At 36.6% G+C, this 144,179-nt stretch overlaps 1 protein-coding gene, 1 long non-coding RNA gene and 1 pseudogene across 3 annotated transcripts in view; all 3 read right to left on the bottom strand.

Annotated features, from left to right (window-relative positions):
• GUCY1A2 (guanylate cyclase 1 soluble subunit alpha 2) overlaps window positions 1–18,004 on the bottom strand; it is a 424,115-nt gene extending 406,111 nt beyond the window's left edge. Inside the window, exon 1 of one of the 2 annotated variants that reach the window (XM_056794443.1) lies at window positions 16,871–18,004. In XM_056794443.1, coding sequence (XP_056650421.1) covers window positions 16,871–17,158 — 288 coding nt within the window. In that variant the 5' untranslated portion in view covers window positions 17,159–18,004. The remainder of the gene's footprint in view (window positions 1–16,870) is intronic. The other variant, XM_056794444.1, reaches the window with a different exon arrangement.
• A 7,458-nt stretch (window positions 18,005–25,462) lies between these two features.
• Window positions 25,463–142,039, bottom strand: LOC103104240 (uncharacterized). Its single transcript, XR_008911316.1, has 4 exons — window positions 141,896–142,039; window positions 133,754–133,812; window positions 131,513–131,644; window positions 25,463–25,665 (listed from the first exon to the last, which is right to left on the bottom strand). It is a non-coding gene; the product is annotated as an uncharacterized LOC103104240 (long non-coding RNA).
• LOC100617374 (heparan sulfate glucosamine 3-O-sulfotransferase 6-like) lies at window positions 128,024–129,088 on the bottom strand (annotated as a pseudogene).
• Window positions 142,040–144,179: the final 2,140 nt, after the last annotated feature.

Here is a 144,179-nt window from a genome sequence, read left to right as displayed (position 1 = left end):
AATGGTCCTAGCCTGCAGGCAGCATGCAGTATAACATAAATGATTTTTTAAAGTATAGAAATAAATATAGAATAAAATGTAAGAAAGGTAAAGGAGGGGTAACAGCAAAGCTCTATCAGAAACATGAGGAGTGGTAACTCATTGCCAGCAGGAGACATTATGGAGCAGATGCACATAAAATAGGCTTTGAAGAATAGCTATCAAATATGAGAATATCATGTGTGTTTCAGGCATGAGTGGTAGTCTTATCACATATTTGGAGGCAGGAGAGTGAAAGACAAAATAAGGAATAGCTAGTAATTCATTCAGTCCCACTGGAATGGAGAGTGGATGAAGAAGAATAAAGTAAAATAAGGGTAGAAAGATAAACTGGAAAAAGATATGAATGCTAGGCCAAGGAATTTTCACTTTTATCTTATATGCAAAAGGAAGGCAGTGAAGGTCTTAAGGAAAAGCATTGGCATGGTTAGACCTGTACAACTGAAAGATAATTTTGATAGATGTTTGAAGTATGGATTGGAGAGAAAAGAGACTAGAGACAAGGGAGACCATGAATAGCTCTCAAAAGAGATAAAGAAGACCTGAAATCCACTTAAGATAGTTGGTTGTAGTATTTTGTGCTAAATAAGGACCAAAATGACATCTTTGGATAATATCTTTTGACCAGAGCATAAACTGGATTGAAGTGAGGCAGAGTTGCAGTCATCAGCCTCATTCTCTCTTCCAGAGGGATCCAAGTCCAGTGGCAAGACAGAAGCCAAGATGACTGGTGAAGGCTCAGGATGCAGTGGATGACCTTACCTTCTTCAATGTCTGACCAAGCTTTAAGTCCTCCACAGCACCTACTTCAGCTGCCTTAATGACCATTGGGACAAATTGTCCTCATTTGCCCCTTCCACCAGGGAAAGTCTTCAAGTGCCTGGTGTGGACACTTCCCTAATTCACTCATGAGTTTGAGTTCTGTCCATTACCTGCAACCTGGCTTAGCCTGCCTGTCAAAAGAGTTTAATGGAATATAGTCATTGTGCATGCTACAGCTTTTCAGAGCCACAGGTAAGAGCTTGGTGTCAAGTGAACATGAAAAAATGGATGAGCAGTCCTGGAAAAGGGCTTTACAAACCCTCAAATCAGAGGTGTTAGTCCTCCCTGAACACCCTGTGCACATCAGTGAAGACAGTATATGGAGAAAGAAAAGAAAAGATGTGATACACTGTGGAGGGAAGGTAGATAGGACTTGGTAAATTAATGTCTATCTGTAGGAGCTTGGGGAAAGAGAAAAGTCAAAGACATCAGTAAAATGCCAAGGCTGGGCAACTGGAGGAATGGCTTGGAGGGTAGGAAAATTAAAATAACTGGTGGTTTGTAAGAAAGAGATAATGAGTTGAGTGTATGATGTGGAATTGAAAGGGCTCCTAGAACATTAAGGTAGAGATGTCATCAAGGCAATAAGACTCTGAAAACTACCTACAATCATACCATAACTTTTATGTATTTGATAAACATTTCAATATAATTGGTTTGTTTTTCAATCCTATGTATTTTATTTGGGAGCAGGTAGGTAGTGCTACAAGTAGAATTGTAGACCTGGAGACAGGAAGAGTCATCTGCCTGAGTTAAAATCTGGACTCAAACACTTACTAGCTTGTGACTATTTGCCTCAGTTTCCTCATCTAAAATGAACTGGAGATGGAAATGGGCAACCACTCTGGCATCTTTTACAAGAAAATTCCAAATGGGTTCACCAATTTTATTTTAGGTATTTAAAAACACCTTTCTTAGAAGGGGTCCATAAGTTTCATGGGGTGCCAAATTAAGATGTGCTAGGCATTGTACTAAATACTGGGGATACAAGAGTTAAGAATGCCCAGCTTAAAGACTTTTTTACTGGTGGGAAACACACTATCTCCTGAGCCAAACCTAATTCTCTACAACTTCTACCCCATGTATTTAATTTTGCCTTTAGGAGCTTGACCCTTTTCAATATGATAACCATTCAAACATTTGAAGATAGCCAACAAGTCCCCAACAGATCTTTTCTTCTCTGGGATAAACTTATCTAGTTCCTGAAACAAATCATCACATGCATCGGTGTCCACTTCTCTCACCACTCTGCTTGTCTTTTCTATCTGCTCAAACTTGTACATGTCATTATAAAATATGGTACCCAGAATTGAATGTACTATGAAATATTGTTGTAAAATGATCACTTTTGATTTGATTTTTGCATGTTTTTCTTCAGTTTACATGGTTGTGGTCATTGCCTCTGCTTCATCAATTCTCTATCAGCTCACGTAGATATTTCCATGCTTCTCTGTATTCATCACATTAGTAATTACAGCATAATTTTCCAATAGATTGATTAGGCTTTCTGGTTTTGGTTAAAGAAAGAAGATTATAGTCTAAAATAAAAAGAAAATCAACAGAAGATAGAAAACAAGATGCAAATATTCCCTAAATACCTGAAAAGTCCCAGTGAATAGAATAGTGAATATTCTACCAAAAAAGATAAAAAATTCCCCTCTACAATCTGGCCAAGGCCAACCGTGCTAACTTTATCTCCCACTGTTCTCAATACTAATCTTATACTTGAGATTATCCACAGAATATGTTGTGCTAATTCACATTTATGCACCTTTGTTCATTCTCTGCTGCCTACTTGAAATGCCCCTATGCCTTCTCCCCATCAGTACAACTCATCTCCCCACCTCTCCTTTGAGGACTTAACCAAATATTCCCATCTACATTGAACTCCTCTTCCCCTGAATTCCTATAAGAATTATATATGTGCTTCTAATCTCTGAATTTAATGATATGATCTATCTTATTCTTATTTACATGTTCCACATTTCTATGTGAGTCAAATAAACTGGAGGATCAAGGTGTGTGTTCTACTTTATATTTATCTCATATTCTCTAAAATGCTTATTATAAATGTGCTAATTTATGGGGATTACTCAGTAAATTTTAGTGTAATGATTAACAACAAATAATAATATACATCCTTTTGGCTACATTCATTTTAAATTCATAGACATTCATTAGGCATCTGCTCTATAACCAGCACCCAAGATGCTGGAGAGGACACAGTTCAGATAAGTGCCAGTCTCAGTCCTTATAGACTTTACAGTGCAGTAAGGGGAGAAGACACAAGACATAGACAGCTATCGTGTACAATACTACACACGTGCATAAAAGAAAAATTGTAAACATATGCAGTCTGACATGAAAGATTATTAATGGGTAGGGGGGCTGTGGAAAGACTTCATGGAGAAGATAGCAAGTTAGTTAAGTGAAAAAATGTGTAAAATTCAATAATTAAAGAAGAGAAAAGATGTACAACATAAGAAATAAAAGCATAGATGTAGCAAAGTACAGAGAATTTTCAGAGGACAGAGTGTAGTCCAACTTGACTGCATCCTGAGGTAAGGTGTTTCACATTAGTTCTCCAGGATCACAGATTCACAGAGCTGGAAAGAAACTCAGAGTTCATCTGATTCAAATTCTATATTGCCAACATCCCTCAGAAGGGCTCATCCGGGGGGCAGCTGGGTAGCTCAGTGAATTGAGAGCCAGTCCTAGAGATGGGAGGTCCTAGGTTCAAATCTGGCCTCAGATACTTCCCAGCTGTGTGACCCTGGGCAAGTCACTTGACCCCCATTGCCTAGCCCTTACCACTCTTCTGCCTTGGAGCCAATACACAGTATTGACTCCAAGATGAAAGATAAGGGTTTAAAAAAAAAAAGTGCTCATCCAGCCTCTGAGAAATTTCCTCACTGATTCCTGAAGTAATACATTCCACTATAGGATAGCTCTAATTATTAAGAAAATTTTATTTATATCAAGTTCAAATCTATTTCTATCACCCTTGCAACTAGTTCTGCTCTCTATGACCAGGAAAGACATTCTAATCCCTTTTCCACATGAGAGCCCTTCAAATACTTGAATGCTATCTCCAAGTCTCCCAAACATGTTATCTGATTAATTTTTAACCCCAGCTTTGCCTGATTATTCATTTGATTTGGAGAACTAGATTGAGTGACCATTCTGGGCCAGGGGTTATTTTGACCTTTATCCACAACCCTGGGGCATCTCTAATCCCCATAAGAAGGAATATTCAGGTATACTCTGGGAGAGTAGGTTAAACTGAGAGGGGACTCAGGACAACAATAACCATCATTTGTATTGTGCTTTTAAGCTTTCAAAGATGAACACATATCCTATTTGAGCTTCAGAATAATTGTTTAACTACACATATTTTTATTCACTGAAGCTATAGGTATTATTATTTTCATTTTACAAATGGAGAAATAAAGGGAAGAGAAGGAGGAGGAAGAGAAGGAAAAGGAGGAGAAGGAGAAGGCAAATGAAGAGAAGGAAAAGGGGGAGGAAAAGAGAGAAAGAAAAAAGAAATAGAAAGAAACAAAGAAAGAAAAAACAAAGAGAGAGAGAAAGAGAAGGGGAGAGAAGAAGGGGAAGGAAGGAAAGATGGAAGGAAGGAAGGAAGGAAGGAAGGAAGGAAGGAAGGAAGGAAGGAAGGAAGGAAGGTAGGAAGGAAGGAAGGAAGGAAGGGAGGGAGGGAGGGAGGGAGGAAGGAAGGAAGGAAGGAAGGAAGGAGGAAGGAAGGAAGGAAGGAAGGAAGGAAGGAAGGAAGGAAGGAAGGAAGGAAGGAAGGAAGGAAGGAAGGAAGGAAGGAAGGAAGGAAGGAAGAAGACTACATGGTATTTTGATTTTTCAAAGAACTTTTCACTTATTATCTTATTTGATCCTTAAAAGAAACCATAAAGTAGGAGCTTTTTTTGAGGAAACTATAGGCAAAGTGACTTGTACATTGTCATATACTTAGCTCTTTCCTACCCCAAGTTGAGCATTCCATCCACTGTATCACATTGCCTCTCAGAATTCTCCAAGTTACTAAGAAGGAGGTAGGGAAAAGGAAAGAAAAGGGGGGACAAGGCTCTCCAGCCCAACTGGCTCCCAATTCTGGCACTGGGGACAGATAAAGTGGTTCTTAAATCTTTTCCTATTAATTCCATACACATTTATGAAATGGACAATTCTGGGGAAATCTTTGGTCAGAACTCTCCAGGCTAGCATAGAAATTTCAAGGAGGAATCTGGACTTGCCACACTTACTGAGAGAAATTAGAATTCATAGAGGCTACAAGCCATAGGGGCACTTTATAGACTTAGATGAAATCACAAAACATACTAGCATATGCCTAATTGGCCAGAGTTTGAGGCCTTGACACCTTCTGGGAAATGTTAGATCATGAACCCTTTAAAATATAATCACTACTTGATTTGATTTTTTTAAACTAAAAACACTTACAAAATATTTGTTAAATTGAAATGAATAAACTTGTGACCTTTGCTCTCTTTGTTTTCTTCTCCAGCTCCTAATACAGTACATGAAACTATAAAGATCGTTTGTTATTTTCTTGTCTTTTAAAACAATTCAACCTCAAATTGATATTTAAATTTTCACTTGAGGTCATAGGATCATTGGGGTTTATAATTAAAAGTAACATTAGAGAAAATCTGTTTCCTCAATTATATTTGAGGAAGAATGCTTGTCTTATCTTTTCAACTATATTGTAAAAGACTTGGAAAATGAAACAATTCCATATACTCATTGTAGATCCTATACCATCTGGCATAATGTGGTGATGCCTTATATATGGGACATGCTCCATAAAAACGTGATTAGTTAATTAATTAAAATCTCACTGCCTCAGTTATTGGTCTTTTAAATGGGAGAATACTATCTGCTCTTTTTCTCAGCCACACAGGGCCATTATTATGATCAAATTAAATAAGTAGATGTGAAAGTGTTTTGCAAAGTTAAAAGCACTATAATTTATACTGCCATAATAATAGATGACCTGATTTTCACTCTTGCTGATGAGCTTAGCACAAGGACAGAAACAGGACATGATAGGGCTGCTGAAGCAAGAGTATCAGCTCAACCAGGCAGGCAAGTTGTCAGAGTATGCAGATCATCAGTATTCTTTCAGCATTCAACGACTATTGACTATCATTCAATCAACCTGCAAACACTAAAGTGCCTATTATGATCCAGGGATTGGTGATACAAAAATAAATAGATAGGCCCTACTCTAAAGTAGCTTACATCTTACAAGTGGCAACAAAAAGTATACCTATATGTAAATTAAAAAATATATATGTATATATACACAAAGTAAATACAAGTTTATTTACACTGGAAAAGAAAATTTCTTACTTGGGAGCTTCCCACACCAGTGAAGTTATAGGTGTAATAAAAAAAGATAAAATTAACTTCCTAGAGGGTAGAGAGGGAAGTAGTTGGGGAACTCATCTGAAAGGTGGCACTTGAGCTCTTTGGGTATTATAAGAGGTGGAGGAGAGGAAGAAGTTCCCTAAACATGGGAACAGAGGTGGAAATTGGAATGCTTATGCAGAGATTGCATACAAGCCAGTTTGGACAGATCATAGAGTATGTGAAGAGAAAGAGTAAGAGAAGACTGCAAAGGGTTTTAAATGCCAGAGAATATAGAGTAAGAACTGAGGATACACAGTCAAAAACAGCTCCCTTGAAGGAGCTTACATTCTCTGAAGTAGAATTCAGGGTATAATGGAAATAGATTAATATTAATACAAAGTTATATTCCTAAAAAAATCTGTGATGGTGATGTCATCAGAATGAGGGACTTTCAGTTGGGAACTCCCTCCACCCATGCAGATCACAATCCATAAGTCACTTAGTAGATAAGTCAATCAATAAATAAACATTTAATAAATGCCTCCTTTGTGTTAGACACAGTGCTAAGCACTAGAAGCCCCAAGGGTGGCTCAAGATTCAGAAAGGGTAAGTGGCATGCCCCTATTTGCCAAGTTAGTAAATGGCAGAGAGTGACTTTGAACCTATTTTCCCTAGCTGCAAGCACAGCATTCCTTTCACTATACCCCACTGCTTCCTGATATTGTATGATTATTATTATTAGTCTTCTACAGAAGTCCTACCCCAGGGCTTCCTAGTGGCACCGAAGTAATTCTGAACTACCAAAGGCTACACAAGCCCTGACAGGTCTGTGCTAGGAAAACTTCTAGTACTTACCCATTAAGGGACTCTGTTGATGTCAACGCATCAGTGTAGATAAATCTGGAAGGACTCAGCACCAATTTGGCTCTAGGTGATGAACTGATTGGCCAAGCAAGTCTTAAAGACCAGATAGTATGTTATAGAAGGTTTACTATTTACATTGATAGGGCAAATAGGCACATCACTGAGATTATAGATCTTCAAAGTCTAGAATAACAACACTAATAATAGCTTATATTGGCAAGGCAGGGCAGCTAGATAGCATAGTGGATAGAACGCCATGCCTGAAGTTAGAAAGATTTATGTTCCTGAGTCCAAATCTCCCTCAAACCCTTAAGGGCTATGTGATTCTGGTCAAGTCACTAAGCCCTGTTTACCTTAGTTTCCTCATCTGTAAAATGAGCTGGAGAAGGAAATTGGAAAACCAGTCTAGTATCTTTGCTGAGAAAGCCCCAAATGAATTCACAAAGAGTTGGACACAGCTAAAACAACTGAACCATAGCAAAAATTGACAAGGTGCTCTACTGCCTCAAAGTATTCCACAAACGTTATTGCATTTAACTGTCACTGAAACATTGTGAGGTAGATTGTATGAATTATGAGCATATTATTAATCACATTTGAGGATAAGAACTACAAGAAATTAAAGGACTTACCTAAGCCGTATACAGCATAATGGGAAAAATACTGATCTTTGAAGCTGAAGATATATTTCAGGTCTATTCGGCTCCTTATTAGCATGGACTGGCTACTTAATCACAGAAAAATTCATTAACTTCTCTGAGAATAAGTTTTCTCATATATGAAATGGAGATAATATATCTTTATTAGCTTCTTCAAAGGATTCTTGCAAAACTCAAATGAAAAAATTATTAATTACATGCTAACATTATTTATAAAATGATATTAGTCTAATATATACTTGATGTATACCCAACTTGAAGTCCTTTAGTTTTATTCAATTCAACAAGCATTTATTAAACTCTGGCCACTTGCAGACCACAATCATAGTAGGAAGGAGAAAATTCATGGGAAAATAAAAGAAAGAGTTACTGCTTTAAAGAGGTCCTGTACTCTTTGGGGAAAAAATATGGTCATGAAGCAAAAATCTGAATGGAAAATATTTTGGGGGACTTGTTGATGTCCTCTCATATTTACTGACTAGAGGGCAATGAAGAAGGAAGAGAATCAGAAACAATTCAAGTTCTTACTATAAAGATTAACCTCAGGACATAAACATTGGTAACCCTACAATAAGGAACCAGGATATTGGAAATGAATTTTAGTCCTCAAACACTTTTTTAAAAAATGAGACAAAGAGAACTATGTTAATACTCCATGGAAAAGTACAATGACAGAAGAGGGGAACACCAAGGGCCCTAAAAAGATTATGGGATACTTTCTTCATACTATTGTCTGAATCTTACTTATTCCCTACCACTCCCATTCTATGTATAATTTCTTTTGCCTTGCCTCCTCCCCACCCCATCCTGGTCTCATTAACTGAAAGCAGTTGTTGTTACATCAGATAAGAGACACAAAATATACTAATAGTTTTGACATTCAGTGTGAAAGTGTAGGCAGAAACAAAGCTCATAACTGGATGGGGAAAGAGTAATAGATTGGCACAGAGCAAATTGATTATCAAAACTTTGAATGAATATATCTACTTATGTTTAAATAAATTCAGCCACCTAGAAAATACATAAATCAGACATGGAGAGGAATTGAATCCCCCGAAGTTTTACATAGACACTTATGCCCTGATTCTAGATCTGCTAACCTAGTCACACAAGAGTCATACAAGAGCATTTGAAGACAGTCTTTATAATTCCCAAAGAGTTGCTTTTTGTAACCAGTGTCCCTATTCCTAACAAAGATTTCTCTCTTCGATTATCTTCTCTCTAAGCCAATTTATACCAGATATGAGTCATCCAGATGGGTGAATTGAGCTCCTCATGATGCCTAGGTACTTTCCAGTCTATTTACATGATATAATAGATATGAATAGATTGCTCTTCAAGACTGTTGGGGAAAGATACTATTTAACTTGTTTATTTTTTTAAACTTTATTCTGAATTCTATTCAATAACTCTGGTGCAAGGTTCAAATCAGCCTAAGCACTTGAGTATGGCTTCTGTTGTGTGGATGCAAATATAAATTTTGTATTTGAGATAACCAAACCTCAAAAGAGTAAAAAGAAAGGATTAACTAAACTTTCTCACTAGTGTCATGGTAATAGGATTTGCTGTAAAAAAATTCAAGGTTAGAGTAAGGGTTCTCAAATGGGAAGTTAAAGGTTTGGACTGAATCTCTAGATCACACTTCCTACAAAAACTGAGAAAAAACTGTAGTCCATATGGCAGCCACATGTTGCTCCTAAAAATATTCTCACAGCTTAGTACTGGAATACATGATGTTTAAATTGCTCCTAGATGTGTGTATAATTCCAGAGGGAATGACTAAAACTCCTTAAAGACATACAGCGGGCAATATAGTCCTCCAGAAAAAGCAACTATTTTACTGCTGCATTTGACAAAATTATTGAAGATATTTGCTATTATCATGGAACATTACCAGAGAAAAGTATAAATGGAAGCGTGATTTCTTAAACATGATGCGGTCTTTCAGATGTTCCTCAGTCAGTCCATCATTCAACAAGCATTTATAAAGGGTTTGCTATGCACTTACATTGTTCTAAGCACTGGAAATTCAAAGAAAGGCTGATTACTACATCTCTAAGACATTACAAAGGCTCCTCAGTGAGACCCATAATATCTCAAAAGAGTTAAGGCTAACCATCTACATGGGAAAAATCAAGAGGAAAAAGAATGTCTATTTTTAAAATAATGGTCTAGAGTTGTATGGATGACCCACAGAGATGGTACATGAGCACATTTATCTTAGACAAGCACTGGGGAGAGCTAATAAGTTGGGCATAGAATTGAGCATAAGGGGCCAGAAAGCAATCTAGCTTAACTTCAGAGAATTGAAATATGATTTTAATAATCCTAATCTACTTCCTTAAAATCAGAGCCATCTTTTTGACACTGGTATTCTTCTGGTGATGCCATATGGTTGGGAGACATGAATACCACATTCCCCAAAATATTAAAATGTGAATCATCCAAAGAATAATGGAGAGTCATATAATAGGCTGCAACATATTATGGATAAAAAAAAATTATCCAGGAGAAACAGTGTAAATGTTATCATCAGGAAAATGGATGACTGAGGAAGAGTGAAGGATAACAAATGACCAAACAAGAGTATGTGCCTCTGGTACCCACATAATTTCTAGAGATCTAAAGAAATACTCCTAACTATTGGGTAGAACTCTTGTAGAGGACTTCTGGTTGGATATGGGCAATCATCACACAGGATAAGAGTGTATGGCATCAATGAATTACAATCAGTTCTGTTACAGGATTGTTTCCATTAGTGTGAACACAGTCCTATCAAAGTATTCAATAAACGATCCTTAAAATATGCATTTTGTTTTTATTTCAGTTCCATATTACATGAGCATATGCATTATACAGCAAAACTGCATAGACATATCTATGTGTATACATGTGTATGTATATGTAAATATGAATATGTAATTATTCATATGACAATACAGGTTGTCTTGTCCAAAGTCTTGGTAAAATTTTAAGTTTTAATCATTTAAAACCACTTTTGGAACACCATGTGTGTGTGTGTGTGTGTGTGTGTGTGTGTGTGTGTTTAAGTGTGTGTCTATGAAGTAGTCAGCAGTAATCCTAAAGCAAAGTCAAAAAATTAGAAGACACAGTAAAAGTTGGGAGAAAAATACATAACGAAGCATAAATGTTCTTCCCACACACCTCAGAGTCTTTCAAGGTAGATAAATTATATATTGCAAGCAGAAAATATACAACCATGTATCATTTCTATGTGCAATCTAATTTTCATTTATGTCATTTTCTGCTGTCAAAATTAATCATGTAGACAAAGGTTTAATTATTAATCTAGCAGCAAAATACTAATAGAGAATACCAGACTTATGGAAGACACACACAACATCGGTCTAGGTAATTACTATTTCTCATACACTAGACTTTCCTGAACACAGGTATACAACATTTTGTATATTACAGAGAATAAAACCCTGTGAATAATAAACCAGTTAAAGTAAGCAGTTTCCTTCCTCTGTTTATTTAATATCATGCTATTTTAAAAATGTATCCATTCTTCAAAATGTCTATTCCTAGTTATTTTTAAGAAAGGAAATGTGGAAATTATTTTTATGAAGTCATATTTTTGTAGCTTGATGGAAATGCTTTAATCTGAACTCTTTCACAAATCACAGCAACAGACAATGTACTAAAAAGGGCTTTATTTATTAAAGTTATTCATTAACTAGTTTAATTGGTTTCAATACAACTGCCACCTAAAGTGTGATATATTTCTGCATGACTATATCTTGTTTGTGTTTGTGTATAAATACATAAACACAGTGTATAGGTATTGATCTTCTCAACATATTCTATAAACCTTTACAAGAATTATATCACTAAATAAACAGACCTCCAAAAATATCAAAAGAGGTGATTTAAAGATGTTCAAATATGATTGACTTAAATTAGTATAACTCAATAACTTTTAGGGTTAATGTCTTAAGTGACTATAGATGGATAAAAATGTATATATTAGAAATATATTTGCTAACATGTACAACATTAAAAACCTATAATCCACTATAATAGTTCTTATCTAAATTTTCAACTATAAAAATTCAAAATTGGGTATCAAAGTTAACATGCAAAAGAGCATAAAGCAAATTGGACTTATAAATATGCATTAAAATAAGCTAATATGCTTATACTTTTAAAATTCTTTTTATTCCTTTTATGCTTGTTTTATTACTTTTCCAGTTGGGGTTGATCCACTCATATTTAGTAGTAGAAAAGAGTAACTATGATCTTATTTATTCCTCATTTCATTTTTTGACTCACAGAAACACAACTTGCCTTTCCTAAATACTGAACTCTTTTGCCCCTTAAATATTAAATTCTCTTTCATCTCTCCTTCTTGAATGTTCTTAATAGGTTGGCTCTCTCAATGTCTTTGCCACCCCTCAACCTGGCCATCATCCTATTATGATACTTCTATTTCTGCAGATCTCTTCTCTGATGCCTCCAAAAAAAAAAAAAAACTCTGCTTTAGGCAGCATTGTACCAAAAGAACTAATAGTTCTTCTCTGCAAAGAATACCTTATAAATCTTTTCTGATCTCATGGCATATCTCTCAGTAGCCAGTTGACCCTGTAGGGCAAACTAAAACTAATGTCTAAATGCCAATGTAAGTTCCTTAAGTTGTAAAGAAAAAAAATTGAGAATAAATGAGTTACTAAATTCACTGAAGATGTGAAAAGACCAGCTGTTTCTCCATATGTGTTCCCAAGTATTAAATTATTTCAAATTAAATAACTTATAATTGAGTTTTCATTTTTAATCCAGCCTTGTAGGATTTTTATGGGAGTGATGATAGCAAAAATGATGATGATGATAGCTGTACCCCATGGAATCACAAAGAACAAAATACAGAAGGTGACTTGTATGACTATTGTAGTTTTCATTATCATAATAATAATTTCTAGCATTTATATATTTTTAAGGTTCACAAAGTATGTATAAATGTTTTCTCATTTCATCTTCATCACATCCATGGAATACAATTCCTATTATTACCCTTATTTTACATATAAGGCAAGCAGAGATTAAATTATTTACCTAGGATCGCATATCCAATAAGTGTTTGAGGATGGATTTGAACTAAAATCTTTCTGACTCCAGGTCCAGCCCTCAATCTACTGTGCCACCTATTTTTTTCTTCTCTCCCTCGAGAGTTTCCCTTTTTTAAAAAACTCTCAAAAATTTGGTGCCTTTGAAATAGCTGAGGTAGTATGTTTTAATAGAAGGTAGTATAGTAAAAGAATAGGAGTTGGAAGATGTGGCTCAAGCATGAATTATCCAAGTAACCTTGGAGGAGTCATTTAGCTTCATAGTGCCTCATTTTCATCTTCAACAAAATAAGGATAACAATACTTCCAATCTATCTTCCAGTTTAAATAGGGAATATATTGGTTAGTACATCAATGTGACAATCCTTTTATCAAAATATTAAAAACCTTCAACATTACATTATCCATCATCTATGAAGGTGATTCTATAGACTTATTGTCCTTTGTAGGGCTTATTTGGTGTTGGTCATTTTAGTTATGGAAATATTATATTTTTGACCACCCCCTCAATAATTCTATAAGTTAAGATCATACCATAAAAATAAATTAAATATGCTGACTTTGAAAGTTTCTCTAGTCAATTAGATAACAAAACTGACATTTCTAAAACACTACCTACACAGTAATATAAATGAGCCTCACAAAAGCCCTGTAAATTAGAGATGACAGATATTGCCTCCATTTAATAAATGATGAAACTGGAGTTGTAGAGGATTGGTATCTTCCATATTTATACAGCTAATAAATGAAAAAAGATAGAACTTGAAACTGTCTTCCTGCCTGCCAGCCAAATGTTCTTTCCACTATAATAGGGAGTATATTAGTTATTAAAATGATTGTGGTAAATTCAGTTTCTTCATCAATGAGCTGGAGATGACAACCCCTAATGTACTTATGTCAAAAGGGAAATGGAAATCAAGAATAGGAAAGCACTTGGTAAACTGGAAAATGCTATGAAAATCTGAGCCACTACAATATCTTCTATGAAAATTCATAAAATTCTTTCCTGGGAATAAAAATTAAATGTTGCTGAATCACTTACTAATATTAACCACTTTCAATTATCTTATCTCTAATTATACTGACATTCCTTAAACTACTTTCTTTCTTCAGTATGAAACCTTTATCAGAAGACAATAGAATCAGAGCCCACCACCAACTGTCCCAAAGTATACTAGGAAAGACTGCTAAAAGTGCCATTACACTAGTTCTGGTATAAAACCCAAACTAAAAGTGAGGTGGCAATCAATATTATTCAGAAGCATTGGGATACTCAGCTTCAATGAGAGTTACATGCCTAGGAACTCTATCAGCCTCTCAGGTGTATTCAGAGAGGTCCTGTTTTCTGGCTGAGTTGGGAAATGGAATTGTTGCATGATTTCCCCATTAACATTTTTCAATGGAACTTTTTGAGACAATGTGTTCCACTTACACAGCAATAGGAAATTGAGGGGGTTAGAGGAGGACAAGGAACAGCACTGAAGCAGCTCCAAAACCTAACCTATCTGATGACTGTGTTTCAATCACTGATGGGGACACCATTTCCCAACTAGTTCTGATTAAGCCATTACTCCAAAGGGCCTAATGTTCTAAACTAGACTTTAAATGACTTGCTAACTAAATCTCTTTTAACACTAAACCTTTTAACAAAAAAACAAAACCAAATCATGAATGGAATAGTCACACAACCTTGTAAAACCTGTATTTGAAAAACATTCCTTATACTAAAGATTTCCTATTTGCTACATATATTTACTTTGGCATCAATGAAAGTTGTTGCACCATGAATCCTAAAGGTTCCCATTGGTTCTTATTCTAGTGTTAAATATTTGATTTCCCCACACCTCAAAGAAGCTGTTGAAGTGGTTTTAAGTAAGAGTACTTTGGCTTACTTTTGAGTCTTTTGTAAATTCCTTCTTCCTAAGCAATGTGAGATAACTGTGGAAAGGCAAAATGCTTTTAAACATAGCGAAGCATTCATCTTAATCAAAATGACAGCAAAATCACTGTATCGAAAATCAGTTTCTTTTGTGGAAATTTAAAATCTCTTCTATGAAGAGGATATAAAGGAAAAAGAATGCTTTTCCTGAACCCCTCCTTGTACTAGTATAAATCTCAGAAGTACATGTTGCTATATGTGTGTCGTGGGCTTTTTTTCTCTTTTCTGAGGGCTTCCACTTTTGATTTGTGACATAACATCACCCCGCAAGGCTTTGCACTACCAAGCTTATGTTTCCATTTGAATACTATACACATACTTCATTCAACCCATTCTGAAAGAGAAAATAACCTAGCTTAAGTTTTATGTCTGGACTTTTCCATTCAGAAGTGAAAGTAAGTTAAATTAAGGGAAAGAGGAAAATAGGAAAGGGGAAGATATTTTCATAGATTCTAAATTAAAGTTTCTCATACTTCATCATTTCCCACTGCTTAGATTCCATAATGAATTCCCAGAATCTCCTGGACCCCTGACCAATACAGACAATCTATACAACCCTGACTCCCTGATACTCCACTGTACCAGACCAGCTATTCAAATCCTACAGCTGCTCATCCCAGCAAAGGGAGGTTTTAAATGCAGCCAAATTGTAGAAGTATGTAGTTTTCAGGCTTATTTTGAGCATGCTCAGGAGCCTTCTAAAGCAACTACAAGTATTTGGGCAACAGGGAGAAGTTCTCTTGAGTCAGGAGTCTGGTCTGTGATCAAGGCCAAGGTGACAATGAACCAGTTATTGGAAGAAAAGGAGAGGAGAAACTGAATAGAGCATTCAGAGGACTAAAGGAAAGACAGTGTGCTGATAATTTTTCTCTTTCTCGAAGTCTGGCTGCTTTAGAGTAGGTGTTTAAAGAGTGGACACAGTAGGAGAACCTATACAGATCAGGAGGTATTGTCATCTATACAATGATCTAGTGTCTGCCTATAAAAAAATATGGATAAAGGCTGGGAAACTCAGAAGGAAAAGCCCTGGCCATGGATGAAGCACATAGTGGATTCTTAATAAGTGCTGAATTGGTTTTTTTAAGGATTTCAAGAACCAGGAGCATCTGGTGTAAATTTGAGACTGAAGATAGAGAAATCCAAAAATACAGAGATATAAAATATAGCAAAGGAGACATGATGGGAAAGACATAAGAGAATTAAAGGAAAGGAAATGGATGAATGAGGAAGAGAAAGGACATAAAATGGATGAAAAGAATTTGGGGGCATGAACCAGAAATGATACCAACAAGAATCAAGAAAGGTGCATCGTTGACTCTCCAACTGGAAGAGAACTGTGAAAGTGAGCAAAAATATAGATAGGTTAATAAAAGGTTTCCAGGACAAGAGGCAACTCTTAAAAGTAATTTGGTGGGAAGTTAGTGACAATCTAAGGAAATAAGGTAACTTAAATTGTAGATGTGAGATTCAAAAAACAGGTTAGTCTCCTGGCAGATTGGATGTCAAAGAATGGGGTTTTTTTAAGTTTAAAAAAAAAAAGGTTTTCAGGAAAGGAATGTTTGAACAATGGGAATGTTAACAAAGGGATGTTAACATTAGATAAATTAAGTGAGTAATGGAAGAAGAGAGAAGACTTGAATGAAGGAAGTGGCTGAGCAAAAACTCAGAAAGTTTAGGGGATGATAAAACTGAGGACACCCTGGAATGTTAGAGAGGTGGCAGGGGGTGGAGAACAGGGGCACCAAACTCTTGATGACAGTGAGAGACTGCCAAAAGGGTGCAAAGATGAAGCCCAAGAGTCTAATGAGAGAGAAGAAAACAACGATCACGTCCCCAAAATCCCAATAACCCCATCTTTTCAAAATCTGGAACTGTTAAACTGGGAAGAAGTGGAGAGCAATGGAAGGGATGACCAAAGGAAAAGTGCGTCAGGGTGAAAGGTCCTGCTGCCCCCTCCAGTGGCCAAGCTTGTCCCATAGCGTTTTGTCCACCCTCTGACCCCCACCTCAGCCAGTTCTCCCCTGTGCCCACCTCCCTCCCTTTCCCCCGGCCCGCCCCCCCACCCTCTGCTGCCAGGCGCTCACCGTGGGCGCCGTCAGGCGGCTGATGCTTTCTCCCAAAGAGTCCAGGTTGACCCGTCTCCGGCGCTGAGCACGCCTGGCCCCAGCGGTCGCTGTGGCAGTGGCCGTGGCGGTAGCCGTGGCAGCCGTGGCGGTACCAGCTGCATTGGGCTCCTGAGGGCCGGGAGGACTCCGGCTGCCGTTCCAACAGAGCTTGGATAGGGGACATTCGCTCTCCTCCTCTGGGCTAGTCTCCAGATAGTCTGATCCCAAGGAGCTGAAGGACTCGGAAGAAATCTTCCTCCGAGACATGCTGCTGCTGCTGTTGCTGCTGCTACTGCTGCTCCTGCTGCTGCTGTTGCTGCCTCTGCAGCGGTGGCCAAGGCGCTGTGTGCAGAAGCGGGTCGGGAGCGCAGCAGCAGCGCCGGTGACAGTAGCGGCGGAGGCGGCGGGTGGCGCCTGGGACCAGGACCGGCTGGCAGGACTAGATGTGCCCCGGCTGCGCGGAGCTACCAGCTGGCTCGGACTGGTAGGAACCCCGGGGGCCACGGAGCCCCGCGAATCGGCTGCTCATGGCGGGAACTTCAGGAGTCCTGGTCACCTTCCCCCCAACCCCCTTTCGGTAGCTTAATAGTGTCTTGGGCTCTGGCTGTGGCCACGGCTGCCTGAGCTGAGCTGGACTGCTGCTCCTGCTCCCGCTCCCGCCTCCACCAAGGCTCCCGTTGCTGCCACCAGGGCAGTTGCTGCCTCTAGCTTCAGAGCATCTTCTATCCTGGCTGCGCTGGGCTCGCTTTCGGGGAGGGGGGCGGGCGGGCAGTGGGTGAGTGAGTGTGTGTGTGTGTGTGTGTGTGTGTGTGTGTGTGTGTGTGTGTGTGTGTGTGTGTGTATGCGCGCGCTCCTGTGTATGTGTGCGTGTGTGAGAGAAGGGGCGGGAGGACGTTGGGGGAACCTTATTTTGAAAGCAGACGCTTCTGCTACCCTTCTGTCTCCAGTTTTCCTTGGTCTCCTAGCTATTCTTTCCCTTCTTTCTCTTCCCTTCTCTCTTCTCACTCTTCCACTTCCTTCCCCTTTTATCATCTCTTCCTCTCCCATTCCCCACCCCCATCCCTCCCTTCTTCTCTCTCCCCCCTCCCTCCACCGGTATCACGTGTCGCCATCAGACTCATTTGGAGTCTTTCCCTAGCTTGTCGCCACATTTCAGAAGCAATGAGGACACTCCCCCCCCCCCCCCCCCGTGTTTAACTCTGATTTCCTCTTTTCCCCTCCCGGATTGATAGGCAGGAATGGGGGAATAGCAGGGGTGCGGGATACAGAGCTCAGAATAGAAGGAATATAAAATGACCCTACACCCATTTTTCTCTTGACTCTACTATTCCCAGACCCCCAGATTCCCACTTATGGCGAACCTACTGTCTGAAGTAGAGTTAACTCTTGGAAAGGGTATGGAGAGTAGCTGGGGGGTGGGGGTGGGGAGGGAGTTATACTATGGTGCAGTTTAACCCCTCTGGATTTCGAGACGTCAGAAAGAAAGACTCAAGGGATTGAGTTCCCTCGGGTTGAGTGCGAGGACCTGAAAAAAACTCATGGAAGACATTTCCCTTGGGGCAAGTCGAAAAGCATAGTATTAAACAGATGGGGACAAGATTCATTGGGAAGTGAATGGACATTTGATTACATCTTTGCCCTTTCTCGAGTGTTCCTGCCACACTTAACAGGTGAGTGCAGACGGAGGAAAAGCTGTTATTCAGCTTCAGATACCTCTACATCACCAGTAGTCACCTGCTGCCCCTAAAATTGGGAAACCCCGGGGGGGGGGGAGGGAGGGAAAAAAGGAATAAATACGTTGGCGTCACTCCCAGCAAGAACCTGTGCCAGGGACTAGACTGTTCCCCAGTCACTGCTCTGTCCTGCAGAAGGGAGAGCCCAGGGAGGTATGGAGCCAGAGAGCCCAGTAACTGAGTTCCAGGGACTCCCAGGCTCTGAACAAGTGCTGGACAGCTCCATTTTCTACCTGCTGCAGATTTCCCTGACTACTGAGAAGAGTTCTAACGTAGCTCCACAGGGTTCACTGACACCTAGGTAGGGGGAAGAGGGGTGGAAGGCCTGGAAGGTGGACTTGCTCTGTTCATTCACTTCTCAAACATTTTAACCCCACAGGAAAATCTCTTTGCACTTGCCTGTAAATGCCACACAGAAAGATAGCATCTTCACTGTGGTTTTATTGATCACTTCGTACTTTGTTATGTTTCTACTTCACTCGAAATCTTGTCACTGCTAACAAGCAGGTCATTAAGCACCTGCCCAATGGTACTTTCCTTTTCTCCTTGAAAAACACTGACCTACTATAACCTTGATGGGACTGAAGAAAAATGTTCTAGACTACAGTCAAATACAGGTCTAAAGAATGCAGCGACTGGGGCAACTAACTGTAGGGGTAGCAGCAAGGAAAAGAAAGCCCCAGCAGAAGGCCTAGAGATGAGCTATATGGATTAAAAAGAAAAAGTTTGCTTTACCATATCCGTCAAACATCATTATTTGCCTCATTTAACTAATACTAACATATTCTATATTGCTTTTTTGGAATTTGCAGTTTTTTTTATTACATCTTATTTGGTCCCTGTGCTTACTCTGTTGGGTAAGTGATGCAAGTATTATTATCCCCATATTACAAGCAGGAAAACTAAGGCTCAGAGATGGTAAATGACTGCTCCAAGGCTACACAGTCAGTAAATGGTAAAATGAGGACTTCAACCTATGGTCTATTACTATAAATTCTTTTTTCTTTCCATAACACCTCTGGTGCTCTCTGAGACTGTCATCTTGAGCTAAAGATGGGGAAATAATTTTCCCAAGATCTCTCTTTTAAAATTTAAAAACCAAATTGAATTATATCACTGCTACATGCCTTCTCTTCAATTAATTTTAGTACTATTTCCAATGGAAATAATGCATGACCTATATTTTGCAGTAATTAGAAGAGATAACAATTCCCAAATTTAAAAATGTTTGCAGGTTTCTTGTTGATCAGCTATAAATCAATACCTTGGAAAAAACTTTTCTAGAGAATATAATATTAACTTTAGGAAATTCTTGCATTTTCTTGCTGTGCTATATCATCTGGAACATAGCAGCCTGGAGGCCTTAATTACCTTTTTTATTCTGAGTGATGAACTTCAATTGTCATGTTATCTTGCATAGGAAGACTGTGCCTTCCACATTTTTTCAGTGAATTATTTTTGACACAAATGATCCAGCATGACAATGGTTATTGACCTCAAAGTTAAAATGAAAATTTCAGTTCTTTAATTAATCACCTTAATGCTTTTCTCAAAGTCAAAAACCCTAAGTGGAATGTCACTGGTCTAACTAGTTCATTTTTTTTCTTAATTTTGGGACTTTATTTAATTATATTTAATTTTTTTAACTTTTAAAGACCAACAGGATTGGTCATTTATAGCACAGAATGAATTTACAATCAACTCTCAATTATCTGCTTTATGGGTTAGTTGAGGGTATGTTCCCCACCTCATCCCACCCCAACTATCAGCCCCCCAAGTTGGGGTAGGGTCTCCTCTCTCTGGCCTTCCAGTTGGCTCCAGGGCTATCTCCCCATGTAACTCTTAGAATACTGTACCCTCCACACAACTGGGATTACTTTCCATGCTGCTTCTCCAATTAAGGGCCAAATTGAGAGGAGGGGAAGACTGAAGTCAAGCACAGTGAGGGAAGTGGAAATAGGATGAATTCAAGAGTGACATTAAAATGACATTTTTTAAAGTGCACTGTGGTCACCCCTTCTGTCAGCAGGGTAATCAAAAGTTGACTATTATTACTATTGGTATGATTTCATCCCTTTCCAAGATAGTTGTCATTTATTTACATATAAAAGCATTTTCTGACTGTTGATTTCCAATGTTCAAATAAATCATAAGTCACATTTACATAGTACCCCCCAAAACTGCAGGAGACAGAAGAATACTAGAGCCCTCCAGGAGCAATGACAGGTCAACCCACCAGCCTTAGAACAGTGATTTCCATTTCATAACATTAGTCATAACCTTGGGACAATAAAGAAATATGAGATAAAGTGCATTATATAAATTAAATAGGCATTAAACATCTCTGAATCACAGTTTAATTCATCTTGTCTTTCTCTTTAGGGTAAGTTTGTTAACAAAAAGAACTCCGAAACTGACAATGAGACAAGTGTGTGCATGCACAGACTGGTTGAATCAAAACCTTGTAAGGGGAGTACAGTCAAATTATTTGCTTTTTCAATGGCAGCTATTATACTTTTCCAGAATTTGAAAAGTAGAAATTTTTGCTGATTTTCTAATTGTAAGTATATTAAAAACTATAGAGGAAATGTAGTGTCTACAGCATTCTTATATATTCCTATTGGTGTGTAAAGTTTAAAAGATTCTGAGTGAAATCTGTAAAGTAGCACTTGATGGAGTATTTTCAAAACTTCACCACATGTAGCAAAATTTCCTATTTTATATAAAAATATAAAAATTAGTTAAAACATTAGAAGACAGAAAAACTTTGTGAATAAGTCAAAAGTCATAAAGTGAATGAATATCTTGGACTCTCATTTCATAGATTTAAATAACTTACTTAAACTTACACAAATACAAAGCCTTTTCCATAGTTTCAGTAGGTTCTAGATTAATCAAATTTATTGTAGCAGAAGGTAAAGAAATTTCTTCCTTAAAGCAAAGTTCTTTAATGGAAATCTAGAACTGTTCCTCCTACACTGCCTTAGTGAATATATATGTATATATATATATAAATATATTATTATTATTAAACCATATCTCTAATTACATTAGTCTGGAAAGCTGCCAGTCAGGAACTGTCTCACTAATGCAGGTCCTGGTCAGCACCTTTTCTGCTATTTATGTTAAAAAATCTTCTGCAATTTGTCTTGGGAATTTGCCTGGAGTACTAAAACTTTAAGTGACTTGTCCAGGATTATACAGCAAGTATGGTCAAACTTGAACTCAGGTCTTATGACTCCAAGGCCAGCTCTCTAAGCCATTCTGCCAAGCAGCCTTTTGCTAATTACCTAAATATATACTTAAAATTTTTAAACATTTAGAGCTCAGAAATTGAAACTCTCATTTCACAGTTGCAGAAACTGAGGTTTGAAATGTTGAGCAACTTGATAAAAGTTCCATGGCTATTTAGTGGTAGTGGCAGGACTGAAACCCAGAATATTTGGCACCCCACTTAATGTTCTTCAATTATGATATACCACCATCCTTTCATTTAGAAAGTATTCTCCTGGAAAGCAGTCTTTTCTTACCTTGTTGAAAATGTTAACCATTTCTCCTTTAAAAGAGAAAGATGGTGGGGGAAGCTGGGTAGCTCAGTGGATTGAGAGCCAGTCCTAGAGATGGGAGGTCCTAGGTTCAAATCTGGCCTCAGCCACTTCCCAGATGTGTGACCCTGGGCAAGTCACTTGACCCCCATTGCCTAGCCCTTACCACTTCTGCCTTGGAGCCAATACACAGTATTGACTCCAAGACAGAAAGTAAGGGTTTAAAAAAAATAGAAAGATGGTTTTTGTTTTGTATGAAGAAAAATGACCTGTGTGTCAGCTTAAAAAAAAAAAACTGCAACTAGTCCTCAGCCAAAAATCTTTATATTCCAGAACTTCTGGCTCTTTTCTAAATCTTTTTTATCCTTCCAAGTTCCTGTCAAGAAAACCCCTAACATTTGGATAAGTGCCTCCAGAGCTTAGCTCCTTCACAACTTCAGTATATAGGGGGAAATGTACTTTCTATCCAAATGATATAAATCTAAGAACTCACAGGAAGTATACAGGTAACATTAAAGAAGTTTCCTGCAGAGATATGTTGGCTGCTCAGATTTTTATCTGGGGGTAAACTTCCTGTAGCTCCAGCCAACATGATTTTCTTACTCCTACCTAATGCAAATCTATTGTTATATACATATTCACTACTATGTGATCTTTAACCACTTGATTAATTATTCACTTTATACTCTTAAAGAGGGTAATCAGAATTTACTAATTTACATCTGATAAAGACTCCTGAGACAATAAAAATGTCATAGTGAGCACTGTCCATCTTGCCTGTTATATAAAAGTACTTGGGAAAGACATCACACCTTTTTTTTTCCTCACCATCAGAGGATATTAGATCATTTAAGCAAAATTTTATGCTGTCTAACATGTGCAAGGGACAATACAAGGTTACAAAGTTGAAACACAAAGTAGAAAAATAACACAGATTTGAAGGATCTTGCTCTGATTTTTAACCTACTCACCACACTTTCAATACTTCAATGTATTCAAGTAAATCAATAGATCAATGATCCCATTGAGAAAAAAAGGACCTAGATGGTTCACTGGATGCTGGACTTGGAGTTAGAAAGGCCTAAATTGAATATTAGCCTTAGATATTTTCTAGCTGTGTGGCCCTAGGCACTGTCACTTAATCTTCAATTGTTTCCAACTTTGTGACCCCACTTGGGGTATTCTTTTTTTTCCATTTCCTCATATTTGATTTTATTTATAGTGCCAATTTTAAATAGATTTTGTTCTCCAGGATAAGAATTACATTTCCACTTATTTACAATACTGATAAGTGTAATGTTAATTTGATTTTAGTGTAGATCTTCCCCTCCCACCTAAATCTTTATCTAAACTCCATGGAACATCTTTTCTTGTTCTGATTTTAGGGAGAAATACAGAGTTTATCCTTTCTTTGCAAAAGAAACCTTCATCTCCTAGAAAACAAGTTTTATATTTTGGGAATCCCTAGGCATTCATGGGAAATAGATTCAAGAGCAGAGGTTCTTAAGCATTGTTGTGCCATCTATTTGGTAGCCCATAGACTTCTTCTCAGAAAACTATTTTAAATGTATAAAATAAAATGCAAATGATCACCAGGAAAACTGATTATGTTGAAATAAAAAGATAAAAAATGATTTTTTAAAAGTTCATGGACTCCAGGTTAAGAATCCCTTCTCTAGATGATCACAGGATCCAAGATTTAGATCTAGAAGGGAACTAAAAGTATCCAACTCTAATTTAAAAATAAGGAAACTGAGGTCCACAGATAGGAAGTGCCTTCCCTTTCCAGCTGTGCTTCTTGCCTTCCATAATTCAAAATTGTGCCTAAGATGTCTCTTCCTGGAACTTCCCTCAGCACCTGAGACCTCCTAACCCTGGATTATTCATCTTTCCCTGAAGACTTATTAGCCTGGAACATCACCACCCCATACGGTCTCTTTTTTCCTATTGGTGCATTTCTCCTAAGGACCTCTATTTTGGATAAAGTCCCATGCTAGTCAATGTTTATTCCCCTCTTATATTTCAAAAGATTTTCCATACTTCAACATCATGCCATCTATAGAGTACTTTCACCCACCTCACTACCTTTATTTCCCTTTTGGGTGTTTTAGTATTTAAGTCCTTATGGGGGAGAGGGGAGGTGAAGGGAATTCTTGGATGCATTTGTATCCCCAATGCTTAGTGTCTAGAACAAAGTAAGTGCTTTTTCCTTGCCTTGCTCATAATCCTACAATCAATAAGTTGCAGAGCCAATATTAAAACCCAGGAATTCTGACTCCAAATCAGAACCCCTTCTTAGGTAAATACTGCAGTAAGGATGTGGATGGAGAAGAACAAAGGGAAGAGCAACAATACAGCAAAAGTCTGACTTTTTTCTTTGTACTATGCCTTTTGTCTCTATGACCCATTTGTCTTCAAATATATCCCTCCACTATCCAATGAGCATTCTTCATATTACATAGATTAAAAAAGAAAAAGAAAACAAAATGTAGCAAAACCAAATGACACCAACTTCATTTTATTCAACCGCTGCATTCCCCTCCTCTGAAATGAAGGGAAGGAAGAACATTTTCATTCTTTTTTCATACGTATATATAATTTAGAAAAAATGTAAATAAATTCAACTGAAAGTCTGATCTAATGTTACTGTATTCATTATTGCAAGTACTCTCTCTCTCAATTCATTGCCTCATGGTCAAACTTACTACTTCTCCCCCTCAGGGTAGAGAGGTACCTGTAGGGGATAGAAATATCTTTCTCTGATGTCATTAGCTCAAACCCCTTTTATGGGTATGTTTACACACACACACACACACACACACATGCATGCATACACAAAGAGTTTTCACTTTTACAAAGACATATTAGCCTTAAAGGTATGGCAAGAATAGAAGCATAAACATTTGCCCCTAATACTTTGAGGAAACTCCTATTGGATCTTGATCTCTTGGAAGAGTGGGCTCAGATTTAATATAATTTTGACATAACTTTTATCCCACCAAGTTAATATTCAAATGTAGAATTGCTCCCAGATGAGTCTTCAGCAGCAACTATTGCTGTAATGGGTCTTGAAATTCATTTAATTATACACTACTTGAATTATCAGTGTACATTGGCTGCAAAACCCATCATAAAAGTGTATTCTTGGACTCCTAGATCTCAACTGGTTTGCTTTCACTTCTCAAAATTCACAAGGTCATAGCCACCAGATTAATCTTCTTCACCAAAGATCATATAGGTAGTTTTAGTGGCAGAGAAAAGATTCAAAACAAAGATTGACTAAAAATCCAACAATCTTTTTATTAGAAAATCTAACAAACTTTTTTTTATTAGACCCTTAGATAAATATGGGCATGACCTCCACTGATGAAAATAGCATCTTCTCCCAAAACTTTCCTTCTGCTGTGATTCTTGTCCTGTCTTTCCATAGATCTTCAAAGATGAAATAATTATAGCACTAGAAGTCATCTTCTCATTCTTTTCATATAATTCAATACTGGAGGAAGTGGGGGGGGAGAACAGGGAAGGAGAGAAAGAGAGGCAGACAGAAACAGAGAGAGAAATATAGACAGTAAGAGGTTGGGTTTTTTTAAATAGAGGTCCATTTTCTTTTCTCTAAGACCAAGCCTACTTACCATTAGTTTCACCATATTCTTTAAAGCCCCTTAATGAGATAGGAGAGGAATAAGCATTTATACATTATTACTATGTGCTTAGAGTTTTGCAAATTTATTTCATTTGATTCTTACAACACTGGGTGGTAAATGTTGTGATTATCCTCATTTTACAGTTAAGGAAACTGAGGCAAACAAGTTAAATGTCTTGCCCATGGTCATAGTAAGTATTCAGAATGAAATTTGAATTTAGATTTTCCCAACTCCAGGACTAGTGCTCTCTTTCCCATTGCACCTCCGAGCTAACCATTTATTTATATTATTTTTTTGGCCATTATAAATATTGTTTTCCTGATTCTTCACTCTATATCTGTTTAAATAAATCTCCCCTTACTTCTCTGAAATTTTTATATCCACCATTTGTTATGGCACAATAATAGCTAGCTATATTCATGTACCACTATTTGCTCAATCATTCCCTAGCTACTGAGAAACTTCTGGTCTTCCTTTTCCCAGGTTATAGGTAGTTTACTCATATTTCCTGCTCTTCTTTTCTCTTCCTCCTTCCTCACTTTCCCCCTTGCTTCCAGTGTGGAAAGTTGTAAAGAATCATTTGAGAAAGAACAAGTCTTTCAAGAAATAATAAAGTACCAGAAAAAGATGATACCAGTATATGGACTAACTCAAATCAATGCAAGTCAATGAACATTTATGAAGCACCTACTATGTGTTGGTATGTGTTGGCCACACCCCGAGCAACGGCTTCGACAGGCCGGCTACACCTTGTGAGGGTAGCCATCGGGTCGACGTCGACCCCTGGTGAACTAGGGCTTTGCTCACCCAGCATGTGAAGACTGCTTCAGCAGAACAGGCGGAAGAAACCAACAAAAAGGTTCAACAGCTGAGATGGCGATGCAGCAAGGCACTGTGGAGTGCTTAGGGCGTGATGGAGCACAAAAGACAACACGGCCATCCAATGCAGCTGAGGAAGTCTCCAGGTGTAAAGACTTTTCGTGCCAATGGACCCAGGCTTCCAACGTCAAGAGAGTGGGACTGTCTCTGTGCATCGACTTTTCCACTTAAATCTTCATGCACAGGTGTCTTTGTGCACAAAAACGCACAAAGACAATCGTCATCCTTGGTTCGAGAGACAACCAACAACAACTATGTGTTGGGCTCTGTACTAAACACCAAGATCAGCTGTTATTCAGAGATAAAGTATATTGCCCAGGATCATACAGTTAGTATGTATCTGAAATTGGATTTGAACTTGGGCTTCCCTGATTCCAGGTCCAAAGTTCTATCCATTGTACCATTGTACCACCTGGCTTCCTCAAATGAATTAAGATTATTCTGTTCTATTAAAACAAATAGAACCAGCATTATTTAGTAAAATATTGCCACAAATAATCACTCTACCTTTCTATACAATTGTAATAATCAGCTCTTCAGATACCCTCTGGGACTCAGTGCAAACTGTCATTATAAAGGGAGAGAATAGGGATTCCCACAGCAAGTGGCAATGACAAATAAATCTACTAATGTGCATGACTTCTCATACAACTGTAGCTTTCTCTTCTGTCGGCTAAATCATCCCAATTCCTTCAGCATTTCTCATAGTCATTATTTTAGAACCTTTACTTCATCTTTATAAATCCATTCAGAATCCTCATAATCAGTGAAGCTTAACAGCCGAGTTTAATTCTTGAGAGACGTCTTCAGCGTTGTTTATATGGGAAGATTCCCTTACCAACATGTTCTTTGTTTTTAATGTATATAAGCATCCCACTTGACTTTTTCTAAACAGAATTATAGAGAACTACATTGTTAAAAATCCTATGGATAGACCTCCTGCATAATGAGGGACTCCTCTAAGGATCATTTATGGGAAGATCTGGACAAAAATTACATTAGGACAAGAAAGCATCAAAGGGTTGTAATGTTTCCCAATCAAAAGAGTCTCTGTTAGGTTTTATTGAACTGTTCATGATCATGTTGTGGTCCACTAGGACCCTTAAATTCCTTCCCCAACTATTCTTACATTACCAATTTTCTTTGACTTGTAAGGAATTTCCTCTTTTATATTCTGTCAATAAATCTTTTTTTCTTTCTTCAACATTTTGCTCTTGGCTATATGTCATTTGAGGATTCATTTTTTTAACTGACCCAAATCATGAAAGAGAATAAATTCGAACAATTAAAATAATCATTTTAGTTTTGGTTATATTAATAATTAACAGTCAATAAGTGCCCCCAGATTCTTCCTTCTTTCTATGAATGTTGCCTTTTCCCATTCAGGTAGCTAGGTAGCACAGTAGGTAGAGCTCTGGGCTGGGAGTCAGGAAGACCAAAGTTCAAATCCAACTTCAGACACTTATTAACTGTATAACTTCACCTCTGACTGCTTCAATTTCCTCAACTGTAAAATGGCAATCATAACAGCTCCTACCTACCAAGATTTTTGTGAGGATCAAATGAAATATCTTTAAAGTACTTAGCCAAATGTCTGACACTTACCAGGTACTTAATAAGCTCTTATTCCCTTCCTCATTATTTAGCACATGCATTTTCCCCTAAAGGCTCCAGATTCTAGAACATTCTTCCCTCATACATCCACCAGGGTCTTTTCTTTTCTTCTGCAAACCTCTTTTCAGAAATTAATTCCTCTAAAAATCCTTTCTTTAACAACCTGAGGCTGTTCTTTGCACAGTGTCGCCATGGGCAGAATCCACAACATTTAATGAAAGAAAAGGAGAAACATTTCGACTCAATTGTATTTGGTGAGCTGCTCACCATCTCCCTGTCTTTTTATAACCTAATTCTTCTGTCTCCTCTATTCAATTATAGAAAGAAATTGCATCTTTATGTCTGTGCCTTTATTATTCAGCAACTCTAACACATAACTACAAATAATAAATATTCATTACAATAAGAATGTGATTTGTTGTAACTTTGTTAATCTTAATAGACACTTACTTAAATATTTTCAATTTGTGGAAAATGTACAATCTATTATTTAAATATAATTTGTGAGTAATTATTTTATTAAAAATTAAATTTGGAAAGCAATGCTAGAAATCTCTAAAGTGTTCAAATTAAGAATATAATTCTATATTCTTTTTCACAAGACATAAATTAAATTTGTATTAGTAAAATGTTAGTGATGGGATATTCACCTCTGGTGCTTACTACATGTAGGACCTTGGGCAAGTCACAGTCTCCTTTGGCTTCAGTTTCCACATCTGTAAAACTGAAGTAGTTAGACTAGATACTGCTGACATTTCTTCCTATTTTTGTTATATTAAATAAACACTTTTTCAAAAAACAAACTATAGATATCAGTTCATGGCTTCATATGTAATCTTTTGTTTTTCCTTGTATGTTATAATATTTTTGTCTGTCAATAATTACATTTATAATTAAAAAGGAAATTAAAAATGTTAACAATAAGAATGAAACTATGGTAATTGCCTAAGCATTATTGGCTTAAAGTAAGCCTCAGTAGCAATTTTCTAAGTAAAGGATTTTTAGAAACAACTAATGATGAATTTTCAGAATATAAGCATTTCTGTTTCTGATGAAGAAAAATCTGCTTTAATTAGCTTCAGTACTTTGATAATTCAATTCTTCTTTTTTTCAGCCTATGACACAAAGTTAATTTAATTGTCTGAAGATAACAATATCATCCTATGATTTAGTTTTGAACTCCTCTACTCATAAAGCTATTTATGCTACTTTCTTGTTTGAAAGCCTTACTAGTTTAGGCACCGCATTTATTTCCAAAGAAAGAAAGACAAGTAACTTTAGGAATTGTTGACTCCAAGGTTAAATCAAAAGATTATTTTTATAACTCAAAATCATTTAAACTAGAATTTTACTTTCTTCTAAAAGGAAAAATAATCAGAAATCTGAAAGCAAAATAGAAGAAAATTGCTGATACATCTTAAAAGATCTCTCATTTATGAATGAGATATCAACTATTTTACTCTTCCTGTTCACAAAAAAAAAGAACTAGATACAGTCTCCACAATCAGATCAGACTAGATCAAAACATTCACTCATCCTATATCTTGTGGAACCATTTTGATGACATGTGAACAAAATAATTCATGTTTCCAGGCCTCAACCATCTGTACTAAAACATTTCAGCCCTTTCCAGGAAATATACTCTTATAGATATGGCATAAGTCAAATTTTAAGAACTTTAATTTGACTCTGTCAAATACATAACATGCAAATATATTTCTACATAGTGTTTGTGGTATGTTATCTCCTTATTTCTGTAGGCATCTTAAATAACAACATAAAAGTCTATTAAAATACAAAATGCATTTTGTGCCACATGTTACATGTGTATGTTTCATTGCCTGAAATATATAAAGTACATATGTTGTCTTTATTATCATTGGACTATTCCATTTCATGAATTTCCATTTGGGTTCTGATCAGCAACTCCCCTCAATAACTGGTTAAGATGTAAAAGAATTTACAAGGGGACCACAGGATTGATTTTGCTTTTAGGTGTTTATTATGCATAATTTCATTACCATAGAAAGCAAATGCTGATAGATTGTCAGATTTGTGGATTATTTTTAAAACTATTGTTATGAAAGAAAAAAACAAAGAAGAAATTCTAAATACAAAAAAAATTATTTTACAATTAAATAAAGATTTGCATCTGGGAAAAGGATGGAGAAGTTTAGGGGGAGGGATCATTACATCATTTAGCTTCCCAGTCTCAGAAGAGAGAAAAGTATCCTTTTTGGTGATGGAGAAACTGAAGCAAATAGGATCTTATATTGTTTGACATTTCCCAATGCTAATAGCAATGTTAAATGATCATCTCTATGCAGATAATTCCCAAATCTACATATCTAGCCTAAGTCTCTCCCCTGAGCTCCCATCATGAATCCCCAACTACCTACTGGAGATTTTGAACTGGATGATCCAGAGGTATTTAATATCACTGTATCCAAAACACAAATCATTATCTTTTCTCCAAATCTCTTCCCAAATTTTACTATTACCATCAAGAATACCACCATCTTTCTAATCATCCAAGTTTGTAACCTTGATGCCATCTAATCTCATATATCCAATTAGTTGTTGAATCTGGTTATTTCTAGCTACATACACCACATTTCTCATATGTATTTAACCTCTCTATTTGCATAACCATCACCTTATTTCTTGCCCTCATCATTTCTCACCTGAATTGTTCCAATAGCCTTCTATTTAGTCTCCATCTTAAATCTCTCTCCATTACAATCCACCTTTCACATTACTGCCAAAGTGATTTTCCTAAGGAATAGGTCTGCTCATGTCACTCCCCAGCTCCATTCAATAAACTTCAGTGCTCTCCTTAACCTTCAAGATCAAATACAAAATCCAGTTTGGCATTTAATTCCCTTCACAACCTGGCTGCTTCTACCTCTTCCAGTATTCTTATACTCCTTCCATATACTCTCTGATCCAACTATTTTGACCTACTTGTGTTTCTTACAAATGAAACTTGAACTCCTGACTCTGTGACTGGCTTCCCCCTTCATGCCTGGAATGCTCTTCTTCACCATCTGTGCCTCTTAGAATCGTTGGATGCCTTCAAGATCTATCTCAAATGCCACCTTCTGAAAAAGACCTTTTCAGCCCCTCTGCCTCCTAGAGTTTCCTTCCATCTTATATGAGCCTAATTACTTAAATATTGTCTCCTTCCCAATAATGTAAGCTCACTAAAAGTAGTCAGTCAGTTAATAAACATTTAAGTGCCTACTGTGGCTAAATGCTATAGTACTAGGCATGCAAAAAAAAGACAAAAAGTCATCTTTACTTTCAAGAAGCTCACCATCTAATGAGGGCAAAGTGATACTTCTTTTGCTTTTCTTTGTATTCTCAGTACTTAGCACAATATCCAGCATTTTGTAGATACTAAATTAGTGATGGGCTTGGTGTGTCAAAATTCGCCAAAAAAAACAAGCATAACTCAGGTGGTGTGTCACTTCAAGGAAAAAAACATAAGTTCATGATATTTATAGTTTAAATAACAAAAATGTATAATTATAAAAATAACTGTATTTAATAAACCAAAACTAATTATTTAACTTACTTGTTTACTGACTTTTTTGTTCATCTGTCAGTCAGTTTCCTTTGTTAGTCTTGATATTATTTAACTTGTGTTGGGTGCCATGAACTAAGATAAGTGAGGGGGAGGGGAATTCTTTAACTAACCTGCTTATTAGTGACTTCTTTGTTGATGAAATTCATTGACTAAATCTTCAATTGAAGGTTGGTATTTTGTACACTTCAAGCCCAGGCAAGTGCTACTAATTTCATCTGTCAATCAGTTTCTTTTGTTGGTTTTGATATTACTTAACGCTGGGAATAAGGTCTCACAAAAGTATGTAGAGGGAAAAATTGTGAGTAAGGTCATTGATATATTTTTCAGGGTTCTAAAAGTGTCTGGTAATCAGTTCCAGTCACTCCTCCATTGCACTTGGGCCAGAGCCTTGCCCAGTTTTCCACAGGCCTAGCTCCACCCCTTCTTGCCCCTCCCCAGGCAGCTGGCCCAGGGGGCTCTAGGAGAGCAGCAGCTGCTGTCCACCAACCTGCCTGGCCCTTGCTCTCCTTCCACTCACTCTCCTCCTCCCTGACCTGTGGGAACCCCACATTGCCAGCCACCTGGTGCCCACCACCCACCACTCACCACCACCACCCCCCCCGCCCCCATGGCCAGCTCATGGAGCCGCCATCCCCATCCTGGGTCAGACTGGGGCAGGGTCATGGCCATGGCTGTGGTTGCTCAGTGCTGAGCCCACATGTGGCTGTGTGTCATCAAAAATGGCTATATGTGTCAGTGCTGACACCCATGTCATATGTTTGTCATCATGGCACTAAATAGACAGGAGTCCACAGGCTGACTGACTATCTGTGGTCTCTTACCTGTTATAGGGTGTATTAAAAAAGGGGTTCAGATAGATAGATAGAGAGATAGATAGATAGATAGATAGATAGATAGATAGATAGATAGACAGATAGATAGATAGATAGATAATAAAAGGTTTATTTAACTAAAGGGAGAAATGAAGGGAAGGGAATCAGGGACTAACTTACTTCTAACCCACACCAGATATTAAAATCCTAAACTTTCTATAATTATACTAAACTAATTAATTAAAGTTAAGGAAGGATTGGTAGAGGCAAGAACAAAAGAGGCCAAAGAAATCTTACAATACCGGAGTCCTTTCTTTGATTCAAACAGCAATTGCAGTAAGATGTCACCAGCAGCAGAAATTCACTTTCTCTATACCAGCAACAGGAGAAGCAGACAGAAGATCAGGACAGCCAAAGAGAGAGGGAACCAATGGCTACCTGGGTCCACCTCAGAAAAACCAGACAGCTACCTTCCTGGTTTATTTTTACAGCCAGAGGAAATGCAGGCTCTCACTCCTCCAGAGTCCACTAACTGCCCACAACTCCTCTGTGTTCCACTCCTCACCTCCTGAGAGCTTTGGAATGTTGGCCCTGTCATTGCCCTGTAGGATCTCTTTGCTTCTTCCATTTTGCAAAGCTAATCCTTTACAACATACCTCATTTCAAAGCATTGAACCTATGCATCTAGGGCAGATTATCTTTCAGATATATAGAAGATGTTTTGGTTGTAGAACATTTTCTTTGAGTTGTTTTTCCAGTTGAGGTGACAGATCCACACTCATTCATCCACTTATTCTAATCTTGTCCATTGTAGTTGACTAAGGTTACTGATCCATCTATATTTCTTCCTCCCTTACACCTTTTATTGAAAATTCAGTTATTGAGAACCTACTATGTGTTTAGCAAAGAAAGAAAAAATATTGAAAACTTATTATGGGGACAACTAAGTGTTTCAGTGGATTGAGAGCCAGTTCTAGAGATGGGAGGTCCTAGGATCAAATCTGGCCTAAGACATTTCGTAGCTGTATGACCTTAGCAAGTCATTTAACCCCCATTGCCTAGTCCTGATCATGCTTTCCCCTTGGAACTAATTCACATTAGTGATTCCAAGATAAAAGATAAGTGTTAGATTAAAATTAATATCTTCATGTTCTTATTTTCCATAAAGTTTATTAATAATCACTTGAAATAGAAAATATCTATGAGCATACATTTAAAGTCTCTTTCTTACCCTAAGTCTGAAAATGTGTAGCTCATCCTGCAGGATTCTCCATCAGTCTCACCTGCCTGCTCAGGGAAGTAGTGGCCCCGATGGGCTCCACCCACACCCTTTTATTTATGTTCATGGATGCAGTGCTGGCATGTGAAAAATGGGATGAACTGGGTCAGCAATCCAGTAAAGGAAGGGGATGAAATTCCCTCTAAACAATAAGGTTTTTTTTTAAAAAAACCTACTATGTATCTACTTGTGATAAATTCATTCAACAAACATTCAGTATTTGCTAAGTACAATGCACTGTGCTACCAACCTGGGGAAACTCAAAGACTGTATAAAAGATGATGTCCCTGCCTTCAAAGAGCTTATTGTCTATTAGAGGAAAAAAATCATAGACTGTGATAGGGAAAGAACATTTTGCAACAGAGTGGTGCCTATGTCAGAGTGATTGACAGGAACATGTGACTGAGAGTCACATGGGAACCTAGGGCTGGAGATCTGAGGAAAAATTCTAAAGTCCCAACTGTCTGGGCACTTCTATCCTGAAGGACCTTGATTGGAGGTTTGAAAAAACAGGTTTCTGGCTTCTCCTGATACCAACTGAAGAAAGGAATCTTTGAACTGGCTGCTAGTAGCTTGAACATAAGATTGAGGACACACTTCATCACTGGACCTGTTTGGACAGTTATCAACTGAAGATCCTGGACCATTTGATTGGACTCCATTTTTTAGACTTGGTTATTAGGGAAAATTACTACTTAGCTTAGAATAAGATAGGTTTAGATAGATTTATAGAAATTAGAGGTTTAGATCACTTTTAATAATTCTCCTAACCCCTTTTCCTTTCTCCCCTTCCCAACCAATAAATCTGGATTTTTATATGTTTCCCACCATGTTTATTTCCCACCAAATTCCTATTAAAACAATACACATATAATTAAAGAGAGAGAGAGAAAACACTGCCAACTAGGAAGATCATGAAAGGGTTCATAAGGAAGTAGAACATAAGCAGCCCTTTCAAGGATGAATAAAGACTGAATATATTGAATAAAGAAAGGGAAAGAAAATCCTAAACAGTTAAAATGTCAAGTAATGAGTAACAAATGATTGTTTTTGCTAAAACAAAGAAATCATATTAGGGAATAGTGAGCAGTCTAATTGAAAAAGTAAATTGGGTCCAGATTGTATAGAGCTTTAAACCTCAGGATAAGGATTTTGGACTCTGCATTGAGAACAAAAGGAAGCTATTCATTTTCTTTTGTTTTGTTTTGTTTTAATCAGAATAGAGCAGTGAAGATGAACTTTTACAGACCAAGTGCTGTGCCTTACCACCCCAGAGACTGAGTGCCACCATCCTACCCCCTTTGGGGTAGATTTTGATAGATTGGGGCGGGGAGGAAGCTCCCATTGGGCTGCTGGGCAGAGGGGCAGGTAAAGTGGAAAATGTCCTCAAGTATGGTGGAGAAGGAAAGGGAGCAACTCAGCCTCCCATTCACTTCAGCTGTCTAGTAAAGGAACTCAAGTGGATGATAGTGCATGTGCCCTTTCTGACCATAGTTTTATATATATATATATATATATATATATATATATATATATATATATATATATATATATATATATATTATAAAATAGAGACAAAATCAAAGTAGTATATACATAAGGATACTTGTAGTTTAATAAGGTGAATCGGGAAACAATGGCCAGGAGATTATTCCTAAGTATTCCTAATTCTTCTGTCAAAGGTCACGCTGAACAAGTTTTACAGGTAATAATCCTGTAAATATTTAAATATTTAAGGATAGCTATCATATCACATCCTGCCCCCAACCTTCTCTTCTCTAGGTAAATCCACCCCCAAGAACTTCTTTCTCCTATTTTGTCTTCCTCTTTTTCTCACTCTTCTCTTCCCATCTACTTCCTTCTGTCCTCTTCAATCTTTCCTTACATATTCACAGACTCTTTCCATCAAATATTTCTCAGGAGAGAAGTAAAGCCAAAATCTATAGGAAATTAACAGATATATGACTAAATCTTCCAACAAATATGTAGTGAGAAGACATGAATAGCTTTGAAAATGAAAGGCAATATATCAAAAAATATGACAAATTACATAAATCATGAACTATAAGAGAAATCCTAATCAAACCATTCTGAAGCAACACCTCATCTGAGATTGATCTCCCAATTGGCAAAGATGACAGTCATGGGACCATGGCTTGGATCATCAGTGGAGAAGCATTAGAGGCCATTGAGTCCAATCTCTTTATTTTACAGATGGAAAAACTGATGTCCAATTAGCTTAAATGATTTACCCAGGGTCACACCACTAATAAGGTCTTATGGTCAGATTTTAGGTCATGCCATCCTTATTCCATGGCCAATATGTTAACCACTATGCCACAATATTATATATTATAGAAAGATCAAAGAGGAGGAAGGCTGAAAATGCCATTAAATTTGGAATTAGAAGCTATTGGGGATATAGGACAGACCAGTTTCAATATGAATGGTGAATCTATAAATGTGTTTATGGAGGGTTGAAGAGTATTCGTGAAGTGAAGGCAGCAAGTAGAGATTACTCTTTTTAAAAATTTGGCAGTGAAAGGAAGGAGAGGTGTAGGAAAACAACTTGAGAGAAGATTAGGATAAAGGAAAGGTTTTTTATTGATATGAGATCTAAACATGTTTGTATTCAGAAAGGAATCAGTAAATAGGGCAGGAAGAAGAAAGAAAGAAATTGGAAAAAATGTCACTTTTGAACTATACACTTTACACAGTATGGTGAGAGGTAAAAACCGAATTAGAACCCTATCTTTCTGAAGCATGAAGACTAAGTATGTTCTTTGTTATTAAAAATATAATCTTGTGTAAATTGACATTCCTATATAAATTAAAATAAGAAATACCTTTCCTATTAAGCATGGCAAGGAATCACAATTATTATTTATAATTGAAACACTTTCTTTACTTTCTAGAATAGACATTTGTATTGGATAAAATAAAAATTAAATGAAATTTTTAAAAAAATGCTTTCTTATGCTCATGAAAGTAATCATTCTTTCCATTAAAAGTTCATTTCAGATTTATAGCTAATTTCCATCAATTCAAATGTAACAAATCTTCATTAAAATTCTAATCTATATTAAGTGCATTGTTAGTTATATTGCCCAGTCAGGGATCTGTGTTCTCCAGGCAACTGTTAATTGCCTCCAATACAATGATTACATCCAAGATAATGACTCCATGAAGTAAATATAAACATTATTTTTGTTTCATTAACTAAAGTGACAAATAGGATCCAGAGACACTTTAGATATTAACTCTTGACAAGATTTTAGATATATTTTTTTTTAATTCAACAGTCAGTAATTTTTTTCCTTTACAAAGGATTTCAGACAAGTGACTGACTATTCTGCATGAAAAGCATAGAAGATTACTTATGTTCGACCCTGGAACTTTTTTCCTTCATTCTTTTCATTTTCTCCTCCTTTCTTCATAAACTCTTTGAATAAAATGAAACCCTCATATTTCATACCTATGTTAGCTATTTCCTGAGTGATGAACAGTATGCAGAATTGTATTGCATTATAATCAGCCTTAGTCTTCTCTCTTAACTTTCTGTCCTGCATCACCAACTGCCTGTTGGGGATCTTTCAACCTGGAAATGCTATAGAAATATCAAATTTAATATATTCAAAACAGAACTCATCATGTTCACCACCACCACCAAAAAAAACCTCCCCACAATGACTCTTTTCAGGACACTGCCATCCATCTAATTCCTCAGGTTTGCAACTCCAACATTATCTAGGAATCTTCCATCTCCCTAACCCCACATATTCAATCACCTGAAAGCCTTTTCATTTATATCTTCACAATAGTTTCCATACGATACCACTTCTCTCCATTTTCATAGCCACCATGCCAGTTCTAACCTTTATCACTTCTTGCCCAAATGACTACAACAGCTTTTTAACTGGACTCCCTGCTTCTCAAATAAATCCTTCACTCAGCTGCAAAAGTGATTTTCCTAAAGCACAAATGGGGCCATATCACATTCAATCTCCTTTCCCAATTAGAAGATTACAGCATCTCCCTATTGTTTCTAGAATAAAATACAACCTCCTCCCTTTAGCATTTAAAGCCATTTATACTGTAGGTCTCACCTGTCCTTCTATCCTTGTTATATATTACTCTCCTTCCAGTACTCCACCAAACCACCTAAATTGGCCTTCTTGTTCTTCCTCATACTCATACTAAAACATAACATGAATAAAAAATTAAGGTATGATACTATTCACTGAAGATAACCATGTGACCTCTGACCCTCACCTGACACCCAGCTCTCACTTGTGGCTCCTAGTAGCAGCAGCCACACCCCGGGCAACAGCTTCCACAGGCCGGCTAAACCTTGTGAGGGTAGCCATCGGGTCGACGTCGACCCCTGGTGAACCAGGGCTTTGCTCACCCAGCATGTGAAGACTGCTTCGGCGGAACAGGAGGAAGAAACCAATAAGAAGGTTCTACGGCTGAGAGGGCGACGCAGCAAAGCACTGTGGAGTGCTCAGGGCGTGTTGGAGCACAAAGGACCAAAGGCCATCCAATGCAGCTGAGGAAGTCTCCAGGTGTAACGACTTTTCGTGCCACTGGACCCAGGCTTCCAACGCCGAGAGAGAGGGACTGTCTCTGTGCACCCACTTTTCCACTTAAATCTCTTCACGCACAAGTGTCTTTGTGCACACTCATCTATCATAGATGAAAGCGCACAAAGACAATTGTCATCCTCCATTACCAAGAGACTACTACTATGCTTGGCCTACCAATGAGCAATTAATGTTTTACCAATTGTTTAGATCTGTCTTTATTTGTGTAAAAAGTGTTTTTAATTGATACAATTTGTGGGTTTGGATTGGCAGGTAGACTCCCAAGTATTTTACATTATCTACTGCTAATTTTAATAGAATTTCCTTTTCTCTCTCTTGCTTCTGGGCTTTGTGGTAGTATATAAAAATACTGATGATTTATATGGGTTTCTTTCATAGCCTAAAACATTGCCAAAGTTGTTAGTTATTTTGACTAGTTTTCAGTTGATTCTGTAATGAACTAACTTCTCTTGAGGCTTTATTTTAATTTTAATATATTAATTTATTAATCTGCTGCTCAAGAAAATCTAGCAAGTCAATGGACTCTCTCACAGTCCAAACAGACGCCACAGAACTTGATCTAGAAAGCAAGGAGGAGCCAGAGAGAGAGAGTGAAGGCTTAACCAGGAGCAAAATTAACAGCTAGTCAGGAAGACTGGGCCAGAAAGAGGCCAAAATGAATAGCTAGGCAGCTAGGAAGGGGAGCCATGCAAACTCCAACTCTCCATCCACTAAAAATGGCCAATTTCCAGTCACTCAAACCAATGCATATCCCTTCTAATAATATCACCCAATTCCTCTCCCAGACATCTCTGATTGGAGAACAGTCACACAGAAAATGAACTCAGGCTTCATTCACAGGAAGAGGTGGATCTTCAACACCAAGAGTTTCTCCTCTCTGCTATGTTGCTGCTACAATAGCTGTGCAGCACTCATTTCCCAACATGGTAGCTGCCTAGTTGATTTCATGTCTTAATCAAGTTCTTATTTATATATAAACATGGAGAAGATGTTTACCCTTCATGTTTTTATATCTAGCCAAAAGAAGGGAGGATCTAACTTATTTCAAAACTGGGGGAATGGGGGGGACAATTTTATAGTTTTAAAACCAAACTGTTCTTGGGGGTCAAATACGGAACCATTTCCCAAAAAATATACCATTCAATATTAATTTTCCACAGTTGTTGGCTTCTCTTAGTAAACCATAATATCTGCGAAGAGTAAGAGTTTTGTTTTTTCATTGCCTATTCTAATTCCTTCAATTGTTTTTTCTTCTCTTATTGCTATAGCTAGCATTTCTAGTAAAATATTGAATTACAATGGAGATAATGAGCAGCCTTGGTTCACTTCTGATCTTATTGGGAAGGCTTCTATCTTGTCCCCATTACAGACAATGCTTACTGATGATTTTATAAAAATGCTACTCATTTTAAGGAAAACTCCATTTATTCCCATGCTCTTTGGTGTGGTTTGTTTTTTAGGAATTGGTGTTGTATTTTATTGAAAGTTTTTTCTCTATGTATTGAAATAATCATATGATTTTTATTGGTTTTATTGGTTTATTGGTTTTGTTACTTATATGGTCAATTATACTGATAGTTTTCCCAATATTGAACCAGCCCTGGATTCCTGGAATAAAATCCACATGATCATAATAAATGATCCTTGTGATATATTCTGTAATCTCTTTCTTAGTATTTTTTTTAATATTTGTACATCAACATTCATCAGGGAGATTGGTTTTTAGTTTTCTTTTTCTGTTTTTTTCTCTGTCTGGTTTAGGCATCAGCACCATAGTTGACTCATAAGAAGAATTTGATAGAACTTCTTTGTCTATTTTTCCAAATAGTTTATATAGTATTAGGATTAATAATTCTTTATATATTTGTTAGAATTCATTCATGAATTCCATATGACCCTAGAGATCTTTTCTTAGGAAGTTCATTGATGGCTTGTTCAATTTCTTTTATCTAAGACAGTATTTTTAATTATTCTATTTCCTTTTCTATTAATCTAGACAACTTATATTTTGTAAATATTCACCATTTCACTTAGATTATAATATTTGCTGGTATATAATTGAGTAAAATAACTCCTAATAATCACTTTAATTTTCTCTTCTTTGGTGGTGAATTCACCCCTTTCCTTTTTGATCCTAGCAATTCTATTTCCTTCTCTGCCTTTCATAAAAATAAAATTAACCAATGATTTGTGTATTTTGTTGGGAATTTTTTCATTAAATCAGCTTTTTATTAATTTGTTAATTCAATGGTTTTTTATATTCTATTTTATTGACCTCACCTTTGATTTTCAAAATTTCCAATTTGGTGTTTAATTTGGGAGGAAAGGGTAATTTATTCCTTTTTTTAATTTGTTGCCTGCCACATTCATTGGTCTGTTCTTCTATATTTATTTATGTAAGTAGTTAGAGATATAAATTTCCCCCTAAGCATGAAAATTTGGGCATATTGTTTAATTGCTGACTCTCTCTTCAATTAAATTCTGCATATACTTGCAAAATAGAGACTTTGGAGCATGCTCAAATCATCTAAAGGTAGGCACCCTCTCCACAACAGCCCTTCAAAGTTTTTTCATCCCTACTCTAACTTCCCATAACTCTCCCACTCCCACTCTTTCAACTAAGAACCATGTCTAATATTTAAAGAATTCAAGTGAATTAACTAATAAACTAGTTGAAACAATGAGAAACTTTAGCAAAATTGCAAGATATTAAACAAATCCACACAAACCATCAATTCTCTGTATTACAAACAAGACCCAGCAAGAAGAGAGAGTAAAAAAAATTAAAAGATACAGAAGCAAATGAATAATATTGTCTATTGTTAATGAGCCCAAAGATCCCAACTATTGGGACAAGAACTCATTATTTGAATAAAAATCTGCTGGAAAAACTTTACAGTAGTCCAGTAGAATCTAGGCATAAATCATCGTCCCACATAGTATGCCAAAACATGCTCCAAAATGGTATAAGACTTAGATATAAAAAGTAAGGTCATAAATAAAGTAAGGGAGCATGAAAGAAATTGCCTATCAAAGTTATGGATATTGGAAGAGTTTAGAACCAATTGAGATAATTTCTAATAACGGTCTCATTTCTCAAATACATAGAGAACTTAGTCAAATTTATAAAAATAGAACTCAGTTCCCAATTGATAAATGGTCACAGAGGAAGAAATTAAAGCTACTAATATTTATATGAAAAATGCTCTAAATCATTAATAATTAGAGAAATGTAAATTAACTCAATGCTGAGGTACCACCCTATATCCATTAGATTGGCTAAGATGACAGAAAAGAAAAATGACTAATGATGGAGGGGATATGTGAAAATATATTTACTAGTGAACTGCTGGTGAAGTTCTAATCTAATCCAACAATTATGGAGAATAGTTTAGAACTATGCTTAAAGGGGTATAAAACTGTGTATTCCCTTTGACTCAATAATATTGCTACTAGCTCCTTACTCCAAGAACATTTTTTGAAAGGAAAAGGACATATATGTACAAAAAATATGTATGCCTCCTTCTGTGTGGAAAAAAAAATTGGAAACTGAGAGAATGCCTATCAAATGGTGGAACAAAATATAGTATATGAATGCAATGAAACACTATTGTGCTATAAGAAATGATAAGCCAGCTTTTAGCTTTATTTATTATTATTGGTTTTTTATTGTATTCATTTATTATTAGTAGTAGTATTGGTTTCAGAAAAACCAAATTAGTCATATAGTAACTGATGCAAAGTGAAGTAAGCAGAACCAGGTGACCTATTTAGGTAGTAAAGCAATATTGCAAAGATAATCAAGTAGGAAAGGTTTAGAAAAATTAATCAATACAATAAATGATCTCAGTTCCAAAAGATTCATGATACAAAATGCTATCTACTTCCAGATAGAGAAGTAATGGTCTGTGAGGGTAGAATGAAGCATATTTTTCATTTATTTGTTTTACTTTCTTTTTAAAAATTGTATATCCAATGTGGAAATGTTTTGCATGTCTTCATATGTATAAATTACAATTGCATATCTTGCCTTCACAATTTTTGGGGGTTAGGTCTGTATTAGCCAGGGACTTTGAAGGAGGAATGGAGTTCAGATACTTGGGGATTAAATACAATGTGACACTTCCTTCCTTCCTCCTCCTACCCCATGTTGGGCTGTTGACCAATGGAGCTAGTCTGACTAGACTAAAAGAGTAAGTGAAATTTTCCTTTCAGCATCCTTCCTGAAGTGATGTTTTTGAAGTTCCCCTTCTAACACATTTGAATCTGATTCAAGTTTCTATTAAAATCAAGATGTCTATTTTATTTAAGTATAAATTGGTGAAGGATAAACAGGACAGAGGGGAAAGGAAATCCTTAGGTATTTTCCCCATACAGATCTTGAGGGTTTGAACCAGGGAGTCTTCTTTAGAAGTAAGCTCTGGGTTCCCTACGGGAAAAAGAGAGTCCTTATCCTAAAGATTGGCCACCAGTTGAGAGATAAGATCTTCCACTGCAAAAGTAAAAGGATTGAGAGATTTTGTGTATCTTCTTAGCCAAAGGTAGTTCTCCCTCCCAGTTCCAAGGAGCCCAAGACAAGAACAACTCTTGGTTTTTCTCCCAACTGCCTTTTTGAGCCTGACTGGAAATTCCATACCATCCCACCGATATCCTCTGGGGTTCCATCTGCTCTTCTTCTGAGACATTTCTTCAAAATTCAATTTTTTCATTGCTTCTGGTCAATCACTCATACACAGGGGGAGGGAGTTAAAGAACTTCAAACAAAAGAAAATTTGAAGAAAAAATATATATGAAACAATGTAAAGTACGTATAGCTGAATCAAGCTTTTATAATTTTTTAACAAAATTATAATAATGAATTCTTTCACCGAGGAAAAGTATAGGATCCTGGAGAAAATACATGAGGTAACCAGTCAGAGGGAAGGTTAGGGAAAAATTAGTGACCTTTAGGTTATGGGCCTTTAGGATTACAGACTTGCAATAAAGAGAAATGCTGAGAGGTTCAGGGAAATTAGGAAACACTTTCCCAGAACAGAATTAATTATTTCAAAAACAAACCCAAACCTATCTTTCTGTGAAATTCATTGGTTGGCACTCTCCTGGTCTTACCCAGTCAGCAATACCTAGTTAAAGATGAAGGTTACAAGGGAAAGTCATTTGGCAAAAGGACAGTTGTTTCCAAAAGATCCTGTGGCTTTGGCAGAATTCCTCCCTCCTGCTATATTTTTATTATGTCATTTTCCAAGCACTTATCAGACAAATGCCTACCCCATGGAAAAAGCCTGAGCAAATAAGTTAGATTTCAGAGAGGATTTAAAATCACTGAGTCAGTCTCAGATCCTTTACAAAGGTTCCAGAGGCAAGATACAAAATGTACTTTGGCTACTAATAACAAGTTTTTGAAAAATACATCTGCACCTTGACTACTAATAATGCTTACCCTAAGAATTTAGCTTAAGGAGAAAAAAGCACCTAGCACTTGGATATTAAAGATGCTATGCAGCCTTTCTGCACAGAAAATAGAACAATAGAGATGGAGAACATGTAGTTACATAGAGATGTAATTTTTTTTCTTATGTCAAGTTCTATATTTTAAGGTCCATCACATGGATCACAAGTAAAATGCCTCAAGTGTTTAAAATACTTGTTTTAGTTTTTTAAAACCTATATTTAGAATCATAAAACTAGAACTAGGAAGGACTTTAGAGGTCATTCAGGTCACATCTTTTATTTTATAAATGTCATTTACTCATTAGGAATTTAGGTCATTTTATCCACTATTTCCCCACCCCACCATACACAGAGTAAAGTCTTGCTAGAAAAACTGGTAATTCTCTTTCCTCAGACTTCTGAAAGCAAACTTTCACCCAAAATTCCATTTCTTTTGTTTGTTATTTTTAAATTACCCTTATGTGTGCATTGCTCTGAAATTGTTCTATAATAATGTTCAGCATGGCCAAGACCAGAAACTCAAGAAGTTCCAAAAGACTAATCAAGAAGGAACAATAAGTTCTGGCAAAAGTGATAACCTAAATGCATAGCTAATTATTTCTTTAAAAGAAGAGAAGCTAAATGTTATAGAGGATAGAAGATTTGTCATGTAGTCAGGAAGATGTGAGTTCAAATCTAACTTTAGACATATATTAGCTGTGTGACTGACTTAGAACAAGTCACTTTACCTTTATTTGCTTAAATTTTATTAACTATAATGGAAATATGAGCACCCATTTCCCAGAACTTTGTGAGGATCAAATAAGATAATATTTGTAAAGCTCAGTATTCAGCCACATAGTAGGCACTATTTGTATATGCTTGCTTTGTACTGATTATTATTATCTTATTCTTAATGTTATGATTGCCATTGAAGTCCACTCCCAAATGCTGCATTTAAACTAAATCCTCCAGCTTAAGAAATATTAGATGTAGAATAGATAATGGAATGTAAATTCCTTATGGGTAGAGAGCATTTTGTTTTATCTTTTTATCTCCAGATTCAAATACAGTATCTAGAATTTTTTCTTATCAAACCTATTAAAAGCTTGGCATTTGCTGTGCAATTTGCCTGAGGGCACTGGAAAGTTATGGGAAAAATTCACACTAGATTGTGACAGAGACTAGACTTGAACCAGGTCTTCCTGACTGTGGGGTTTTCTTTATCCACTTAGCCCTACTGCCTATCACCTGGCATATAATAAGAACTTGCTAAAGTCTTGTCCAATTGATTTACATCAAATTATTCATCTTGTGGAGAGTCAAGATGCACAAGGAATATGAAGTAGGTATTATTATCTCCATTTTACATACAAAAACCTAGGGCTTGGAAAAGTTAAGGATATTACCCAGTTTCAGACAACTAATAATTGTCTGAAATGGGATCTAGATCCAGGACTTGCTGCCTCTGAGCCTAGCAGTCTTTGTAGTGTACTATGCTGCCTTTCATTCTGGAGCTGACTACCTTTTGAAATTATAGTTTTGGATAATTATGATATTCTATAATTTTAGTAGGCATTTTAAGATACAGAATGGAGCTACATTATTTACTCTCAGAGATTTAGCTGTTTAACTGAACAAAGGGATAAAAAATTCTGCCACTTAGAATTAAGTGAAATAAGAAATAAGATTAACTTTCAATTTATAGAAATAATTTTATAAAATTAGTGTGATTACAGAAAAGGTCATAACTGAAATGCTGTTGTAGAAATTCATAATCAATATTGTGGTTGAGAGATGGTCAGTTTAAACCAAACACCATAACACAATCATCGGATCATAGAGAATGATGGGTCCCCTAGAGGTTATTTAGTCCAACCACATTATTTTGCAAAGTAGGAAATGATATCCAGAAAAATAAAGTGGTTAGTCCAGAGTAACATAGAGAGTGATTAAGTTGAAGCCAAAGCCATAATTATTCCTGACTGTGGTGAGGGTAAATTCTATTGGGGATGGGGAGAGGTGACGTAAAATATAGTCTTTCTCATCATAGGTGAAATTCCATCAGTAAGGAGTGGCTTATTTCAAGAATCTTGACTTTTTTTTCCTCATGAGGATTAGATGGAAGGGGCTCTAGAGTATGGGCATGATTCCATCAAGACCCTGAGGGTGACAGCTTGAGGCACTTCTACTTTATGATTTCATAGGATTATGACTCCCATTCAGATTCACGCTAAATTCTATTTTCTGCATCAGCCATTTTTTTACTCTTACTTAATGCTTCTCATCTGAAAGCACTACCTGCACTATTTTTATATTGAATGTACATAATTATTTTCATGTTGTTTTCTCTCATTAGAATATGAACTCCTTCGGGGTAAGCCCTATATTTTTCCCTTTCTCTGTGTAAGGGTTAAAAGGAAGAGTTTGACAAAAGTGAGGAAAGCAGTTGAATACAAACATTTAGTTTAATTTTGAAAGAAGTACAGATAGAAAACAGAAAAGGAAAGAGAGATTATTATTACAATATCCTATGACTATACCTAAATTTGCTAATACTATCTAAAATTTCTAATAATCTACCTCTAACTGTCTTCTGAGGACAGTTTCTTCTTGCCTGGCAAACACTAAGACTAATCTAACATATCTATCTATAAATAATTCACTAACTATCTAACTTCCTAAATAATCGACAGCCACCATCTACTCACTCCTTCAATCAGTTTCTATCACCCAACTGTCAGTAGCCAACTACCAGTAGCCCTTGCATCAGAGACAGATCTCTTGCTCACTTGAGATCCAGAGGCAAAAGTACCTAACTATTAGTGCTGCTTCCTTTTCCCTGTCCTGGTCTCCCTGGTAATAGAATCTTCAGCTCTGGCTCACTGACTACTGTCAGTTCTGATCTACTTAGAAACTGCTCTCTTGCCTCTTAAAATAGAGGGAGAGATTAAGAAAATCCCTTAACATCTGCATCCTCAATACTTAGTATAATGCCTTTTTAGATAGTAAGTGCTTTAAAAATGTTTATTGAATCAATGACTATACTCACTATACTCACAGAAGAAAATCAGATCTGACATCCCCTCCACCCTCAGAGGTAAACAGATCCTAATTTTAACAAAAAATCCAAGGACAAAAAATAGGCTGGAAAACAAGCAAATTAAAAAAAAAGAAAGAAAGAAAGAACTGGAGACAAGAAACTCAAGACAGAATACAATGACTTGAAGCCATCTATCAAAAGAAAAGATGAATAATGGACACACTCTCAACAAGAATTCCTAAAAGAGCTAAAGAAAGAGATAAGAACAAAAATTTTAAAAATCAAATAAAAGCAATAAAGAAAAAATTGGGGGAAAATGAGAGCAATGCAAAAAAAAATACGAAAAGAGAATTAGCAGCTTAGAAAATGAAGGACATTTGCTAGCTGTGTAACCCTGAACAAATCACTTAATCCTGTTTGCCTCAGGATCCTTGCCTATAAAATGAGCCGAGGGAGGAAATAGTAAACTATTCCATTATTTTTCCAAGAAAACACCAAATGGATTCACAAAGAGTTGGACATGGCTAAATAATAACAACAACAATGGACAATGATATACTGAAGAAAATAACTTCTTAAAAATCAAAAATTGACCAAATGGTTATAAAAAAAAAAACCTCACTGAAGAAAATAACACTTTAAAAATTAGAATTGGTTAAGTGGAAACTAATACTTCCAAGAGATATCAGGAAGCAATAAAACAAAGTCAAAAGAAAAGTGGGTGGATACCAGAGAAGGAACTGTTAAATACCTCATAGGAAAATCAAATGATCTGGAAAGTTGATTAAGGAAAGAGAAATTAATAATTATTAGACTACCTGAAAGTTATGATAAAAAAGCTTATATATTATATTTCAATATATTATAAAAGAAAACTTCCCAGATATCTTACACCCAGTTGAAAAACTAGAAAATGAAAAAATACACCAATCATCTTCTGAAAGAGATCTCAAAATGAAAACCTAGAAATATTACAAGAAAGATAAAACAGTAGTTAGAACAAAGACCACATGAAAGATAAAGTGAAATAACAGGTGGTTGGGGCAGTGAATAGAATTGCAGGATCTTAGAAAATTATGAGTCCAAATCCTATATCAGACACTAGCTGCATGACACCGGACAAGTCATTTAACCTCCCTGAGTCTCAGTTTCCTCACTTGTAAAATGAAGGGATTGGACTCTATACCTCTAATTCTATGATCCTTTAGGATCATTAGCCTAGAAAAAAGAAGATTTAAGAATTTCATGAGGGTCAAAGTTGCTATGATCTTGTAATCCAGAACTGCGTTTGAGGCTGGCTCTGACATTTGTTAGCATATGACCTTTAACAAATAACAACCTCTTTGGACTGCAGTTTCCTATACTAGCACTATCTATCCCCCAGATTCATCATTAAGAAAGTCTTTTCTTTTGTAAGTCAATGGACTATAAATATGAGCCATTATTATAGTTATAATATAGTTACATAGTTATATATATATATATATAGTTATCATGTGATATAGTATAAATAGTTAAAATATTAACACATGGAAGAGAAATCTTCTTAGAGATAGAGGACCTAACCAGGACCAATGGGTGGGAGCTTCAGAGATACAATACAAGGGGAAATTTCCTAATATTTATAGCTATTAAAAAACAGAGAGGGTTACCTCCATAGGTCGTAAGTTCCATCATTATATGTCTTTAAGTGAATCCTAGTCTGGGATGATATAAAAAAGATTAATGATTTTAAGAAAAATCTCAAACTAGCTGTTTTTTTCAACTCCTCCCCCAACACAGAGATTCTATATTTCTATAATTAAATTGGGTAGTATCACAGATTCAGTTATCTAGTCTGGAAGTTTAGTTCTAGCTATGTAATTTGGAATATTATTGAGTAAATCCATGCTTTAAGCACAGGATGGAAAAGAATATCTTTAAGGTCACTTGAAGTCATATGATTTTAGGATTGTATGTCATGTAAGACAAAAATAGTTCACTTTAATTACACAAATTCTAGCCCCCAAATTTCAGCTTTGTTTTTTTTTTAATCTAAAGGAAAAAGGAAAAATCTTTGTCCTCTAGGGACACACATACACACACACACACACACACACACACACACACACACACACACACACACCTCTTACAAGATAAAAAAAGAAAAATACAATTTTCATCAACTTGGAATGTGTTTTTCTTTTTAGAAAGTGGAAAAGTACAAAATATTTCGCTTATTTATAAATAAGAGGTAAAATAAATTCAACAAATTATTTTATTCAGCAAATATTTATTTTATTCAACAAATTACTTTAAAACATATTTTAGAATTTCTTTGGTCAATTTTAAATAATATTGGCCATAAAAGGCTTTTGTGTTCAAATAGCATTCCCTAATGACTTGTTTGAATGCCTCAACATGGCATGGAGATGACTTTAAGTTCTCAGAAGCAATATTCAAAAAAAGCATCATGGAATTCTGTCAGATCATACTAATCTAGGAAGTTCTCAAGGAAAAGTCCAATGACAAACAAACAATCATCTAAGGACAAAAATAATGAAGTACTGAAAAACTAGTCACTCAAAGTTTGCAACAATGATTTTTTTTCCTGTCACATCTCACAATGACCACCTACTAAATAGGAAAAGAAAGAATGTTTTGGTCAATAGACAACATACTGATGAAAAATCCAACTCCAGAAGTATTGAATTATAAAGGAGTTCAGAATGAGAAGCAAGTGGAGATTAAGAGGAAATTTCTAAATTTCTATCATTTCCTAATGGTGGGGGGTGGGGGGGGGGGAACAAAACAAAAATGAAAGAGAAATTTCATAGCAAATCACAACAAAAATCAAATCTCCTTAACAGCCATATAATTTCATATAAATATTTTATATAACCAAAGGATTATAATACTCCAATGTGCCTATTGTTGCAAAAATGCTACATTGCTCTTCGTCAATAACCTGTTACATAAAAATCTAAATCATGTTAGTGTAGCTCTATAAATAACAATCCAGACTTTAAAATAGATAACTAATCATATAATCTTATGTTAACATTATTTCAATTAATACAGTTTTAAAACAATCTTAATATAATATTTTTTTTCTTTTTTTCCTCAAAGAAGATTCTGGAATTCTTGCCCAGAGAAGAGTGGAGTAGAAACTTGAAAGGAACTATATCTCCATCTTGTGGTCATTTTAGATATTACAGCTATGGGTTTTAAAAGATACATTGAATTTTTGAAACCACAGGCATATATGCCCCCACCTTGTCACATTTCTAGGTCAGATACAGTTAAGTGCACAGCAATGCATGAAAGTCCCCCATCCAGAGGTATATACACTATGAAGATACTAGAAAGAATCCTAGTTATTTGGGATCCTTGGGAAGCGTGTCTCACAAAAATGATGAAAGATGCCTGCTAAATATCTTGAGGACCCTCAAGTTTTTCCTCTTCTGACCCTGATAATTAAATGCATAAGGAAGTTAGCAAAGGCTCTGAGAGATGGATTTGACAAGCTGTTCCAAAGGAACGTGGAAATGTATCTTTATTATCCAATGCAACAATTTTGCCTTTGGAGAAATTAATAATTTACGAAATCACTAAACAGGCTATCCTAGCAAACCCTCTTGCTGATCAATGACATGTAGTCAAAACAATAAAATTAGAGTTAATTTCTTTGATTTATTTTTATATGTACATAATTATGGAGAAAATGTCTTTTTTCCTTTTAGTTCAGTTTGGCAATAAGAGCCTCACAGTTCCTGGAAATGTCATTTAGAAATGTCTTTGGTCTGACCTTTTAATGCTAAATGAGACTTGTCCCATCTTGTGCAATATAGTTACTACTTTTCTATCTAATTTTAAAAGTCAGTCATTGTATGGCTCTGAATTTAGTGATTTCTCATATATAGTTAGCACAATGAGAATTAACTACAGTTTGATAACTGGATTTCAATGAATTTGATATTCCATTATAACTTGATTGCTATGAAATAATTTCAGAATTGATAGACTTGAGAATGAAGAAAAATGATAAATCTTCAAGAAAAACAAGCACAAATGATGAAAATTTACTTAGTACTTTCTTTTATTTACCATATTGTTAACATGGCAAAAGGCCAAATTACAATCCATTTACTTCAGAATTCTGATAGAAGTTTTTTAAAAAGTAGATAAATTTAAATGGTGAATCATGGTAGATATGAGTCGAATGTAGTCTAATCAACATTTATTACTCACCTTGTACATTCAAGGAACTATGTGGAGATTAAAATACAAATTTATTATGGGTTCTAATTTTCAAGGTACTTTCATTTTGAAGCATAAAAATAAATATGATAGAAAACGGTAGCAAGATCAGTGCAAAAATGAGATCCAAGCAAAGTTCTATGAGAAATTTAGAGTGAGAAATCACTTTCTCTTTGGAAAATCAGGTAGGGCTTTAAAGAGGAGGGGAGAACTTGGGTGAGATCATGAAACAAATGAGAGATTTTAACTGGCAAAAAGGATGGTAGGAGTACATTCTAAGCTCATTGTGAATAGAAATATAAAGTCTGTGGAAGGCGATTGCATATGATAGAACTAGATAGGTAGGTTAGAGCCAAATTGTCATTTAGGGAACAGAAGTTTATACTAGATGTTTTTTGAGTAGAAGAGTGGCATAATCGTTACAGTGCATTTGGGAGATTGCATGGACAGTGGTGTGAATGATAGCTTAGAGAGGGAAAAAGTCAGGAAGTAATGTGATCATTTCAGAAGTAATTACAGTAATTGAGATAAAAAGAAAGGAAGAAACTAAATATGTGTTGTTATGGTGGAAGTAAAGAGGAAGGGATATAGATGAGACATAATGGAGGTAGAATTGTCAGACTTTGGCAACAAATTGGATATGAGGAGTGAAAAAGAGAGAAAAGTCAATGGTGATTTTCATATGTTTATGAGTCTAGTTGTCAGAGAATGTTACTACCATCAAACTAAATGAAGTGGTTTCTGAGAAGGATAGGTTTAGGGGAGAAAATGTGTAGTTAAATAAATTAAATGTAAGTTGCTGGTGTAGTATTCAGGTGTATCTATAAAGCAGAACAAGTATCAATAAGGACAAGTATAGTCAGAAATGTGGTGCTAAAGCTCTGGGAAGAGGTTGGGAATAGAGATCCAGGGATCCTCAATATAGGTATTTGAAGCCGTGAGGATGGGTAACATTGTCAAGGAGAACATTGGAGGGAGAGAGAGAGAGAGAGAGAGAGAGAGAGAGAGAGAGAGAGAGAGAGAGAGAGAGAGAGAGAGAGAGAGAGAGAGAGAGAGAGAGATCAAAGTGGTTCTGATATTTTTGTAGGACATGCATACACAATCAAATATGATGCTCTGTCATTCACATAATGCATAAACATTTGGATTGTTAAGATTCAAATTACCTGGAGACTGTATCTTAATTTATGTTTGTGTGTGTGTGTTTATCAAATAATTTTTAAAAGCAAGTCAGAGAAAGAAAAGGCACCAGCCGCATATGGCTGACTATTCCCTTCACAAGCTTCCACCTAGAGCTTGTCTACAATGGCATTCTTCTAGCTACCTTGGCCAGTTGCGGGAACACAGTATGGGTGCACCAGCACTCATCTAGCCTCCTCCTCTATGTGAGGCAAAAGAGGCTACTTCCTTTCCCCCTGGCGCCTTTAAGCTACTAGTGATATCATTTTCTGAGTCCCTCTGATTTGGTGAGACTCCAATCTCAGTCTAGGTCAGAGGTGAGTCTTCCAAACACCAGGAGTCATGTGGGACAATAGGCAGGTATCTTTTGAGTGCCCTGTAGGCCTCATAAGTTCCCCCAAAAGTGTGCATGCAGTCCCACCCTATCTTATGATTTGTTGACAAATAAGCACCAGACTTTGTTCTTAATTCAATCAAACAGTAAGGCTGAATTGTATCCTAATTCAATCAGAGAATGGGCTATTTTCAAATTCAATATGAAATTTTCCCATTTTAAACTTTAAATCTATCTTAGGGTACCAAGAAAAAATAAAGAGATACAGGCTAGTGTTAAATTTTCACAGATATCTGTACTGTCTTAGTCACTAAAGTCCAACTGTTCCTTTAATATATTTATAAAGCAAATGTTAACTATAAGTGTGAAAGCCAATCCAAAATTCTTTCCTGGGTCAGCTCTGATTATCACTCCATAATCAAAAAGAAAAATAATTTTCCAATGCTGAGTTTTCATATTTGTTTTTATATTTGTTATCTTTAAATTTAAGCTTCATATCCTTAGAACTTGAAAAACATCTCCATACATGACTACATATACATCTATCTATCTATCTATCTATCTATCTATCTATCTATCTATCTATCTATCTATCTATCTACCTTCATTTTTCCTACTTCATTAACAGCTCCTTCTCTGTTTCCTTTACAGGTTCCTCTTCTTCAATCTGACCTCTTGATATTGGATTTGTGTAGTTACATACTCTATTCTATGGTCTTCTCTCAATCTCTTTGTGTGTGTGTGTGTGTGTGTGTGTGTGTGTGTGTGTCTATATCTCTGTTTCTCTGTGAGTCTCTCTATGTCTGTGTTTTTGTACCAGCCACCTTGTTTGGCATCTCCCACTAGGAAACCAACTGACATATGAAATGGAACATACCTAAATAATCTAGGACAATTCTGTGGGATTTATGAGAAAGAATACTATCCACATCTAAAGAAAGAACTATGGAAGTAGAAATCCAGAAGAAAATATGTGATTTATCACTTGTATATATGGGTATGTGATTTAGGGTTTTGGTTTTAAAGGACTGCTCCTTTTAAAATATGAATAATATGGGAATGGGTTTGAGAGATAATATATATGTCTAACCTAGTGGATTTGCTTGTCAACTCTGGGATGGAGGAGGGAAGAGGGGAGGAAGAAAACATGAATCATGTAACCATGGCATGGCAAAAATTAAAAAAAATTAATGGAACATGCCTAAATTGATATTTGTTATCATCTATTCATAAAGATGCTCCTCCTCCTAAATATATATATATATATATATATAGAGAGAGAGAGAGAGAGAGAGAGAGAGAGAGAGAGCGCACCACCATCCTTCCAATCACTCAAGTTCACAACTTCTGATTTGTGCTTTAATTCTTCTTAATCTTTCACCTACAATATCTAATCAGTTGCCAAACCCAATGACTTCTATTTCCACATTTTTTTATCCATTCTCATCTCTTCATTCATATAGCCTCTTTTCTAAAACATTGCAGAAGTTTCCTAATTTGTTGATTCCAGTCCTTCCCTTTTTCAATCCATTCTCTACACAGATGCCAAAATAACTTTAAAACATAACACTCTGTCTGTCTGTTGGTCTGTCTGTCTGTCTCTCTTTCTCTCTCTCCTTCTCTCTCTCTGTCTGTCTCTGTGTCTCTTTGTCTCTCTCTCTGATATCTTTAACTCCTTTTAAGTTGAATTATCATCTTTATTGAGATGACTTCCAGGTCCATAGAACTAGCCTTAGAATATTTCCTGAGCTCCAGTCTTATATCATCAACTTCATACAATATATTTTCAATTCTGTATCTTGTAGGCATTTAAAATTCAAGATGTTCACAGCAGATTTCACTTTTCCTTCTAAATCCCTATTCATAAATCACATATTTCTTTTTGATGACACCATCATGCTTCCAGTCACCCAGATTTGCAACCTCATAATCATCCTTGACTCTTCCTCTTCCAGTCAATTGCCAAGTTTGACTTATTCTATTTTCACAACTTCAATCACCTCCACTCCTCTTCTCTCTATTCACAAAGACTGCCATATTCAATCAGAACCTTATCATCTCTCAACTAGATGATTTCATCTCCCAGCTTCAAATCGTTTCCTCTAATCTTTCCTTCACACCATTGCTGGTCTTTTTCTAAAACAAAGGTCTAATCATATCCCCTCTTTGCTCAAAAAATCTGACTCCTTTTTACATCTAGGATAAAACAAAACAAATTTACCTGAAATAACCTTCATCATCTGACTCTGGCCCTCTTTCCAGGTTAAATACGCATTTCTTTTCTTCAAGTGCTTCATATTCCAACTGTTCTTCACTGTCCTTATATATGATATATGATTTTCGATGTCCTTTCTATTCTCTATACCTGGGATCCTCTACTTTTTCATCTTTATCTAGCAGAAGCACTAGCTTTCTTCAAGAATCAGTCAAGTGCCACTGACCTGATGTCTCCAGCTGATCTTGTCCTGATCTTGTCCCAGAAATGACTTCATATTCCCTTTGGAACTATTGTATATTTACTCATTTGTGTATACTTTGTGTCTTTCCCTGAAAATAAAATGTACTCTCCTTGAAGGAAAACTCTTTCTCTTTGTATCCTCAACACCTTCTATACACCTGGTACATTAAAGTTTATAAGTAAGTACTTACTAATTGATTGATTCTACTTTCTTTTATAGTATCATCTCTCACTTGAAAAGGAAACAATTGTCAAAACAGGAAAGAGGCTAGATAAAGTCATATCACAAATTATGATTCATAGATAGCCTTCCTTTTTATTTTTCAACTTTTGACTGTTGGCTAGCCCTTTTATTTGGGATATTTTCTCTTTTCTTTGATTTTATGACATATCCTCCTGGGTGTTTTTTTTTCCTTTCTCTCTAAGCAGCTACTTCTGGTCCCCTTCTGTCCCCTTCACAGGTTTCTCCTCTTCACCCCAATCCCTTAACACTGGGTTCCTGCAAAGTTTCATTTTTTATTCTGTGATCTTCTCTCAGTCCCTTTTGCTCTTTCTGTGCATCTCTCTGAGTCATTCTGCATGTCTGTTTCTGTCTTTCTCAGTGTCTTTCTGTATGCTTCCCTCTGTGTGTCTGAATACCTGTCTCTTTCTCAATCTTTATGTCTCTATCTTTGTCTCTGTCTGTCTGCCTACCTCACTCCAATTACCTTTACTCACATGGCTTCAAGTATCAATTTTACCCAGAAATCTGCCAAATTTGTGTTTCTGGCCCTGATCCCTCTTGTCTCCAGGTCAAACTACCTTCTGAACATCTCTCTCTAGACTTCCAGGAAGCAGCTCAAATTTCATCATGACTACTGCTAAGTTTATAATGTTCCCCTCTAACCTCCTCCTAACATCTGTCTTTCCAGCAATGTCACTAACTCATCTATGCACCCTATTCAAAGCCTTTTTGTCTCAGTCTTTCACCTTTGATAACCAATATGTAAATTTTATCACTACCACATAATTACATTCTTGCCTTTCTTTGTCATTACCACAATCAGCACCTGAGTTCAGGTTTTAATCACCATGCACTTGAAGTACTGTGTCTCCTCACAGTTTTTCCAGCCTTCAAACTGTCCCTAAAATGACCCATCCTGCATACCACTGATAGATACACCTCCCTAATGCACAGATCTGATCCTGTGCTTTTCACTTAAAGAAGAAATTATTTCATGACTCCCTAGTATCTAATGATAAAGTCCAAACACCATTCTAAATCTGCCTTAGGCTACCTCTTTAAGCTGATCTTATTGCTTCTTTTAACATATTCTCTGATCCAATGATATCTAGCACAGCCTGACTCACATTGTCTGCATTTTTCCACCTTCTGTAATACTTATTCCCTTCCCTTTCTCTTTTAATTTTCCTTCTTTCTTAGATTTTTCTTCTCTTTATTCCTCAACATTTTATAATCTGAAAAATGAAGATTTCTTAGTTTTTCCTATCAAATTAATTTTAAATTCTCTTCCTAATTTTTAATGTAGATGAGTTAAATATTTTATATTTATCTTTCTCAGGGGGAAAAAAGTTCCCACCATTACTTTAGAAAAGTTTTGACTCTACACAGACAGACAGACACACACACACACACACACACACACACACACACACACACACACATACACATACACACACATTTTTCTCACCTACTTCCAACCTTAGTTGGCCTCTGGAAGATTTCTCTCTGTCTTATGATTCCATAATAATGTTCCAGACAGAACTGGGACATGACACTGATGAGCAGTAATTTAATAAATTCCATATCTGATCCACTTTACTCTAATGTGTTTCCTGGACTTGATAGATTTCCTTTTTATTGCAAGGTTGAAATGTGTCTAACTTAGAATATTTTATACTTATTTATTGCTATACTTTGACAACCAGTCTTAACAAACATTCTTTGAATTCTCATAATTAAAGGATTTTTGAAGGGGAAGACAAATTCATAAGTCATTGTTTTAAGAACTGAATTATTTCAAGGAAACCATTGGTTTCCCCCAAAACCAATATTGTTATGGAATCAAAGGGCTAAAGCATGGTGTAATGGAAAGTCTGTTGCAGTGGTACCAGAAGACCTAGATTCTAGTTCTTAACTGCCAGCAACTAGAGAGTTATTTTAGTTATGCCACTTTAACTTCTGCTTCAGACTCCACATCCTCTAAGTGAAGGATATAACCATAGTTTTAGAGCTAAAATGGATCCTACAGATTATTTCATCCATTAATCTCATTTTACAGCAAAGGAGAATAAGACACAGAGAAGTTAAGCAACCTATGTGATGCCACACTGGTACTAAATGCAAAGGCCAAATTAATCTGAAACCCAAGATCATTGATCCTAAAACCCAACATCTTTTTTCCTTGCTAGAAATTGCCTTCTTGAGGACCAGTGCTGTTTTTTATCTTATTCCTATTCCTTTTTTTTTGTCTTATTATATTTTAGTCTTACCTAACCGGCCCTAGGATTTTTTTAATACCCCTTGTTTACAATTTTGTTGGTTAAAAAAACAGGTAAAACTTTTAAAAACAGACATGGGAGGTCCTGGGTTCAAATTTGACCACAGACACTTCCTAGCTGTGTGATCCTGAACAAGTCACTTAACCCTCCCAATGCCTAGCCCTTACTAATCTTTTCCTCTGGAAGTAATACACAATACTGATTCTAAACTGAAAAGTAAGGATTTTTTTAAAACAGTTTAGCAAAGAATAGCCCCACAATTCCTTTGAAGAAACTTTAATGCTCCTTTGATTAGTTCATCCAATGAAACATAATTCTGAATCTCCACAAATAGGCACATTTACAAAATATAGTGCACTCAGGAAGAAAGCAAGCAAGCAAGCATTTATTTAGTACTATTTTGGCCTGTTATTGTACTAGGCAACCCTGAGATGTGGGCACTATTATGATTCCCATCTTACAGTTGAGGAAATTGAGGCAAACAGAAGTTTAATAACTTGCTTACATAGCTAGCAAGTCTAAAGTTGGATTTGAATTCAGGTCTTCCTGATTCCAGGCCCAGACTTTTATACCCTGAACCCCCTAGAAACTTTGTAAACTTCAAATTAGATCAAACCACTAATTTAAAAGATGCAGTTTAGATAAATAATGTTTCATTATAATTAATATGTTTTAGGAGGAATTGAGTGGGAGAAAGAATATCTTCCTTAATCAGTGGGGGAAACCATGAACATCCCATTTAGAAATTCCAGATAGGAAAACAAAATACTCTATTTCAGTTTATATTGAGTATTAAGAAGCCACTAGAATAATACTTCAGTTATTAACGGAGATTAGTTTTCATTAAAAAGAAATGGAGTTATGTGAAACATATCCTGGTGAAGAAAAATGCGGTGTTTTAAAATCTATTTGGCTGAAGAAGCAAAGAGTATAGGCTGCTCTCAAAATAAAGCTCCATCATAAAGCTCACTTAAATATCTGAGCAGAATCAGTCACTACAAACTAGATTTCTTAGAATAAATATATGTGTGTGTGTGTGTGTGTGTGTGTGTGTGTGTGTGTATCAAAAATGCCAATTCATTATGGAGAATTCACCTGTATCTCCTTCGGAGAGATAGCATTTGCAATACTTACCAAGAAATATAACCATGAAAAGATGATGCTTTTGTTGGGCAAAGATCAAGCCTTCCAAAATGGAAATGTAGTCAAATCCATAGCTATTTTTAGCTGGCAGGTAGCTGATTGAGTGTAATTAATTCAACTCAGCAATAGGTAGATGCTTTGTTGCTCAGCAAGCCACTTAGCTAGACATTCCCATTGTCCACAGAGACTGTATCACACACTCCCATCTGGCATATGCCAGATTTCCCCTGGCTTCTTGTCTACTGTATGCATGCCTTGCCCTACAAAGGTGACAGACCACAGAACATCAACAATGAAGCAAACACCCAAGTTACACTGATCTTACTTCTTGCCTGCAGCAATGAAATCCAGAGCCAAAAAAACTCAAAAAACAAAAAATAACCCAGCAGCCATGCAGTGAATTATTATGAAGCTCTGGAGTTTTATTTTCTAAAATAATCAAACAGCCAAATAACATTGATAAGAAATTAGATTTCCAAATCACTGAACTTTGGACTATTTAGTACTATATCCTCCTACTGAACAGATATGACTGATCTCTGGGGTCAGTTTCTTATTCCAAAATCTTAAGGAGAGAATATCTAAGAGAGGAGTTAGAGGTATATCGTCTAATACAAACCCCTGGTTTTACAGATGAGGCAACTGAACCAAGAAGTTAAATGACATCAAGGCAACACTTATAGAAATTCAGAAAGCCAAAATTCAAATGTGGGTCTCCTAAAGTCAAATGTGGCCCTCTTGTAGCTGCCACATTGCTACTTCTTGCAAGATCCTCAGCCTGCCCTTTAAAGCTTCCCACAATCTGGATCCAACTGACCTTTCCAGCTTTATTTTACATTTTCCCCCTTCATGAACTCTATGTTTCAGCCAAATTAGACTATTAGCAGTCCCTGATCTCACCCTGCCATCTCTCATATTAATAGACTCATACATGCCTTGAATACAGATCTTTGTCATCTCTACTTGCTAAAATCCTTTTCTTGCTTCAAAGTACATTTCATATGGCTCCTCCTCTGTGTCTTCCCCTTTCTTCCTGGCTTAAAGTGATCTCTTCCTCCTCTAATTTCCCTTAGGCATCTAGCATTGAGTTTGTCTTTGTCACATTCTATTCAATTCATACATGTTATAACCCCCCTCCCCATTAGATTGTCAGCAGCTTGAAGGCAAGGAGTGTGCTGGTTTTTGTATTGATTTCCCCAGTACCCAGCATATTAGTGCAATGTCATATTCAACAGGTTCATAATAAGTCACAAATTCTCAGACTCCATCTCGTTCAACCTACTAGGTTCCTTGTTACAATATCCCCAAGATCTCTGCTTGAAGGACTCTACTGAAAAGAATTCCACTAACTTAAAAGCAGTTCAGTCTACTTTGATTCAACTTTGGTCCTTGGGACATTTTCCTGATGTCAATCTTAAATTTAGCTGCCTCTCTGGAACATGTCACCCATTGCTCTGAATTCTGCCTTTCAGGGCAGAATATCCATTTAATAACACATCAAAAACTTGAAGCAAGTTCCCAAATTTCTCCTGTCTTCTCTTTTCTGAGCTAAACATCTCAACTTCCTTCAAACTAGTATGGTGTCTAATCCACTCACTACCCAGGATGGTCTTCAGTTTGTCAATGTAGTACTGTAAAATTATGTACTAACATGAAGTACATAGATCTGAACATTATATTATAGAAGGGATTTGACCAGGGCAGCATGTAGTGAGACAATCACCTCCCTTGTTTTATATGCTAGCCTTCTGTCAATGCAGATTAAAAGTACAATCTATTTTGGGGCTAACATACTTATGCAGTTCATTTATAATGATCTTGCCTTGAAACCTCTGTAAGAAGTGTCTCATTGGGATGCCAAGATGGCAGAGAGGGTACAGGCTCCCATCTGATGTCTACCAAATTACCCTCCAAAAATATAATGCCTCAAAATGAATTCTAGAGGAGCATAACCCACAAAAAGACAAGGTGAAGTAATTTTTTAGCCCAAAGCAACTTATAAAGATGGCACAAGGGATCTAGTGCACTAGGTAGAGGTGCAGTACAGCACTCCAGGGCAGGCTCAACCTAGGCAACAGACTTTAGGCACACCTGAAGCAGCAGCCAAGGCTTCTAGAACTTTCAGCTGCAGATGGTAAAGAGGATCAGACAACAACTCAGAAGATTACAGGGGTCCATTTGCTGATTGTGGGTGCAAGACTCTTGTTGCATTGCCCATATGCATAACCCAGGTCACAGTCCTGGGATTGTAAAAAATAGACTCGAATACAGGACTACAATCCCCACAAGCCTTTGTTATACTTCCCCAAAATGCTTTGTAATCTCACGGGAATTCTGAGGTGGGTGGAGATCGAGGAAGGATTTAAGCTGGTGGCAAAGGTTTTTGGTCTCTTTTGGACTTCCATTTTGGAGCAGACGCGTCTCTTCCATGATGTGAGGTTATTTTGTCCAGGCCTCTGGCCTAGGTACATGTTTCTTACTTGTATATTCTTTAATCTTTAACCTTTAATAAACCTCTAAAAAATATAATACTCCTTGCAGAGAGAAACTAATTTCAACCTGCCTCAGTCTCCCCAATATTCCTAAATTTTAACTGTTACAGTTTTGGCGACCACTAGATTGGATGAGAACTTCTCAAATTTTTTAGCCTAGATAATGATTTTTTTTAAGCCAGGTATCTCCAAGATGCCTTTTAGAAAACCATCTTGATCAGCTCCTGCCTGCGGCCCTCTCCGGCTCCTGCTTCTGCTCCTGGCCTCTCACCTGGTGACCGAGTTGCGCTCTGGCTCCCGGCCCGACCCACCCCGGCAGTCTGTCTCTCACCCATCTGGCCTCCGACCCAGATGGCTCATCACCCCAGCCCCAGACCCACGAGCGTGACCCCAGCTGGCTCATCATCCAGATCCTTGGAGCAGATCGCTCAGGACTCATTGCGACCAGCTGGTAACAGTATTGGCCATGTGGGAGGAGGGGAGAGACAAGAGGGAAAGGAGACCAGTTAATTTTCCCTTAGGCTAAGCCTCCACGTGGATGGGGGTATTGGCCACAGGGGTATCAGAGCAGGGGAGAGAGAAAAGGGAGAGGAGAAGAAACAGATTTTTCAAACAAAAACTTAATAGCAATGGGCTGTTTAAAAGGATACCTTTTGACTGTTCTGGTAATTTCATTGATTTCACCTGCGTGCCAGAAGAAAGATTCAGCCCAAAGATTCAACTTTGAATTTGCAAATGGGTGGCTCATGGCACTGAGAGCATGGTCCTGGGTTAAAATCTGGCCTCAGATACTTCCCAGCTATGGGGCCCTGGACGGGTCCCTTAACCCCCATTGCCTAGTTCTTACTACTCTGCCTTTGGACAATAGACATTTAAATGGATAAACACACCTAAGGAACTTTAAAGACTGGAGGTTATATTCTAAGGCATTTCAGACTCCAAAGGTTTATAAAAATCTCTGTATTCTATTGCATTTTTTGTTATGGTTTAACTTTGTGATTTTACTGGATTCAATATTATTCTGCTTGAACTGAAGGTTGATTGAATTTATTTTGAATGTACTGAGTTTTGAAATTCTGTTGTTTTTCCCCTATAACTGTGTTGAACAAATATTATTGTGAATAAGCCCATATATGAAAAAACAGCCTTTTTCTATTTTGCTGAGGATAGATGGACTTCAGAATTGGTTATAATTGTATTAACAACTTTTGGAAAATTTAATATGCTAAATATCTCAAATGATTTTAAGGGTTTTTTTAAATATGATTTTTGTAATTTTTTTAAACAAACTCTGGTTATTTTTGCCTGCCCCTACCATGAGGTAAGGCCTAGTAGCTGAAGTGAAATACATTTTATAACCCCCAACCTTCCCGCATTTCTAAATATGTGAATGGAAGTCGGGCAGTTAATCTCAGGGTATTTGTATCCCTAAAAAGCCTCCAAGATAAAGGAGCACCCCTTTATTTATATATTATTATTTAAATTGCAAAGTTTAAATTCCTTTTGAGAAGAATTTTAGGTAAAGAAGATGCTACCTCTCTGAATCCAAAACTGAACTGTTGGAGAAGCCACCATGAAGATGCCTCCAGACCACAAGTTGCACAAAATTGAACTTTGGGTGTGGTTGATTGAACATTTATTTGTATCTGTACTTTCATGCCAAAGGGGACTGCCCCCTAACTGGCTTTCTGTCAATGCATCCAGTAATTATTGGTTTCGTTTGTTTTTTTCTCTTATCATCAAATTATTGTAATCTTTAAATTGATTATGTTTTCATGATCCTTTGGGAAAAAAAAATAATTTTTTTGCAAACGATCAAACGAGGGATGTAAAAAATAGACTCGAATACAGGACTACAATCCCCACAAGCCTTTGTTATACTTCCCCAAAATGCTTTTGTAATCTCACGGGAATTCTGAGGTGGGCGGAGATGGAGGAAGGATTTAAGTTGGTGGCAAAGGTTTTTGGTCTCTTTTGGACTTCCGTTTTGGAGCAGACGCGTCTCTTCCATGATGTGAGGTTATTTTGTCCAGGCCTCTGGCCTAGGTACATGTTTCTTACTTGTATATTCTTTAATCTTTAACCTTTAATAAACCTCTAAAAATATAATACTCCTTGCAGAGAGAAACTAATTTCTACCTGCCTCAGTCTCCTCCATATTCCCTAAATTTTAATCTTTACAGGATGTAGTTGCAGGATGAGGAGGAGCACCAGTATATATCAGCACTTGGAGCCACAGGGGAGCAGAGGACCTTGGTTACAGTTCCAAGAGGTAAAAAAGTGATGGGTTATTCATAAACTAGAGCTCAGGCCAGGAGAGTATTAACACACCTCTCCTTACATCATACCACCTTGGAAGAACTGAAAACAGATAGATCCCCAGTGTTAGCTCTACAGCAGCTACACAAAGAACCTGAAGCCTAGAACAGTGCTAACCTTCATTATAGTTACAGAGCTTAACTTCAAATAATTTTTTTAAATGTAAAAAGAAAGAAAGGAAAGAAAGAAAGAAAGAAAGAAAGAAAGAAAGAAAGAAAGAAAGAAAGAAAGAAAGAAAGAAAGAAAGAAAGAAAGAAAGAAAGAAAGAAAGAAAGAAAGAAAGAAAGAAAGAAAAAAGAAAGAAAGAAAGAAAGAAAGAAGAAAGAAAGAAAGAAAGAAAGAAAGAAGAAAGGAAGAAAGGAAGGAAGAAAGGAAGGAAGGAAGGAAGGAAGGAAGGAAGGAAGGAAGGAAGGAAGGAAGGAAGGAAGGAAGGAGAAGGAAGGAAGGAAGGAAGGAAGGAAGGAAGGAAGGAAGGAGGAAGGAAGGAAGGAGGAAGGAAGGAAGGAAGGAAGGAAGGAAGGAAGGAAGGAAGGAAGGAAGGAAGGAAGGAAGAAGGAAGGAAAGGAGAGGTAGGAAGGAAGGAAGGAAGGAAGGAAGGAAGAAGGAAGGAAGGAAGGAAAGAAAAGAAGAAGAATGAGAAAGAAAGAAAAGAAAAGAAAGAAGAAGAAAGAAAGAGATAGATAAGAGAATAAGAACGGAAGTAGAATATAGAATCGAAAGAAAGAAAGAAAGAAAGAAAAGTAAAGCCTAAGAAAGAAAGAAGAGAAAGAAGAGAATAGATCAAAGAAAGGAGGGAGGAAGGGAGGAAGGAAGGAAAGAAGGAAAGAAGGAAAGAAGGAAAGAAGGAAAGAAAGAGACAGGAAATTGAACAAACAAACAAAAAAGAAACTCAATACAGACATTTATTTTGGTAGAGGGTAGACTCAAACTCAGAAGACAACAAAGTCAAGACCAATGCATCCAAAGCCTCCAAGAAAAATATTAATTATTCTCAAACCCGATAAGAATCAATGGGGGAGTTCAAAAAGGACTTAAAAATCAAATTTAAAAAGGTAGAAGAAAAATTGGGGAAACAAATGAGAACAATATAGGAAAATTATTTAAAAGTCTAAAGTAAAGGAACTCCCCAAAAAATACTGAAGAAAAAAACTGAAGAAAATACCTTAAAAAAAAAACAGGCCAAATGGTAAGAGAGGCACAAAAATCCAAAGAGAAGAATTAAAAGGCCAAATGGGAAAAGATACACAAAAATGTACTGAAGAGAAAAACTTCTTGAAAGACAGAATTGACCCTTTGGGGAAAGAGGTACAAAATTCCTTTGACCCATCAATACCATTAATAAGTTTCTATCCCAAAGAGATAAAGAAACAAAAAAGGGAAGGAACAATATATACAAAAAATATACAGCAGCTCTTTTGTGGGGAGGGGCAAAGAGTTGGAAAGTGAGGGGATAAAAATCAATTGGCAAATAACCGAATATGTTATAGTATATGATTATAATGAAATACTCGTAAGAAATGACAAGCAGGAGGAGCTCAGAAAAACCTGGAAAGATTGAAGCAAGCAGAACCAGAAGAACTTTTTTCAGGGACAGGAATACTTTCCAATGAACAACTATGAATAACAGCTATTCTTAGCAATACAATGTCCAAAACTATCCCGAAGAACTCATGATAAAAAATGTCATATACCTCCAGAGAAAAAGAACTGAGTCTGAATCCAGATCAAAGAAAACTTTTTTTCACTTTCTTAATTTTTTTTTCTATTTGAGTTTCTCTCCACAAAAAGATTAACATGGGGAAATGTTTTTCATGATTGTCCATGTAAGATCTATATCAGATTACTTATCATCTCAAAGAGGGTAAGAGGTTGTGGGGAGAGAGAGGGATGGAGGAAGGGAAGAAGAGAATTGGAGACTTATTCTTTGAAAAATATTGGGAAAAGTTCTCACATGTAATTGGGGGGAAATAAAATTTAATTTAATTTATGAGTAAAAAAAGTATTACATACTTATATATCCTTCATCACAAATTTGTGAATTTGATATTTCTTAATTATCTTTATTTCATTAAATATTGCTCAAAGTTTTAAAAATTAACAATCATTTTTTATAAGTTTGAGTTCCAAATTCTCTTTCCTACTTCTCTATCCTCCTTCATAAGGCAAGCAATTTTATATTGATCATATATGTGTAGTCATGCAAAACATATTCCTATATCAGCTATGTTGCAAAAGAAAACAAAAAAACAATAAAAGTATGGTTTTAAACAAGTGTGCCTCAATATGCATTCAAAGTTCATCAATTCTCTCTCTAGAAGTTGATGGCATTTTTTTTTATCATGGGTCCTTTGATATTGTCTTGGATCATTGTCTTGATGAGAGTATCTATGTCATTGACAGTTGATAATTCTTCATATTGTTGTGAATGAATGTTTTTTTGATGCTCTTTTTTATTATAATAGATAATAGCCTAGAACAAGTCAGTATAGAAAATAGCAAGAAAGGAGAAGTGAGAGAAGACAAAAAAAAAGTCATGGGGCAAGTTTAGATTACTAAGGAGTGCTAGAAGATAATTGTCAAAAGTAGAAAATGAGTTGTGCATAAATTATGGGAGTTAGGATAACTACTTAAGGAAAACACAGAAGGAAGGAATCAATGCAAAGTATGAAGTGAGGAAAAACTAGGCAAAGAAATATCCATTGGATAGGCACCCACAAAAACTAGATGAGAAATGACAAAGGGATAACAGCCTACAATCTAAGCATGAAAATTCAGTCCTTGCATCTGTTCTGCCAACATATCAAATATTTCAAAGGAATACAAAGACACTATATTTTCTTAGTGTATATTATAATGATATATAATTATGTATCAAATGCTAATGGTCATTAGAAAATGCATTTTTTGAGATAGATACATGAAATTTCAGGTGTCACCCTGCAAGTAGAAATGTAACTTGAATTGTCCTATCCTACCAAACAGTATTGTCAGTGTCCATTGCTAATGATGTTCGATTTTAGAAAGACAACTTGACAATTGCCTGTGAGTCATTTATTCTAGCCTAATGACAGCAGTCAAGAGCTTGTTTTAATCCAACTAGACAGGTGAAAATTATGCTACATTGAGAGATTCCACAGCCTTGCCAAAAATCATTTTGGGGAAACTCAACTCTTCAGGAAAAATAAAATATCTCAGAAATTAATTTTACTCCTTTAGGTCATCAAAAAGTTCTTACTATTTAAATCTAAATCCTTCATCCTATAGTATTATGAGAACTATAAATATATATGGGTGTATATATACATAATGCATGTATGTTTATATATTTATAAGTAGAGTCAACATGTAGTGACGTTCCATGTGTATTGAGAGGGATCCCCCCTTCTATACATAGTATGGGGAAGAGGAGTGGGGGGCTAGTATCATTCTTTGCCTTGAAGAGAGGCAATAGAGACATCTCTAACCTCTTCCCCCAAACCCTTCTCCAAAGACTTCAATTCCTGTCAACAGACAGAGCAGAGGTAAGGCCTAGAGGCCACTCCACTCTCCTAAAAGAGAGAGGATATAGAGGAGCAAGAATTATATCTATCTGCCTCCTTAAGTATTATTAGTCTAGAAGATATGATGAGGTTCAAGCTAGCTTCTTATTACTGTATAATTATGAGGGGGAAACAGGACCCCAAAATCTATATCCAGAGCATAATCCTTTTCCCACTAAATACTAATTCCACAAATAATGAACAGAGTGAATAACAAAGGAATTCCTTAAACCAAATCACAATAAAATAGAAATCATAGAAGGTATATTGTAGAAATATATATATATATATATATATATATAGTGTAGCAAGTTAGGGGTATGGATACATACATATATATATATATATATATATATATATAGTGTAGCAAGTTAGGGGTATGGATACATACATACATACATATATATATATATATATATATATATATATATATATATACATATGATATATATATAGTGACCACTAGTTCCCCTAATGTCTTTCCAGTGTCTTTTCCTTCAGTAATCTGAAGTGGAGATGACCTCTTCTATAGTTCTTGAAGATGGAAGCCAAAAAAGCACCTAAAGTTACTTGAAGCTTAAAAAGTCTCAAATAAGACTGAAGAAATCTGGAGTTCTCTCTCCTTCCAACTCCATCCCACCCCATGAAAGGCAAGGCATTAATTTCCACAAATAAAAATAGAATTTCATACTAATAGGCTTTGGGACTAGTGTTTTACATATATATGTATATATATATTTATATGTGTGTATATGCTTATAAAACTGGAAATATGTTGTATATAAGAGATATATAGTTATAGTTATAGTTGTGATATTCATATGTATACATATAAATTATGCAACTACATATATTAATACTATGCCATATACTGGTACTATATACTAACAAAATACTTTATATATAATATATTTCTAATGCTTTATGTATTTGGAGGTAGTTAGAGATAGCAGCACATCAGTAATCCTTACTACTAGAGAGCGTGAGACTGGAAGACCACTGATCTCAGTAGTAGTAGTCCTTAGCTACAATGAATTATTCAAATCAGGTGTCAGCTCTGTGTGGCACCATTTTGGTGATCAAGGGGCCACCAGCCTACCTGGGAAGGGGCAAATGGATTCAGGCTGAAAATAGAGCAAGTCAAAACTTCTGTACTGATCTGTAATAGGATCAGCCTGTGAGGGACCACTGTCCAGTTTGGGTGAGATAGGGAGACCCAGTCTCAAACAAAAAAAAAAAATGAGTACCCACCATCCTATATGCAATAATACTTCATCCTCAGCATCTAGTATGGGACCTCTGCATATAAGTTATTTAGTAAATGTTCCTTGGGTTTAATTTTTAAATTAAATGTTGGAAAATAAGTATTTACTCTTGCTACCTTATTGAAAACATGAACACATCTGTGTAAGTATTCTTTTCCTTGCTGTCAAGCACCCCACTCCATAATTTCTCCTTCTGCATAATTCTTATCTGCGTATTTCCTTACAGGATCTGCCTGGTACTAGAGTTGCCCACTCATTTCAGTATCTCACAGATGTCATTATTCTTCTCAATTTAACAGTATCAAAGATGAAAAGGGTGATTTCACCTCTATAAATGTGACAATCTAGGTGAAATGAGTGAATATTTACAAAAATAGAAATTGTCTAGATTAACAAAAGAGGAAATAGAATACTTAAATAATCCCATCTCCGTAAAAGAAATTGAACAAGACATCAAGGAACTTCCTAAGAAAAAATTCCCAGGGCCAGATGGATTCACAATTAAATTCTATCAAACATTTAAAGAACAATTATGCCAAGAGCTCAGGGCCTGCCTTGCTCATGGCTTCAGGGGTTCCCAACTAGGTAGAGTAGCAAAGGCAGAAATGAGTGATGAAAGACAGCCTGTATGTGTCAGCCTGGGGCCAAGTTTTGCAAAGAGCTGCTTCCACCAGGCCCAGGGTTAACCTTTATATTTATACCCCAATGAATATATATTCAACATACATGTTCAAATGCAGATAATTAGATAAGTGATATATCAACTTTTAACAAATCGTCTGATTAACATTCTGTGAAGACAATCAACAAACATTGTGGTCAAGTTGACTGATAAAAGGGGTTAAAAAAAACACAATTCAGTTTTAATATTAACTAATCATTTTTCAGAGTTTCATTGGGGAGTTTCCAAGATGTGTTTCAGTTGGTAAATCAAGTCACTGAGGCATGATGTGCTAAGGCATATTGTGCAAGCCTCTCCCTATAATGACTGATGTGCTGGCTTAGAAGAATTTGTTCTATGCATGGGAATGTGGAATTTCTAAGCACAGTTTTGTTGAGAGTTACATGCATAAGCAAAAGTTAACCCATGATAGTCTTTTGGGTTTGGTTTTGTGAGTATGCTCTTTTGGTGGTATTCTCGGGTAATAATGTGCAAGTATTTGCTCTTATACTATTTTTCCTGAAGCTGGGGAGAGAACAATAATCATAGTGATTCTAAAAAAAAGAGATGTTAGTGAGAGAAGTCACACAGAGAGGGGCTGAGTTGATGTCTCTATCCTGCCAAGGAGCCACTTTGTGACCTCCTGGCTTCCATGAATGATCATGTCAAGACACTGTGGCTTGACGGCCCCTAGCACAATGAATCCTGATATTATACAAATTATTTGACAAAATAAGTAAAGAAGGAAAAATTATTTTTATGACACAAATATGGTATTGATTCCAAACCCAATCTTACCCAAATTAATCTACTTATTCACTGCTATACTATCAAACTACCAAAACCTTTTTTATAGAATTAGAAAAAATTATAAAAAGTTTATCTTGAAGAACAAGAGATCAAGAATATCAAGGGAGGGGCGGAGTCAAGATGGCGGCTTAGCAAGCAGCAAAAGTTCAGACCTCCTGGAAGACCCTTCCTTACTGATACAGACTGAATGCTCCTAGGGCACCGAAATCCAAGCTGAACAACAGGACAGAAGCCAGAAGCGGGGAACCCTCCTTCTGGACTCAAATCAAAAGGTACGCCCCCCCCCCAAAAGCCAGAATCCGAGAATATTCAGGGCTAAGGGGAAGGCAGAGCGAATGTCCCAGGACCCCTCCCCCACAACCCAGAGTGCTGAGCCTGAGGCAGCAGCAGCTGGAACCTCTGAGCGGGCAAAAGTGCTGGTTTGGAGGGTCTACCTTGTGAGCAGCGGGGAGCCGGGCTTGGAGCATCCAGCTTGGACAGCAGGGAGGAAGCCAGGGAGAGAGGGGCCATGGCTGAGTCCCTCCATCTGGCTCCAGCCTCACCTTTGCCTCAGGGCACAACCAGATCAATCCAGCTGAACCCAATCCCATCAGAACTCCTCAGAGTTCAGGGAGGCAGGCAAAGGCACTTGCAAACAGCGGAGAAGCAGCTGGAGAGAACTGGAGAGAGCCTGGGCGGCCCAGCCTTCCAGGAGTCTTCAGAGCCTCAGAGCTTCATACCACATACAGCCCAACCCATTTGAATTCAATCCAATCAAAAGCCTCCAGAGGACAGGGAAGCTAACATTCCTCCCCTAGAGACTGAACCAAGAGATCTGACAAAGCTCCAAGAGGGGAGACTGACAGCCCCAAAACCAAAACAAAATGAGAGGAGCAAGAGCACAGCCAAATACGGGGAGCAAAGAAGGGATAAACTCGAGCAAACCACAGAAAAAGAAGAAAGAAATTACAATAGACAGCTTCTGCACAAGTAATGAGCAAAGAGCAAATGAAACAGAGGGGGAGGGATCAGCAAAGGAAAAATCAGAAATCCCAGAGAATTGGATACAGGCTTTGGAAGAACTCAAAATGAAATTCAAAACACAATTAAGAGAGCCTGAAGACAATCGGGAAAAGAACTTAAAAACTAAGATAAATCATCTAGAAACAGAAAATAGTATCTTGAAAGCCAAAATCAACCAGTTGGAAAATGAGGCAAAGCAGACGAAAGATGAGGTGAAGAAAATGAAAGATGACCTCCAAAGAAAATCCAACCAAAAGGAAAAGGACGACTAAAAAACTAAGGATGAAATCCAGGCTTTAAGAACCAGAATACAACAATTAGAATCAAGCAACTTCACAAGGCAGCAGGACTCTATAAAACAAAACCAAAAGAATGAAAAAATTGAGGAAAATATGAAGCATCTCATTCACAAAACATAGGATTTAGAAAATCGTTCAAGTAGAGGCAATTTAAGAATTATTGGCCTACCAGAAGACGAGGACAAAAGAAAAGGCTTGGAATGCAAATACTATCAACAAAGCAATGGGTTCAAATCAAGAAAACATCTAATGCCCAGTGGACTTACGCGTCGGCTATGGGGGGTGGGGGGGAGGAAAAGAAAATGATCTATGTCTTTAATGAATAATGCTTGGAAATGATCAAATAAAATATATTAAAAAATAAATAAATAAAAATTTAAAAAAAAGAATGTAAGAAAAGGCTTGGACATTATATTACAGGAAATTGTTAAAGAAAACTGCCCCGAAATCCTTGAACAAGAGGGAAAAGTGGAGATTGATAGAATCCACAGATCACCTCCTGTACTTAATCCCCAACTGACAACACCCAGGAATGTTATAGCCAAATTCAAGAACTATCAGACCAAAGAAAAGATATTACAAGCTGCCAAGAAGAAATCATTCAGATACCAAGGAACCACAGTGAGGATAACTCAGGATCTGGCTGCATCCACACTGAAAAAAAGAAAGGCATGGAATACAATATTCTAGAAAGCAAGGGAACTAGTTCTACAACCAAGAATCAACTACCTAGCAAAACTGACTATATTCTTACAGGGGAAAGTATGGTCATTCAACAAAATAGAAGAATTCTAAGAATTTGTAAAGAAAAGACCAGACCTGAACAGAAAATTTGATGTCCAAGCACAGAACTCAAGAGAATCATCAAAAGGTAATTAAAAAAGAGGGGAAAAAAGAAAAACAAAAAAAAATTGTAAGAGACTTAGTAAGTTAAAATGATATGTATCCCTATAAGAAAAGAGGTCATTGGTAACTATTAAAAACTGTTGTTATTACCTGGGAAGCAAAAAGAAGTATACTTAGAGGGAACAGCAACAAACTGTATAGGATGAAAGGACAAGACATAAATAGGTATATAGATATATGCATGCAAAAATACATATGCATAAGTATGCATATATATATATGCATAAGTATGCATATATATATATATATAACTAGAGCCTAAAAATAGGTTAATATTAAAAGAAATGGGAAAAGAAACAAATGGGGGTAAATTTATATGTCATAAAGAAGCTCATGGCAGGAGGGGGGAGAACATCAATACACTGGAAGGGCAAAGAGGTCAGAGACAGGAAATACTCAACTTTTACATGATTTGAAAGTGACTCAAAGAGGGAAAAACAATCCAATCCATTGGGGGCAGAGAATAGATTTGCACCCTATAGGGGAGGAGAAGGGTAACAAACAGCCTGGTGGGGAGGGAAGCAGTACAAGAGAGGGAGGGAGCGGGGGGTTAATTTTAGAAAGACTATAGGGAAAATAAGGAGGGGATAAATAGGGAGGGGGTAGAAAGGGAAGTAAAATAAGGGTGGGAACAAGGGGGACTGTTCAAAAGCAAACATTGGTGTAGAAGGAAATAGTGAAAGAAGAAAAGGCAGGAAAAGGAGCACAATTCAAAATGCTGGGAAATAGACAGCTAGTAATCATAACTCTGAATGTGAATGGAATGAACTCACCCATAAAACGCAAGTGAATAACAGAGTGGATTAGAGTCCAAAACCCTACCATATGCTGTCTACAAGAAACACATATGAGAAAGGTAGACACACATAGGGTGAAAGTAAGAGGGTGGAGCCAAATCTATTGGGCATCAACTGACAAAAAGAAGGCAGGAGTGGCAATCATGATATCTGACAAAGCTAAAGTAAAAATAAATCTAGTTAAAAGAGATAGGGAAGGTAATTACATCCTGATAAAAGGCAGTATAGACAATGAGGAAATATCTGTACTCAATATGTATACACCAAATGGCAGAGCATCCAAATTTTTAAAGGAGAAACTAGAGGAGCTCAAGGATGAAATATATAGAAAAACTATACTAGTGGGAGATCTGAACCTTCCCCTATCCGAACTTGATAAATCAAACCAAAAAAATAAATAAGAAAGAGGTAAGAGAAGTGAATGAAATCTTAGAAAAATTAGAGTTAGTAGACATGTGGAGAAAAATAAATAGGGACAAAAAGGAATATACCTTCTTTTCTGCAGCACATGGTACATTCACAAAAATTGGCCATGTATTAGGGCATAAAAACATTGCAAACAAGTGCAAAAGAGCAGAAATAATAAATGCAACTTTCTAAGATCACAATGCAATGAAAATAATAATTAGTAAGGAAACATGGAGAGGTCAATCGAAAATTAATTGGAAATTAAACAATACGATTCTCCAAAACCAGTTAGTTAAAGAACAAATCATAGAAACAATTAATAACTTCATTGAAGAAAATGACAATAGTGAGACATCCTTTCAAAACCTATGGGATGCAGCCAAAGCAGTACTCAGGGGGAAATTTATATCCTTGAGTTCATATATTAACAAATTAAGAAGGGCAGAGGTCAATGAATTGGGCATGCAAATTAAAAAATTAGAAAGCGAACAAATTAAAAATCCTCAGATGAAGACTAAATTAGAGATCCTAAAAGGATCTCTCAAAGGAGAAATTAATAAAATTGAAAGTCAAAGAACTATTGATTTAATAAATAAGACTAGAAGCTAGTACTTTGAAAAAACAAATAAAATAGACAAAGTACTAGTCAGTTTAATTAAAAAAAGGAAAGAAATAAACCAAATTGACAGTATCCAAATTGAAAAAGGAGACCTCACCTCTAATGAAGAGGAAATTAAGGCAATCATTAAAAACTACTATGCCCAATTATATGGCAACAAATATGGCAATCTAGGTGATATGGATGAATACTTACAAAAATATAAATTGCCTAGACTAAAAGAGGAAGAAATACAATACCTTAAAAACCCCAATTCAGAAAAAGAAATTGAACAAGCCATCAAAGAACTCCCTAAGAAAAAATCCCCAGGTCCAGATGGATTCACAAATGAATTCTATCAAACATTCAAAGAACAACTAATCCCAATATTAAACAAACTATTTGACAGAATAGGCCAAGAAGGAGTTCTACCAAATTCATTCTACAACACAAACATGGTACTGATCCCAAAGCCAGGCAAGTCAAAAACTGAGAAAGAAAACTATAGACCAATCTCCCTAACGAATATAGATGCAAAAATCTTAAATAGGATACTAGCAAAAAGACTCCAGCAAGTCATCACAAGGGTCATCCACTATGACCAGGCAGGATTCATACCAGGAATGCAAGGATGGTTCAATATTAGGAAAACCATCCACATAATTGACCATATTAACAAGCAAACTGACAAAAATCACATGATTATCTCAATAGATGCAGAAAAAGCCTTTGATAAAATACAACACCCATTCCTATTGAAAACACTAGAAAGTATAGGAATAGAAGGGCCTTTCCTAAAAATAATAAACAGTATATATCTAAAACCATCAGCAAACATCATCTGCAATGGAGATAAACTAGAAGCCTTTCCAATAAGATCAGGAGTAAAACAAGGATGCCCATTATCACCTCTATTATTTAATATTGTACTAGAAACACTGGCAGTAGCAATTAGAGAAGAAAAAGAAATTGAAGGTATCAAAATTTGCAATCAGGAGACCAAGCTATCACTCTTTGCAGACGATATGATGGTTTACTTAAGGAATCCTAGAGAATCAACCAAAAAGTTACTTGAAATAATAAACAACTTTAACAAAGTTGCAGGATACAAAATAAACCCGCATAAGTCATCAGAATTTCTATATATTTCCAACACATCTCAGCAGCAAGAAATAGAGAGAGAAATTCCATTTAAAATCACCCTAGACAATATAAAATACTTAGGACTATCTGCCGAAACAAACACAGGAACTATATGAACACAACTATAAAACACTTTCCACACAGCTAAAACTAGATCTAAACAATTGGAAAAACATTGATTGCTCATGGGTAGGACAAGCTAACATAATAAAAATGACAATCCTACCCAAATTAATTTACTTATTTAGTACCATACCCATTGAGCTACCAAAAAAACTTCTTTACTGAATTAGAAAAAACCATAACTAAGAGTTCATTTGGAAGAACAAAAGATCAAGGATATCCAGGGAAATCATGAAAAAAAATGCAAAGGAAGGAGGACTTGCAGTCCCAGATCTCAAACTATACTATAAAGCAGTGGTTATCAAAACAATTTGGTACTGGCTAAGAGACAGAAAGGAGGATCAGTGGAATAGACTTGGCGTAAATGATCTCAGCAAGACAGTTGATGACAAACCCAAAGACCCCAGCTTTTGGGACAAAAATCCATTATTTGATAAAAACTGCTGGGAAAATTGGAAGACAGTGTGGGAGAGCTTAGGTTTGGATCAACACCTCACACCCTACACCAAGATAAATTCAGAATGGGTGAATGACTTGAACATAAAGAAGGAAACTATAAGAAAATTAGGCGAACACAGAATAGTATACCTGTTAGACCTTTGGAAAGGGAAAGGTTTTAAAACCAAGCAAGACTTAGAAAGAATCACAAAATGTAAAATAAATAATTTTGACTACATCAAATTAAAAAGTTTTTGTACAAACAAAACCAATGTAACTAAAATCAGAAGGGTAGCAATAATTTGGGAAACAATCTTCATAAAAACCTCTGAATAAGTTTAATTACTCAAATTTACAAAGAGCTAAATCAATTGTACAAAAAACCAAGCCATTCTCCAATTGATAAATGGGCAAGGGACATGAACAGGCAGTTCTCAACCAAAGAAATCAAAACTATTAATAAGCACATGAAAAGGTGTTCTACATCTCTTATAATCAGAGAGATGCAAATCAAAACAACTCTGAGGTATCACATCACACCTAGCAGATTGGCTAACATAACAGCTATGGAAAGTAGTGAATGCTGGAGGGGATGTGGCAAAGTAGGGACATTAATTCATTGCTGGTGGAGTTGTGAATTAATCCAACCATTCTGGAGGGCAATTTGGAACTATACCCAAAGGGCGATAAAAGACTATCTGCCCTTTGATCCAGCCATAGCACTACTGGGCTTGTACCCCAAAGAAATAATAAGGAAAAAGACTTGTACAAGAATATTCATAGCTGTACTCTTTGTGGTGGCCAAAAACTGGAAAATGAGGGGATGCCCTTCAATTGGGGAATGGCTGAACATATTGTGGTATATGTTGGTGATGGAATACTATTGTGCTCAAAGGAATAATAAAGTGGAGGAATTCCATGAAGACTGGAACAACCTCCAGGAAGTGATGCAGTGTGAAAGGAGCAGAACCAGGAAAACATTGTACACAGAGAATGATACATTGTGGTACAATCAAGTGTAATGGACTTCTCCATTAGTGGCAATGCAGTGTCCCTGAATAATCTGCAGGGATCTAAAAAACACTATCCACAAGCAGAAGATAAACTGTGGGAGTAAAAATACTGATGAAAAGCAACTGTTTGACTACAGGGGTGGAGGGGATATGACTGAGGAGAGACTCTAAATGAACACTCTAATGCACATATCAACAACATGGAAATGGGTTTGAATCAAGAACACATGTGATACCCAGTGGAATTGTGCGTCGGCTTTGGGAGGGGTGGTGGGAGGGGGGGAGGGAAGAAAAGAAAATGATCTTAGTTTACAATGAATAATGTTTGGAAATGACCAAATAAAAATTTAAAAAATTTAAAAAATTTAAAAAGAATATCAAGGGAATTAATGGGGGAAATGTGAAGGATGGGGGCCTTAGAAGTACCAGATCTTAAACTGTACTATAATGCAGTGGTCATCAAAACAATATGGTACTGATTAGGAGACAGAAAAGTGGATCAATGGAATAGATTAGGGGTAAATGACCTCAGCAAGCTTTAATTTCATGAGCCCCAAAATCCCAGCTTTTGAGGCAAGAACCCACTATTTGACAAAAACTGCTGGGAAAAAATGGAAAACAGTATGGGGAAAATTAGGTTTAGATCAGCATCTTATACCTTATACCAAAATAAATTCAAATGGGTAAATGACAGATATAAGGAGTGAAATAATAAATAAATTAAGTAAACATAGAATAATATACCTGTCAGATCTGTTGGATAGGAAGGAATTTAAGACCAAGCAAGAAACAGAGAACATTACAAAATGTAAAATGAATGACTTTGATTATATCAAATTAAAAAGGTTTTATACAAAGAAAACCAATGCAACCAAAATTAGAAGGAAAGTAACAACTTGGAGAACATTTGTACAACAAAACTCTCTGACCAAGGTTTAATTTCTCAAATATATAAGGAACTGTCAAATTTACAAAAAAAAATCAAGCCATTCCCCAATTGACAAATGGTCAAGGGACACAAATAGGCAGTTTTCACATGATGAAATCAAAACTATCAATAAGCTCTTGAAAAAAGTATTATAAATCCCTCCTGATTAGAGAAATGCAAATTAAAACAACTCTGAGGTACCACCTTACAACTAGCAGACTGGCCAATATGGCAGCAAAATCATAAATGTTGGAGGAAATGTGGCAAAACTGAGACATTAATATACTGCTGGTGGAGTTGTGAATTGGTTGAACCATTCTGCAGGGCAATTTGCAACTATGCACAAAGGTCTTTAAAATAATACCTACCCTGTGACTCACCCATACCAATGCTGGGTTTGTATCCCAAAGAAATAATAAGGAAAAATACTTGTACAAAATTTTTATTAAATTTTATATTTTATTTTATTATTAAATTTTATTAAATTAAATTAAAAAATAAATATTCAATTTATTAAAATATTTATAGCCACGCTCTTTGTGATGGCAAAAAAATTGGAAAAAAAGGGAATGTCCCTTGATTGGGGAATGGCTGAACAAATTTTGGTATCAGTTGATGATGGAATACTATTGTACTGAAAGGTATAATGAACTGGAGCAATTCCATGTGTACTGGAAAGACCTCAGGGATTGATACAGAGTGAAAGGAGTAGAACCAGGAGAACATTGTACACAGAGACTGATACATTTTGGCATAATCAAATGTAATGGGCTTTTCTACTAGCAGCAATGTAATGACCCAGGACAATCTAGAGGAACTTATGAGAAAGAATGCTATCCACATCCAGAGAAAGAACTGTGGGAGCAGACACACAGAAGAAAAACATATGATCTATCACATGGTTGGATGTGTATATGATTAGAATTTGGGCATTAAAAGATCACTCTCTTTCAAATATGAATAACATGGAAATAGGTTTTGAACAATCATATGTGTATAACCCGGTAGAATTGCATGTCAGCTCCAGGAGTGAGGAGGGAAGGGGGTAGGATTATGAATCATGTAACCATGGGGAAAAATTCTAAATTAAAAAAAAAACACAAATATTTTGAATACAACTAGCATGTCCCTACTTGCATCAATATGGAAATGTGTTTCACAAGATCATACATGTATAACCTAGATTAAATTGATTATCATCCTGGGGGTGGAGTAGAAGGGAAGAAGAGAGGGAGAAAACTTGAATATTATAATTTCTGAAAATCATATGTAAATGATTATTACATGTAAAAGGAAGATAACATATTAAATTTAAAAATACACAAAAATAGAAAAGGATAGAGTACTTATCTTTTAGGAATAGTGATTTTGTGAGGTTAAAGAGATATCCATGATTATAGATATTCTCAGAGATACCAGCATAGGAAATAATATTTCTTTTTCAACTAAACCAGCTTAGCTGGATTCCTAAGCTCAACTATGACCAGGTAAATGAAGACCTAATTATAAAATTAATATAGCATTAAATCAGCTACATAGTAAAATTAAAACAGTAGACAGCAATACAGAAAAAATCAAAGATAATATTACTTTTGATTTTTCACACCTGTCAACTTATTTTTAGATCCTGACATTTGTCCAATATTTTAGCTATTGCTGGCAACTTTGTGTTATTCATAAAATTGATGGGTTTGCCATTTATGACTTTATATATATCATTGATAAAAAAAAAACTGTTAGCCAGTATAGTACTAAACATAGATCCTGGGACATTCCAAGTTTACATCAAATAATTTATGACTATTGTTTGGGCCTGACCATTCAACCAGCTCTGAATCCAAAGTACAATTATACAACCAATTGTGCTATTGACTAGTTTATATCTGTCTGTCTTTTCCACATGAATAGCAAGAGGAACTTTGTAAAATGCTTCACTAAAATGAGGATAAATTATGTCTTCAGCATTTCCCTGAGATATCAGTTTATTAATACTGTCAAATAGAACAAAATCTAGATGGACTTGTTCTTTATGAAGCCTTTTTGATTACCACTTCATTTCCTAGATAATTCCTAATTGTCCCTTTAACAACTCTCTCCTTTCTTGATATATTCTTTTCATTGGTGATTTTATCTGTTTAATGGATCATATGGTGGACATATCCATCTGTATATGACACTTCTACTTTGAACTCTATGAAATGCATGCTCTTCTCCCTTAAATCTGTCCTTCCTTTCAACTTCCACATGTATGGATGTGTGTGTGTGTGTGTGTGTGAGAAGGTCACCAGGATTTTCATTCTATCTCTAACCCACAATGATGTTTGCCGCAGCAGTCATCCTTGACTCTTCATTTCTCCTAACCCTCATCTTTAATCAGTTGCTAGGTCTTTTTGGTTTTATACTTCATCACCTATCTTGCATCTATCCCCTTCTTTCCATTTACATGGCCACTATCCTAATTAAGGTCTTCCTTATCACTCTCTTAAACCATTTCAATAGTCTTCACATGTTTTTCCTTACTTCTTAGTAGTCCCCTTTCTAATTCATTCTCCACACAAGTCTGAAAAAAAAATCATCTTGTCTTTTATCTACTCAAAAATATTCAGCACGTCCCTGTAGCTTCAAAGATTATATATAACTCTTCAGTCATCTATGACTGGCATTTAGTTCCCATCTACATTTTCAGACTTACTTCATATGATGCTTCTGCATATAGTCTATAATACTCCCCAACTGACCTAGTGATTGTTCACCAAACTTGGCATTAGATTGCCCATAGTAGTGCCTTTGCACAATGTGCTATGCCTCGAGTGTAATCTGTCCTCATTTCTACCTTTTAGAATCATCAGCTCATTTCAGTTACCACACCCTGCTTGAAACCTTTACTGAATCTGCTCCCAACCGTTAATAAACCTCATAAAAATATAATACTTCTTGCAGAGGGAAATTAATTTCTACCTGCCTCAGTTTCCCCAAATTTTAACTCTTATAGTTCTATGGATCAAAGGCAGCTCCTTATGTAAAAACTACTATGTGAAAGATGAATTTCAATCTGCCTAAATGGAAGGAGTAGAAAATCCTTCTGTGATTAAGATGATGCAGTAGATAAGAGCAGAAGGCCTGGAATCAGGAAGACACATCTTTCTGAGTTCAAATCCAGCCTCAGAAGCTTACTAGCTGTATGATCCTAGGCAAGTCTTATGCCCTGTTTGCCTCAGTTTCTTCCTCTGTAAAATGAGTTGGATAATGAAATGGTGAAACATTATCAAGTATCTTTGCCACGAAAACCCCAAATGGGATCATGAAGATTTGGAACCTAACTGAAAAACAACTGAATAAAACTGTGATGAAATATAAGATCCTTCACATATATTCCAAATTATAGGACTCTGAAAAAAATTCCATAGTAGTTAGGCATGTATTCCTATTCAAATTGTTCTGGAGGGGAAGGTTATAAATATTTACAATTTAATTGATGGCACACATTCGTGGATGGCATGCTACTATTTATTTTTGTGTGGCTGAAAATCCATGAAAAAGCAGATATTTGTGTTTCTTTGTATTCCCAGAGATTAGCAGAGTGCCTGGCATATAGTAGGCACTTAATAAATCTTTATTCATACACTGACTTACCTCTCTGATGAAATAAAATGTATGGCAAGGAAATAATGAATTCAGAAACCCAACAATATTACTAAGCATTATATAGAGATGACGAAGTTTCACCCATAATAATATAGTAATAATAAGTCTTTCTTTCTAGGGAATTCATTGACATATTTTGGTCCAGCTCTGTTATATACTAGAAATTGCACTAGACCAAGCATGGAGATGTGGGTTCAAGCCCTGGCTCTGTGACTTAATAATTATAACCACTTTCCCTCTCACAAACTCTACTTTCTCATCTATAAAATATAGGAGGAGACATTTATACTACCTTTTTGAAAATGTAATTGTGAACATCATGATAAGGTAAGGCCTGCTTTCAAGTGCTCTATACATTTAAGGTATTTTTGTGACTATAATCTTCTTCCCCTACACCAAGAACTTCCTGCTTCATCTGAGTACAATTTAACAGTGTGTGAAAAATCTGAAGAAAGGGGTCAAAGAATGACTTTCCTAAGCAGTAACAGCCTCATGCAAAGAGTTGACTCTTGACCTTGGTTGCCTATTAAAATGAGAGAGAAGCCCACAGTTCAAGACAGGGTTTGAATTCTTTGATGTATTATTTCAAGTGGCTATCCAGGTCCATTTTTGCCTCATTTTTCATTCTCTTCACTTCAGCATTCCCCACTGTTTGACTTGTGCTTAAAGTGGGAAAAGAAAGCTATGCTCTCTAAAGCAAATACTCAGTGAGAATGATTTTCAGAAAGTGAAAAAATATTTAACCAAGCATATATTCAGTATGACTCAAATTGATGTCAAGCTCAATTCTCTCTGATGTATGCATGCCATCTGGCTCATCAAAGCAAAGAAAGATATAACCCATGGCATGATGAAAAAGTTATGGCTACACTGGGGGATGGATACTGATACTTCTTAAAGAAGCTTTTCATTTATTCATACATCCACTCATTCATTTATTCTGTCAGTCAGAAAAACACTAACTGAATACCTTTATTCAAAGCACTATGTCTTTAGATGCACCTACTTGAAATGAGTTCCCAATTTCTTGCTTGCCATACAGCAATACTAGTCCTAATAAAACTGAACAGTTATAAGTAATATAATCCCTGCCCTCATGGATTACCACTGCCTTCATCATTTACTACCTCACTTTTTAAGGGGCTTTTTTAAAACTATATTTGAATATCTTTGGGGAGTACAATTTTAGGCAGTTTATGTTAAAACTAATTTTTATAGGAAATGGGTTATAGGAGGAGATGGGATAGACACCAACTAAAAACACAAAAACGTGTCATAGAAACAGAAACATACAACTGGTTCTATTTTTTACCTAAATTCTGGCAGATGCTTCAGTGACTGAAATACCTGCAAAGTAGGATGGATCTAATCTAGAAAGGTTTCACTGAATTGATGATGCTTGAACTATATAGGAGAGGCATATGGTTTGGTGGGGACAATGGAAGATAGAATATCACATAGAGGTGTGTAATGGTCCAGGCTAACCAGGAATTTTTTGCTAAAGGAGTCTATAATTTAGCTAAAAGTCATGCAAAAATGTAGATTCTCACTAAGATCGTTCCTCTATTCTCCTTATCTACCCATCTGCATCCAACCAATCAGCCATGGTTTTGAATGATTGTTATTTCATGGCTTCCTAGTTGGATACTGATTGATAACTAGATGATGGAGGGTTCAGGAACATTGGAAGACACTGTTTGGATCCTCTTTTTTGCCTTGTTTCGCCCAAGTTAACAAAATAGATGGTCCTTCATAGCATCTGAGAATGAAGACTGCCTATGGCTATCCTGGAAACTGTGATGCAACGATAAAAAAAATCTCTATTTAGTGTTTCCTTTACCAATTTGTGAATAATTTAGTAGGAGAGAAGAAATATAAAGTATTTTTGTCTGTGGCCTAGGTATTGGGAAATGGAGCACTACTCCTAAGAGTCCAAGTGAGGTTATAGTTGTAGAAATAGCCCAAATTTAAATTAATTAGAGTCTATTTGAGGACTATGTCTTGGAGAGGAAAAGGAAAGAGAAAAATTGGAAACCATTATTGAAGGAGAATCAGCAATATTTAGTGAAGTATAAGGAAAAGCACATCAAGTGCTTGACTGATTTGACAAAGAAAGACATCAAAGAGCCATTGCAATTGAATAAGGAACATTTGCATGCTTTGTCACAGTTGAAAGGAGCTATTCTATCAGCTCCAGATTTGGGAATACCTTATTATAAGTAAGAACTCCACTTGTACATCCATGAAGCAAAAGGCATTGCTTCTGGAATGTTAGCACAGTATTTTGGATTGAATCTAAGGGATATAGGATTTTACAGTTCCATCCTTGACACGGTTGCACAGGGCATGGTGCATTGCCTCAGGAGTGTAGTAGCTACAGTTCTAATGGTCAAGAAGTCCTATGATATAGTACTGGCATGTAAATTGCATGTGTATTCTGTTCACCAAATTGAAAAACTGTTATGGTCACAGAATATGCATTCATTTACCGATGCAAGAATATTCCAGTATGAAGTCATTTTGTTAGGCAATGATAACATCACAATTCATAGATGTGTACCATTGAACCCAGCAACTCTGATTCCTGATTTGCCAATGGGGAGGAGAAGTATTGCATGATTGTGATCAGATAGTAGAACTCATGCACAGGCCAAATGAACGCCTTAAAGATACACCTCTTATTGATCCAGAAATTGAGTTATACACAGATGGATCCTCCTATGTTTGTGATGGGCGAAAATTCACAAGGGCAGCGGTTGTTGACAATGCAAAACACTTTGGCATGCATCATTGCCAAATCATGTCAGTGCCCAGGGAGCTGAGCTTAAGGCTCTGCTCATGGCCCTGGAATTAGGTAGGGGTAAAAGAGCAAATATATTTCTGGATTCACACTACACTTTCTCCACTGTACATTGGTCATCATACATATGGAAAAACAGAGGTTACAAAACTTCAGCTGGGAAACCAATTGCATATGGCAATCTGATAGATCGCATTGTAAGTGCTGTAGACTTTCCTAAGGAGGTGGCCATAATCCATTGTAAGGCACACACTCATGGAAAGGATAGGATATCCCTAGGGAATGACAGAGCAGACATAACATCAAAATACGCTGCTAGGTTCAGTCCCCACCATGTGCTGAATTTCTCTCTGATCAAAAGGCATAATCTCACTGACGTCTATGACAGAGAAGAGATACAGTCATGGAAAGAGCAGCTAGGTGCTAAATTGATCAAAGGCATCTGGATTGCTCGAGGGGGTAAACCTATTCTCCCTAAAAAGTTGTAGCAACATTAATACACCGTAATTCATGCAAAGGGACATTACGGAGTGCAAGGAATTCTGGATACCATAAAGAGATATTCGACAGCACCAGGAATAACTAAAAATGCCATTAGAACTTGTCAGGCATGTGAAATATGCAGGAGATATAATCAAAGACATTTTAAGAGTGTTGCATTGGGAGGCAGACCACTCAAATATATGCCTTTCCAGTGTATTCAGATTGATTATATCAACATGCCTAAGGACAGGGGATACAAATATGCATTGGTTATTGTGGATAGACTGACGAGATGGGTTGAAGCATGTCCATCCAAGAAAAGTGACACTGCTACGGTAGTGAGATTTCTATTAAAGGAGATTATACCAAGACATGACATTCCCATTACCATTGATTCGGACAAGGGGTCCCACTTAACTTCCCAGGTTCTACAAGAAATCTATAAGAACTTGGGGATTAAGTGCAATTACCATTCAGTTTATTGGCCCCAAAGTTCCGGGCAGGTCAAACGTATGAACAAAGAATTGAAGAAACAAATAGGTAAACTGTTCAGAAACTCATTTAAATTGGACAGATGCTTTGCCTCTTGCTTTGTTCAACATTAGAACCAGGCCTAGGACTGACCTGCACATATCACCTTTCGAAATGCTGTATGGTCAGCCTCTTTGGCATGGTAGGACAGTAAAGCCACCTTACTTGTCCATGTTAAGAGGGGAATGTGTTCTTCATGAATACTTAAAACAGATACAATGTAGGATTGAAGAACTAAGGAAACTGGGTTTGTTTGTGCAAAGAATACCACTAGATTTTTCATTGCACAAGATAAAACCAGGTGATAAAGTTTATGCCAAGAACTTTAATAGAGAATCTCCTACAGAACCTAGATGGATCGGACCAACAACGGTCATGATGACAACCCCAACATCTATAAAGGTTGATCAAAGAGATCCATGGTTCCATGCTTCACATGTGAAACTGAGTAATATTGAGTAGCCCTAGGAATATGATTGATGAGCAATAACTGTCCCTACTGACAACACAGGAAAGCACTGGAGAACACTTGCCACCAATATACTGTAGAGAGAGTCCTGCACATGTTGCAATGATTAAAAGATAGCACCCCTGTAGATATGCAGCCATTAACACAGAAAACAAAAGGAAACTTGAATTTGAAAGATTAGCAGCCATAGAAAAAAAAGTCTAAATATAAAATATAAAATAGTCTCTGCCTGTAACATAGTAACAAAATGAAAGGAACTATCTCCAAGAACTACATACAGTAATAATTCAAGAAACAATAGCAATAACCATATGATAAACCTCCTTGATGAAGAAAAAAAATTAAAATAATTATTCTTACCAAAGTCTTGAAAACCTATGCATAATGCTTACCCCCATGCATGAAGAAAATCACATGTTATCTTACTTGCACACACATAAAATTGATACATTCTGGCATTCACAAAAATTTCATCTCACTTCCATGCAAAAGTAATTTTTCACTCTTACTTGCACACACATGTGTAAATCTCACACACATGCATTGTTCATGTATTCCCAGGTTCCTGATTATTGCAGCAGATCCTGATTTGAAGAACACAAGTCTTCAATCAGGTGATGGAAGACAGAAGAGTGAAGTGCTGACCAGAGAGAATGGAAGAGTTTCTACGGGCAACATGACTGGACATGGAAGGACTATGGAACTTTGAAATCTTGGAATTTTTTGGCCATGAAGAAGTATAAGACTGTGCCATACATGTAAACACCACATATATGCATGCACATCCCACATAGCAAAGTAAGAGATTTCATGGATTAGGTAAGTATACAATGTGCATAGTTCCATGACAACAAAGACACACTGATGAGAAATTTCTGTGGAAAATTCAAACAGATAAGGTTTTTCTTTTCTGCATCAGTTTGCACAGAAATCTACAAGGATGTACATATGTAAATTTATATGGACACATGTAATTACTAAATTAACTAGCAAGCTAGCTTTTTTAGAGTAAGTTATTAACATTCTAACTACTAACAATAGTAATAGCCTAGTGAATTTGTTTAAATCTTAAGAAAGTAGAGACATAGAAGTTCTGAAATATAGAAGTTAGATTGTATTATGATTGTAGGTTAGCATTTGTTAGTGATAGGAAATTTTACTTAGTGAATTTATAGACATCAGGATATAAGACATTTGCATGTTCAATATGTTAGTAAAATTGCTGAGATGATTTGAACATTGTTACTTGTTTTGTTCTGATGAAAAACTATGTTTGTGTAATTCCCCTCCCTAAACCATTTTCCTATGACCCATTCTTAGCTTAGTATTTAGATAGATAGAACAGCTAAGATGAGTTTAGGATTTTGTTATTGGGGGTGGGGGGTAAGAGTATATTTCATATAGCAAAGGATTAATAAATAGATGAAATTATCATTAAGGTAAATATCATTGAAAAATGCAGGTTGCATTTTTTTTCTAATAAAAGAGGGGATTGTGATAGAGACATGAAGAGAGAGAGGTTTTAAAGGACAAGCCAGGATGCAAGAGTCAAAGCTGGGGACCTGTCTGTCAATCAAGGAGAAGGTTCCAAATGGAATGTTCCCAGGAGTGGCAGTTGGGGGTTTCTGGCCACAGAGAGGAGAAGAAGCAAAAACTTGGCTTTTGGAGTTGATTGTCTCTCTGATAGTTGAGCTGGCCAGGAGAAACTGAGAGACTTTGGACTTTGTTTTCTCTCTGGGGTTAAGCTGAGAGACCTTGCTGACTTTGTGAAGAGGAAGAAAGAAGATTTTAAACAGCTGTTGTCCTCCATCTCTCTAACTGTCTTAGAGTCACAGTTTGTGACTGGACTATTTTCTCAAACCCTCAAATTCTCCCTCATTATAGATTAGGGAAATCCTCATCCCTCTTACCTCAGTTTCCTATCCTGATATCCCAATAAACCCCTTGACTTGAAAAAAAAGGAAAAGAAAAGAGTATCTTTATAGTTTACTCAAAGAAGGGAGGGAAGAAGCCAAAGGCTTCAAGAAGAACTGGGAGGTGAAGGAGGCAGGAAGGAGAGGATTGGAGAAGGGAGGGAGTAAAAGGGAGGAGGAGGTTAGGGAAGATACATTGATCCATCAGCCCTCAGTAGGGATCAATAGGTAAACCACAGAGCATTCCTCAGAGCAGTTCCTTTGGGTAGCAGTTCCCCTATGTGCCAGCATTCCCTTGTACCAGCAGTGTCTCTCGTCTCTCCACCATTACAAATAGGCAGTTGTGTCCCCATATTTAGTAGTAGCTCTCTCTAGGCTGTCAGAGTACCACTGCACCACAAGAAATAGTGTCACACAGATAATCAATTTCTATTTCAAATGGCATCCCTGTATTAGCATCCCTCAACATTTCTCATTTCTATGGATAGGCAGTTCTCAGATAAAGAAATCAAAACTATTAACAAGCACATGAAGAAGTGTTCTACATCTCTTATAATCAGAGAGATGCAAATCAAAACAACTCTGAGGTATCACCTCACACCTAGCAGATTGGCTAACATAACAGCAAAGGAAAGTAATGAATGCTGGAGGGGATGTGGCAAAATAGGGACATTAATTCATTGCTGGTGGAGCTGTGAACTGATCCAACCATTCTGGAGGGCAATTTGGAACTATGCCCAAAGGGTGCTAAAAGAATATCTACCCTTTGACCCAGCCATAGCACTGCTGGGTCTGTACCCCAAAGAGATAATGGACACAAAGACTTGTACAAAAATATTCATAGCTGCGCTCTTTGTGGTGGCCCAAAACTGGAAAATGAGGGGATGCCCATCAATTGGGGAATGGCTGAACAAACTGTGGTATATGTTGGTGATGGAGTACTATTGTGCTAAAAGGAATAATAAAGTGGAGAAGTTCCATGGAGACTGGAACAACCTCCAGGAAGTGATGCAGAGCGAGAGGAGCAGAACCAGGAGAACATTGTACACAGAGACAAACACACTGTGGTATAATCGAACGTAATGGACTTCTCCATTAGCGGTGGTGTAATGTCCCTGAACAACTTGCAGGGACCCAGGAGAAAAAAACACCATTCATAAGCAAAGGATAAACTATGGGAGTGGAAACACCGAGAAAAAGCAACTGCCTGAATACAGAGGTTGAGGGGACATGACAGAGGATAGACTCTAAATGAACACTCTAATGCAAATACTATCAACAAAGCAATGGGTTCAAATCAAGAAAACATCTAATGCCCAGTGGACTTACGCGTCGGCTATGGGGGGTGGGGGGGGGAGGAAAAGAAAATGATCTATGTCTTTAACGAATAATGCTTGGAAATGATCAAATAAAATATATTTTAAAAAAAAAAACATTTCTCATTTCTACCTCCATTGCAACCAAGCAGTTTCAGGTTCCCCTCTAACAGTTCTCCAGTAACAGCCAGCCAGAGCATAGTCATTTATAGCAACAAGAAACAGTTTCCTCAGTTTGTTTTTCTATTTCAGTATGGAATGACAATAAATCATATTTCTATAATTTTCTCAAGTTTACAAAGACCTTAAATCACAGTAATTCTATGAGGTAAGTGCTACTAATATTATAACTCCTATTTTACATATGAAGAAAGTAAGACTTGGAGAAGCCAAGTGACTTGCTATAGATCATGCAATGAGTAGGATCCTTCTCTAGCCTCTTGTGAAGTGATTCCATTTTTAAGCTGACAGGATAGGAGAAAAATAACATTACTGGTAACACTGGAAATAATGAAAATGGATATAATAATCAAATAATTCATTACTTCAAAGACCCATATTTCTATCAGTATGGGTATTCCCTCCAACAACACAGGACACAACCCCTCTATGATTTAATAGTCATTTAATAAACATTAAGTAAACACCTTCTATGTGCCAGGCAGTTTGATACAAGGAAAAATAAAATATAGACCCTACCTTCAAGGAGCTTTCAGTCTAATGGGAGAAGACAACATAAACTGAAAAACATGGGGGTAGAATGGGAAAGAAAGGTACCTTGAGCATAGGCATAATAAAAGTCCAGAAAAGTCTGACTGGGTAAGAGAAGCTTCAGCCAGGTGGGACAATTTTCATGAATTGCAATTATTTTGCAGACAGTCTGATGAGATTCTCCAAATTTAGCTAGGTTGGTCCTCATATATGCTGTCCATTATCTCTGGACCTGTACTTGAAGTTTCTTCAACTTGATAGGATTTTCCACAGCTTTGATTTAGCCCTCAAGAACCTAAAGTCATAGCCTTACCTATGCTACAATGATGATGCCACATCATTGTAGGGTCACTTATAATTATATTTATCAGGTGACTATCAAAAAATCTTTTTATATACTTTATGGCCACAAACAGAGAAATGGAGGTAAACAGAGGCTAGGGCATCTGATTTGCCCAAAGCCACACAGCTAGAAGACATGTGCTAATATAATAAGTGAGGACTCCCAATATAGTTCTGTTTGCTCAAATACTTAGTGGTAAAAGAAATATCTTCTTCCTAACAGTGCTACAAAGACATATAATATTTCTACTATTAAGGGAAGATATAAAACAGAATAATGCTGAGATGTTAACAAAAACTGAGAACATTTGAGGACTCTAAAAGCTTTTCAAAAAGAATCATATTAATATTCACCAGGATCTTGCCCTTTATCAAATATAGTCCTTTTATAATAATAGTATTTTTATATACATATTTTTTAAGATTTGAAAAAAGCTACCATGTGCTGTAATGGATAGGATCAGTCTTGGGAAAACCATGGTTCAAGTACTGCCTTTGACCCTTAGCAGTTATGTGTCTCTGGACAATGTATTTAACCTCTCAATGCCTTCCTGAAACTTACAGTCTAATATAGGGATATGATATAGACAATTAAGTCCAATATAGAAGATTTCAGAGCTCCAAAAGAGAGCATCCTAACCACTAATACATTCTTCCTGGCACTGGATGATCCCTGAAATTCCACACTCTATCACTTCTTACTTCAGGTAAAGTTTTTGACCTATTAAAATGAAAATACCCCTCGAAGAGGTAAAATATTCCACCTTCCCATTCGTGTGTATTTCAGTGAGGCTGGGTTTATCAGTATTAACCTCCTGAGAGGGATGGAAAGAAGGGGTTTGAGGACCTCAGGTGAGGATTGCTACGTGTCTGACTTTAGTTGAACTGTGGCTTCAATTTTACTGGGGTCTGCTTTCTCCACAGCTTTGCTGAATGGAGTTAGGCCTTGCCATCAGGATATAATAGAAGAAAAGGTAAAGAATATGAAGGTACAGTTTGCCCTGAAAGGAGGAAAGAGCAAGGACTCCTTAAGGAATAAGAGAAGTGTCAAGGGAAGGAGACATCAAACTCCCCTAAAAACAGACCCAATGCTTGTTGTCCCCAACCAATCAGCCATTACAAGCTTACTTTCTTCCTTTTCCATATGTTACAGAATCATAGAATCATATACTTAGAGCCCTAAGGGACCTTAGAAACCATCTATTCCAATGTTATCATTTTGCATTTGAGGAAATTGAAGTTCCCCCAAAAGTGAAATTACTTGCAGACAGTCAGATAGATAGAAAAGGGTAGAGTAAGGACCTTTATCCTATCATTCCAAATCCAGCATTCATTCCCTGCACCACATACCTTCTCATATATTTTAGTTATGTTTCCACCTTTAAAGCTAAAATAATTAATAATTAATTTATAATAATGATGTAATATCATATAATTATATAATAATATAATTAATAATAACATTGCAAAATTGGAACCTTAGAGAACATACAATTTAGTGGTTACCTAAAGTCCAGAAACAACCCCCAAACTAAGATTGTGACTGGTTCTTAATTATGCTATCTGTAATAGATAGTAATTCTGAGGGTATAATATTGATTGATACTGGATAACTAATGAATCAAGGTTTGCCTACCCTCCTCCCTTTATGTCTCCCTTTGTCCCCCCTTTCAATCTCCCTTCCTCCCCTCTTCAGAAGCTTTTCAGCTTCCCCTCCCCCTTCTTCAGTAACACTGTGTGAACTATGATGTTTTAGAGAAAATACTCTTTTCTATTCTTTAACTCAAGTAATGGTTTATTGGGGAAGACAGAAAAGGATGGAGGAAAAGGTAAGAGGGATAGGATTTCCCTATTATCTACAGGGAGCCTAAGGTTGAAAGATATTGAGAGTATGGCAACTTCTGTCACAACTGTGAAACAGTCAGTCAGAGAAATATGAGGGCAGCTGTCTTCTTCTTTCTCTGTCAATCAGTCAGATAACCTCCAACTTGATTAATTCAAGTCCAGAGACACAATTACCTTCTTCGCCACCATCAGCCACACCAGCCATAGCCCAGTCCAAAAGCCTCTCAGCCCAATTCAGCTGGTGGCTTAGCTCCAACTGTCTTTCCCAGTAACATTTCAATGGAATCTTCATTTTGATTGACAGCTTCTGTCCTCAACTTTCTATCTTGCATGCATTGTAAATTCTCTTCAACAATACCTCCCTTTTTTGTCTTAAATTTTGCAACTAGCAAAATTTTAATGATACATATCTTTCATATATTTCTAACTAATTCTTACCCCCATACTATCTTAAAAATTCCTTTACCCTCCCCAAATAACAAATCCTAACTTATCTTAGCTATTCTATCTAGTTCTATGCTAAGATTGGGTATAGGAAAATGGTTTAGGTAATCAGGATTTACATGAACATGGTTTTTACATAACAACAAATCATGTAACAATTTTCAAACCATTCCAATAATTTCCACAGCATTTTGAATATGCAACTGTCTTATTTCCTAATGTCTATAAATTTAACTAAGTAAAATTTTCTATCACTAACAATTGCTAACCTAAAATCATAATGCAATCTACTTTTATACTTAAGTAGTTCTATGTCTGTCTCTACTTCCCTAAGACTTGAACAAAATCTCTAAAGTGTCCTTATAATGTATTAGAATATTAATACATTATCCTAACATAGTTTGTTAGTACATTAGTATTTAAATGTCTACATAAGTTGTACTTATAAATTTACATATGTATATCCATAGTCATTGTTCTAGATTTCTGTGCAAACTCAGGCAGATAAGAAATATCTTTGTCTGTTTGAATTTTCCACAGAAATTTACATCAGTGTGACTTTGTGTTTTGCCACTATGCTGTGCGTTATATACTTACCCATTACATGAGATATTTTCCTATTCTATGTAGCATGTGTATGCATATGTGTGATGTTAACATGCATAATGCATTCTTACATATCCTCATGATCACAAGTCCAAAATTTCAAAGTCCTTCCATGTCCTTTTATGTTGATTGTATAAACTCTGTCTTCATCTTCTGGTCAGCATACCACTCTCCTGTTTTCTTTCACTCTTGATTGAAGACCTGTGTTCTTCAATTCTGGAACAACTGGAACAGTCAGGAACATGCATGAGTGTAAGGTTTTTACATGTGCATGTATATAAGATTGAAGTTCTCGTGTGCATGGAAGTAAGCTGAGTTCTTCATGAATGCTTATCAGAATTCACTAGTTATTCTTCATGTGTGGAAGTAAGTATTACATGTGTTCATCTTCATGCATGTAAGAGAGAAATATTAGGGCAGCTGTCTTCTTCTTCTTTCTCTGTCAATCAGTCAGGTAACCTCCAACTTGATTAATTCAAGTCCAGAGACATAATTAGCTTCTTCACCACCATCAGCCACACCAACCAAAGCCCAGTCCAAAAGCCTCTCAGCCCAATTCAGCCATTGGCTTAACTCCAACTGTCTTTCCCAGTAACATTCCAATGGAATCTTTTTTTGATTGACATCTTCTGTCCTCAATTTTCTATCTTGCATTCATTGTAAATTCTCTTCGACATATCTGATCATCTGACCATGAGTCTTCACCCATATGATAACTGGAAAATCCAAATTAAACCAATACCCTCCTGTAAGAACCAACCCCACAGTGTTCTCCCAGATCAAGGGCTTTCCAGAGTACATAGTGTTACAAAGAGAGAGAATAGGGAACATAGATCCTGTCAACTTTCTGAAACATTCTCCAGTTGGTTCCTTATCTACCATGCCCTATATACCAATAGAATCTAGTACTGGGAAAACATCTCGTGACCAGGTTTGAAACTTCCTCCTTCTGTCTTTCTTATATCTCTCAAATGGCATACATTTTTGCTTGCTTATTGATACTTGGACATTAGATCTGCACAATAATAATCTAAGCCTTAAAGTCCTACAGCTTGGTTACAATGACTAGTTTGTAAGTAACAAAAATTCTTAACTGTAAATCAATAATCAGTCATTAATAATCAAAGACTAAACTGGTAATATATATATATATATATATATATATATATATATATATATCCAGCCAGGAGAAAAAAGGCACACTGAAGACAAACACAGATGTAGAAAGATAGCCATTAGAGAAAGAAACTTAAAAGAGTGTGACCCTACTTGGTACCTAAAAAAAAAAAATACTAGTATGACTCAAGAAAGGACTTCCAGTAACTAGGAGCTATAAGTTTACATATTGGCCAAAAATGTTTTCTACACATGATCTTCACCATTATTATTGTATTTTATGTTTGTATTCACTCTTCCCATGGGTCTTATGTATATTTGTGGAAGAATGTGCCTCAGACTTTTGGTAGATTTTTCTTGTACTAATTCTCCATGGTAGCTTCATTTATTAAATAATCTTTCTATAAGTGAATTAAGTCTGATTAATAATCATTGAAAGACATACTGATGGATGTTCATGAATAACATTACTAGAAAACCCCAGTAATCCCTAGGATTCTCCTTATCCCTCCCTGACTCAGGATTCAATATAATCTCCACTTAGGATTCCATCTCATGATCAAATTATTAGATGTTATACAGAATTATCTAATGACAGTATCCTGAGGGAAGAAGTAATAATTATGCTCTAATCACAGGGCCCACTAAAGATAGAGAGAGTTGAAGAAATAGACCCAAAGGACATGTGGGAGGTTTGTATGGTATAATTTTGGGGTCTTTTATATTTGCAAATTCACACTGGAGAGGTTATCCACCTGGGACTCTCAGTTTTAGATAGCCTAGTTTGCAGAGATCCATTAGAGAAAATTAGCATTTTTTCTTTTAGACTTCAATTTATCAAAATTAAACATTTTCTCATATGTTTCCTTATAAGTTTTACAAAGTTCTTGATGATAATCTTTGCATATTTGAAATTCTACTATACATTGTACACTCTGTATTCATTCAATCAAAATTGCCCATTTACCTCGTCACATATTAGAGCTCCTATGGGCAGTATGGAGTTTGCTTTATGTGTTTTTGCAGTCCTAAGTTACAAGTACCTTATATTTTACCACCTATAGCTCAATGGGGTAGCTCATGAATGTTAGCTGTTTTCCTTTTTCTTTTAAGCAGACTAGGACTGCTTGCCTTATTGTGACATGAGTCCAGGCAGTTTGAGATCTTAATAAACCAAGAATGGGTAAGATTTTTCTGCCAGTATAAATACCCTGAAAAATCAAACCTCAATTTTTTTTTAATTCAGTTGGGGAATTCAACACTTCTTTGAAGTTTTCCAAAATTTATTTCTCCTCTGATTGGAGTACTTATCTTAGTGAAGGATTAGTTAAGAACTCCATTTGGATTTCCTTAATGCAGTAGAAGAAATTCTTTGAGGAAATTTTGGGTGTCCTATGGTACAAAGAAAGAAGGGAATTTAAGTCTGAATCTCAAGTAGAATCATCTTATGTTTTAAAGAAATTCATTGACATTGGGAAGGCCCAGTGTGTGAAAGGACACCTGGATATGATTTGTCTGGACCAAGTTAAATTGACTTGTTGGTATAGGGAATTATGGAAGAAATTTCACTGAAAAGAGCTTGGCTTCCCACCTGAGGATGGGAGGTAATTTTTAGGTGGTGCTAAAATCTTTAGAGCGAGTGGGAAGAACCTAATGTGCTCAGAGTTCATTGGGATCAGACTTTCACCCTAATTGGGTAATCTGAATTTCATTTGCTGTGTAAATTAAACCAGAATTAAACTCAAGCTGTGAGTATGACTCAAGAACAAGGTGGGATCCAGGGCACCATTGTCTTTCAGGATATGAGGTTCATGGTTTTGGCCTTCTCCAGGCCTCTCAATTGGCTCCTGTGTCCAGTAGCCAAGTCTCATTGTTTGTGCTTTTACCATATCTCTTGCACCTAACCCATTCTTTCCACTCACACAGTTACCACTTTATTTTAGACCCTTATCACCCCTTGCCTAGATCAGTGGTGTCAAAATAAAGGGCCACTTACTATATATGAGGAGCCCTGCTGCTTCAGATTGACTTAGAAAATGGCATATTACCATAATCTGTGTTCTATTATATTTTAATTTGTTTTGTTAAACATTTCTCAATTAAATTTTAATCTCTTTCTGGCCATGACTTCTGTCCTAGATTATCACAGTATCCTCCTGATTAGTTTCCATGCATCATCTCTCCCCATTTCAGTCCATCCTTCACACTTCTGCCAAAGGAAGCAGTTATGACAATTTTGTTATTATTCAGTCATTTCAATCATGTACCAACTCTACATGACCTCTCATCTGGGGTTGTTTTAGGAAAAATACTCAAATGGTCTGCCATTTCCTTCCCCAGTTCATTTTTACAGATGAGGAATCAAGGCAACAGGGTCAAATGACTTTCCCATGGTCATATAGCTAATAAATGTCTGAGACTGGATTTGAACTCAATAAAAATGAGTTTTTCTGACTTCAGACCTAGTAAGTTACTCACTATACTGCCTAGTTGCTCCAGTTATGGCTATGGCTATGGTATCCTCTATTAGATTACCTCCAGATTATCTCCCTGATGCTTTCAAAATAAATTAAAAATTCTTTTGTTTAGCTAAAGTCCTACCTAATTTAGCTCCAACCTATATTTTCAGCTTCTTGATCATCCTTACTTCCACTGACCCCTTAACCCTTCTCAGTGATCTACCCTTTCTCTCTGTTCCTCAGACATGATTTTATATCTCCATCATAGTGGCTTTGCATTGGCAATTTCCCATGATTCCCTTTACCTCTCTGCATCATAGTCTCTCTCTTCCTTTAAGATGTAGCTCAGGTACCATTTTCTACATAAAGCCTTTCCTGATCTCCCAGATTGCTAAAGCCTTCTTTCCCAAACTTCCTTGTGTTAAACTTCTTTGAATGCATTTGTATTTATTCACTTTATATTTATGCTATATATGTGCTTCTTTGCATTTATTAAGTCTCCCACAAGAATTGGAGTATGTATTGTTTCATTTGTTTTACTTGTTATCTCCAGAACCTAGAAAAGTGCCTGGTACATAGTAAGCTTTTAATAAATACTTGTTGAATGATTGATTCTTCAGTCATAGTCATTACGTCCACTTCCCTACATTACTCCTACCCAAAGGTCTTGACAGTGAGAGGATTGGGAGACATTCTTCCAATGAATGCCACCATTTTGCAATTGTTTCATCTTCAAAAAGCAAATAACTTCCTTAACTCAGATAAGAGTGGGAAACATTATGCTCATGCTGAATAAAATAATTCTTTTTAAAATTCTAAAAAAAGAAGAACAAGGTGGGAGAGGAAGGGAAGGGGGAGAGGTCCAGTACTCTTTGGACTCTTCAGGACAGAACTAGGACCAATGTGTGAAAGTTACTAGAATAAACATTTTTATTCAATTTTTCAAAACTTGCTAACAATTAACTCTGCCCCAAAATGAACTGGTTTGCCCATCCTTAAAGGTTTTCATGAAGAGGCTGAATTGCTACAAACAGGATATGCAGAAAAGGGACATTCCAGGTTACTATTAATTAAAATGGATGACCCTGAAGTAACTTCCAACTCCAAATTTATGATTCTAAAATATTAATTTCATAAAATCAAATAAATTAATTTAATAAAATCAAGTAAAAAGTATTTGTTCTAGCATGAGTATCTTTGGAAGTAGCTCTTGATATCTAGCTTTTTAAAAAATAAACAATGGTTTGTTTCTGTCTAAAATTTTCTAACAGGTTTCAAATATAAGAGATTTGGTAGGAAGTCAAATAAAATAATAAAAATTATTTGTATTAACAATAAGAATACTAGAATAAAAATCTCTCTCCTAGAAGTTATTAGGTTGTAGTACTTGAGGTCTAGAAGGAACAAGTTTTATATTTTTCAAAAAAAATTTAAGGTTGGATTTTAATGTCATCTTAAACAATTTAAAGATGAAATCTAATGTACAACATCATTTCCCTAAAGAGTAGGTTAAATTTTTGTTAACTTTGGACAAAAAAGGCCCAAATTTTTGAAATCAATAAAACTCAGTGCCAAAGTCTAGAACCTGAGCTCACGCATAGGAAAATCTCTGAACTTGAGAGAATTTTCTCTTGGTGCATACAATTTTTGTAGTTTTCTATTTTATTTATGAATTTTTAATTAACTTGAAAATCATTAAAAATGTTAATGTTTCCACATATAAAACACAGAAAAAGAGAAATGGAAATACTAACCATTGCTTAATAGTTTCCTTTCAAAAAATATAGTGAAATAAAGTTAATATGGTAGTTCCAACATTGCCCTGCTTGTTTGTGTTCCCATTTGAAATAGTCTCTAATTATTCCACTTCATTTTCCTTAATTGCAGGAGCTTCCACACATTCTAACAAAAGTGTCAGAACTACAAGCTAATTATTTAACCTTTTAGGAAAACTATTTTTGTTTTTCATTTGCTCATTCTTACTTCACAAATGTCCTGAATTGGTGCCTATTGGTTTCAGTCTTGCAACTGACAACAACCTTCAACCCCACATCCCAACTTCAGAAAAGAAGAAAAATTCAGAGAAAAAGTAGCTCTTTCTCTGTACCCACTAAGTCAGATGCTGAATTCCTAGAATTAAGATGGTCTTAAACAATGAAAGCCCTAAACAAAACTTTCATAATGCCAACAAAAACCTAAAAAACAGAAGAAAAGAGTTTTAAAGATTTCCTACCTCTTTGGTTTCCACCCAAAGGGAAGATCCATTGGAAATTACTGAATCTTGGATGTCTAAACTCTGGATCTACAAAAAGCAGGGCAGGGGGATTTTAAAGAATGAAGTTTTAGCAGAAAATAGAACTTTCAGGGAAAAACCCATGAAAAGTAAACATTTTGAAGGGGTGAAATATAAGATGCTTCTTTGTCAAAGTTCTCCACTCAACGATGAGAGAAAACTACGTATATATTTCAGTTCTCTCCAAAACAGGAATGCCATAAGCAAACACAGAAATCAAATGATAGTGCTACTATCAAGACTTTTTTGTTGTCTCCCCATCTCTCTTTCTATGCCTCTCTCCCATCACCTCGAGCCTGCAATTATTCCCAAACTAGTATCCTCATAATGCCTTCTAATTATTCAAAATGTGTGCTTGATAACCTCATAAAAATCTCAAATCCAAAGTCACTTCTCCTTTCTCCACTTGCCCCAGAAAACATTCCCAAATCCAGTCAGTTGTTAAAATGGAAGATTATCTGATTAAAAATTGGTTCAGGCTGAAATGTGTCTGATAAGCCTCACTTTCACAGGGGTCAATTGAATGTTTAAGCTTACTAGATAATTGACCAACGGAGACATTTTGGAGCAGTGGAGTCTTCCAAAAGTCAATTGTATATCCAACCTTCCCTCACTATAAGAACAGGAATTCATTCATTTATTCAATAAGCATTTATTAAATATTTACTACATTCAAGACACTGTGCTGAGCATTAAAAATCAAGAGTTAAATACAACACAAAATTTTCAATGTATTTATAATCTAATCCACGGAAGATAAAGATCTCTCTCTCTCTCTCTCTCTCTCTCTCTCTGTCTGTCTCTTTCTCTCTCTCTCTCTATGTGCAGTATATATGTATATACATATATTATGCATATATATGTATATAATGCAAAGCAATTCAAGAAATTTAAGCACACCTATGAGATATTTGAGGAGGGAAATATCACATTCACCTGGAGTAGAGCAGGGCAGAACAAGAAGGCTTCAGGTAGTTGGATTTGAAAAAAAGAAGAAGACATTTGGAAGGAAAAGATGGTGATCGGGGAGGTGACTTTCAGGTGGAAAAATAACAAAAGTGAAAGGATAGAAAAATAGGAGAGCAGGATGCAAATGAGCGCTAGAAAGCAGTCTAACTAGATTGTAATGTGGTGAAGGAAAACAGTACAGTTGGAACCAGGGCTTTAAAAGATTATAATCTATTCATTAGACAGTGAGTATAATACCTTTTGATCCAGAAATATCACTATTAGGCTTATTTCTTGAAGTGATCAGGTGAAAGGAAAACAACCAATATGTTCTAAAATATTTAAAACAAATTTCTTTGTGTTGGCAAGAAACTGGAAATTGAAGAAATGTTCATCAAATGAACAAAGGCTAAATCAATTGTGGCATATGACTGGGATGATAAACCACCACTGTAAAAAATGATGAGCAGGTTAATTTTTAAAAACCCATGAAAAGCTCGACATCAAGTTATGAAGACTGAAATGAGCAAAACCAAGAGAACATCATATGAGGCAACATAAATATTATGTAAAGAATGACTTAGATCCACCTCAAGAGAAAAAACTGATAAATAGAAATAAACAAGGCATAGTTTTATATACATACATATATCTTTTGATCAAATGATGCCTTCTCTAGTGAGCAGAAGAAAGGGAGAGAGTTAACTGGATACTTTAATGTAAAAACTAAATGAATTTTAATTTTAAAAAGTAGTCAGTGGGGAATCAATGAAGACTTTTGAACAGATGAGTGACATTTCTTGGGCAGCAATATGAAGGATAGATTGAGTTGAAGATAAATAGGAATGGATACTGGAAGACTACTTAAGAGCTATTATAATGATCAAGTTGGCAATCCACTTCTGAAAGGTTATCAAACGGGACTCTAAAACAATAAACTGAGGCCTAAGCTAAAAGAAGACACAGAGTATATGAGGAAATTACTCTCTGAGGCCATGTGCTGGATGCTATACCAAGCTATAAACAATTAAGATAATGCTAGCTATTTTTATCATCCTTATATAATAATCCAATCACCGTCATCATTTCTTAAACCACAGCATGTGCCAGTAAGAGTAAAAGGCAACCCCCCAAAATAGTGCCTACAGCAGTAGCCAAGAACTGTGGGAAACCTTTGCACAACTTGTTTCAACTAAATCTACTGCACAGGACTAAATGCATTTACTTCATTTTACATTATTTTCTATTACCAAATTTTCTGTATGGCACTCAATAGAGGTCTGTGGGATGCTTAATTCATTGAGAAGAACAGAAAGAGGAAGAGAATATTCCTTTGGCTTCATCTTGTCCAAGCCTTTGGCCACATACCCAGAAGCATTCAAGCACTCAATTGGGCTCTCATAATTCTTTAATAATATGGTCTCTCCTATTGATTTCACTAAACAGGCCCTAGAGAGCTTCATAGATCTTACAGAGTTTTTGAATGATAAATAGGTCAATTTGGTAATGTCTTCCAGAGAAATGAATGTCTAGAGACTATTTCTTTTGCTCTAGTACATCCATTTGCAGCCCCCGCCTAACAATCAATATTTGAAGCTTTAAGCCAATGCACCATGGCATCTTAAGAAAGAATTCTCCAAGTTGTACAACTCATACAGAAGAATAATCATGACCATCCAGGTGTAAAAAATGGTCACTAACATAGAATCATAGATTAAAACTGGAAATCAACTTAGATAGAGATCATCTAGTCTAGCCCTTCATTTTACAAATAAGAAAATCAAGACCCAGAAAGACCCAAAGCTACATAAATAGTATGTGGGAGAGATGATTTGAATCTAGATTCTTTGACTCCAAATCCATGAACTTTGTATGGCATACATATCATTGATAATAGGCAAATAACAATATCTATGTCTAATCATTCTATATTACAATACTATATCATTAATAATTAATATTATTATTATAATAAATAGTCATCATTGTTTATTATTTTAATTATTGTTTATAATATTATTCTTTGTTATATTATGGGATTATTTTGCCATTTTAAGCAAAGTGTTTTATGACCTTGTAGATGCTACTGAATAATAATAATTATTTTTATAGCTAGCATGTATATATCATTTTAATGTTTGCAATGTGCTTTACAAATATGATTTAATTTTATGTAGATGCTATTATTATTTGCATCTTAAAAATGAAGAGACTAAGATCCTCAAAGGTTAAGTGAATTACCCAGAATCACATAGCAGGTAAATGTATGAGGCTGGATTTGAAGTCAGATCTTCCTGACTCTAGGTCTAGTATTCTATCTACTGGGCCACCTATTTGCCTCAAAAATCAAAAGCTTTGCTTCAAAAAGAGGATAATAATATTCCAGTTTTTAAAGTTGCTTCTCAATCTTTCTTCCTCTTTCTTCAGTCAGTAAATATTCTGCATAGGTAAGAATTGTTGAATAAGAACCAGACATGGAATTTCATTGACATAAGGAATTCTAGGATGAAAAAACTCCTTGCAGTAATTCAAATTAATGCCTTATCTGCAAGTTGTATTCTTAGAGAGCTGACTAGGGCACTAGGGGAAGGTTAAATTACTTTCTTAGAATTCGATAAGCAGTGTGTTTCAGATGCGTGTCTTGAACTCACATCTTCCTGACTCTGAGGCCATCTATCCATATGCCTCCTTTAGTTAATAATGGTAGTGAATAAATAGTGAAGCTTCCAATTAAAACATAGCTCCCATGTCCCACAAAGGAAGGGCAAGTATGGATGAATTGTATTTTTAACATTTGGATCAATGATATTATAGATCCATCCACTTGAGTATTTTAGTATTGAGAAATTTGCACATATCTCCCTCTTCCTCCCTCTCCCTCCCTCCCTCTCCTCTCTCTCTCTCTCTCTCTCTCTCTCTCTCTCTCTCTCTCTCTCTCTCTCTCTCTCTCTCTCTCTCTCTCTCTCTCTCTCTCTCTTCCTCTCTCCCTCTCTCCCTCTCTCTCTGTCTCTTACTCTATCTCCCTCTTTTTCTCTCTCCTTTTATGTCTCCCTCCCCCTCTCTCTCTCTCCCTCTCTTTCTCCTTCTCTCTCTCTTCTTCCCTCTGTGTCTCCTTCCCTCTCTCTGTCTGTTTCTGTCTCTACAAACACACACACACACACACACACACACACACACACACACACACACACACACTGTGTCCCAAAAGGTTTTAAGCTATTAAAGCTTAAAATTGTACTAAGACTTCTGGAGCATGGTAATGTGTTACTTTGTGTCTTTTAAATGATTAATGTCCATGGTTTCCTCAGAACAATTCCATCAGGTAGTCAGGTAGGTATGATTATTCTCCTTTTGCATATGAGAAAACTAAGATTTCATTTTTTAACAGTAGGAAACTGGGACACTAAACTAGCTAAAGGCTATGCGTAGGCCAAGATTTGAACCTCATTCACATCCTACTGTCCCATGCTACTTGTGGGTTTATCTTTAGAATTCTGTATAGCTTGTTGACACCATTTCCTACCCCAAGCAGTTTGGCCTACCTTTATTAATAATTCCAATTACTGCCTGATAAATATTGTATTCTCAAATCAATACCAAGCATCCAGACCTCCAAAAGTCATCTTGCATTTAGAAATGAATAACTTCACCGTGAGGTTGGACATTAGGCAATTATTTTTCCTACTGCTATTCATGAAGCCTGTCTTTCTAAAGCATGCAGGGGTTTCTCCCTGTATCAATGGAGGAAGCACCCACACTGATGAATTGCCAGCCCTTTGGACGTATTAGAGTCTTGCTGTTTAAAACTGCCCAAGGATGCAGTCTTGTCTAGCTGATTTCAGACCCTAGTTAAACATGTGACTGTTCTGTTCCTACCTCAAATACCTCCTTGAATTAAAATCAATTTTATTCCACACTATGTAGCCAAGATTGATTGCTTTGCTGTCAGGGATCAGCCACATCTGTCATAATCAATCTTGTTTAATAATTCAGTCATGCACGATAGCCTGGAGCATTACCAGAGTTTTATAAAGTATATTATTCACTCAACAAACATTTGTAGAATGCCTAGACCGTGGAAAGGAATGGTGCTAGCTGGTAAAGATGGTACAAAGACAAATGAAATGCAGTTTCTTCCTTCAAGATTATGGTCTTATAGGGAAGAGTAATAGATAGTTATAAATAACTTCAATAAAAAAACCAAACTGTTTTAAGTGCATAAGAGAGTGTGGGAAAGTACTATGAGAGATGATGATGATGATGATGATGATGATGGCTAGCATTTCTATAGAACTTTAAGGTTTGCAAAGTGATTTACATACATTTCCTTATGTCATCCTCATAACAACCCTTTGAGGTAGATGCTACTATTGTCTCCATTATACAGATAAGGAAACTGAGACTGAGAGAGGTTAGTGACTTGCCCAGAGGCACACAGATAATAAGTGTGTCTGGGACAGGATTCAAACTCAGATCTTTCTGACTTTATGTACTACATTCTATATGAGAGAAAGAGAGGAGAGGAGATGAAGAGAGAGGGGTAAAGGGAAAGAGAGAGAGAAAAAGAAGAGAGGAGTGAGAAGGTGAAGAGAGTTCTCTGAAATGAAGGAATAAGAAAGCCTTCATGAAGAAAGCACATCTAAGTTGCGCTTTGAGAAACAGGTAAAATTTTAAAAGGTAGAAATGGGGAGAGTGTTCCAGATTTAGGGTATATCATGGGAAAGGGAATGAAGGCAGGAAATCATGGGATATGTTTGGGAAATGAGAAGTAGATCTGGTTGTATACAAAGGGAGATTTTATGAGCTAAGGCCAGAAAGGTAGGTTGGAGCCAAATTTTGGAGGATCTTATTTTATGGGTTAAGAAACAAAGATTTTATTTAGTGACTAATGTCATGGTTTGTAATATAATGAAAGGAAAGAATAGAAAGAGAAGAGGATTAAAAAAGAAGAGGAAAAAGATGAGGAAGAAGTTAACATTTATGTACAGTTTTGAGGTTTGCAAAGTATTTTATATACATTATCTCATTTGGTCCTCACAACTGCTAGAGTTAAATGCTTCCAGTATTTTCCCCTGTTTTACAGATGAGGAATTATGATAACTATCAGAGTTCTTTCTTTGTTGCCAAAAATTAATTCGGGCAGGGGAATAGAGAGGAGATTGGAAGAGAGAGAAATTACAGGCATTAGATAATTACTTCAACAATCTGTTAATGTAATTATCAATGCAAAAGGGAATGAATTAGGGTAGTAACTAGGGTAACAGAAGGGACAACGTAAAGATGAAAGATGTAACAGTGGAATTCACAGGATTTAGTGACACAATGTTGAAAGACAAGGAGGAAGTAAGCAAGGATGATTCCAAGTTTTTAAGTCTAAGGGTACAACCTAAGAACCAAAGAAGGTTCAAAGACTCAGATTTAGAGGTAGAGAAACCTGAGAGGTCAGTTATCAAACTTTCTCACAGATAAGGAACTTGAGACCCAGAGAGGTTAAGTGAATTAGCCAAAATCATCCATGTAACAAGAGGAAGAGGTAGGATTTGAATATGGATTCTTCTTACTCCAAACTGTTTAAGATTAACAAAGAAAGAGTATGAAGAGAAAAAGAGAAGATAGTCAAGGGCAGTACTTTAAGAATGCTTTATTTAGAGGAAACAAGGAGGAAGAAGAATTGACAAAAATATAGAAAAGGAGTGGTGATATATAGGAAGAAAATCAGGAGAATACCATTCCAGAAAAAGAAAAGGAGAAAGCATTAAGACATAGATGGTCCTCTGTTTCAAAAGCTTCAGAAGGTCAAGGAAGATGAGGAGGCCTCTAGATTTATTAATTAGCAAGTCACTGATGAACTTTGAAATAAAATTCAGTAGGTTGTTGGGAAGGGAAATAAGATGAAAGATGAGCGACAGGAAGATGAGAAGTAGGTGGATATTTTGAATATGAATTATTCTTTCTAGAATTCTGGCATTTGGATGATATCCTCTTATTCATAAAACAGGTCCCTTGGAGACCAAGGTCAAGGTTCTCAGTAGATCTTCACCCCCTAAAACCAAATTCACAAATATTCATTGATTTACTTATTTTTGTCAGTCAAATGACATAAATAACAGAAGCAGCTCAGAGGTACAGTGGATATAGCACTAGACCTAAAATTAAGAAAACCTGAGTTCAAATTCCTCAGAAACTTGCAGATTGTATGGTCCTGGGCAAGTCATTTAATACCATTTAGACTCAGTTTCTTTATATGTAAAAAGAGGATAAAAAATTATCTACCTACCAGGATTATTATGAGAAATAAATAAAAATGAGATAATTGGTGTAAAGTGCTTTTCAAGCCTTAAAACACTCTAAATGTGCTATATAATTACTTTTTAAAGGAGACATTTAATGGAAAAAATATCTAATGGAATTTAATGAAATAAAGAGTAAATAGTGGTAGTAAAATATTCCCACAAATATAGAGAAAGCAGGAAGGAATGAGATCAAGTGAAGAATTGAACTGATTAGTCATGACAAGGAGGAGGACCCACAATTTCCTTTGAGACAGACAGAGTTTTGGGGTATCAAAAGTCATTTCTCTCAAGAAACATTCCTGATTCCTACTGCCTCACACCAAGCAGATAATGATTGTTCTATTTTCTAGTCTACTAGCACTCTTGGTAACTGATTTTATTTTTATTTATGTTCATATAGATTCATCTCTAATAAATTTCAAGCTCTTTGAGGATTTGCATTGGCACTTAAAAGGACCAGGAGTATTCATTATGTGGAGAATCCTAAAGGTTAAATCCAGTTCAATGACTTTGTAACCCTTCTTGATTTATTAATGCTAAACACAAAAATAATTAGTAGTCTGTGTCTGAAGGTTTTTCTGTCATTCTCAACCTCCAGCTCAAAATATTTTAATATCTCTTATTTTCTTCAGCAAGGCTAAATGAGGCATTACAAATTTTTGCTTTATACTTGATAAGTTTTTTAAAAAAGAAATCCCAAAAAGCTATAATTATTCAAATTAAATTTCATAAGAATTGTAACCACTTGGGAAAAGGAACTAATTACAAAAGCTGTCACTGATATTTTGGGTGAGCAAAACAGAGAAAAAATAGGATCTGTGGAAGCCTACATGTAAGTGAATTTAGCAGAGAAGTGAATGATTTGCTCTAAGGAAGAAGCATATTTAGATTCACAGCAACTTCCCACTCCAAAGTCCAAACTTGGAAAACATCAAAGCACAAAATCTAAATCAGGTTTTAGATTGATTTTATCTTCTTAATCATCTACCAAAGGTAAAAAATAGATACTGGACAAATATAATGTTCCCTGGTACATTTTCTCCTGGACACTCAAGAGCTGTATTCTTCCATTCCCCAGTTTTTCATTGTATTCAGTCCAAATTGCTTCATTCATTCATGTGTAGCCCTGAAATAGACCTATCTTATCCCTGGAGAATCCTAAAGGTGAGGGATAAATCAGGACTCTGAAGGTCTGCCTAGGTTCACTCCAATTTGTTTGTTTCGTCCCTTAGGGCTGAATAAGAATAAAAATTCATCCCAATATATTTTCTTATATACAGTCAATATAAATAAAATTCATCAAATCTGAATAACAAAGGTTCATTTAGTTACCGACAGGTCTGTATTTTAATATAATTAGCACTTAGCAGAGATACATTCTTTCAGAGAAATGAAATACAAGCAGCCAATAGCACAACAGGTAGAGTACTAGATCAATAAACCTTAAGTTCAATTCCTACCTTAGACACTTATTAGCTGTGTAACCCGGGGGAAATTACACAACCTCTTTGTGCCTCAGTTCCCTTATGTGTTTGAAACTGCCTCACAAAGTTGTTGGGAAAGGCCTTGCAAACCTCACCATGCTATATAAGTGCTAGCTATTATTAAATGAAAATACTATGTCTGAAAGTTAAGAGTAGGTGACTTGCACAAAGAAATTACCATGATGATAGAAGATCAGTAGATAAAAGTTTCTAGCAATGGGAAGTAAATGCTTTGCCCTCTCATTTCTCCTCTCTGTGTATAAAAGGTACAATTTTACCTAAAATAGTCATAATTAGACCAGGTTCCTAAGGCTATGCTTCTAGGGTTTGGAAATCCAAAGAGCGCTGATCATCTTAAGGTCTTTTAACACTGATTTACTAACAACTAAGCTTAGTACCCTTAAATGGACTTCCTCCCTTAATGCCTGAAATTCAAATGAACTCCCATCCCCTTCTGATCAACTGAAGACCTCTTGACACATTTTGTGCCAGTTGTTCCAGATGGAAAAATTACTAGTTACCCCCAGCATTTACCCATAACTCTTGAGGAGAGTTCAAGTAACTATTGCATCATTTTGCCTCACATGATATACCTCAATTACCCACATTCCAATATAAACATGTAATTATGTGGGATGGGTAAATGGAGATTTTGGCAGCAAAGTCACATTATTGCGTAGTACGTGGTGTCTAAATCCCAACCTTTCTCATTGTAAGGCAGTTTGGCTACACCCACATGTATAACATTGTACTCTGTGTCATCAGAAGTTTTACAACCAGAATGTGAATCTCTTCATGGTCGTGGGTTTGTCCATTGGGCTTCATGCTGCTCCTTATAAAAGAAGCTTCATCTCTAGCCTTTGTGCCTCCCCCTGACCTTTTCCTCTTACCTGGAATTCCTCCTGACCTACATGCTACAAAATCCCTACATTCCTTACAGGGCACAATTCATCTCACCTCCTTCATGAAGTCTTTTCTGATTTTGCCAACCTCACTGCCACTGAAGCTAATGCCTTCTAGTACAAATTGCCTAATATTTGTCTGTGTCAAAGTTGTCTCTCTCTAGTTAAACTGTTAGGACAAAAGCAATTTTATTGATCACCAGCACCTCACACACTGCCTGGCATGGAATGGACATATAATAAATTATTATTTTATGCTTACTGGTGGCCATCTGATTGATTAACTGAAATGATGCATTGAATTTAGATCACTTTCTGTTGGAGATCCTTTAGTATTCTCCTGGAATGAATGAGTTAATGTGTTTCCCCTAGGGAGTAATTATAACAGAGACTTACGTCTACAGTGAAAGGAGCCCTTTGAATCGGTAGGAGAGTATGTTTTTGGATAGTGCGCAAGCATGTAATAATTTCTTTTTCCTTTTTTAAAAATTGTGCCTGGAGAACTAGAAATGAGATTTAAATGCCGCTACAACTCAGAGATAAGCAGCTGAAGAAACACACTGCTAATTCAATAGCTATGTCTTTGCAACAAATACCAGAAGAGATATATTACTATTATACATGAGAGGCCAACAAAGCACACTAGCAAAGATAAACTAGAATGAAGAGTAAAAGCTAAAGAGAGTGGGTCTTTTGAGATCAAAGCCAATATCACAGTATGTTACTAATTATACTTTTCATTGATGGCAATTCTCTAATCACTTTTCTAGTTCTCTAGACAGTTGAACTGAACCCAAATACCTACCAAAGAAAGTAAAATAAGAAAAAATCTGGAAATGGAGAGAGAACTAAAATTATACAAATACATGTATGTAGATATACATCTATATATTGTTAAATTTATTTCTGGTTGGACTTAATATATTATTGGTGGTCGCCAGGGATACTAAATCCCAAAATGAATTACTAAGGTAGAATGGAATTTATGGTAGTTTATTTTACAGTAGAGGGAAGATATTAAGGAAGAGATAAAAGCGGGGAGAAAGAGAGCGAGAGCTCTGGCTTCCTCTGAGCCAGGAAGAAATTCTAAGCCCTACCCAAGGGAAAGGAGTCTCAAGACAATGGGCCTTTCTCAGAGGTTCACACCTCCAGAAAGGCAAGGAAACTAAGTTAGCCTTTCACTCACCATAGTGACCATCTAAAAGGAAAGCAGTCTGAGGTCTCTGCAGGACCTCTTCCAGGGGTCCAGTTCCACAAGTGTCTTCATTCCAAGTCTGAGTGTCTGTCTTCCAGTCTCCCCTCAAGTGTCTGTCTTCCAGTCTAACTCTGAGCCTTTGATTGAAGTCTCTCCTCTGAGTGACTCTTCTTTACTCCAAGCCCGAGTGATTGATCTCTCTCTAGTCCAACTCGGAGGCACTGAATGTTGACTCTTTTGTGTCTCTGTTTCCTCTATTTAAAGACCTTTTTTCTATTGTGTCACCTCCCCCAAATTTTATGTCTACCAATCACAGCAGATGCTCCTTTCCAGGACTGCCCACTCAATGTATGAAATGGGTGTTCACACTTTTTGTAGTTAGTTATACCTTTTGTGGTTAGTTAACACCTTTTTTGGTTAGTTAACACCTTTTTGTAGTTAACATGGGTAGATCTACTTTAAATATTGAGTTAACTCTTTGGGGATTAAAATCTAAAAATAGACAGGGGATTACAATTTTATCTTCACTATTAAGGAAGAGCTAAGTACCTTCATTGTCACAATTAGGAGATAGCCAAATCCAAACTTCACAACATATATATTTAACATATATATGTACAGTAGGACCCTGTGTTATGTTATCACTGTTTTAAGACCCTTAATAAAGGTTGAGAATCATGCATAATAGCAAATCCCATTATTTAACAAGTATTTCTCTTTTTAATTGAAAATTTTTATTTAATTAATTAATTTAAAATATTTTTTCCATGTTACATGATTTATGTTCTTTCCCTCCCCTCCTCCTCCTCCTCTCCCCCCATATCCAATGTGCAACTCCACTGGGTTTTACATGTCATTTAACAAGTATTTCTTATATGAACCTACCTAGGTACTTTATGACTTGTTTTGGGCTTATCAGAGCTACCAGCATCACTACTCTTGTCCTTTGGGGGGGGGGGCATTATTACTAGCATAATAGCATTAATGAAACAAAGAGAAGTACTGCTCTGATGCTGACACAACTGTTACAAGTAAGAACTACAGACAAAGACTGATAAAAGAGTTAATGTTTGGACTTCCGGTCAAGATGGTGGCTTAGAGAAAGCTAAAGTTCAGATCTCCGGAAAACCCTTCCCGACCGATCTCAAACTATAAGCTCCTAAGGCGCCGAAATTCAAGACGATCAGCAGCATAGACCCTGGGAATCCTCCTCCTGGACCTGGACCTGGATCAGAAGGTACGGCCCCCCTCAAAAGCCAGAACCTGAGATCACTCGGACCTAAGGGGTAGGAGCGCAGAGTCCAAGGCTCCGGGAAGCCGAGGCCCTGCCCCACTCAGAGAGCAGGGTCATCTGAAACAACAACAACCCTCAGGGCCTTCTATCCGAGTACCAGTGAAAGTCACTGCCCTCGGATCTCCCCCCGCAGAGAGCAGGCTTGTCTGAAACAACAGCAACCCTCAGGGCGGGCAAGACAGCCTCACAGGCTGGATCCTGCTATCCAAGTCTCAGTGAAAGTCCCTGCCCTCGGAGCTCCCGGAAGCCGCAGCCCATCCACCCGCAGGCCGACGAAACAGCCTCATGGCCAGCTATTCTGAAGGCAACTTCCGGAAAGCAACCCGACCCAGAGAGCCGGGGGAGAGTGTGGCCCCCTGGTCCGACCCTTCCACTCCAGTTCCAGTGAGGCATACTCAATTTAACCCAGGGAAACTTCATAGAACCGACAATCTGCCCAGGACTAAAGCCTCTGAACACCAGACAGAGATAAGAAAAGCTAATCCTCCACATTCAGAGATGGCAAACTCCACAGAAGCACAGAAGCCCCAAAATACCAAGAAAAATAAGAAGAAAGGGGCAACTTTGGACACATTCTATGGAGCCAAAATACAAAATACAGAGGAGATAGAAGAAGATATACAAGAAAATGCTCCAAAATCTTCCAAAGGAAATGGAAACTCTCCACAAACCCATGAAGAATTTGAATCAGAAATGACCAAATAGATAGAAGCCTTCTGGGAGGAAAAGTAGGAAATAATGCAAAAGAAATTCACGCATCTACAACACCGGTGTGATGAAACTGAAAAGGAAAACCAGGCTTTAAAGGCCAGAATCAGGCAGCTGGAAGACAACGATCATGTAAAAGAGCAAGAATTAATAAAGCAAAGCCAAAATACCAAGAAATTAGAATAGAACATAAAATATCTCACCGACAAGGTGACATCATGACAAGGATCATCTGCAATGGGGATAAACTAGATGCATTCCCAATAAGATCAGGAGTGAAACAAGGATGCCCATTATCACCTCTACTATTTGACATTGTACTAGAAACACTAGCAGTAGCAATTAGAGAAGATAAAGGAATTGAAGGCATCAAAATAGGCAAGGAGGAGACCAAGTTATCACTCTTTGCGGATGACATGATGGTCTACTTAAAGAATCCTAGAGATTCAACCAAAAAGCTAATTGAAATAATCAATAATTTTAGCAAAGTTGCAGGATACAAAATAAACCCACATAAATCATCAGCTTTTCTATATATCTCCAACACAGCTCAGCAGCAAAAACTAGAAAGAGAAATCCCATTCAAAATCACCTTAGACAAAATAAAATACCTAGGAATCTACCTCCCAAGACAAACACAGGAACTATATGAACACAACTACAAAACACTCGCCACAGAACTAAAACTAGACTTGAGCAAATGGAAAAACATTAACTGCTCATGGATAGGACGAGCCAATATAATAAAAATGACCATCCTACCCAAACTTATTTATCTATTTAGTGCCATACCCATTGAACTACCAAAATACTTCTTCATTGATTTAGAAAAAACCATAACAAAGTTCATTTGGAAGAACAAAAGATCAAGGATATCCAGGGAAATAATGAAAAAAAAACACATATGATGGGGGCCTTGCAGTCCCTGACCTTAAACTATATTACAAAGCAGCAGTCATCAAAACAATTTGGTACTGGCTAAGAAACAGAAAGGAAGATCAGTGGAATAGACTGGGGGAAAGCGACCTCAGCAAGACAGTATACAATAAACCCAAAGACCCCAGCTTTTGGGACAAAAATCCACTATTCGACAAAAACTGCTGGGAAAATTGGAAGACAGTGTGGGAGAGACTAGGAATAGATCAACACCTCACACCCTACACCAAGATAAATTCAAAATGGGTGAGTGACTTAAACATAAAGAAGGAAACCATAAGTAAATTGGGTAAACACAGAATAGTATACATGTCAGACCTTTGGGAGGGGAAAGGCTTTAAAACCAAGCAAGACATAGAAAGAATCACAAAATGTAAAATAAATAATTTTGACTACATCAAACTAAAAAGCTTTTGTACAAACAAAACCAATGTAACTAAAATCAGAAGGGAAACAACAAATTGGGAAAAAATCTTCATAGAAACCTCTGACAAAGGTTTAATTACTCATATTTATAAAGAGCTAAATCAATTGTACAAAAAATCAAGCCATTCTCCAATTGATAAATGGGCAAGGGACATGGATAGGCAGTTCTCAGATAAAGGAATCAAAACTATTCATAAGCACATGAAGAAGTGTTCTAAATCTCTTATAATCAGAGAGATGCAAATCAAAACAACTCTGAGGTATCACCTCACACCTAGCAGATTGGCTAACATAACAGCAAAGGAAAGTAATGAATGCTGGAGGGGATGTGGCAAAGTAGGGACATTAATTCATTGCTGGTGGAGTTGTTAACTGATCCAACCATTCTGGAGGGCAATTTGGAACTATGCCCAAAGGACGACAAAAGAATATCTATCCTTTGATCCAGCCATAGCACTGCTGGGTCTGTACCCCAAAGAGATAATGGACAAAAAGACTTGTACAAAAATATTCATAGCTGCGCTCTTTGTGGTGGCCAAAAACTGGAAAACGAGGGGATGCCCATCAATTGGGGAATGGCTGAGCAAATTGTGGTATATGTTGGTGATGGAATACTATTGTGCTAAAAGGAATAATAAAGTGGAGGAGTTCCATGGAGACTGGAACGACCTCCAGGAAGTGATGCAGAGCGAGAGGAGCAGAACCAGGAGAACATTGTACACAGAGACTAATACACTGTGGTATAATCGAACATAATGGACGTCTCCATTAATGGCGGTGTAATGTCCCTGAACAACTTGCAGGGATCCAGGAGAAAAAAACACCATTCATAAGCAAAGGATAAACTATGGGAGTGGAAACACCGAGAAAAAGCAACTGCCTGAATCAGCGGTTGAGGGGACATGACAGAGGAGAGACTCTAAATGAACACTCTAATGCAAATATTATCAACAAAGCAATGGGTTCAAATCAAGAAAACATCTAATGCCCAGTGGATTTACATGTCGGCTATGGGGGGTGGGGGGGAGGAAAAGAAAATGATCTATGTCTTTAACGAATAATGCTTGGAAATGATCAAATAAAATATATTAAAAAAAAAAGAGTTAATGTTTGACACAAAATAATGTAATGACACAGTAAAACTTCTCAATGAGAATGAGCATGATCAGATTTTATGTAGCATTCCAATGTATGATTCCTAATCAGGCCATGTGGCCTTTTTTCTAAGCAGACTCATTTGCAAAGCATGGGCTAGATTCACTCACACCCCTATCATGTACATCATTAGCAATTAAACCAATGGCAATCCACTATGCATTGTTACATATGCATTATGTACCTCCCAATCATTACCATAATAAAAGACAGGAATGGCACAGCTCCTCCCCCTCTTTGCCTCTGGCTTTGTGCCCTCTGGATCTCTCCTTCTCCAGAGCCCTACTCTGGCTCTCTAAAGATCTTCTTCTTTTGTTCTTTTGTTTCCCACTCACCTATCCTCTTGCCACATGCCTTGGCACCAGGACCCCAGGCTCCCCACTGCTCTTAGGGGCACTCTGCCGCCACCTGTTCTCTATGGAATACTCAAATCCACGTATTCTCTCTATCTTCAGGTTTTTCCTTATATTTACTTTCCAAGGAAAACCTTTCCAGGAACTAAGTGCTGTTCCTTACAAAAATTAATTTGTGTCTGTCTCTCAATCGATCACCCATAATCCTCAGATTCCTTGCTCCTTCTCAGGCTACAACCCACCAAGGAATTCCTTATGTAACAGTTGCAGGACGACTGTTATATTTTATGTGGCTTGGGGAAATGGAGCAATTAGCTCATAATTAAAATATTTATTTTACATATTTTTCAATTGCCAATCATGTATACTTAAGTTCCCATGTTCACATAAAATGAGATCCTATTATGTTTATGTTATGAATCTTAATATAATATATAAATATATAAATATTCATACCTGCATATAAATGTATATGGGGGCCATACACTGAAGACATTCAGCAGTACCATCTTCAAAATGCATGGTTCAAAATGGATAATAATGATATATTCCAATACTTTTTGTTAGTTTTGACCCTTTATACAGGCCTAGACCAAAATCTGGGTTATTTAGCTAATCTCATCTAATTTTGCTGAGCAAATATAGCATGAACCTCACAAAGTCTTAGAAAATATTACAAACAAAGGCACACAAACACACATATGCTTATGTGTATATATATATACATATATCTGTATGTGTGTATATATGTATACCCATACACATAGAGCTAGATAGAGATTAAATCCCCAGAATCACTTTATCTCTTTTCCCAGTCCAGTTCAAGTCTTGACAAATTTCAACCCTGGATTGTTCCCACCATCTGCCTGTTGCTTTCCTGCTCAAGTATGGTTGATGAAGTCACATAACCTTACAAACTGATTCCACTAAAACTTTATTCCATCTGATCTCTGTTGGGCTTTCACTGAAGAATGGCAATACTTTTACTCCATCAATTCTCTATTACACTCTTCACAAGGCTGTTTTGAACTTCTCTTCAATCCTCTCGCACCAGTTTCTCTCCATACTGTCTCACTTAATATCTTGCTGAGAAAAAAAGAGCTATTTTCCATGGACTACTACCTCTCCCTTTTTCTATATCCCAAAAGCCCTTGACTATTTTTTGATTATTTTTTCATTTGCTTCTCCTGAGGAAGATGTCACCCTTATCCATAAAGCCAACCACCTTGATCCCATACAGTAGTCTCTCCTCTGACAGGTTCCCACTACAGCCATCCCTTCTCTATTTCTAAAGATTATATGAAGTTCACTAAAAAACCTACAATGTTTAAGACAAACTGCTAAGTATCCCTCTCTATTCTTGTGAAGTTGATTTCTTGAGCTCAAGAATAATTTACATTTATACTTATTGGACTGCAGTAGTCTAAAAATTCAATATGAGTCATCAGTGTATAATAGTGATAGCCATAAAAAGCTAATATAATTTTGGACCACATTAAGAAAGTTATAGCTTCCAGGAATAAACTGATGGCAGTCTCTCAGTTAGACAATGTCTGAAGTGTGTGCTCATTTTTGAGTGCCACAGTTTAAGAGCATTGTTGATAATCAAGAGGACAGTCAGGGAAGGGCTTGAGTCTATGTTATATGATAATTGACTGAAGGAACCAAAGATGTTTAATCTAGAGAAGACTCAGGAGGGAACAAGGCACCATCTTTTAGATCTGAAGGGCTATCATGTGGAAAAGTGAATAAACCTTATTCTGTTTTGTCTCTGGAAGAGAGAACCATAGGTGGATGATACAAAGATGTATGCTAGTCAAGAAAAACTTCGTATCAATTAGTCTTCCAAAATGGGACTTTCTGAATTGAGAAGTGTTAGCTTCATCCTCATTACAGGTTTTCAAGAAAAGTCTTGAAAGTATGTCATAATGAGGATTCTTTTTTGGTCTTCGTTGGAATAGATAGCTTCTGAGGTCCTTTCCAACTTTGTGATTCTCTAATTCCAAGAAGTTATGACTAAATAGGATATCTCATAGCTTCTCCTTGGAGAGACATACTTGACACTATTCATTATACCATGCATCCAAAGACAATAAGAAACATCATTTCATGGAACTTTGGGCCATTCAGCAGTTCAGTACTCGCAAGTATTTTTTTAAAAGACCACAACGAAAACGATTACACCTTTCATACTATGATGTTGCAGAGTCAGAAGAAACAAAGAAATGCAATGGAGAATTCATTAAAAACCCTTTAAATTAAATCAGCACACACTTTGATATTTGGCTACCTCAATACAAAAGTTAGAATAAAGGCAGAGAAAAATATTGGAATATTGATTCAGTGTAAGTAAAGAGATAGCTAAAAACTTGTAGACTACAAAGACTCTTCACACCCATATAATATTTTCTTTGAGAAAAAAATAGAAAGTGCCAAAATGGCAATCAGAAAGGTAAAACACAAAAAAATCAAAATTAGTTATATTTTATCAGACAATGAAAAACTTGTTACTGATGTGGGAATCATTACTGAATTGTTGAACTCTATATAATCAAACCACCAACTTAATAAAGAATAAACATAATAGAAATGACACTGAAGCAAATAAAATTTTAAAAGATATATATTAAATCAATTACACATAAAGGAGTTTTGTTCTAGAAGGAAGAAAGAAATGATAAAGATATTATTAAAGTATCAATTCTTGGGGTCTTTGAAGATGGGGAAGATATTAACATTATTACTATGGAAGGAAGAAAGAAAGGAAGGAGCAAAAGAGGGAGGGGAGAAAGGAAATAAGCATTTTTTAAGTGTTTACTATGTGCTAGCCCTTTCACTAAGTGCTAAGAATACAATTATAAGCAAAAAGGAAGACAGTCCTTGACTTCAAGGAGCTTACACTCTTTTTTTCATAAAACCCTTACCTTTAGTCCTAGAATCAATTATTATATTTTGGTTCCAAGGCAAAGGAGCAGAAATAGATAGGCAATGGGAGTTAAGGTACTTGCCCTGAGTCATACAGCTAAAACCATGTTTGAATGGAGGACCTCCTATCTCTATACCTATTTCTCAATTCACTAAGCCACCTAGCTTCCTCCTTATACTCTTAATAGGGGAAGACAACACATAAAAAGGATTTGAAAAGGATTGATAATGAAGGGAAGTAAGAAGAAAATACTCTGTACAAAGACATGGTATTGAATTCCAGAAACTCTTTAACAGGGCTATGAGGGAAATGGAGGTAGTCTAGAGCTGCAGAAGGAATTCAGCAATGGCAAAAGGTCAGGAAGAGGGAGGGAGGGACAGGTCCTTGTGGCAGATTATAACAGGTTGAGCAGATTACAATGGTGGCATACAATTCCTATGACAAGGAGGCATTTGAGGAATTTACAAGATAAGCTAGCAGTTGAGGAAACAGTTTTGTGGCCCAGAAAAGGAGAAGATGTGATATGTAATTGAAACAACTCCATTCTGAACAATTTAAATAAGATATTGATGATAAAAGAAATGGGTTATGAGTAGATTGAATAATAACTTTGGGGGGTATTTTAATGAATATAGAGCATTGCCATAATTATGAGATCAAAAGCATCTCAAATCACTTATACCTTTGTTGTGAGCAAACAAATACTTGCCTTACAAGGAAGAGAAATGTGACAATAAAATACAATTATTATTTTAATATAAATTTACATACATAAACATGATTTTGTTTATATAAGTGTTTACAAATAATTAGATAAATAAGCATAATTTGTATAATTCTCTGAGAAGTATAGCAGAATAATATGAGCACTATAACATCATAAACAAAGGGGAGTGGTCAAATGAAAAACCAATTTAAAGAAACCTTGGCAAAAGAAGTAACTAAACAAAACTGTTCCTAGCTGGAAGGCAGATAATAGGCAGAAAATGAAAAATATTCCAATATTTTATAACAAAGAGTGGTTAGGTACAGCATTTTACTTCAACATTATAGTCCTGGATGTATTTATAGAAATAAGAGACACAAACTATAGAAATAATAAATAGAAATAGCAATTAAGGAAACAAAGACAGGAATCTGAACTGTACTATACCAAGGTCATGAAGAGGAAGTCATGTCCCAGAGTTGAAAACATCTTGAGAGCCCTGAGGGATCAATTCTTAACATATGGAAAGAAGGGAAAGATGCCAAAAACATGGAAATAATCTCAGACATTACCAGAGAGAGATGACTAAGAGAGAACATCCATAGTTACCAACCTGATTGCATACTTCCCCATCTATATAAAATAGTTAAGTAAAAAATCCATTTAGAACTCAACAACACCGTTGATTAATGTACTAGAAGGGAAAAGTCAGGCTTTCACATGCAATATTCCAAAGCATCTCACTTCATCACAATGCCATTGACTGAAAGATGCAGATAATGCAAGATCCAATTGTACTTATTGTTTGTTCACTATATTTAAAGTTATCTATTTCCATAATAATAGTAAAGCTGATAACTTTTATATATAGTTTTAATATTTGCAGAGCTTTACATATATCGACTTATTTGATCCCTAGAATAAATTGGTTAGTGGCTAAACCAAATCATATGAATTAATATAGTATAGCATATGATATTAATATATAATATTGCTTATATTATATATTAACATAACAAGTAATAGTAATTAGCAACTCTTTTCTGATAAAGTATCTCTTATGCACATATAAAAATTATATAGAATTCCTTGACAGATGACAACAAAGCAAATTTCATTCAATGGCCTTCTGTTCATTAATATGAATCTATATCAACCAATTATCAATTATTTATTAAGCAAGAAAGACAAAAAAAATAGTCCCTGCTCTCAAAAAGCCTACTTTCTATAAAGTGAGATAATCTGTGCATTCGTAAGTATGTATACAACATTTACGAGGTAATATTTGAGGGGAGGAATGAGTACCTTAGACGGTCAGGAGAAGTTTCATGTAAAAACACCAGAACCTTTGAATTAAGTTTTGAAGGAAACAGGGATCCTACAAAATAGAGTACAGAAACAGTACTTGGGGCAGAAAGTAGATTGTGCAAAGGCATGAGATAGAATATATAACTCCATATACAAAGAACAAAAAGACTAAATAGCTTAATCAAGAATTTAAAAAAGGAGTAATGTATAATAAAGCTAGAAAAGTAAGTGGTGCTAGGTTGCAAAGAATGTTAAATGCCAAACTAAGAAGTTACGTTTGATCCTGCAGGTAAGTAAGAACTATCAGGGAAGGGATTCATAACCTTTTTTAAGTCAGAGATTCCTTTGGCAGGATAATAGAACATACATAGCTCTTCTCAGAATAATGTTTTTAAATGTGTAAAATAAAATATATATGACAGCAAAGGTAGAATATATCAGAACCAGAATTTGAACCCAGGTCTTCTAATCCAGATCAAGCATTCTTGCCACTAAATCATGCTGCCTCATCTATGAGACTGATATACTCTTAGAGTAAAATATATACAAAATACAGAAATGTATATCACTTATATTTCATAATACATTATACATGTGTGTATGTAAACTTTTCAACCAGACCTATGATTTAATTAATTCAAAGAGCTCCTGTTGTGTAACTTCCTTTACCACTGCAGATTAGCACCTTCTAAGCACTGAGATCATAAGTGACATGCCTAACATGTACAAAAATATTCATAGCTGCACTCTTTGTGGTGGCAAAACATTGGAAAATGAGGGGATGCCCTTCAATTGGGGAATGGCTGAAGAAATTGTGGTATATGTTGGTGATGGAATACTATTGTGCTAAAAGGAATAATGAACTGGAGGAATTCCATGGAGACTGGAATGACCTCCAGGAATTGATGCAGAGCAACAGGAGCAGAGCCAGGAGAAAATTGTACACAGAGACTAATACACTGTGGTACAATCAAATGGAATGGACTTCTCCATTAGTGGCAATGCAGTGATCCTGAACAACCCAGAGGGATCTACAAGAAAGAACACTATCCACATTCAGAGGAAAAACTGTGGGAGTAGAAACACAGAAGAAAAACAACTGCTTGATGACATGGGTCAAGGGGTTATGATTGGGGATGTAGAGTCTAAATGAACACCCTAATGCAAACACCAACAACATGGAAATAGGTTCTGATCAAGGACACAAGTAATACCCAATGAAATTGCATGTCGGCTGTGGGAAGGTGGGTGAAGGGGAGGGAGGGAAATAATGTGATTACTGTAACCAAGGAATAATTTCTAAATTGACTAAATAAATTAATTCAAATCAAAAAGAAAATAAGTGACATGCCCAGCATGATATATATGTAGATATATATATATCATATAATATATGGTTTTGTTATATATATATATATATATCAAAGGGGGAACTTGAATCCAAGACTTCCTGACTTCAAGACTAGCTTTCTATCCATTCTGATACCCTGCCTCTCATCTGTTTCCCTAATAAATACAAAACAAAACAAAACCAATGATGGCTGATGCTTAGCCATTCTGAGTCTACAATTATAGAGTCACTGACTTTTGGAGTTAGAAAGGTGTCCCCACAATAACATCTATAGGAATTGATAAAAACAGTTTATGCTCAAGACCCTCCAAGGAGGGGAAACATGTCAACTCTCAAGCCTGTTGGGAAAAATGGAAAATAGTATGGCAAAAATTAGATACAGATCCATATCTCACACCCTCTAACAAGATAAAATTAAAATAGGTATAGGAGTTAAGCGTAAAGGGTGATATTATAAGTAAATTAGGGGAATATAGAATACTTTACCTGTCATATTTATGGAGAAGGGAAGAATTAATGACCAAACAAGAGACAGAGAACATTACAAGATGTAAAATGAATAATTTTGATTATGTTAAATTGAAAACTTTTTGTACAAACAAAACCAATGAACCAAGATTAGAAGGGATACAATAAACTGGGGGAAATTTTTATAACAAATTGTCTTTTAAATGTCTCATTTCTTAAATATATTAAGAACAAAATCAAATTTATAAGAATATAATTTATTCTCCAATTGACAAAGGGTCAAATGATATGAATAAGCAGTTTTCAGATGAAGCAATCAAAGCTATCAATAATTACATTTGAAAAGTTCTAAATCCCTCTTGAATAGAGAAATGCAAATTAAAACAATTCTGAGGTACCACTTCACATCTTTCAGATTGGCCAATATGGATAGTAAAGGAAAATGATAAATGTTGGAGGGCATGTGGCAAAATTGGGACACTAATACATTGCTGGTGGAGATAGGAACTGACCCAATCATTCTAGAGGGCAATTTGGAATTATGCTCAAAGGGCTATAAAACAATGCATACTCTTTGATGCAATAACACCATTAGTAGGTCTGTAGCCCAAAGAGATAAAAAGGCGAGAAGTACCCTCGTGAGCAAAATATTTATAGATCTCTTTGTGGCAAAAAATTAGAAATTAAAGGGATGTCCATCAATTAGGGAATGGCTGGACAAATTGTGGTATGTGATGGGCAGGATGATTTCATAAAGAGCTGGAAATACCTAAATGGACTGAAGCAGAGTGAAATAAGCAGAACCAGGAGAACAGTGTACTCATTAACAATATTGTACAATGATCAAATGTGATAGACTTTGCTGTAACAATAATACAATGATCCAGGACAATTCTGAAGGACTTATGACAAAGAATGCTATCCACTTCCAGAGAAAAAACTGTGGGAGTCAGAATGCTGATGAAAGCACACCATTTTTCACTTGTTTATTTGGGTATATGATATGGGAGTTTGATTTTATAAGATTAGTCATTGATGAACAATAAAATGAACAATAAATGAACTATAAAAAATGCAAAAAAAAAGATGGAAGCAAGGTAATAGACTTTATATAAAAAACAAGGGAAATTTACTTTATAAAGATTTGTCAAAGGCATGGTTAATGGTGAATTGCTTCTTTGTCTTCTTATATCTGTTCCAGTACTCACTGAGCGTCCTTATATGCACTAGGGGTTTTGTTAAATGAATTGGCAATATCTAGTCTTTTCCAAACAAAATCTCATCACAATTACTGCTACAATTTGCACTAGTTAGTGTCTTTCTTGGCAACTTCAACAGAATCACTAATGACTGAATTTACACTAAGGCCGTGTTTTTGTATCAACAATAAGCAAAATGAACTGAAAATTTTGGCTAACACAGGATATCTATACTGAATGGGATGGGCATTTTATCAGTCAATCAATCAATGTTTTAAGTGTCTATGATATCCATGGAATTCTACTAGATCCTGAAGAATACAAATATGAAGGACATGAATAATATAATATAATCCCTACATTCAAGGAGTTTACATTCTACAAAGGAAGAAAATATATAACAAGTTGATGGATAAGTCAATATAAGGTATTATTCAAAACATATACAAAGTGATAAAAAAAATTCCAAAATTAAGGATTCCAATACAGTAGGAAAAAAGCTTACAAGGTTAAAGAAGAAAGGTAATTTTCCAAAATTCTAGGCAAATTTATGCATCAGGGAGGGATAGAAGAGGGGATGTAGAATTTCATGTCTGAGAAGAAGAGCACAGCAAATAGACCAGTTTGGATGAATCCTAGAATATAGAAGGGAGAGAGGATTGTGTAATCATTCTGGAAAGATAGACTGTAGTGAAATTGTGGAGGGCTTTTATTGCCAAAAAGGAGTTTATATTTGATCCAAGGTCAAGAGGGAGCCACTGAAGTCTCTTTTGTAGAGTCAGACCTATGCTTTAGGAAGATTTATTTCTTAGCTGATATTTTCACAGTAAATATGTTAAGAATGAGAGAAATGGAAAGTTGGGGAAACCAACTAGGATGCTATTGCTCTAGTGTAGATAAGAATAGATTATCTGAAAAGGAGAACCAAACTAAACAGGCTGTGGAATAATTCAAGAGGAAAATATATGTTAGTGATTTTGAAGAGAGAAAATTAATAAGATTTGGCAACCAATTGGATGGAGGATTGCCTAGTAAGAAATCACGGATAACTCCTAGATTCAGAATCTGGATGCCACTTTTGCAACCTCTGAGTAATATAACTAGCCTATTAAATGTGTCAATCATTTCCATTGTGCTCTCACAGCTTACTCCATGAAAAGCAAGTCTAATATAGTGGAGCACATAGTAAAATTGGGATTTGTGAAATATCGGGTTATTGAAGACAAATTGATGCAGATGGCAAAAGCTGATACAAAGCCAATACATACATATATACATTTATCAAAACCTTTAAAATGCAGTCTAGAAATCAAATAGCATGAAAATAGCAAAAAGAAAAACCTCATATCACTTGAAATTATACTGAAAATCTTAGAATTGATAGGACTTAGAGATGGTAGGGATCAAATGTATGGGATTAAATATGTAAAGGTGTTCCACAAACCTTAAAGCACTAAGTGAATGCTTTGATGATGGTGATGTCTGATTCCCTCATTCTGCAGGCAATATTCAATCCCACAGTGGTGATATAATTTAATCAAGGTCACATAAAAAGTGAAGAATGTCACTAAGATTCAGATCCCAATTGGGCAAATTGATTAAAAACCATTTATGCCCATTATCAGGTATCCTGATTCCAAAGCCCATGTGGTGATGAATTAGAATTTTTACTCTTCAATCAATTTGGATCTTCTGCAGACTTATTCTTAAACACAGGTTAAGAGGCTAGAGAATACAGCTCATTAAATCTAATAAACTATGGAGATGCATCCAATGCATTCGATTTCAGTATTCAAACTGTTTGGATTGATGACCCATTGTCTGGTATACCATTCATGGTGTGAATTCCCTCTGCTCCATCTGACGATTAGTAAAAATTGCAGTTCTTGATGAGATAAATCTCTGTTGGCTCATAACTGCTTGCACACAGCAGGGTCATCTAGAATGCCTGTTTTGAATAGTCTCTTTTCAGATCTGTCTTTTAAACTTAATCCATATTTCTTTGTCACTGATGTAGCTCTATCAGGAATTTTTTGCTTGAGTAGTATAAATGCTATATTGACAAATCCGAACCCCTCCAAAGAGCAATCCTTTGCTGTCTAGGAGTTTGATATGTTATTTCCATTCATTCACACATTCATTCATTCAAAATGATTTATAAATCAATCAAAAAGCATTTACTAATGTTTTCTTGTGGCAGGTACTGTGGATACAAAGAAAAGCAAAGAAAGTTCCTTCCCTCAAAGAGTGACATAAAATGCAAACTATTATATATATACTTCATAAATGGATATTGATAGTGACAAAAGGAATTGATCTGAGAGAAAAAGCTCTAGGAGTGAGGAGTACTAGAAATTGCCAACTGCATGAAGTGAGGTTTGAGCTGAGTTGAAGGAAGCTAAGGAAATCCAGAGATAGAGATAAGGAAAAAGAAAATTCTAAGCATGAGGGATATCCAATGAAAAGACACAATTTAAAGATGGAGTGCTCTGTTCTTGGAAGAACTGATGGGCTTTGGTTGATGGATTGCAGCAGGCAAAGAAAAGAGATCAGTGAAGAAGAATGGAAAGACAGGAAGGGGCCAGTTTGTGAGGAGCTATAAAAGTCAAAGAGACAATTTTATATTTGATCTTAGAGGTATCCCCTAATCCAGTGAAGTTTATAGAATGGGCAAGGGAGGGTTACATGGTCAGACCTTTATGTTAGGAAGAACTCTATGGAACCTGAATAGAGAATAGACTATAGTGGAGGGAGAGATTTGAAGCAGGGAAACCAACCACAAGACTATATTAAGGTTGAGATGTGAAATAATGAGAGCCAGCGTCAAGATAGCAGCTGTATGAGTAAAGATAAAGAAATATTATAGCAGAGATGTTATGAAGGTAGAAACAATAAGATTTTGCAAAAGATAAATGGAGTGGGTATAAGTGACCAGTCAAGGAAAACAACCAAAGTTGCAAGTCTGAGTAATTGTGATACCATTGACAGTAATGAAAAATGTTTTGAAGAGAGGAAGATTTTGAGGAAAAGATTAGAGTGCAGCTATAAACATTTCGAGTTTTAGATATCTACAGAACTTTTAGTTCAAGAAGTAGTTGGTGATGTGAAACTGCAAGTCAGCAAAGAAGGTATTTTTGGATAAATATATCTGTGAATCATATGTATAGAATTGATCATTGACACCTTGAGAGCTCTGTGTACAGTGCTACTACAATACAAGATCCATGAGAGATGGGGCCATGTCTTATATGGCCTTTGTATCTCACCCCCATACCAGTCAGTATGTACCAAATGTTTGTGCAATTGAATTGAAAGCACAGCTGCCTGAACATTGTGCTGAGCACTGGGCATGATACAAAAATAATTAACATACAGCCTTTGCTCTTACACAAACAAAAAAGCTCACAGGTCAGATAGGACACCAAAATAGATAAATGAATAATCCTATGCAGAATCTTTACTAAAGACCTGCCGAAATGCTTCATTGTTGTGTGAAGTTGTGATAGACACAGAGAAACATGGACTAGAAGATAGATAATTAATAGGAAGATAAATGGCAGAAAATAAATAGAAAAATAGGAGCATTTATTGATCATTTACTCTGCACTAGGAACTATGCAAGCACTGGGGATACAAATATAAGCAAGCAAAACAATCTCTGACCTTAATTCTAATGGGGGAAGATAGCATATAAAGGGCTGTGTGAGTGGGGATGATGCTGCAGCACAGGGTGGAAATAGCTAAAAGTACCAAATATCCTCAATGACTGTCAATGGAATGGAGCTGTAGCTGTTCCTTCCAAGCTACTATAGAAAGGTAGAGTAGTCTCTAGGGTGTTAAACCTAGGAACAATTGTTTATGTACCCTTTAATTCAGCTGAGCAGACCTTCTTATTATTCCTTCTACACAACATTCCATCTTCTGTCTCCTTGCACTGGTTGTTCCCAAGATGAGAAATGTAATCATTTTTCACCTGTGTTTGTTAGGAACCCTAGCTTCCTTCAGATCTCACCTAAAATATCTTAATCTCCTGAATAAAAGCTTTTCCTGAATCTCCTGGGTTATTATTGCCTCCCCCAACTCAAAATTATGTGATGTATATTTATAATCAAATAAGGTTAGGGAAGTAGTTTGGATCCATATTGTGAAGCCTTTAGATGCCAAACAAAAGAACTGCTATTCAATCCAAAATGTAATGGGGGAGTGCCATAGTCAAACACATGAGAAACACAAAACAGAAGCATTTGTTCACCTAAGGTGTTCAATGCTGTCATGAGGGAGATCTAGCACTGAGGCTACAAACCTCATCATTCAAGTTAAACTGCCTTCTCCAATGTTACCAATCATCTCTTAATGTACAGATACAATGACCTTTTCTCAGTCTTCCTCCTTGACTATTTTGTAGTATCTGTCAGTGCTGATCACCCTTTCCTCCTGGATGATTTTTCCTCTTTAGTTGGTGAGGTCAAGTGAGAAAGAGTTTTTAGACTTCATAGCCATGGCTCTCTCTTGATTCTCTAACTTGCTGTCTGTCTGCCCACTCTTCCTCAATCTCCTATAATGACTCATCATCCATATTCTGCCCCCAAACCCCAAGCCCTGGATGCCATCCCAACCTTCTTCTCAAGTCTTACGATCATAGATGGAAAGAACTTCAGAGTCCATCTAGTTCCACCCTTCATTTTACTAAGGGTATTGAGCCCTAGAGATATAAAGTGATTCTCCCTGGCATCACCTAGGTAAGAACAGAGGTGGGATTTAATTCGGGTCCTCAGACTCTGGAGTCAGTCCAGAGCCAGCATTCTTTCTCAGGGCATTGGTTTTATCATTTCTAAATGATAGCTTTGGACTAGATCAGGGGTCCCCAAACTTTTTACACAGGGGGCCAGTTCAGTGTCCCTCAGACCATTGGAGGGCTAGACTATAAAAAAAAAACCATGAACAAATGCTTAGAACACTGCATATATCTTATTTTAAAGTAAAAAAACAAAAACAAAACGGGAACAAATGCAATACTTAAAATAAAGAACAAGTAAATTTAAATCTACAAACTGTCCAGTATTTCAATGGGAACTATGAGCCTTCTTTTGGCTAATGAGATGGTCAATGTCTGGTTCCATATTTGTCACTGCTAGCCATAACAAGTGATGGAAGTGTCATCAGTTAGTCTAGATCTGGTCGTAGATTTCAGATGTTTCATTCTGGAAAAAGTCTGTTCACAAGCATAAGAGCTGCCAAGGATGGTTGCCATTTTGAGTGCATGGTTCCTGAGATTAGGATATGTCTCAGAGGGGAGAGATGCAAAGAAATTAGGCAAGCTGCTTGACTTGAAAGCGTCTTTGAGAGAGTCACAATTCTGAATATAGTACTGGAGGCGGTGCTGGGCCTGTGACACTGTTTAGCACTGTCTGGGATAGCGGAGGCTGCAGCGCTGGCTGTGATGGGCCTGTCACACCTTGCATGGCCCATCATGGCCACCACTACACCGGGCAGCAGTATATACAGTGCAGAATCCCCTCCCCCAGATCTCCACTCACCATGCTGACATCTTCCATTGTGCAGCCACATAATCCTTTGTGAGGTGCCTTGTTCTCATTCAGTTACTCTCAGAACAAGGTGCCACACAACGGATTATGTCACCAGAAGTAGTACTATATGTGAGTGACTGCACTTTGGGCACTGCCACGTACAGTACTCCAGGGAGCACAGGATGCATTTTTTTTTAATGTGGAAGAATATTGACCTGACAGTTTTGTTTCTTAAATATCTCTCTCTACTCAGTAAGTTACAATTGCTCACTCTCTATTAGGAGAGCAGAAATAAATTAGAACCATTGTCAAACTTTCCAAAGCCCAAGCCAGTCCTAGGTGGGTATCTTCTGAGATCTTTCTCTTGCCTTGACTGTGACCCCCTTGCCAGGAGCTCCCCATTCCACCCCACTCCCATCAGGGTACTCAGAGTCTGGGTCAGTCCCACCCAAAGTCCTACCCAGTCATCTGGTAGAACTTAAGGTTGAAAGGCAGATAAAACTCTCACAGAAGCTGGATCACATGCTCCTCAATGTGAGGATGAGGATGGCCCTTGGACTTGCCCAGGCATAGAGGGCGGCTGCTGCCTTTTGGCTTCTTCAGGCAGGGGAAGCCTTTGGACTCATTGAAATAGAAGTGCTTGTCTGCCACGAACCTCTTCAGGTCCAGGAAATCCTGCACTGGGCCCATCTCTTGGGCTGGGTGGCTCACCAGCCTCTCACCACTTACAAATAGAAAGTGGGACAGAGGGAAATACAGCAGCCAGTTGTCCAGATGTTTGGCGTAGATGCCAATGCCACAGCACTCCACTTGGTATCTACTAGCCCAGTGCTGCCATTGCAGAAGGCCAGTGCTTGGAAGCTAGGGATGGATGGGTTCTTGGACAACGTCTGAGTAACCGTGATCAGTTTGGTGTCCTGGGACATGTGGATGTGCCAAAGGGCCTTCTTTGTAACAGAATAGCTGAGGGTCTTCTCCATGGGTGATCTGGCCATCCAATGTCCCTGGCATCAGGCTTCTGTACCAGGCGAGTCACTTGTTGTAGCACCTGTTGAAGAAGTGAGCTCGGTGCTGAGAGCTCAGACGTTGGAGGTGCACCCTCAGAAACTCCCTCAAGGCTCCTGTGCCACCATTCTTCTCGCCCACGATGAGTGGATGAGTGCCTGCGGGAAGCTCCGGAAACTGTTGGCCAGCCGCAGCCCACTCACACTGGTTGTCCAGGTGCTTCGGAGAGCCCCAGCTCTGCCACACTCCACCTTGGGCACTGGGGGAGCCTCAGACTCAGCTGCCACTGCTGGGAGGAGCCATCCAGGCTGCGGTGCCCAGAACAGCGGCTGAGGGATGAGGGTAGCTGGGTGGCCAGAAGCGTGGTGGGCTCTGATTTGGGGGGAGGCCCACAGGGCAGCGGCAGTGGCAGCACAAGGGCCAGACAAGCAATAGAAAAAGTAGGTGCGGAGTAGGAGCAAAAAGAGCAGCAGCAGAGGGCTGAGCAGTGCCCCTTGGTGCTATGTCCCATGAATCCTCGCTGCGCCCAGAGGGGGACCGTGGAGGACCACCCAGTTCGGGGTGTGCATCCCAGCCCTGGCCCTGCTCCCTCAGCTGGGCATCTAGGCTTCTGCATGCGCATCCTGTGCTTCTCTCACTGGCCACCAACGAAAGAGGTGCCCCTTCCGAAGTGCGGTGTGGGCCGGATAAATGGTCTCAGGGGGTTGCATGTGGCCGGTGGATCGTAGTTTGGGGACCTCTGGATTAGGTTCCAGAGTCCCCGTCTCGTTCTAGGACCATGCCCCCCTTGAATATAAACTACACCGGTGTTTTGTTTTGTTTTGTTTTTTATGATTTCGGATGCTCCTATGGACTCGATTATCATCTCTGTGCAAAAGACTCCTAAATCTGCATACAAGTCCCAATTTTCTCCTGATATATAGTCTCACATCACCAGTTACCTAGTGGAGGTCCTGAAAATGATTAAAAGTGGCCATAGCCAAAATAGAATCCCTTCTCTCTCCAAAAACCTAGTCTTCCTCTTCTCTTCTCTTCTCCTCCTTAACTACATCCTTCCTGTCCCATCTTCCCTAAAGAAGAGCTATTGCAGCAAATGTGAAATATTTGTAGAAGAAAATTGTGCTGCGCCTGGGAGCTGGAGTTAAGCTTATTTGTATATTTGCAAGAGAGTAAGTAATAGATTTAAAGTGTTTAAATGCACAAACTACTATGTAGAATGGCTATTATATTCATTTTAAGAGAGTTCAATATTAGAGGCTAAACTACTTTATGCTTTTCCTTGAATATGAAGAACTCATATGCTTGATCTTCTCCAGGTATAACTTCATAATCTCAGGGGGACACACAGAATCACACTGAAGTCTCTAAGAAAGCATTAAACACTTTGTTATTTAAATCAAGTCAATAATTAGCAGTGTAGACTAGTCATTGAAAATGCCCCTTTCTGCATACAAAAGGCTGCACATCTATTTATGTGGGTCCAAGAGGAATGCTTTTAAAAAGGGAAGCAGCTTGAAGTAAGAGGAGAAAAAATTAAAGAACCAGAAAGTATTTTTTAAAATGAAACTCTATCAATAGATGTCTGTTGCTTGACTCAACAGCTACATTTTCTCGCATCTATATGATATGCATCATTTGAGTCTGGAATTATGCTAAAAACTTAAAGAACATCAGAAATAAAAAGGCAAGGACAAAAATAGAAACAATCTTTTAGCATTTCAAAGCAGTAAGATTCTATTCTGTTTCATTCAGTCTGTTCTTGTAACATTTGTGCTTTATCATTTGCCACATACTAGGCTGCCTCTATGCATCTTCATTATTAAGAACAAAAAAAGTGTCTAAAAGCCAGACATAATGTATTAAATAAGTTTTACTCTGAGAGAGTAATCAGGATTATATCATCCATTTTATTTTTCTCCCATTTCCCCTCAGCACATATTGGAACTGCTTTGAAATCCTACTTTGTGGAGAGTCTTTTTTTGTCTACCAGACAGGGCTTATTAAAAGATACCATCTAGGCTCCATCACCTACCTGAGAGCGATGATGTGAAACTATATAGACTCTTTCTAACCACAAACTATGAAGAGAACATGATTCAAAAGCATTCTCAATTTCTAGACCTTTGGAACCACTAAGATGGTGCTTAAGAAAAATGGCACTGGTATAGACATCTTGTTAAATAATTACTTGTAGCCTTCACTTTCTCTTTTCTCACTTTCTGCTCTCTGCAATGTGACTTCTAAACTCATTACTCAATTGAAGCTGTTGTTTTCATAGTAAATCAGTGATCTTTGAATTGTCAAATCTTGGTATCTTTGCTCAATTTTCATCATTCTTGACCTTTCCACAATACTTTGTACTGTTGACCACCCTACACTCTTTGATACTCTCTCCTCTTTGTGTTTTCTTGGCACTATTTTCTCTTGATTCTCTGATCATTTCTCCTCTGTCTCCTTTGTTGTATTATCATCATCTATGTCACCCTCACTAATGTTGTGTTCTGTCTTTAGTCATATATGTACATGTTGGTTTTCCAATGAGAATGTAAGAATCTTTAAAGACAGGTACTTTTTCTACTTTGTATCTCCAGTGTTTAGCATATCTCCCTCCTAAAACATAGTGTTTAATATTTGCTTCTTCATTCACTCAAAAGTTTCTATATAATAGGAAGTGGAAAATACTTTGGCATACCTGTGATTTCACCACTGGAGACAATCTGATGCAAACTATACATCTTCCATGCTTCTTCATCCATATGGGGAGCATTCTACTCCATAAGGAATCATTCAACTTCCCTCAGGCCTTCTATTGGATTTTCTAACTCTAGAAGAACCAGACATATAAATTAATGCTAATTTTAAAATAATTTACCATAATTTATTTTAATTTCTCTTATCTGTGCAAATGAACTTTAAATATAATAATAAAAACATATAATAATAACATATAAAAATAATAACAAACATATGTTTGATTTTTATTTTGAAATATCTCTATCTACTATCTCTACTTTCTTTGACCTGTGGATGTTTTTTTAATGCACTGCTTCAATTTGCACAGCTATGTCATTCAAGGTATTCTTCAATTCTAGACATTCTAAATAATATGTTAGAAGCACACCAATGTAGTATTAAGGGTATCATCCCATAATTAATCAGTCAACCAGCAAGTATTTATGAAGCACCTATTATATACCTGAGGCTATTCTGGGCACTGGAGAAACAAAGACAAAAGAAAAATTGCCCTTGCCCTTAAGGAGCTTCCTCTAAAGAGGGAGATATGTTAGATATAAACAAAACATATAAGATATCTTGGCTGGGAGGGCACCAGCTGCTATTCAAGAAGAAGACCAAGAATTTCATTAAGTAGAGGTGATGAGGGAAAATTTTCCAGGAATGGGAGATCACCAAGTCAGACACAAAGAGAGGAGACTCAGTGTCATGTATTGCATTTAGCAAGATCAATTATATTACTATACAACTATCACACATATATACACACCTTTCTGGTCATACGTGTCCTAGATGATCACTTTCTCATACAATGAAATCTACTTATTCCTACCAAATGACTTCCTATTATTCTTTGGATTATTGATTTTCTGTTATTAACAGTCATATACCGTCACCCAGAGAATATTGGCATTTAAAGATGTGGGATTTTGTGGTAGAAAATAAACTTGGGATCAATGAAATCTCTGTGTATTTTTCAAATGTAATCCAGGCAAGTTTTCTTCTTAAATTGAGTCCCGGTTCATTGCCAATCCATAGGCAGAGAGTAAGGTCAAGGGTGAGAGGTGGTGTTGTTTGTTCATTTTGTTTGTTTTGTCTTTTGCTTTTAGTATAGTGAATGCTTATGTGAGTTGGAGAAGTAGTAAGAAATCCCCCCCTCCCTTCCTTGCAAGGGTCAGCTCCACTAAGTGCTCTTCAGTCTTCATACCCCAACTGCTGAGGAATGAGCTATTTAAAGCTCCCATGGAGGTAGCTAATTTTGACTTAGCCAATCATATTGTTCACTTCTGACTCCCTCAAAGAGGTTTTCTTTCTTTTCTTTTCTTTTTTTTAATTTTATGATATTTTATTTGATCATTTCCAAGCATTATTCATTAAAGACATAGATCATTTTCTTTTCCTCCCCCCCCCCAACCCCCATAGCCGACAAATGATTCTACTGGGTATCACATGTGTTCTTGATTCGAACCCATTGCCATGTTGTTAGTATTTGCATTAGAGTGTGCGTTTAGAGTCTCTCCTCTATCATGTCCCCTCAACCGCTGTAGTCAGGCAGTTGCTTTTCCTAGGTGTTTCTACTCCCACAGTTTGTCCTCTGCTTATGGATAGTGTTTTTTCTCCTAGATCCCTGCAGATTGTTCAGGGACATTACACCACCACCAATGGAGAAGTCCATTACCTTCGATTGTACCACAGTGTATCAGTCTCTGTGTACAATGTTTTCCTGGTTCTGCTCCTCTCACTCTGCATCACTTCCTGGAGGTCGTTCCAGTCTCCATGGAATTCCTCCACTTTATTATTCCTTTTTGCACAATAGTATTCCATCACCAACATATACCACAATTTGTTCAGCCATTCCCCAAGTGATGGGCATCCCCTTGTTTTCTAATTTTTTGGCCACCACAAAGAGCGCAGCTATGAATATTCGTGTACAAGTCTTTTTCCCCATTACTCAAAGAGGTTTTCATGCCTTGCAAAGGACTGCTGGGTGTTAACATATTAACCCCTCATTACTCCTGTAATAACTCTTTACTTTTTTGTGATTGCATCAATTGATTTTGTGTGTGTGTGAAGGGAAAGGTAGAAGGATAATCATATTCCACTCCACTATTATTATGAAGACTGATACTGAACACATAAATGAATGGAAATGGGTTCAATTAAAGTGAGAAAGGCCAGAGGTGTCAAAGATGTACTTTACCTTTGTGAATTAGAGATATTAACAGTATCCAGGTCATGTTATAGTATTCCTCTCAACATCTAGGAAAAAGAATAAATCAATCATATTATACCAAAATAATACAAACCAACCATATTAAACAAAAATAATAAATAAATATAACTCCAACTCTATGACCACAGGGTGTTGTAATTTTTTACTAGATTATTAAATTAGATGTTTCCATAGCAAGGACTAATTGAAATAATATAGGACATTTGTGTGTGTTTTCTTTTGCGATGTGGCTAATATGGAAATATGTTTTACATGCCTTCATACATACATATATATATATATATATATATATATATAATTGATATCATATTGCTTGCCTTCTCAAAGTGTGAGAAAGAAATGGGAGGGATGGAAGGAATTTGGAACTCAATTTTTTTAAATGAAAGCCAAAACAATTTTTGTTATTGGAAATTCTTTAATTAAATGAATAAAAATATTTTTAAATGAAATACAAAAATCAATGATCAAAAACTAAAATACATGAGCATTTGAGATGAGTTTTAACAAAATATCAGCCCTGAAAATTATATAGACATTCCTAAGGACTCTGAAAAGGCAGCTGTATTATGAATATACCTACCTAATGCTAAGTAGTACTTGATGTTAGTTGTGGGAATGGAAATTCGTATGTGGAAGTTGTGTGCCACAATGATCTAAATATTAGAGACTGGAAGGGCGCAGTCAACATGGTGGCAGAGAGGCATCAAAAGTTCAGACCCCTGAAAACCATTCCTCACCAATTAAAAACAAAATGCTCCTGGGAGACTGAAAACCAAATCTAACAACAGGACAGAGCTAAGGAACCATCCTGCTGGACTCAACTTAAAAGGTATGCCCCCAAAAGCCTGAATTCAAGACACTTGGGTTTAAGGGGAAGGAAAAAGGAAGGTCCCAGGACCCCTCCCCAACCTACAGTAGTGAGCCTCCAGCAGTGGCTGGAATCTCTGAGCAGGCAAGGGAGCTAGTTATGAAGAGAGTACCTTGCAGACAAAGCTGTGCCAGGCTCAGGGCTTTGAACATGGCAGCTGGGAGGCAGTTTGAGGAGAAACACAGAGGAGGCAGCCTAGTCGCAACTGAGATACTCCATACCCCCCCTTTCCTGAGGTTTTGGCCTCAGGGCATATCCAGCTCTGCAAGTTCAACTCTGCTAGGCTTAATCTCATCAAGCCTTCAGTGGGCAGGGAAACTGGATCTCCAAAACCCCTCCCTCACAGACTACTCTTAGAGTTTTGCTGACTAAGCTCCAAGGGAGAATGCTGCAGAAAAAAAACCCAAACCCACAGATCCAGCACATAATAAGAGGAGCAAGAGTGCAGGCAACTACAGGGGGAAAAGAATGGACAAATATGAGCAAACAACAGAAAAAGAAAAAGAAATTACAATTGATAGCTTCTATCCAGGCAGTGAACAAAGACCAAATGTAACAGAGGAAGATCAAGGAACACCAAGCAAAAACACAGAAACTCCAGAGAAATGGACACAGGCTTTGGAAGAACTCAAAATGCAGTTCAAAACACAACTAAGAGAAGCAGAAGACAACTGGGAAAAGAACTTAAAAAGCAAGATAAGGTATCTGAAAATAGAGGCACCAGAAATAATATGAGAAAAAAAGTGTCTTAAAGGGCAAAATTAATCAGCTTGAAAATGGGGGAAAGGAGATGAAAGGTGAGGCAAAGAAAATGAAAGATGACTTCCAAAGAAAATCAGACCAGAAGGAGAAGGATGACCACAAAACCAGGGATGAAATCCAATCTTTAAAAACCAGAATACCACAATTAGAAACAAGTGACTTCACAAGGCAGCAGGAAACTATAAAACAAAATCAAAATCAAAAGAATGAAAAAATTGAGGAAAATATGAAACACCTGATTCACAAAACAAAAGATTTAGAAAATCATTCCAGGAGAGAAAACTTTATATCCAATATAAAATACTTAGGAATCTAACTGCTGAGACAAACATAGGAACTATATGAACAGAACTACAAAACACTCTCCACACAATTAAAACTAGAACTAAACAATTGGAAAAACATTGATTGTTCATGGGTAGGATGAGCTAACATAATAAAAATGACAATCCTACCCAAATTAATTTACTTATTTAGTGCCATATGCATTGAACTACCAAAAATACTTTTTTTTTACTGAATTAGAAAAAACCATAACAAAGTTCATTTGGAAGAACAAAGGATCAAAGATATCCAGGGAAATCATGAAAAAAGTTCAAAGGAAGGTGGCCTTGCAGTCCCAGATCTCAAACTATACTATAAAGCAATCAGTGGTCATCAAAACAATATACTACTGGCTAAAAGACAGAAAGGAGGAACAGTGGAATAGATTTAGGGTAAGTGACCTCAGCAAGACCTTCTATGATAAGCCCTAAGATGCCTGCTTTGGAGGCCAAAATCCACTATTTGATAAAAAAAAAAAAACTACAGGGAAAATTGGAAGACAGTATAGGAGAGATTAGGTTTGGATCAACATCTCATAGCCTACACCAATATAAACTCAGAATGGGTGAAAAACCTGAATGTAAAGAAGGAAACTATAAATTAGGTGAACACAGAATAGTATACATATCAGATCTTTGGGAAAGGAAAGATTGTAACATCAAGCAAGATTTAGAAAAATCACAAAATGTAAAATAAATAATTTTGATTACATAAAATTAAAAAGGTTTTGTACAAACAAAACCAATGCAACCAAAATTAGAAGGGAAGCAACAAATTGGGAAGCAATATTCATAACAAAAACCTCTGACAAAGGTCTAATTACTTAAATTTATAAAGAGTTAAATCAATTGTACAAAAAACCAAGCCATTCTCTAATTGAAAAATGGGCAAGGGACATGAATAGGCAATTTTCAGTTAAAGAAATCAAAACTATTAATAAAGCACATGAAAAAGTGTTCTAAATCTCTTATAATCATATAGATGCAAATCAAAACAACTCTGAGGTATGCCCTCACACCTAGCAGATTGGCTAAAATGACAGCAAAAGAAAATCATGATTGCTGGAAGGGATGTGGCAAAATTGGGACATTAATGCAATTCTGGTGGAGCTGTGCATTGATCCAGCAGCCATTCTGGAGGGCAATTTGGAACTATGCCCAAAGGGGGCTAAAAGACTCTCTGCCCTTTGATCCAGTCATAGCACTGCTGGGTTTGTACCCCAAAAAGATAATAAGGAAAAAGACATGTATAAAAATATTCATAGGTGCACTCTTTGTGGTGGCAAAATATTGGAAAATGAGGGGATGCCCTTCAATTGGAGAATGGCTTAACAAATTGTGGTATATATTGGTGATGGAATACTATTGTGCTCAAAGGAATAATAAAGTGGAGGAATTCCATGGGGACTGGAACAACCTCCAGGAATTGATGGAGAGCGAAAGGAGCAGAACCAGGAAAGCATTGTACACAGAGACTGATACACTTTGGTACAATCGAATGTAATGGACTTCTTCATCAGTGGCAATGCAGTGATCCTGAACAACTCATAGGGATCTACGAGAAAGAACACTATCCACATTCAGAGGAAAAACTGTGGGAGTAGAAACACAGAAGAAAAACAATTGCTTGAACACATGGGTCAAGGGGATATGGCTGGGAATGTAGACTAAATGAACATCCTAATGCAAACACCAACAACACGGAAATAGGTTCTGATCAAGGACACAAGTAATACCCAATGAAATTTTGCATTGACTGCCGGAAGGGTAGGTGGAGGGGAGGGAGAGGAAGAATAAAATTCCTGTAACCAAGGAATAATGTTATAAATTGACTAGATGAAATTTTCCAAAAAATAAAATAAAATAAATATTAGAGACTGATTTGGAGAACATTTAGATGGTTATTTAAATAATCCAGATGAGGCATTAAAAGGACCTGTATTTGGGTAGCAGCCATATGTTTTAGGAAAAAAGGGATGGATGTGAGGGATAAATGAAGATGTGAATCAAAAAGATTTGTCAACTAATTGTAAATGTAAACAAGAGGGAAGAATTGAAGATGAATCTGATGTTGTGAATTTAAATGACTGGAAATATGGTGGTTCCCTCAACAGGAATCTAGAAATAAGTTGGGTGGTGAGATCGAGAGAAAATAGATATTAACATTTTTCTAATACTGTACTATTATGTGTGTGTGTGTATATGCGTGTGTGTGGTTTAACTCACTCCAAAGTTTCACCAGTTGAGGAAACTGAAGAATAAGATCTAATGTAATGATTTTTAATCAGAGCTTTCAGTGATGATGCCAAATTCTAGTTTTGATAATTGCATCTTGCTCATTCATTTCCTGCCAAAGTTGAAACTTGATCTGCTGTTCTTCACTATGTCCTACATTATTTCCTCTTCACTATCTCAAGATGTTTCCAGACTTTATTAATTCTTCCCTTTGCTATTATCATTACAGGGAAACACAATTAATCTGGCACCAACAAAATCTTACACCAAGCCAAAATAAAAAAGCAGCTAACTAGGCTAGGTGAGGCTAGTCTAGGCTAGAATAGACTAGATGAGGATAGCAGAGGATTAGAGAGGAGAGGAGAGGAGAGGAGAGGAGAGGAGAGGAGAGGAGAGGAGAGGAGAGGAGAGGAGAGGAGAGGAGAGGAGAGGAGAGGAGAGGAGAGGAGAGGAGAGGAGAGGAAAGCATAGGGTTAGGACAGGACAGGAAAGGAAAGAATAGGAAAGTATAGGATAGGATAGGATAGGATAGGATAGGATAGGATAGGATAGGATAGGATAGGATAGGATAGGATAGGATAGGATAGGATAGCATAGGATAGCATAGGATAGCATAGGATACCATAGGATACCATAGGATAGCATAGGATACCATAGGATAGCATAGGATAGGATAGGAAACTACAATAATGAAAACTCATAGGATTGGATTTGATAGGATAGGATAAGATAGGATAAGATAGGATAGGATAGGATAGGATAGCAAACTACAATAATGAAAACTCCTAGGGATTCATTACTCCCAAATTTTAACTGTAGTTCTTAAGTTCACTAGAATAGCAAATAACTCACTGGGTAATTCACTAATAAAAGGAAGAGATTCTGTACCCAAATTTAAATAGAAAAAAATTAAATAGAAAATCATCATCTAGGGTGTGATCCTAATTCTAAATGATGAAATGTAGGAGTTGATTTAAGGCATGCTTATGAGTTCTAAAAGACAAGATTTCAGCTTAGTCTATACAATAATTTCATATATCCTGGTGACAAAGTTGAATTACTGCACCTTTGATTGGAAATTTGGTGTGTTTTTTTTTACTTTATTTAGAACTATGATTTTATCAACATAGGGAACTTCCAATTTGGAAACTCTTTCCCTGGATATAATAAGCTACTCATATCTGACTTATAGTCTAACAGAGTTGCCTAGAGGTTTAGTGACTTGCCCAGGGCCACATAGCTAGTCAGGAGTACAAATTGAACCCAGGGCTTTCTGTTTTTATGACAGTTTCTTTATGCTACAATGCTACTCATATAAAACAGAGATAATAATAGCACCTATTTCAGCAAGCTGTGATAATATTTTAAATAGGCTTGTAAATCTCAACACATTATGTCAATGTTAGTTATTAATATTATTTGATATTGAGGAAAACAAATGATACCTAATTTCTTGTGTTGCATTCAGTTTGGTAATTTCATTTGTGATAGTTTGCATTGCTCTTGTTTGGGGGGAAAGCACTTGGAGAGGAGGATTTTGAGATTCCTATGAAGTTATCACTCATGATTTATGACACTGCAAATCTCTGCCAAGACATACACTTAACATATTTCTTTGGACTATCTCCCTAACCAAAAATTGTATGGTGAGCCCAAGCCACATCAGTCTAAGTTTAGGTCCATGAAGAGAAAAGGAAAAAAGAAGCTCTTGTAGTAATAAATTCACCAAGAACAAGAATAAGTTTTGAAGGTTTCCCTTGAGTGTCAAGATGACCCTTACGGAAACCAAGGTCTTGTTTTGACAGAAGTAGAAAGAATATATTTCCTGTAGCCACTCAAATTTAATAGGTTCTGTGTACCCAATCAAATATTTCTGATAGGTTTATATTCCCTTGCTGATGATCAAATTAAAGTTTCTTTATTAAAGTAAAAATAGCCTTAGGGATGTAAAAAAGTAAAGAGCATTCATTGGATATCCAAGGACAGCTCCAAAATAATGCAATGAGTTGAATGTAAAAGAATCAGAAGCCTCTAAATTCAACTTTTCTCTAGTCTGATTTCACTCTGGTTTAAAGATGAATAGAAACTGGGCCATGAGTAAGATGTGATTCAGACTTCACCAAACAATACCACCGGAATACTGTTTAAGACATGCTGGATGTAAAATCCTATCCCTCCCTCCTCTTGAGGGCATTCCTAAAAACCCTTGATGAATTTTATATGACCATTCTTCAAACTTCTCCGCAGTGCCCCATTCAAAGTCTCATGTTCTGTTCAAAAGTTAATTTTATGCAGCTTTCAGAAACACTTTTTTTCAGATACATTTTTCAATATCCAAGTCTATCAGAAGGAATGAGACAGGAATAGAAGCCTGCTTCCATCTTGAAACTCCAAGGGAATAGTTGTCTTACCCTAATCAGATATAATATGCAGGAATGTTGATTAATCTATAGACATTCTTCCCTCAAGAAATTAAGCCACCTTTGTAGAGTTGCTTTTTAGCTTATTATCAAATATTACATCCATATTTCAAAGAAAACTTTTCAAAAAGGAGAGAACTAAGTATTTACATAGTGGCTAGTCTGGGCAAAACATTGTGTTCAGTGCTTTTACTAGTATTGTCTCATTTGATCTTCATAATGACCCTGAGAGATTGGTGTTATCTTCATTTTCCAGTTGAGAAAACTGAGACAGAAACTAACTTGCCCAGTCACATAACTAGTAAATGTCTGAGGCTAGATTTGGACTCATCTTCCTGAATCCAGACCCAGCATTCTATCCACCTCTAGATGTTAACATTTTTGAGATGATTAAATAATAAGAGCTACACATCAAAGAGATGCTCACCAATTGAGGAATTGCTAAACAAGTTGTGATTTATGATTGTGATGGAATTCTATTGTTCTATAAGAAATGACTAGCAGATTAATTAAAGACATGGAAAGATCTATATGGCATTATGAAGAATAAAATGAGCAGAACTAAGAAGATTATATCCAGAAATGGAAATATTATTTGAAGAATTATTTGTGTACGTTCATCTCCAGAGAAAGAACTTATAAACAGCAATAATCAAGACATAGTTTTATATACACATCCATCATTTCTTCAAAGGATGTCTTCTCTACTAGGGGAAGGGAGCAAGTTAGTTAACTAGTGTACTAGAAGGATTGAGAGGGAACAGGGAGAATGGAAGGAAAGTGGGAAATGGGGAGAGAGGGTGAAGATATTCTTCTTCCCCTCTCTTTTCTGGGAGAGAGGTAGCCAAGTCTTGTCTCCCTGACAGAGGGACTATGTCTCCTCAGAGGATAGTTCTGGGAGATGGAAGACAAGAATTGGAAAGATTAGCTTTGGTAAGATGACCCACTCATTCCCTTTTGGTCCCAGCTGTTGTTAAGAGGCAGGATGGATTCTTCTGCCTCTGATATCCTTAGGGACATCCACTGTCACTTCCCTTAATAAACTTGGAGTCACCCCACTATCAAGGAGAGATGTTGTTCCTTGGGTTAGGCAGTTTGGATCACTGGGATCCTGAGCTAACCTTCCCTTTTTGGGGAGAGATGTGATTCTCACCAAATCTTCTGTTCCCTTTCCTAGTATCAGAAACCAGCCAGACCTAATTCTAAAGTAGTAAACAATTTATTTGGGTTCACATAGGGAAGGAGAAGTAAGGGTGTCAGGCAAGGAAAGAGGGGGAGCAGGAAACCCTAATACTTGTCCCCTCTGGCAGACTGCCCCCCAAGTTCTCAGGGTTCAAGACTGAGTGCCTTGAACCCTCTTCTGGCCAGCTGCTGGTTCATCTCTATTCCTCAGCTAACTAGCTTTTAATTCAGGAGTTCAGGAACAGGTCTGGGAGAGAGAGAAATCTCAGGGAAAGATCTGGATGGCTCTGGCCAGAGCGAGTCCAAATCCAAACCTCACTTGAGAATTCAGGTAGCTATTCTTGAAGAGTCCTAGTTGAGATATTTTTGGGTCCCAAAAGGAATAACAGGTTCTAAACGGACAGGCTCTTTCTCAGCTTCCAGGAAAACCTCCTTCCTCCTTCATCTTCCAGGCTGGAAGACCATTGACAGTTGGCTTCAGAGTTCTAACCTCTTTAGAATTGCCAGGCTTCTCTCTCTGCCCCTCCTCTGCTGCCCTTCAGCTGATCTCTCCTTCAGCCTGGCTTCTCATTTCAACCCCCTGGATCTCTCTTTCTTATATTACACTGCATATTTTAATGTAAAAAACAAATAAATAAATTTAAGAAATAAATATTGGGCAGATTTATAGAAGACTTGGACCTGTGATATCATTGGTATGGGTATTCTCCAATAAAATAACTCCCTCAGTCCATGCTGGTGGACACCTTCTCTGGAACTTACAATGCATTTTAATCATTTGGGGGCACTGAAGAGTTAAACAACTTGTCTAGGGTTACATAGCCAGTCCCTATATGCCAGAGGAAGGACTTGAAATGAGAATGTCCTAACCCTAAATCTGGCTTGCTATCCACAATGCCACCACACTGCTTTTCAACAATCTGGTTGGCAAAATACCTTTATCACAACTCCATGAGGAAATATTATATCCCTTTTTTCCAGATGAAAAAACTGAGCTTTGGAGAAACCAAATAAATTGCATCAGATTACCTCTGTAATAAAATTTTACAGTTACAACTTGAATCCTGTAATCACCCCGCAACTCCACAAAATGAAAGCACTTTCAAAATAAACGTGATAGAATGACTTAATATTATTCTAGAGGACTGATGACAGAACAGGCTAGCCACCTTCTGACAGTAAAGTAATGTGTTCAAGGTACAGAATGCAATACATTTTGGTACACAGCAATGTGGAACTTCATTTAACTTGACTGAATATTTGTTACAGAGTTTTTGTTTTCTTTTTTTCAGTAGGAGTAGGAGAGGAAGGCAGGGATGAAGTTTACTCTCTCCTTAAAAAAATGAGGGTCATTGAAGTATTTTAAGTGTACGGAAATGAATGGAATGAAGAACTGAAGGAATTTTAGACAAGTAGGACAGCTTTTAAAGTTACTTGTTAGAATTATACTATATTTTTAAAGTATAGCAATTCCTAGCCACAAAAGTTGTCTCTTGTTTTGAAAGAGTAGAAACTAAAAGAGATTCAGCCCAAAAAATGAGAAGAAGAGGTATTTTTAGTCATAATGGCAAGAATTTGAGGGAATTCTTGAAGAGAATGAGGAAAAAGGGAGAGTTGGAAATCTTCTCATGGCACCAGTCATTGTCTGCCACATTTATAGTTCCCTTCTTTAAGACCAAAAGAGATGACCGCTATCTAAATGGGAGGTACATGTGACTGTGTGTACTTTATCTTGGATGCTCACTCAAATATCTGGAGTGCTGAGAAAAAATAACCAAAGAAGAGAAACAGAGAAGAATCTGAGGTCAGATTTGAACTCATGAAGATGGGTCTTCCTGACTTCAGGCCAAAGCACTCGATCCACTGTGTCACCTAGTTACCTCTGACTCTGTAGAACCTCATAAAAAAAACTATCCTTTTAGACAGTGGAATTCAGAATAAGGTTAGTCCAACTCAAAACCTTATCACAGAATTTTCATTGCTGTCTTAAGGACATTGTGGTAGGTAATTTTATTTAAAAAGTAGACCCAAGAGAGCATTATAGCAAGGTTTTAGTTTGTATTTATATTAGCCACCACAAATGCTGATCATTCTATTTGAAAATTAAAATTGGGATACAAAGATTCAAATCACTATTTCAGGGCATGCTGGGTCTTCCTGATGATGCAGCTACTGTTTACTTAACATCAAGACATAATTAATGGCCCTGACATTTACATTCCTCATTTGTTCCACAAATTCATATACTATACTAATTGGAATATGGAGCCACAAGAAACATCACTTTGGGCTGAAGACTGATCATACTGTTTCATTTTTTAAAACTTGCTGACTTGTTGTCAGATTAGTATAATTTTTTCTAATTGAATTTGCTTACACATTTTAACAGAATAAGAATGTTTACCAAGTAAGTTGTTTACTTTTGCAGTTAGAAGAAGTTATGCATGTGTTTAGTGTCTAGAGTACTCTCATGACTTGGTGAACTCAGTTTTCCATCAAGGACAGCACTGGTGGGAACACATATATAAGAGTAGAAGACATATGACCTCTAGGATGTTAGCAATATGCTATAATAGAGTTCATGTCAGATGATGTGAGTTCAA

The sequence above is a fragment of the Monodelphis domestica genome, chromosome 4 (genome assembly GCF_027887165.1).
Source record: "Monodelphis domestica isolate mMonDom1 chromosome 4, mMonDom1.pri, whole genome shotgun sequence".
Classification (NCBI taxonomy): Eukaryota; Metazoa; Chordata; class Mammalia; order Didelphimorphia; family Didelphidae; genus Monodelphis; species Monodelphis domestica.
Note: the sequence above shows the minus strand (reverse complement) of the source record. Positions and strands in the feature narration are given on the sequence as shown.